We start from the raw sequence: 144,179 nt of genomic DNA on the forward strand, positions 1-144,179 counted from the left end.
ACAGCTCCTACCTGGATATCCTGGTACCACAGCTCCTACCTGGACATCCTGGTACCGCAGCTCCTACCTGGACATCCTGGTACCACAGCTCCTACCTGGACATCCTGGTACCACAACTCCTACCAGGACATCCTGGTACCACAGCTCCTACCTGGACATCCTGGTACCACAGCCCCTACCTGGACATCCTGGTACCACAGCTCCTACACTCTGTCACTATTCCTCTCAAATGGCTCCTTGTATAGTTGTTTCAGAGTCAGATTATTTTTCCTCAAAACTCTGTCTATAGTGGAAATGCTGACAGAATTTATATTTGTGATGATATTGTTGTGAAGTTGTGAAGAGTATGATACATTCACACTTGATCTCTCTTAGCCTGATGGAATTGTTGACTATGACCATGTTGTTGATTATGACCATGTTGTTGACTATGACCATGTTGTTGACTATGACCATGTTGTTGACTATGTCCATGTTGTTGACTATGAACATGTTGTTGACTATGAACATGTTGTTGACTATGACCATGTTGTTGACTATGACCATGTTGTTGGCTATGACCATGTTGTTGACTATGACCATGTTGTTGACTATGACCATGTTGTTGACTATGACCATGTTGTTGGCTATGACCATGTTGTTGACTATGACCATGTTGTTGACTATGACCATGTTGTTGACTATGTCCATGTTGTTGACTATGACCATGTTGTTGACTATGACCATGTTGTTGACTATGTCCATGTTGTTGACTATGTCCATGTTGTTGACTATGACCATGTTGTTGACTATGACCATGTTGTTGGCAATGACCATGTTGTTGACTATGACCATGTTGTTGACTATGACCATGTTGTTGGCTATGACCATGTTGTTGACTATGACCATGTTGTTGACTATGACCATGTTGTTGGCTATGACCATGTTGTTGGCTATGACCATGTTGTTGACTATGACCATGTTGTTGACTATGACCATGTTGTTGGCTATGACCATGTTGTTGACTATGACCATGTTGTTGGCTATGACCATGATGCACCTTTCTTGTTCTTGCTGATGGCTGAATCCTGCTGCTCTGCCACCAGCATGAGATTGTTGTGCAGTCCTATATATACTGCTCAAAAAAATAAAGGGAACACTAAAATAACACATCCTAGATCTGAATGAATGAAATAATCTTATTAAATATTTTTTTCTTTACATAATGCGCTGACAACAAAATCACAGAAAAATAATCCATGGAAATTCAATGTATCAACCCATGGAGGTCTGGATTTGAAGTCACACTCAAAATTAAAGTGGAAAACCACACTACAGGCTGATCCAACTTTGATGTAATGTCCTTAAAACAAGTCAAAATGAGGCTCAGTAGTGTGTGTGGCCTCCACATGCCTGTATGACCTCCCTACAACGCCTAGGCATGCCCCTGATGAGGTGGCGGATGATCTCCTGAGGGATCTCCTCCCAGACCTGGACTAAAGCATCCGCGAACTCCTGGACAGTCTGTGGTGCAACGTGGCGTTGGTGGATGGAGCGAGACATGATGTCCCAGATGTGCTCAATTGGATTCAGGTCTGGGGAATGGGCGGGCCAGTCCATAGCATCAATGCCTTCCTCTTGCAGGAACTGCTGACACACTCCAGCCACATGAGGTCTAGCATTGTCTTGCATTAGGAGGAACCCAGGGCCAACCGCACCAGCATATGGTCTCACAAGGGGTCTGAGGATCTCATCTCGGTACCTAATGGCAGTCAGGCTACCTCTGGCGAGCACATGGAGGGCTGTGTGGCCCCCCAAAGAAATGCCACCCCACACCATGACTGACCCACCGCCAAACCGGTCATGCTGGAGGATGTTGCAGGCAGCAGAACGTTCTCCACGGCGTCTCCAGACTCTGTCACGTCTGTCACATGTGCTCAGTGTGAACCTGCTTTCATCTGTGAAGAGCACAGGGCGCCAGTGGCGAATTTGCCAATCTTGGTGTTCTCTGGCAAATGCCAAACGTCCTGCACGGTGTTGGGCTGTAAGCACAACCCCCACCTGTGGACGTCGGGCCCTCATACCACCCTCATGGAGTCTGTTTCTGACCGTTTGAGCAGACACATGCACATTTGTGGCCTGCTGGAGGTCATTTTGCAGGGCTCTGGCAGTGCTCCTCCTGCTCCTCCTTGCACAAAGGCGGAGGTAGCGGTCCTGCTGCTGGGTTGTTGCCCTCCTACGGCCTCCTCCACGTCTCCTGATGTACTGGCCTGTCTCCTGGTAGCGCCTCCATGCTCTGGACACTACGCTGACAGACACAGCAAACCTTCTTGCCACAGCTCGCATTGATGTGCCATCCTGGATGAGCTGCACTACCTGAGCCACTTGTGTGGGTTGTAGACTCCGTCTCGTGCTACCACTAGAGTGAAAGCACCGCCAGCATTCAAAAGTGACCAAAACATCAGCCAGGAAGCATAGGAACTGAGAAGTGGACTGTGGACCCCACCTGCAGAACCACTCCTTTATTGGGGGTGTCTTGCTAATTGCCTATAATTTCCACCTGTTGTTTATTCCATTTGCACAACAGCATGTGAAATTTATTGTCAATCAGTGTTGCTTCCTAAGTGGACAGTTTGATTTCACAGAAGTGTGATTGACTTGGAGTTACATTGTGTTGTTTAAGTGTTCCCTTTATTTTTTTGAGCAGTGTATATATATATGGCATGTAGAATTCACAAATACATCATGTTACAGATAGTATATTGTATTAAAATTGTGCTGTATTACTGTAAATTCTTCATACATATCTTACGGTACATTGTGATTTTCAGACTTGCATTTACCTTTGCAATAGTTGCTGTATTGTTGTATTGTATTGTATTGTAGCGTAGCCTAGTGGTTAGAGCATTGGACTAGTAACCGAAAGGTTGGTGGATTGAATCCCTGAGCTGACAAGGTTCAAATCTGTCATTCTGCCCCTGAACAAGGCAGTTAACCCACTGTTCCTAGGCCATCATTGTAAATAAGAATTTGTTCTTAACTGACTTGCCTAGTTAAATAAAGGTAAAATAAAAACTACATTCTGTAAGTAAAGAACGAGTACATATTTATCTGTTCTCCCGAACGGAATATTTGCACAATTGATGACACTGTGGACTGGCCCTGTTTTACATTAGGCTGTACTCTCTGACCAGCCTCTTCCATTGTAAGACCATGGTTTATGACATGGTCCAGAATTGTGGCTCTGATTTCATCAGGGACTCTTATTCTTTGCCTTCTACCTCTTCCTCTATGATGTCTTCCCCTAACACCACCACCATCACCACCCCAACAACACCACCCCAACACCACCACCATCACCACCCCCAACACCACCACCACCAACACCACCCCTACCCCTAACACCACCAACACCACCCCTAACACCACCACCCCCAACACCACCACCACCAACACCACCCCTACCCCTAACACCACCAACACCACCCCCAACACCCCTACCACCACCACCCCCAACACCACCACCACCAACACCACCCCCAACACCACCACCACCAACCCCAACACCCCCAACACCACCCCCAACACCACCACCACCACCCCCAACACCACCAACACCACCCCCAACACCCCCACCACCAGCCCCAACACCTCCACCACCAACACCACCCCCAACACCACCACCACTCCCAACACCACCACCACCACTCCCAACACCACCACCACCAACCCCAACACCCCTACCACCACCACCCCCAACACCACCACCACCACCAACACCACCACCACCCCCAACACCCCCAACACCACCCCCAACACCACCACCACCACCCCCAACACCACCACCACCACCCCCAACACCACCACCACCAACCCCAACACCCCCACCACCAACACCACCCCCAACACCACCACCAACACCACCACCCCCAACACCACCCCCACCACCCCTACCACCACCACCACCCCCACCCCAACACCACCCCCAACACCACCACCAACCCCAACACCCCCATCACCACCCCCAACACCACCACCACCACCAACACCACCAACACCACACCTAACACCACCACCACCACCCCCACCCCCAACACCACCCCCAACACCACCAACCCCAACCCCAAAACCCCCATCACCACCCCCAACACCACCACCACCAACACCACCCCTACCACCACCACCACCAACACCACACCTAACACCACCACCACCACCCCCACCCCCAACACCACACCTAACACCACCACCACCATCCCCACGCATTCTTACACATGTTCTTATATCTCTTCCATGAGCATGTAGCTGCTGTTCAGCGTTGTGATGTTCCTCCATGTTTAAAATGGTTGTGATTGTGGTGGTGTTAGGGGTGGTGTCACAATCTTACCAATCAACCAATCAAGCAAGCTCCATATATATGCTTCCAAACTTGATTGGTTGATTGGTAAGATTGTGATTCCTATTTCATTACTACGTCACCTGGCAGGTAATTAGCCAATTCAGCAGATATCACCACCATTCCATGTCGTAGATATTTATGGAATATACATGTATGTCTGACTGATTTTGATAATTTAATTGATCATTTTGCATGTGACGGCTCACACGATGAAAGAATGTTGTGAGGTTGTGAAGAGTATGATACATTCACTGAGAATCAACTCAGCAGTTTTGATCAGCCATGTACATGTAGTAATTGTGCAAATTGTAGACAATTGTACTTACTCTTTTGCAAACATGTGCCAAAACATGTGCAATTTGCTTAAATGAATAAGAAATTCAAATCTGGGGTGAAAAAGAAACTCCTTATTCAGAGATTTGAACTTATTGTTTTGAAAAAGAATAATTCTCTTTTGCCAAAGCGATCGAGAAAAAGTGTAAAGTAGCAGGAAGAAAGACGCCTTGTAGAAGCCTGAAAGGAGAAAGGCTCCTCTCCATATGAGCTCTGTTTGTTAACCATCTCAGGCTCAGAAAACACACTGGGAGAATCCCTAGAAATAGCCCGAGGAGAAGGCTACTCAGAAAGAAAGAAAGAAAGAAAGAAAGAAAGAAAGAAAGAAAGAAAGAAAGAAAGAAAGAAAGAAAGAAAGAAAGAAAGAATAATGGAAGGGGAAGTCGCCCCTATGAGCTGGGTTAACAAGCAGACCAGGATTCAAATACATGTGTATTTGAGTATTTGACATTTAAAATACATTTTTTTATGTATTTGGGTATTTTCAAATACACAGCCCAAAACAAGTACTTTAATTGGAGTATTTTAATGGTTATTTGGGATGAAAAAGTGTCGACCAAATTGTATTTAAGAGGATTTTCAAATAATTATTTCAGATACTATTTTCAAATACCTGGGTTAAATGCATGGGAGTGTATTTGAGTCAGTGAATTTGCATTTTTCAAATACTTTCAATGTGCATATATCTATCTATCATCTATCTATCTATCTATCAATCATCTATCTATCTATCTATCTATCTATCTATCTATCTATCTATCTATCTATCTATCTATCTATCATCTATCTATCTATCTATCTATCTATCTATCTATCTATCTATCTATCTATCTATCTATCTATCTATCTATCTATCTATCTATCTATCTATCTGTCTGTCTGTCTGTCTGTCTGTCTGTCATTCATATATATATATATATATATATATGTGTGTGTGTGTGTGTGAGAGAGACAGACAGATAGATATGAATATTTCCTTCGAATGTATGTGAAAGTAATTGAGATATTGTAACACAGGACTATGTCTGCCTTCCATATTGACTTTACCAAACAAAACCTTTGAATAGTACATAATAGCGGGGGATACATTGAAACGAATTTCAATCGAAAACAGGCATCTGCGTTGTTTCTTTGAAATCCCAGCCACTAAAATACTAAGAGTTATATTTCCCGGAATGACCACCTCAACCGTTGTTTATTACCGGTTATGCCTACTCTCATATGTTTTAATGAAAATGAGTGGGTGAAATGAGGACATGGTAATCATTTTTTAGTCATCTAAAATGTGTTACGTTACCATTGACAATTCTTTACAATTCTATAATCTTTGCAACCTCGGTTTCATGTATTTCTCCAAACCGCCACGAGCACGCACAGCAGCAGGGCGCATCGCTGAGAATATCCGTCCCACTAAACCGCGTTTCCATCCACAGTTTTTTATGGAGTAAAGTCATAAATAAGGACAGCTGTGATGGAAACAGGTCGTTTTGGTACAATTGTATGAATGCAATACAGATACTTTGTTTGTTGGACAGGGTGGGATATTTTTGTTCGTGTCAGTAAAATTAATTCTGAGAGAAATGGTGGTGGAAACGCTTTTAATACTCAAATGTTGATATAATAACCATAATTTTGAAGTAAACATGGAGTCACGCGATGATATATTGTGTGGTCCTCCCACTACGACTCGGGAAACCATGCAGTTTATTAGGCTACATATAAAAAATAAGTTATTTATGAACTTCACAGGGACCTTCCAATAAATATTGAGTGTCTTATTCTGGTGACATGACAAATTATGCTTGACTGCCGTTTGATAAATAAAAATAGTCTCGCTCTTATCCATAATATTCTCAACATGTAGACTAGCTGCACAGGCTACCCACACTGTGTCTGTTTAGCTGTTGGCTAGAGCGCATATGCCAAGACCAGAGTGAGCACGTTTGCTATTTAACTCAACAGTTTTTGTGACAAAACTATCCGTTGAGTTAAAAAATGACGTTGAACTTTAGATTTGTATTAAGTACATGAACATTTAAGCGAAAAAAGTACATTTTGTGTGCACTACGTCATCACGCAAATCCGTTTGGTATAAACACCGCTGGTGGGAAAAATGCGCATTCTTTCTTTATGCGGATGTAGAATAATTCGCATGAAAATCTGTCTCCAATTGAATGTAAACCTCGCTACCTTTCTAAAAAAAAAAAATTCGCGCACAGTACAAGATTGTAGGTTGCAACACGAGTCACATCTTTTGACTCCAGCAAAGAGCCTGTGCTGTGCGTACTGCCATTAATTCCTTCCCTCGTTCTAACGATAACCGCTGCGGGAGAAAAAGCTTCTTCATTTAACCAAGGTGTTGTCAGGTTGCAGTTGTAACCTGCTATACCAGACTCGCAATAACCTCTCCGCGGTGTACTGGCTGAACATGTGTGGATACCGCGCGAACATACACATACCGTGCAGACAGTGACAGAATGCTGTTGCAATCAGGCTTGGTGGAACTTGTATTGCACTTCACAGCAAAACAGTTCGCAAACTGGACTGTCTAATTTGGAAAAAGAAAGACGACAATACATACAGTATTTTGGGATTAATATAAAAAAAAAAAATGTTAAAGCATCCTCTGAAATTGTCTTTCTGAACATAAAAAAGTACTTCTGTTTGTAAAAGAAATAAACTAATGTATTAGAACCCTGACGATCAGAACAGAGAAGTAGAGACTCGTGTCGTTCTAAAAAAAAATTTTTATCCAAGTGGTTTGGTGCAAATTTATTCTTCTATATCAATCACCACGCCGAGACCCATTCGTGTCTCTCATTGGAGAGATCGCAGTGAAATAACGGACTCCTTAACAGACGCGATCACGTCAGATGAGTCCTTTTCAAAGAGGACCAGGCTATCACTGAGCTCACACATCAACCCACAATAATGCCTACAGAAATACAAGCAAGTGGCTGTACATGTCAAACTACGATTGGATTGTCAGGAATTCGCAGCTAAGGTATTGTATTTTAGATCTTATTTTACAATGTGACCAAGTCGTTCTTTACGCATACAACAACATTGCATGGGATTTTGGTGTTTACAATCACAGCCTGCAGGTAAGTACATCATGTCTCAGCGCGGAGTGAATGGAGTGCTTTTTGATTTCTGAGAAGATTTATCAACTGCCTAAATGTACATTATCAACTCAAATCGATATAAAAACTATAGCCTATGTTCAATCTTCGGATTTTACTGTTGCTTTTTAGGTAAACCAATATACAGCACACGCATTGCACATAGGTTATGATGTGTCTGTGTGTCGGTGGCAGAACGGCGCTGATAAAGACCTGGTTTATAGGATGCTCCCGCGCTTTGTCTCGGTGATTTTTCAAGTCTACCTGCTGCCAAGTGTTGTGCAATTGTCTACCCCATCAGTGCATTGTAATGTATTGTATTACTGCATTAGATAAGGATAGTTTAATTACTTGGTTTATAGGATTGTGAAACACTGAGAGTTACTTTTGGAATGTTAGTAGTCGTCTCAGGTGGTTTGAGAGGTGAGTGACAAAAGCATGTCATTCATCCGCAAAAGCCTATGCATGAATACATGAAATAGAAACAAATATGCCACTCTCTAATTGTTTTACATTGTGTCAGGAAATGCAGCTCTGTCTCAGGTTCTGCTGTTGTGCAGTGGTTGCACAGCCTTTCCTCTACAGGGAGCCAGGTTTTCCTCTTGTCTACCCTTCTCAATGGCAAGGCTGTGCTCACTGAGCCTGTACTTTGTCGAGGTTTTTCTAAGGTTTTGATCAGTAACCATGGTCAAATAGTTTGTCATGGTGTACTGTCGATTTAGAGACAGATAGCACTGCATTTTGCTTTGTGCTTGTGTTTCTCAATAGGTAATGTCATTTTGTTTTGACTGTGTCGTAATTTGGTTTATTCTGATTGATTGGATGTTCTAGTCCTGAGACTTCAGTGTGTTAGTAGAACAGGTTTGTGAACTCAGCCCCAGGACCAGCTGGATGAGGGTCCTGGGGCTTCAGTGTGTTAGTAGAACAGGTTTGTGAACTCAGCCCCAGGACCAGCTGGATGAGGGTCCTGGGGCTTCAGTGTGTTAGTAGAACAGGTTTGTGAACTCAGCCCCAGGACCAGCTGGATGAAGTGACTCTTCTTTGCTCAGCTCTTGGTATTGAAGTTCTTGATAATTATATTAGACGGGGTCACTGTATTTTAGATGTTTCCAAAACTGAATTGCTCTTTGAGTTTTTATTATTAATGGATGTTGGCTTAGTTTTCCTCTGTACATGTAGGAGAATCATCCAGGACTCTGCATGCATGGTTTCAATGGAGTGTTTGTCCCAATGGGTGAAATCTTGTTTTGCAAGTGGACCCCACACCTCGCTGCCATCAAGTGCATTTGGTTCAATGACATATTCAATTAGTTTTAGCCTAATTGTAATCGGTATTTCAATTTGAATTCATTTTTTAATGGTGTAGAATGCTCTCACGCACACACACACATACACACACACACACACACACACACACACACACACACACACACACACACACACACACACACACACACACACACACACACACACACACACACACACACACACACACACACACAGCACTGAAATACATCCCTCCTCTCAGGGCTAATACCAGAGAATGGACGGATAATACTCCCAGTGTGTGTGTGTGTGTGTGTGTGTGTGTGTGTGTGTGTGTGTGTGTGTGTGTGTGTGTGTGTGTGTGTGTGTGTGTGTGTGTGTGTGTGTGTGTGTTAAAAGGAACAGCAGCAGTATACAACATCCGTCTCTTCTTAGATCTACCCAGAGAAAGGAGGGAGGTTTTCTCAATCCAAAACAGAGCTGTATATCCAAAGAATTCCGATCCAGAAGGATTTCGTTATAAAATAGTTTTTCTAACAGTAGAGGAGGAAATGTTTCAGATAGAAGATACGTATCCAACTCATTTAACTCATTCAGATGTAGGACCTTAATTTGATCACTCTTTTGCTGCTGCAAATTTTTGCTGCACAGCAGGAAATGCAAACTTGTAGTGTATCCAAGGTAAAAAAGGTTTCTAAAGTTTGTAATTTCCACTTTAAAATATCAGACTTGATTTACCCTAATGAAAAATCCCTAGAAAAAATGTCCACATAATAATTAAAAGCTCCTGTTGCTGAAGGAGTACTGTGCATTTGGAAAGTATTCAGACCCCTTGACTTTTTCCACATTTTGTCTTACGTTACAGCCTTATTCTAAAATGTATTAAATAATTTTTTTCCCTCGTCAACCTACACACAATACTCCATAATGACAAAGTGAAAACACATTTTCTTTTAGGGGGGGGGCACCTTGGGCAGCAATTACAGCCTCGAGTCTTCTTGGGTATGACACTACAAGCTTGGCACACCTGTATTTGGGGAGTTTTTCCCATTCTTCTATGCAGATCCTCTCAAGCGCTGTCAGGTTGGATGGGGAGCTTCGCTGCACAGCTATTTTCAGGTTTCTCTAGAGATGTTTGATCAGATTCAAGTCCAGGTTCTGGCTGGGTCACTCAAGGACATTCAGAGACTTGTCCTGAAGCCACTCCTGCGTTGTCTTGGCTGTGGTGTGCTTAGCGTCGTTGTTCTGTTGAAAGGTGAACCTTCACCCCAGTCTGAGGTCCTGATCGCTCTGGAGCAGGTTTTCATCAAGGATCTCTCTGTACATTGCTCCATTAATCTTTCCCTCGATCCTGACTAGTCTCCCAGTCCCTGCTGCTGAAAAAACATTCCCACAGCATGATGCTGCCACCACCATGCTTCACCGTAGGTATGGTGCAAGGTTTCCTCCAGACGTGACGCTTTGCATTCAGGCCAAACAGTTCAATCTTGGTTTCATCAGACCAGAGAATCTTGTTTAGATGCCTTTTGGCAAACTCCAAGCGGGCTGTCATGTGCCTTTTAATGAGGAGTGGTTTCCTTCTGGCCACTCTACCATAAAGGCCTGATTGGTGGAGTGCTGCAGAGATGGTTGTCCTTCTGGAAGGTTCTCCCATCTCCACAGAGGAACTCCAGAGCTCTGTCAGAGTGACCATCGGGTTCTTGGTCACCTCCCTGACCAAGGCCCTGCTCCTCTGATTGCTCAGTTTGGCCGGGTGGACAGCTCTTGGAGGAGTCTTGGTGGTTCCAAATGTCTTCCATTTAAGATTGATGGAGGCCTCTGCGTTCTTGGGGTCCTTCATTGCTGCAGATTTTTTGGGTACCCTTCCCTAGGTCTGTGCCTCGACACAATTCTGTCTCGGTGCTCTATGGACAATTCATTCCACATCATGGCTTGGTTTTTGCTCTGAAATGCACTGTCAACTGTGGGACCTTATACAGACAGGTGTGTGCCTTTCCAAATCATGTCCAATCAATTGAAATGACCACAAGTTGTAGAAACATCTCAAAGATGATCAGTGGAAACAGGATGCATTTGAACTAAATGTTGAGTCTCATAGCAAAGGTTCTGCATACTTATGTTAATAAGGTATTTCTGTTTTTTATTTGTAATACATTTGCAAAAAATTCTAAAAACCTGTTTTTGTTTTGTCATTATTTGATATTGTGTTTAGATTGTTGAGGGAAAACAAATATTTAATCTATTTTAGAATAAAGCTTTAACGTAACAAAATGTGGAAAAAGGGACGGGGTTTAAATATATTCCTAATGCATTTTATTTTCCTCCTTTAGCAAACTGTCTCAAATTCAGATTCTACATCTCTAGGGAATAAGTGCCGTTTTGGCCGTATCCCTAGTCAGACATTTCAGAGGGTGTAGTGTTGAACTGGATAATGGAGTCCCTCCTCCCTGTCTTTCAGAGGGTCTTGTGTTGAACTGGATAATGGAGTCCCTCCTCCCTGTTATCACCAGGGGAACTGTAATCAATGGCCAATAAAAGCATGTCCATACATACTGGGCACTCTGCAACAGCCCTGGAACAACCTTGTGGCTACACACATGCAGAGGGATGGACAAACACACACACTCCTCCCTTTAAATCATTCACACGAGTGTGTGCGTGAGACGCATGCCCGTGTGTGTGTGTGTGTGTGTGCATCTGTGTGTGTGAGACACATGCCTGTGTGTGTGTGTGAGACACATGCCTGTGTGTGTGTGTGTGTGTGTGTGTGTGTGTGTGTGTGTGTGTGTGTGTGTGTGTGTGTGTGTGTGTGTGTGTGTGTGTGTGTGTGTGTGTGTGTGTATGAGAGACACATGCCTGTGTGTGTGTGTGAGACGCATGCCTGTGTGTGTGTGTGTGTGTGTGTGTGTGTGTGTGTGTGTGTGTGTGTGTGTGTGTGTGTGTGTGTGTGTGTGTGTGTGTGTGTGTGTGTGTGTGTGTGTGTGTGTGTGTGTGTGTGTGTGTGCTGTTGTGTGTGTGTGTTTTTGTGTGTTTTGTGTGTGTGTTTTTTTGTGTGTGTGTGTTAGAGCTGTAAGGTTAAAGAGCTTCTGAAGGTCCCTAGTAAGTGGCCCTGTGGTAGCAGGAGTTGTAATATTGTGCTATTTTATGTTCTACACGGAGATGACATGGGCAGACTATCAGTGATGTGTGTGTGTGTGTGTGTGTGTGTGTGTGTGTGTGTGTGTGTGTGTGTGTGTGTGTGTGTGTGTGTGTCTGTCTGTGTGCTGTACAGGAAGATGAGAGAGCAAGGCTATCAGTGATGATGGCTCCTGATAACATCATTAGAAAGGATTCAATTCTAGTGGATTATGACTTAGTGTTGCCACTGTTTCCTTTGATGACTGTAGTAGTTCCTAAAATGATCAATCTACATGTTACCTATTCCATTATCCACATATGTGTGTGTTAAGAGATTGGATCATACTGTAGGACTACAGCAGTCTTTAACCCTATCAGTCCAGAGATCCCAGCAAAAATCAGCGTTTCCATTTATCTGAATGTCCAGCCCTTATATTTAGCCTCAAGATGAAGTGGTTTACCGTTTTATTTTCAGGACAACCAGGGATCCTAATGAAAATGAAAATTAATTTATATGAATGCTGTAAGTACAGACATGAAAATTAATTTATATGAATGCTGTAAGTACAGACATGAAAATTAATTTATATGAATGCTGTAAGTACAGACATGAAAATTAATTTATATGAATGCTGTAAGTACAGAAATGAAAATTAATTTATATGAATGCTGTGAGTACAGAAATGAAAATTTATTTATATGAATGCTGTGAGTACAGAAATGAAAATTTATTTATATGAATGCTGTGAGTACAGAAATGAAAATGTATTTATATGAATGCTGTAAGTACAGAAATGAAAATTAATTTATATGAATGCTGTGAGTACAGAAATGAAAATGTATTTATATGAATGCTGTAAGTACAGAAATGAAAATTAATTTATATGAATGCTGTGAGTACAGAAATGAAAATCCAACAAGTCAGTGACAACTGTGTGGAGTTTGTCACTGCAGCTATGTGAGGTTATTACAGTATTATAGATTTCCTATTATCTTCTATGTAGAAGAACCCCTTACAGTATTATAGACATTATGACATGGGATTTCCTATGATCTATGTAGAAGATCCTCTTACAGTATTATAGACACTGTGTCCTGGGATTTCCTATAATCCAGAAGAACCTCTTAAAGTATTATAGACACTGTGTCCTGGGATTTCCTATAATCTAGAAGAACCTCTTACAGTATTATAGACACTGTGTCCTGGGATTGCCTATAATCTATGTAGAAGAACCTCTTACAGTATTATAGACACTGTGTCCTGGGATTGCCTATAATCTATGTAGAAGATCCTCTTACAGTATTATAGACACTGTGTCCTGGGATTGCCTATAATCTATGTAGAAGAACCTCTTACTGTCATAATCTTCGTCTTCTGAGGAGTAAGAAATATCGGACCAATACGCAGCGTGGTAAGTGTCCATACTTATACTTTTATTTTTTAAACGTGAACACAAAACAAAACAAGAAAACGAATGACAGTCCTGTAAGGCTAACCAGCTATACAAAGAAAGAACCACCCACAAACACAAGAGAAAATAAACCCACTTAAATATGGCCTCCAATTAGAAGCAACGACAACCAGCTGCTTCTAACTGGAGGTCGTTCCCAAAACTAACATAGAAAGAGACAAACTAGAAAACCCACATAGAAATAGAAAACATAAACCACACAGAACCCCTTACAGTATTATAGACATTATGACCTGGGATTTCCTATGATCTATGTAGAAGAACCTCTTACAGTATTATTGACACTGTGTCCTGGGGTTTCCTATGGTCTATGTAGAAGAACCTCTTACAGTATTATTGACACTGTGTCCTGGGATTTCCTATAATCTATGTAGAAGAACCTCTTACAATATTATAGACACTGTGTCCTGGGATTTCCTATGATCTATGTAGAAGAACCTCTTACAGTATTATAGACACTGTGTCCTGGGATTTCCTATGATCTATGTAGAAGTACCTCTTACAGTATTATAGACACTACAATTTATGAACCACCCTCGTCGAACAAACACTGCGGCTCTATGGATGCAGAAGAAATAGACAAATCCAATTGTACAACCCAGAAGTCTGTAGCTCAAACACAGTATGTTTATTGTAAGGGGTTAGAAGCGTGCGTTACGGTGGTGGTCATTGGGTTAAATTATGGTATAGGAGAGCTGTAAGAGAACCATTTTGGAAGATAATTTGTGATGTGTTTGATTCATGTTCTTTAGCATTGTGTTTAGAAAATCTTCTGCTTCTTCTTCTGCTTTGTCTTCTTCTTTATCTTCTTCCTCTTCTTCATCTTCGTCTTCATCTTCTAACATAGGCCAGGCCCTGTTGTTACGTCATATCCCAGCGATAATGCCTTACATTACGGCTGGGAAGAAAACACTTGAATTTGCTGAACTTGCTATTGGCTCAACTTACCCCATGGCCATTGGCTCAACTTACCCCATGGCCATTGGCTCAACTTACCCCATGGCCATTGGCTCAACTTACCCTATGACCATTGGCTCAATTTACCCCATGGCCATTGGCTCAATTTACCCCATGGTCATTGGCTTAACTTACCCCATGGTCATTGGCTCAACTTACCCCAGGGCAAACATTTTGACTATATTAGCCAACACAGCTACAATGATGCACTTCCATGCTAGGTTTAGGACGTCATATTGAAGCTTAAAGAGACCGCAACTGATGTACAGAACAATCATATAGGTACTTTGATTTAGATACAAGCATCATGAAACCTCTAACACAATAAATTCGTTTTTTTGGACATAACTTGCTTCCCAAATTTTTCCATGTGATTTCTTCCTTCAAAGACTCCCTGAAATGATGACTTCTTCCTAATGATTCGTTTTTGTGTATGGTTTCCTTGAAATAATGCCTCAACTTACCCCACCGTCTCCTATGTACCAAGCCTGCTGGTTACAGTGGCCCCACTGGTATAGGCTTGAGTAGGTAACACCTTTATGCTGCTTACAGGTGGAGGTGAAACCTCTCCTCAGTTGTGTTGTCACCTGTCATCCACCAGCTACTGATGCCAGACAACAAAACCCAGGTTATGTAGGCTACATATAGCTCACTGTCTCTGTCTCCTTCTCACTCACTCACTCACTCACTCACTCACTCACTCACTCACTCACTCACTCACTCACTCACTCACTCACTCACTCACTCACTCACTCACTCACTCACTCACTCACTCACTCACTCACTCACTCACTCACTCACTCACTCTCCACACACACACACACACACACACACACACACACACACACACACACACACACACACACACACACAACACACACACACACACACACACACACACACACACAGAGAGATACATAGTCATATAAATACTTTTTCCATCACCATCGGCATGGTGTATCTACTGTATCCTGCATCAGCCAGCCTCCCTTCACACAACTCAGCTCCATCCATCCATCAGCCAGCCTCCCTTCACACAACTCAGCTCCATCCATCAGCCAGCCTCCCTTCACACAACTCAGCTCCATCCATCAGCCAGCCTCCCTTCACACAACTCAGCTCCATCCATCAGCCAGCCTCCCTTCACACAACTCAGCTCCATCCATCAGCCAGCCTCCCTTCACACAACTCGGCTCCATCCATCAGCCAGCCTCCCTTCACCCAACTCAGCTCCATCCATCAGCCAGCCTCCCTTCACACAACTCAGCTCCATCCATCCATCAGCCAGCCTCCCTTCACACAACTCAGCTCCATCCATCAGCCAGCCTCCCTTCACACAACTCAGCTCCATCCATCAGCCAGCCTCTCTTCACACAACTCAGCTCCATCCATCAGCCAGCCTCCCTTCACCAAACTCAGCTCCATTCATCAGCCAGCCTCTCTTCACACAACTCAGCTCCATCCATCAGCCAGCCTCCCTTCACACAACTCAGCTCCATCCATCAGCCAGCCTCTCTTCACACAACTCAGCTCCATCCATCAGCCAGCCTCCCTTCACACAACTCCGCTCCATTCATCAGCCAGCCTCCCTTCACCCAACTCAGCTCCATCCATCAGCCAGCCTCCCTTCACCAAACTCAGCTCCATTCATGTGTGCCTAACCCATAAACCTCAATTTCCAGGTCCTGCCTGTCTGGCTCCATGATGAAGTGTATGGGTTTTAGGCTGTTGTGCTGTCCCAAACTGATTCTACACACATCACTGGGAGGTAATAGCATGGATATAAACATGATGTAGATGGCTAGCTCTGTAACACACACACACACACACACACACACACACACACACACACACACACACACACACACACACGCAAGCTGGTGTAGATGGCTAGATCTTTAACAGACATCACTGAGTATGAATGGGATTTACAATAACAGACAGCACTGAGTATGAATGTGTTTTACAGTAATAGACAACACTGAGTATGAATGGGTTTTACAATAATAGACAACACTGAGTATGAATGGGTTTTACAGAAATAGACGTCACTGATTATGAATGGGTTTTACAATAATAGACAGCACTGAGTATGAATGGGTTTTACAATAACAGACAGCACTGAGTATGAATGGGTTTTACAATAACAGACAGCACTGAGTATGAATGGGTTTCACAGAAATAGACGTCACTGATTATGAATGGGTTTTACAATAATAGACAGCACTGAGTATGAATGGGTTTTACAATAACAGACAGCACTGAGTATGAATGGGTTTTCCAATAATAGACAACACTGAGTATGAATGGGTTTTACAATAACAGACAGCACTGAGTATGAATGGGTTTCAAAGAAATAGACGTCACTGATTATGAATGGGTTTTACAATAATAGACAGCACTGAGTATGAATGGGTTTTACAATAACAGACAGCACTGTGTATGAATGGGTTTTACAGAAATAGACATATCACTGAGTAAGAATGGGTTTTACAGTAATAGACATCACTGAGTAAGAATTGGTTTTACAGTAGTAGACATCACTGAGTATGAATGGGTTTTACAGTAGTAGACATCACTGAGTATGAATGGGTTTTACAGTAATATATATATCACTGAGTATGAATGGGTTTTACAGTAATATACATATCACTGAGTATGAATGGGTTTTACTGAAATATACATATCACTGAGTATGAATGGGTTTTACGGTAATATACATACCACTGTGTATGAATGGGTTTTACTGTAATATACATATCACTGAGTATTAATGGGTTTTACAGTAATATACATATCACTGAGAATGAATGTTTTTACGTTAATAGACATAGCACTGAGTATGAATAGGTTTTACAGTCATAGACACCACTGAGTATGAATGGGTTTTACAGTGATAGATTCTGAACTGGGTATGAATGGCTTTTACAATAATAGACAAATCACTGAGTGTGAATGGGTTTTACAGTAATATACATAGCTCTGAGTGTGAATGAGTTTTACAGTAATACACATCTATGAGTATGAATGGGTTTTACAGTAATAGAAACTGCACTGAGTATGAATGGGTTTTACAGTAACAGACAGCACTGAGTATGAATGGGTTTTACAGTAACAGCCACTGAACTGAGTATGAATGGGTTTTCAGACACTGTGTGAAAATTAAGGTTTGTTCTGAGTCCCAAATGGCACCCTATTCCTTATATAGTGCATTCCTTTGACCAGAGCCCTATGGGTGCGGCGCACTACATAAGGAATAGGGTGCCAATTGGGACGTAGATTAGTCTACCAGCAGCTTCCAGACAAGACCACAAGCTTGGTGATGTGCCGGCCTGTTGGCTGTCTATTTAGGAACAGATTCGAATGGAAGAGTGAGTTAGTCATTATCATTAATTGATGTTCAATATGTGCAGAATAGCATTCAGCATCATCACTGTCTGAAAGGGGAACCACGATGATGAGGAGGAAGAGCTTTAACTAATTCTGACCAGCTTCTGTCTCTTGGTTGGGTCGAACTGGTACTCTGAAGACCTCCCATTGGAAAACCCTTTTTGGTTCCAGGTTGAACCCTTTTTGTTTCCATATGTGGAAAGGGTTCTACATGGAACCAAAAGGGTTCTACCCTTGAACAAAAAAGGGTTCTTCAAAGGCTTCACCTATGAGGACAGCCCGAAGAACTCCTTTAGGTTCTAGATAGCGCCTTTTGTTGAAGGTAGTGTCAGACAGGAAGGAATGGGGAGTAACAACACCAGCAGGGTGAGACAAAGCTTATCCAACCAATTGTATCCGGTATGAAGGTGCATTGTCTGTGGCCAATTCATGCCCTCCATGACGTGAGTGTGGAAGCACGTAGCGTAGCGCCAAGCAGGAAGGAATGAGTTGAAACAACAGTGTCATTATGACGGCCAGCATGGCAACACAAAGCTAATCCAGCATGAACCCCTGAGGAGTGTGCTGTGTTCAACCATGCCCCAGTGCTTCCTGGGACCAAAGACCTGCTGGTTTATTCATGGGGGGGGGGGACTATGTGGAAGCCAGTGGGGGCAAGAGGATGAAGAGTGAGTGGGTGGAAGGAGAGAGAGAATGAGAGACAAGTGAAAGAAAGAGGGAGAGGCAGGGGAAGGAGTAAAGGAGAGGTAGTGAAGAAAGAGAGAGAGAGAGAGAGAAGAAGAGAGATGGACTGAAAACCCAGAAAGGTAGACAGAAAGGAAGAGAGAGAGAACGAGAGAGAGAGAGAGTGAAAGAAAAGAAAGAGAGAGTGAGAGAGAGAGAGAGAGAGAGACGGGGGGAGGGGGATTAATAGGTGAACCACTTCAGACTGAAAACCTAGAGACTGACGTAAAAATGAGGGATAGTGAGCTGTGTGGTCCCCTGATAGTGTTCCCAGGCTGTGGTGAATGAGGCATGGATAAAACGCCAGGGTTTAGAAGGTCACTGGATACATAATCAATCTTCTCTTTAGGTGGTCATCCCACGGTGACTGGCTGCTTCAGTTCCATAGGCAGCCAGCCAAGCAGGCCAGACCTGCCCCAGATTCCTTTACTTATTCATCTAGTACTGAATGTCTATGACAGATACATGGTAGTTTATGGGATACATGTATGACATGGTAGTTATGGGCTACATGTATAACATGGTAGTTATGGGCTACATGTATAACATGGTAGTTATGGGCTACATGTATAACATGGTAGTTATGGGGTACATGTATAACATGGTAGTTATGGGCTACATGTATAACATGGTAGTTATGGGCTACATGTATAACATGGTAGTTATGGGCTACATGTATAACATGGTAGTTATGGGATACATGTATAACATGGTAGTTATGGGCTACATGTATAACATGGTAGTTATGGGATACATGTATAACATGGTAGTTATGGGATACATGTATAACATGGTAGTTATGGGATACATGTATAACATGGTAGTTATGGGATACATGTATAACATGGTAGTTATGGGATACATGTATAACATGGTAGTTATGGGCTACATGTATAACATGGTAGTTATGGGCTACATGTATAACATGGTAGTTATGGGCTACATGTATAACATGGTAGTTATGGGATACATGTATAACATGGTAGTTATGGGATACATGTATAACATGGTAGTTATGGGATACATGTATAACATGGTAGTTATGGGATACATGTATAACATGGTAGTTATGGGGTACATGTATAGCATGGTAGTTATGGGATACATGTATAACATGGTAGTTATGGGATACATGTATAACATGGTAGTTATGGGATACATGTATAACATGGTAGTTATGGGATACATGTATAACATGGTAGTTATGGGATACATGTATAACATGGTAGTTATGGGCTACATGTATAACATGGTAGTTATGGGGTACATGTATAGCATGGTAGTTATGGGATACATGTATAACATGGTAGTTATGGGATACATGTATAACATGGTAGTTATGGGGTACATGTATAGCATGGTAGTTATGGGCTACATGTATAACATGGTAGTTATGGGATACATGTATAACATGGTAGTTATGGGCTACATGTATAACATGGTAGTTATGGGATACATGTATAACATGGTAGTTATGGGATACATGTATAACATGGTAGTTATGGGCTACATGTATAACATGGTAGTTATGGGGTACATGTATAGCATGGTAGTTATGGGATACATGTATAACATGGTAGTTATGGGATACATGTATAACATGGTAGTTATGGGATACATGTATAACATGGTAGTTATGGGCTACATGTATAACATGGTAGTTATGGGATACATGTATAACATGGTAGTTTATGGGATACATGTATGACATGGTAGTTATGGAATACATGTATAACATGGTAGTTATGGGCTACATGTATAACATGGTAGTTATGGGCTACATGTATAACATGGTAGTTATGTGATACATGTATAACATGGTAGTTATGGGATACATGTATAACATGGTAGTTATGGGATACATGTATAACATGGTAGTTATGGGATACATGTATAACTTGGTAGTTATGGGATACATGTATAACATGGTAGTTATGGGCTACATGTATAACATGGTAGTTATGGGCTACATGTATAACATGGTAGTTATGGGATACATGTATAACTTGGTAGTTATGGGATACATGTATAACATGGTAGTTATGGGATACATGTATAACTTGGTAGTTATGGGATACATGTATAACATGGTAGTTATGGGATACATGTATAACATGGTAGTTATGGAATACATGTATAACTTGGTAGTTATGGGATACATGTATAACATGGTAGTTATGGGATACATAATGACATTTTTTTTAAATAACCTTTATATAACTAGGCATAGGACCGACTCAGTGGCCTTGTGGTTAGAGTGCCCGCACTGAGATTGGAATGTTGGAAGTTTGTGCCCCTGTCATATCAAAAGACTGTAATACTGTGACCCACTGCGTATCTGCGTGGCACTCAGCATTGAAGTACCACAAGAAAATAAATACCAGAGCTTACCTATGATGTTGCACAGTGATTGAAGTCAGCAAGTCATAATTTTAGTCAAAAGTAGGATATATGTGGGAAATCTGAAGTGGGGACTACTGACTTTTTCTGTGTCAATGCCATGTGTTTCCCTTACGATATGACGTGCTAATATTTTTGTCTATGTTTCTTTTCAGGGTTGGGTGTTATTTGAATGTTACCACACACAAGCATGGCATTGTTTAATCATCAGAAACACCTACAAAGTGTTCCCTCTTCACAAGCCATGACTGAGCTGAACCTAATAGCTTTTCGCTGTAGTTTACACTGAGCCATGGAGCAAATTAAAATACAAGGTGTATGTTTTTGCACCTCCAATTTTTACCAGAAAATGAACTATCCATTGGGTCATTTGTAAATGTTCACTTATTTTTGTGCTAGTCTGTATAAAAAATGTAGCATCTGACCATTTTATAAATGGTATATTTGCGTGATATGATTACATTTTGCAACCCTGCTCCCACCGTCACCCAAAGATTAATGGTTTTGACCACTAAAGTCTTGCTTCACTGCTTTGATTGGTGCAGCTAAACCACTAGTGTCTATCCTGTAATGAACAGGCTCACGTGATATAAAACTCAAGGAACCGGTTTATCTATACTGAACAAAAATACAGTACCGAAAAAGTTTGGACACACAACTACTCATTCAAAGGTTTTAAATTTATTTTTGCAGTTTTCTACATTGTAGAATAATAGTGAAGACATAAAAACTATGAAATAACACATATGGAATCATGTAGTAACCAAAAAAGTGTTAAACACATCCTTCAAAGTAGCCACCGTTTGACTTGATGACAGCTTTGCACAATCTTGGCATTCTCTAAATCAGCTTCACATAGAATGCTTTTCCAACAGTCTTTAAAGAGTTCCCACATATGCTGATCACTTGTTGGCTGCTTTTCCTTCACTCTGCGGTCCAACTCATCCCAAACCATCTCAATTCGGTTGAGGTCGGTTGATTGTGGAGGCCAGGTAATCTGATGCAGCACTCCACCAATCTCCTTCTTGGTCAAATAGCCCTTACACAGCCTGGAGGTGTGTTGGGTCATTGTCCTGTTGAAAAACAAATGATAATCCCGGATGGGATGGTGTAGCGCTGCAGAATGCTGTGGTGGCCATGCTGGTTAAGTATTCCTTGAATTCTAAATAAATCACAGACAGTGTCACCAGTAAAGCACCCCCACACCATCACACCTCCTCCTCCATGCTTCATGGTGGGAACCACACATGCGGTGATCATCCGTTCACCTACTCTGCGTCACGGTGGTTGGAACCAAAAATCTCAAATTTGGACTCATCAGACGAAAGGACAGATTTACACCAATCGAATGTCCATTGCTCATGTTTCTTGGCCCAAGCGAGTCTCTTCTTCTTATTGGTATCCTTTAGTAGTGGTTTCTTTGCAGCAATTCGACCATGAAGGCCTGATTCACGCGGTCTCTACTGAACAATTAATGTATCTGTTACTTAGCATTTATTTGGGCTGCAATCTGAGGCCACGGTTGCCCTTAGTTTGAAGATGTAATCCGGAGACAGGTGTTTTCTCCATCTTTTTAGCTATCATACTCTAATTCCACTGATTTCAAAACTTCCAGAAAGTGGAGAGCAGCTCCACTACACAATACATTATAAAAAAAAGGTTGCGTTCGACAGGATTACCAATGTATCAGTATGGCTTCTATCCCTCTCCTCGCCCCAACCTGGGCTCGAACCATGGACCCTCAGGACACATCAACAACTGGTTCCCACGAAGCATCGTTACCTATCGCTCCACAAAAGCAATGAGTAGGTGTGTACAAACCTTTGACTGGTACTGTATGTGTTTACATACCTGTTAGTGAGCATTTCTCCTTTGCCAAGATAATCCATCCACCTGACAGGTCTGGCATATCAAGAAGCTGATTAAACACCATGATCATTACACAGGTCTACCTTGTGCTGTGGACAATAAAAGGCCACTCTAAAATGTACAGTTTTGTCACACAACACAATGTCACAGATGTATCAAGTTTTGAGGGAGTGTGCAATTGATATGCTGACTGCAGGAATGTCCACCAGAGTTGTAGCCAGAGAATGTAATGTTTATATCTCTACCATAAGCCACCTCCAAAGTTATTTTAGAGAATTTGGCAGTACGTCCAAACAGCCTCACAACCACAGGCCACGTGTAATTACGCCAGCCCAGGACTTCCACATTTGGCTTCTTCACCTGTGGGTACGTCTGAGACCAGCCACCCGGACAGATGATGAAACTGTGGGTTTGCAAAACTGAAGAATTTCTGCACAAACTGTCAGGAAGCGTCTCAGGGAAGCTCATCTGCATGCTCATTGTCCTCACCAGGGTCTTGACCTGATTGCAGTTCGGGGTCGTAACCGACTTCAGTGGGCAAATGCTCACCTTCAATGGCAACTGGTACGCTGGAGAAGTGTGCTCTTCATGGATGAATCCCAGTTTCAACTGTACCGGGCAGATGGTGTTGTGTTGGCGAGCGGTTTGCTGATGTCAACGTTGCAAACAGAGTGCCCCACGGTGGCGGTGGGGTTATGGTATGGGTAGGCATAAGCTACGGACAATGAACAGAATTGCATTTTATCGATGGCAATTTGAATGCACAGAGATGCCGTGACAAGATCATGTGGTCCATTCATCCGCCACCATCACCTCTTGTTTCAGCATGATAATGCACGGCGCCATGTCGTAAAGATCTGTACACAATTCCTTGAAGCTTAAAATGTCCCAGTTCTTCCATGGCCTGTATACTTACCAGACATGTCACCCATTGAGCATGTTTGGGATGCTCTGGATCTACGTGTACGACAGCGTATTCCATATCCCGCCAATATCCAGCAACTTTGCACCACCATTAGGAGAGGAGTGGGATAACATTCCACAGGTTACAATCAACAGCCTGATCAACTCTATGCGAAGGAGATATGTCAAGGTGATCACACCAGATAGTTACTAGTTTTCTGATCCACGCCCTTACTTTTTTTTATGTATCTGTGACCAAGAGATGCATATCTTTATTCCCAGTCATGTGAAATCCATAGATTAGTGCCTAGTTCATTTATTTCTTTCAATCTTTGAAATTGTTACGTGTTGTGTTTATTTTATTGTTCAGTGTATTTTGTTGTGCTCTTGTTACATTTGTATTGGTGTTTCATGACTGATGCTCTCAGGTTTTTGTTAAAGTCATTGAAGCCTATCATTTCACTTCCCTTGTAAGAACCATGAGCACGGGTTGACTTGGCTTTGCTCTCCCGCAGCCAAAGCCTGCCAGCAGCCTACCTACCAAAGGTTGCCCTGTGTCCATTACGATGTAGAAAAACGCATGTATTTTATGGAAGATGCCAAAACTTTGGATATAACAATAGATGGCGAAGTCAAAGTTTACTGGTTTTCGTCTGAGGCGAAGATTTCACTAAATGCTTATGACAAATCCAGCTCCAGAACCAGAACTAGCCACAGAGCCAACTGGCTAATCTTATGAATATGGTGTAGTTAAAGAAAACCCAGCAACAACAGATAACATTAGCTAGCTAGATAAGGTTAGCATGAAAGCTAGCTAAGGTTAGCATTAGAGGTCGACCGATTAATCGGTTTCAAGTTTCACAACAATCGGTAATCTGCATTTTTGGACACCGATCATGGCCGATTACATTGCGCTCCACGAGGAGACTGCGTGGCAGGCTGACCACCTGTTATGCGAGTGCAGCAAGGAGCCAAGGTAAGGTGCTAGCTAGCATTAAACGTATCTTATAAAAAACTATCCATCTTAACATAATCACTAGTTAACTACACATGGTTGATGATATTACTAGTTTATCTAGCTTGTCCTGCATTGCGTATAATCGATGCGGTGCCTGTTAATTTATCATTGAATCACAGGCTACTTTTCAAACGGGTGATTTAACAAGCGCATTCGCGAAAAAAGCACTGTCGTTGCACCACTGTGACCTAACCATAAACATCAACGCCTTTCTTAAAATCAATACACAACTATATATTTTTAAACCTGCATATTTAGTTAATATTGCCTCCTAACATGAATTTCTTTTAACTAGGGAAATTGTGTCACTTATCTTGCGTTCTGTGCAACAGACTCAGGGTATATGCAGCAGTTTGGGCCGCCTGGCTCGTTGCGAACTGTCTGAAGACTCTTTCTTCCTAACAAAGACAGCCAACTTTGCCAAACGGGGGATGATTTAACAAAAACTCATTTGCAAAAAAAGCACAATTGTTGCACGAATGTACCTTTCCATAAACATCAATGCCTTTCTTAAAATCAATACACAGAAGTATATATTTTTAAACCTGCATATTTAGTTAAAAGAAATGCATTTTAGCAGGCAATATTAAACTACGGAAATTGTGTCACTTCTCTTGCGTTCATTGCACGCAGAGTCAGGGTATATGCAACAGTTTGGGCTGCCTGCCACGTTGCGAACTAATTTGCCAGAATTTTACGTAATTATGACATAACATTGAAGGTTGTGCAATGTAATTTAGACTTATGGATGCCACCCGTTAGATAAGATACGGAACGGTTCCGTATTTCACTAAAAGAATAAACATTTTGTTTTCGAGATGATAGTTTCCGGATTTGACCATATTAATGACCTAAGGCTCGTATTTCTGTGTGTTATTATATTATAATTAAGTCTATGATTTGATAGAGCAGTCTGACTGAGCGGTGGTAGGCAGCAGCAGGCTCGTAAGCATTCATTCAAACAGCACTTTACTGCATTTGCAAGCAGCTCTTCACAATGCGTAAAAGCATTGCACTGTTTATGACTTCAAGCCTATCAACTCCCAAGGTTAGGCTGGCAATACTAAAGTACCTATTCGAACATCCAATAGTCAAAGGTATATGAAATACAAATGGTATAGAGAGAAATAGTCCTATAATAACTACAACCTAAAACTTCTTACCTGGGAATATTGAAGACTCATGTTAAAAGGAACCACCAGCTTTCATATGTTCTCATGTTCTGAGCAAGGAACTTAAACGTTAGCTTTTTTACATGGCACATATCACTTTTACTTTCTTCTCCAACACTTAGTTTTTGCATTATTTAAACCAAATTGAACATGTTTCATTATTTATTTGAGACTAAATTGATTTTATTGATGTATTATATTAAGTTAAAATAAAAGTGTTTATTGTTTATTCAGTATTGTTGTAATTGTCATTATTACAAATATATTTAAAAAAAAATCGGCCGATTAATCTGTATCGGCTTTTTTTGGTCCCCCAATAATCGTTATCGGTACCGGTGTTGAAAAAAAAATCATAATCGGTCGACCTTTAGTTACCATGTTAGCTAGCTACGCTGACAGCTGTCAGTTCCCCTATTTTATTGATGTTCCTCCCCGCCACGTGGAAAGCACCATGACGTTCTTTCCCACCCCCAATTCGTGAATATGTTTAAGTAGCCTGCATCATCGTTAAGAAACCAATTTAACTAGCCTGCTAACATTGTTGCACTCGCTAAGTCTAGCGGTCTTAGGCCTAGTTAACTGGTCTGTAACCTGAATGAAAGTGTGCAGGGAGACAGAAAACTTACCTTAGATCCAGGGACAGCTCTGTCTTGTCTCTTTTGGGAAACCAAGAGGATTAATATGTTCAGATGGTGACGGAAACAAATAGATACAAAAAGGAAAACAACGAACAGGCATGCCTTAACTAAAGATACAAAAACAAATAAAAGGTCTCGTGGCCACCAAACCAATCAGCAGCCTCACGACTCGCAAGCCGCAACAACAACAGACGATCACCCTAATTGGAAGCACCATAATGTGCTTATCCACCAGGCTCAGCACCTAGACCTAGCACCTGCTGCCCCCTGGGGGATGGAGTTTGGATGGAGTGTGGAAGTGTTTCATGGACAGTGTGTTTGACTATGTCCTAACACTAACCTTCCCCAAGTTCCCACATATCATAACAGTCATTCTTCAGAGGTGGAACTTAAACAAGCATTTCTGCTCTAGGGCAGGAATTATCTATAGATATAGGGGCGGCGTTGCCCTCTAGTGGGCACCTTTAAGGAGATAGATTGGGGGTATGGCCCTGCGATAGACTAGCGTGCTGTCCAGGGGTGTACTGGTACGTCAAGTGAGTGATAGCATCCATCTATTCATCAATCCATTCACTGTCCATTCACCGTCCATTAATCCATCCATTCATCATCCATTAATCCATCCATTCACCATCCATCCATTCATCCATTCACCATCCATTCACCATCCATCCATTCACCATCCATCCATTCATCATCCATTAATCCATCCATCCATTCACCGTCCATTCATCATCCATTAATCCATCCATTCACCATTCATCCATTCACCATCCATTCATCATCCATCCATTCATCATCCATTCACCATCCATTAATTCATCCATTCACCATCCATCCATTTATCCATTCATTCACCATCCATTCATTCATCCATCCATCCATTCATCATCCATTCATCTATCCATTCATCATCCATTAATCCATTCATTCACCATCCATTCATCATCCATTAGTTCATCCATCCATCCATCCATTCATCATCCATTCATCATCCATTAATCCATTCATTCACCATTCATCCATTCACCATCCATTCATCCAAACAAGCCTTAAGGATGAGAGCATCGACATCTGTGGGGAGGGAGGTGCACACACTCACTCACTCACTCACTCACTCACTCACTCACTCACTCACTCACTCACTCACTCACTCACTCACACATATATAAATACATGTATACACACACACACACACACACACACACACACACACACACACACACACACACACACACACACACACACACACACACACACACACACACATACATACATACATACATACATACATACATACATACATACATACATACATACATATACACATACATACATACATACATACATACATACATACATACATACATACACACACACACACACACACACACACACACATACATACACACATATACAGTGGCTTGCGAAAGTATTCACCCCCTTGGCATTTTTGCTCTTTTGTTGCCTTACAACCTGGAATTAAAATAGATTTTTGGGGGGTTTGTATCATTTGATTTACACAACATGCCTACCACTTTGAAGATACAAAATATTTTTTTATTGTGAAACAAACAAGAAATAACTATTCACGCCCCCAAAGTGAAACACAAAAGAAAACCGAGAAAACTTGAGCGTGCAGAATGATTCACCCCCCCAAGTCAATACTTTGTAGAGCCACCTTTTGCAGCAATTACAGCTGCAAGTCTCTTGGGGTATGTCTCTATAAGCTTGGCACATCTAGCCACTGGTATTTTTGCCCATTCTTCAATGCAAAACTGATCCAGCTCCTTCAAGTTGGATGGGTTCCGGTGTACAGCAATCTTTAAGTCATACCACAGATTCTCAATTGGATTGAGGTCTGGGCTTTGACTAGGCCATTCCAAGACATGTAAATGTTTCCCCTTAAACCACTCGAGTGTTGCTTTAGCAGTATGCTTAGGGTCATTGTCCTGCTGGAAGGTGAACCTCCATCCCAGTCTCAAATCTCTGGAAGACTGAAACAGGTTTCCCTCAAGAATTTCCCTGTATTTAGCGCCATCCATCATTCCTTCAATTCTGACCAGTTTCCCAGTCCCTGGGAAACATCCCCACAGCATGATGCTGTCACCACCTGTCACGATTCCCACCTCCGTCCGGATCGCCCTGCGCCTCGCCCTCCGGGTCGACCTCGAGGCCGGTGTCGGCGTGCTGCGGGAGCCGCGCGTCAGGAGGGGGGGTACTGTCACGATTCCCACCGACGGTGGCGCCCCCTCCTGCTCGGGTGGCGCTCGGCGGTCGTCGTCACCGGCCTATTAGCTGCCACCGATTCCCTTTTGCTTTTCCCTTTTTTTATTTTGTGACACCTGTGGTCAATTAGCCATTAGAGGGGCTATTTAGTTTAGCTGGCCCGCTCCTGTTCGTGCGGGATTAATGATTGTTTCTTGTGAGACGGCTTGTGTTCGTGTCGACGTTGTTGGACGCCGTATGTATTTTCTCCCCTGTGTGTGGGAACATTTGTTTTTTTGTGTGAGTGTATATTAAAAACACCACTAAACCTGTGTTCGCTGCTTCCTGCGCCTCATTCCTCCTCCACAATTACCAAGCCGTAACACCACCATGCTTCACTGTAGGGATGGTGTTCTCGTGGTGATGGAAGGTGTTGGGTTTGCGCCAGACATAGCGTTTTCCTTGATGGCCAAAAAGCTTACGTGTTTGTTAGTTTTCTACTTTAAGCAATGGCTTTTTTCTGGCCACTCTTCCGTGAAGCCCAGCTCTGTGGCGTGTACGGTGGTCCTACGGACAGAAACTTCAATCTCTGTGTAGAGCTTTGCAGCTCCTTCAGGGTTATCTTTGATCTCTTTGTTGCCTCTCTGATGAATGCCATCCTTGACTGGTCCGTGAGTTTTGGTGGGCAGCCCTCTCTTGGCACGTTCCATTTATTTTATAATGGATTTAATGGTGCTACGTGGGATGTTCAAAGTTTCTGATATTTTTTTACAACCCAACCCTGATCTGTACTTCTCCACAACTTTGTCCCTGACCTGTTTGGAGAGCTCCTTGGTCTTCATGATGCCGCTTGCTTAGTGGTGCCCCTTGCTTAGTGGTGTTGCAGACTCTGGGGCCTTTCAGAACAGGTGTATATATACTGAGATCATGTGACAAATCATGTGACACTTAGATTGCACACAGGTGGACTTTATTTAACTAATTATGTGATTTCTGAAGGTAATTGGTTGAACCGGATCTTGTTTAGGGGCTTCATAGCAAAGGGGGTGAACACATATGCATGCACCGCTTTTCTGTTTTTAATTTTTTCGAATTTTTTGAAACATGTAAATTTTGTATTTCACTTCACAAAATTGGACTATGTGTGCATGTCCATTACATGAAATCCAAATAAAAATCTATTTAAATTAGAGGTTGTAATGCAACAAAATAGGAAAAACGCCAAAGGGGATGAATACTTTTGGGCACTGGAAACACACACACACACACATATATACACATATACTCACACACACATACATCTTGCTCTCGTGTTTAATTACGATGCCTCTGTTATTATGATACAGGTTCCAAAAGTTGGGCTTTGTGGGATTGTATGTGTGTGTGCGTGTGTGCATGCATGTGTGTGTGTGTGTGTGCTTCTGCACACTTCTGTAGGTTTGTTCATGTTTGTTTTTAAGGGAGGCAGATTGAAGTGTGTAAATAGCGGGACACTTGCCAGGTGTTGTGAGGTTTGTAGCTGTGGGAGAGGAGAGCAGGTAACCTGTAATGAAAATGGAGTTCAACGTGTTGGGAGAACTCGTGGTGGATGTTGGATAGATGTCTAACATTTTTTATATATTCTTGTGAAAATTCTGTGTTAAAATGCAGTGTTGTCTCTTGCTAGCCCAGTATGTGTTGTGTTTATACTAGTTTCACTGAGACGAAAAAAAACCCTGATCAAAGTGAGTTTACTAACTCTCCTCTCCTCCCCATTCTCTCTCTTATCCTCTCCTCTTTGCAGCTCTCTTCCCGTTGAGCAACATCAGTAGCTGTCACCTCCCTCTCTCCATCCCTCTCTCATTCCGTGAGGTCCTGTTACGCCACTCCCACTGACCTCCTGACACCTCGTTGCCATGGAAAGCCTGAGCGAGCTCCAGAACCCGCTCTTGGACAAGAACAGCAAGCACGTCGTCAACGGTTACGGGGGCGACTTCCCTAACAACCAGTACCAGGAGAATATTATCAACTACTTCGTAACCGGCGGGAACGGAGGAGGAGGTGGAGGAGGTAACACTAACAACGGTGCCGTGGCCCACGTGGGACAAAACAACAGCAACGGCAAAATGAAAGCTCAACAACTCCTGGACGCCACCTCCCTCCATCTGGCCGTCGAGGCCTTCTACAGGCCGAATTTCATCCTGTACAAGGAGGATGGGGGAGGAGGCGGCGTCAAGGCCAAGGATTATAAGAGCGAGTGCTGCGAGACTACCTTCACAGAGAAGAAAGAGAAGGAGAGGGAGGCGTCTGTAGCAGTGGAGACCCCCGGAAGCACAGAGGACCCTCAGGCCAAGCTGCTAGAGGACGGAGACAACGTTAAGATACAGACTGTCTCCTATGAGGTGGAGGAGGAGGAGTACGTAGAGTATGAGGTAAGACCATAACCAAACTGTAGTTAACGTGATCATGATAGACAGTAGAGGAGGAGGTCAGACCAGAGGTATACTGTAGTTAATGTGATTATGATAGACAGTAGAGGAGGGGGTCAGACCAGAGCTATATTGTAGATAATGTGATCATGATAGACAGTAGAGGAGGAGGTCAGACCAGAGCTATACTGTAGTTAATGTGATTATGATAGACAGTAGAGGAGGAGGTCAGACCAGAGCTATACTGTAGTTAATGTGATCATGATAGACAGTAGAGGAGGAGGTCAGACCAGAGCAATACTGTAGTTATTGTTGATCGTGATAGACAGTAGAGAAGGAGGTCAGACCAGAGCTATACTGTAGTTAATGTGATCATGATAGACAGTAGAGGAGGAGGTCAGACCAGAGCTATACTGTAGTTCATGTGATCATGATAGACAGTAGAGGAGGAGGTCAGACCAGAGCTATACTGTAGTTCATGTGATCATGATAGACAGTAGAGAAGGAGGTCAGACCAGAGCTATACTGTAGTTAATGTGATCATGATAGACAGCAGAGAAGGAGGGCAGACCAGAGCTATACTGTAGTTATTGTGATCATGATAGACAGTATGTAGAGGAGGAAGTAAGGACATACAGTCGTGGCCAAAAGTTTTGAGAATGACACAAATATAAATTTTCACAAAGTCTGCTGCCTCAGTTTGTATGATGGCAATTTGCATATACTCCAGAATGTTATGAAGAGTGATGAGATGAATTGCAATTAATTGCAAAGTTTCTCTTTGCCATGCAAATGAACTTAATCCCCCAAAAACATTTCCACTGCATTTCAGCCCTGCCACAAGAGGACCAGCTGACATCATGTCAGTGATTCTCTCATTAACACAGGTGTGAGTGTTGACGAGGACAAGGCTGGAGATCACTTTGTCATGCTGATTGACTTTGAATAACAGACTGGAAGCTTCAAAAGGAGGGTGGTGCTTGGAATCATTGTTCTTCCTCTGTCAAACATGGTTACCTGCAAGGAAACACGTGCCGTCATCATTGCTTTGCTCACAATTTTAGCTAAGAACACAGCCATGAATAAAGAATGGTACCAACACATCCTCCGAGAGCAACTTCTCCCAACCATCCAGGAACAGTTTGGTGACGAACAATGCCTTTTCCAGCATGATGGAGCACCTTGCCATAAGGCAAAAGTGATAACTAAGTGGCTCGGGGAACAAAACATTGATATTTTGGGTCCATGGCCAGGAAACTCCCCAGACCTTAATCCCATTGAGAACTTGTGGTCAATCCTCAAGAGGCAGGTGGACAAACAAAACCCCACAAATTCTGACAAACTCCAAGCATTGATTATGCAAGAATGGGCTGCCATCAGTCAGGATGTGGCCCAGAAGTTAATTGACAGCATGCCAGGGCAGATTGCAGAGGTCTTGAAAAAGAAGGGTCAACACTGCAAATATTGACTCTGCATCAACTTCATGCAATTGTCAATAAAAGCCTTTGGCACTTATGAAATGCTTGTAATTATACTTCAGTGTAACATCTGACAAAAATATCTAAGGACACTGAAGCAGCAAACTTTGTGGAAATTAATATTTGTGTCATTCTCAAAACTTTTGGCCACGACTGTGCACGACTGTACACTCTGCTGCATATTTTATTTTAACAGATATTTGGTCTGTCTATGAGACATTTGTTTGTCCCTTGCACCTGCAGTGTTATTGGATGTACTCACTGTGGCTCTAGCAAATATTGTGGTGGCTAGGGGAACCAGTGAGATTGGTTAGGGTTGGGCCATAGTGCAGAGCACTGGGTTGGGCAGTAGTCCAGAGAAGAGGGACTCTCTCTGTCGCTCGCACACACACACACACACACACACACACACACACACACACACACACACACACACACACACACACACACACACACACACACACACACACACACACACACACTGACTGACTGACTGACTGACTGTATCTCTCTATCTCTCTCACACACACACTGACTGACTGTATCGCTCTCTCTCTCTCTCTCTCTCTCACACACACTGACTGACTGACTGTCTCTCTCTCACACACTGACTGACTGTCTCTCTCTCTCTCTCTCTCTCTCTCTCACACACACTGACTGACCGTATCTCTCTCACTCAATGACTGACTGACTGACTGTCTCTCTCACACACACACACTGACTGACTGCTTTGCTTTTAGCGCCTCTCTCCAGATACACAGTCAGAGAGCGAGATATAGAGAGACAGTCAGAGAGAGCAAACAGAGAGAGAGAGAGAGAGAGATAGACAGAGAGAGAGCTAGAGAGAGAGAGAGAGACAGTCAGAGAGAGAGATAGAGACAGTCAGAGAGAGAGATAGATAGACAGTCAGAGAGAGAGATAGATAGACAGTCAGAGAGAGATAGATAGAGACAGTCAGAGAGAGAGATAGATAGACAGTCAGAGAGAAAGATAGAGAGTCTTATAAGATGCTTCCCAGCATCTTCTTCCTTGTAGTGGACCAATGATATTACAGCTACCGGGCACTTGACCAATGGATATTAGAGCAATACTCCACATTTAGACTGAGGTTTTCACCGCTCTGCTGTCTACCTATGCTGTGTGTGTATACACACTGTACTGTATCTCACACATGGAACATTGCATCTCCTAAAAAATACATGATAGGTCCTAGCACGACTCTTTACCCGGTTGACATTTAAAGTGATAGTGCAGTATTTTGGCAATCAAGACCTCCTTTCTACTTGTGAGACGAACTCATGGATACAATTTTTTTTATCTCTGCATGTAGTTTGAAGGGAAGTTGCTATCTCGTGTTAGCGCAATTGCTAACTAGCGTAAGCACAATGACTGGAAATCTACAGGAACAGATAGCATGCTAGCAGTTGTTATCGTTCCTGGTATCACTGTCTGCAAACACAGGAAAAAGTGCTTTGTGCTATTTTGAGTGTTTTTCTATGGGTATTTTCACAATCTTTTCAGGTTCAGCCAGAATCAGACATCCGGTCGAAACAGTCACCATAGATTTTCTATAGACATCCCTATCTATACTCTGAACAAAACACTATCCAAATCTATCCAATATGTGTCTCGGTTGTGGTCCTTTCAAATCTGCTTGATATTCTGTGTGTGTGTGTGTGTGTGTGTGTGTGTGTGTGTGTGTGTGTGTGTGTGTGTGTGTGTGTGTGTGTGTGTGTGTGTGTGTGTGTGTGTGTGTGTGCACAGCCAGGTCGCTCAAGATTCACGCTGGCTCAATCTATTGTTTTTCTCAGATTATAATTGTAATTGGTTGTGTAACAGAACAGGCATTGAATAATAAAACAAAATATGATCCCATTTTGGTTTTAGAAATGTTTGCAAATGTATAAAAATAAATTACATTTACATAATTATTCAGACCCTTTGCTCAGTACTATGTTGAAACACCTTTGGCTGCGATTGCAGCCTCGAGTCTTCTTGGGTATGACGGTACAAGCTTGGCTCACCTGTATTTGGGGAGTTTCTCCCATTCTTCTCTGCAGATCCTCTCAAGATCTGTCAGGTTGGATGGGGAGCGTTGCTGCACAGCTATTTTCAGGTCTCTCCAGAGATGTTTGATCAGGTTTAACTCCGGGCTCTGGCTGGGCCACTCAAGGACATTCAGAGACTTTTCCTGAAGCCACTTCTACGTTGTCTTGGCTGTGTGCTTAGGGTCGTTATCCTGTTGGAAGGTGAACCTTCGACCCAGTCTGAGGTCCTGAGCGCTCTGGAGCAGGTTTTCATCAAGGATCTTTCTGTACTTTGTTTCGTTCATCTTTCCCTCGATCCTGACTAGTCTCCCAGTCCCTGCCTCCAAAGAGTTCAATCTTGGTTTCATCAGGCCAGAAAATCTTGTTTTTTCATGGTCTGAGAGTCTTTAGGTGCCTTTTGGCAAACTTCAAGCAGGCTGTCATGTGCCTTTTACTGGCTTCCGTCTGGCCACTCTACCATAAAGACCTGATTGGCGGAGTGCTACAGAGATGGTCGTCCATCTGGAAGGTTCTTCCATCTCCACAGAGGAACTCTAGAGCTCTGTCAGAGAGACCATCGGGTTCTTGGTCACCACCCTGACCAAGGTCCTTCTTACCCGATGGCTCAGTTTGGCCGGGCGGCGAACTCTAGGAAGAGTCTTGGTAGTTCCAAACTTGGTGGAACCAAATTTCTCCAATCAAGTTGTAGAAACATCATCTCAAGGATGATCAATGCAAACAGGATGCACCTGAGCTCAATTTCGAGTCTAATAGCAAAGGGTCTGAATAAATGTAAAAAAGAGTTTTCTAATTTGTATAAAAAAACAATTCTTCTAAAACCTGTCATTATGGGGTATTGTGTTTAGATTGCTGAAGAAATTGTTTTATATAATACATTTTAGAATAAGGCTGTAACATAAGAAAATGTGGGAAAAGTCAAAGGGTCTCAATACAATTTGTCAATCCGTCTGTCACGGATTCAGTCCATAGATTTACCATTGATATTCTTAGTTTAGGCCGGGATTCTCTCTCTCTGCATACAGTCTAGACAGCGCTGTCGGGTTCCTACCCGCCCTTTTGTGGATCAACGACCTGCTCAAGACACCTTGTTGTCCTGACATCCTCTACTCTATTTCACCTAGGTGAAGGAGGGATTTTAGGGGGATGGATAAAACTGGGGTCAATTAAGGATCTAATTCGCAGTTTTTTGAGAGACAGAATACTATTTTTCTCAGTTTTCTGGGCTTGTGATTCAAATGTAATAAATCATTAAAATGTTTGTGAAGCACTGTGCAAGTGATACATTTGTGACATCATCAATATTATTCCTATTATTTTTCAACTTGACACAGTCACAGGATGCCACCTTCTCCAAACAAGTCAGTTCGTCAAATGTATGCCCTGCTAGAACTGCCCCGGTCACCTGTAAGTGCTGTTACTGTGAAGTGTAAACGTCTAGGAGCAACAACGGCTCAGCCACTAAGTGGTAGGCCACACAAGCTCCTATGACTACTACTCTGGCTCGTCGGATGTGGAAGGGCTTGCAAACTATCATGGATTATAAAGGGAAACTCAGCCGTGAGCTGTCCAGTGACGCAAGCCTACAGTTGAAGATGTAAGTTTACATACACTTAGGTTGGAGTCATTAAAACTCGTTTTTCAACCACAAATTCCTTGTTAACAAACTATATTTTTGGCAAGTCGATTAGGACATCTACTTTGTGCATGACACAAATCATTTTTCCAACAATTGTTTACAGACAGATTATTTCACTTATAATTCACTGTATCACAATTCCAGTGGGTCAGAAGTTTACATGCACTAAGTTGACTGTGCCTTTAAACAGCTTGGAAAATTCCAGAAAATGATGTCATGGCTTTAGAATCTTCTGATAGGCTAATTGACATAATTTGAGTCAATTGGAGGTGTACCTGTGGATGTATTTCAAGGCCTACTTTCAAACTCAGTGCCTCTTGGCTTGACATCATAGGAAAATCAAAAGAAATCAGCCAAGACCTCAGAAAAAAATGGTAGACCTTCACAAGTCTGGTTCATCCTTGGGAGCAATAAAAACGAGTCCTATATCGACATAACCTGAAAGGCCGCTCAGCAAGGGAGAAGCCACTGCTCCAAAACCGCCATAAAAAGCCAGACTACGGTTTGCAACGGCACATGGGGACAAAGATTGTACTTTTTGGAGGAATGTCCTCTGGTCTGATGAAACAAAAATAGAACTGTTTGGCCATAATGACAATTGCTATGTTTGGAGGAAAAAGGGGGAGGCATGCAAGCCGAAGAACACCATCCCAACCGTGAAGCACGGAGGTGGCAGCATCGTGTTGTGGGGGTGCTTTACTGCAGGAGGGACTGGTGCACTTCACAAAATAGATGGCATCATGAGGAGGAAAATTATGTGGATATATTGAAGCAACATCTTAAGACATCAGTCAGGAAGTTAAAGCGTGGTCACAAATGGGTTTTCCAAATGGACAATGACCCCAAGCATACTTCCAAAGTTGTGGCATAATGGCTTAAGGACAACAAATTCAAGGTATTGGAGTGGCCATCACAAGCCCTGACCTCAATCCTATAGAAAATGTGTGGGCAGAACTGAAAAGGCGTGTGCGAGCAAGGAGGCCTACAAACCTGACTCAGTTACACCAGCTCTGTCAGGAGGAATGGGCCAAAATTCACCCAACTTATTGTGGGAAGCTTGTGGAAGGCTACCCAAAACGTTTGACCCAAGTTAAACAATTCAAAGGCAATGCATCCAAATACTAATTGAGTGTATGTAAACTTCTGACCCACTGGGAATGTGATGAAAGAAATAAAATATGAAATAAATCATTCTCTATACTATTATTCTGACATTTCACATTCTTAAAATAAAGTGGAGATCCTATCTGATCTAAGACAGGGTATTTTTACTAGCATTAAATGTCATGAATTGTGAAAAATTTAGTTTAAATGTATTTCACTAAGGTGTATGTAAACTTCCGACTTCATCTGTATATACCTTCTATGCTTGCTTCGAAGCAAGCAACACTGAACCATGCATGAGAGCACCAGCTGTTCCGGACATCTGTGTGAGCACTCTCTCCATAGCCGATGTGAGTAAGACCTTTAAACAGGTCAACATTCAGAAGGCCGCAGGGCCAGATGGATTACCAGGACGTATACTCAGAGCACACGCTGACCAGCTGGCAAGTGTCTTCACTGACACTTTCAACCTCTCCCTGGCCCAGTCTGTAATACCTACATGTTTCAAGCTGACCACCATAGTCCATGTGCTTAAGATCACCAAGGTAACCTGTCTTAATGACTATCGCCCCATAGCACAAACATCTGTAGCCCAGAAATTCTGTAGCCATGAAAGGCTGGTCATGACTCACATCAACATTATCATCCCAGACACCTTGGACCCACTCCAATTCGCATACTGCCCCAACAGATCCACAGATGATGCGATCTCTATTACAAAAACCTCTTCTTCAACGTCAGCAAGACAAAGGAACTGATCGTGGACTACAAGAAATGGAAGGCCGAGCACACCCCCATCCACATCGATGGGACTGTAGTGGAGCAGGTCGAGAGCTTCAAGTTCCTCGGTGTCCATATCACTAAGGAAATATCATTGTCCACATACACCAACTCAGGTGTGAAGACAGCACGACAGCACCTCTTTCCCCCCAGGAGGCATAAAATATTTGTCATGGGCTCCTTGGATCCTCAAAAAGTTGTACAGCCGCACCATTGAAAGCATCTTAACTGTCTGCATCACCGCCTGGTATGGAAACTTATTGGCATTCGACCGCAAGGCGCTACAGAGGTTAGTGTTGATTGCCCAGTTCATCCCGAGGGCCAAGCTCCCTGCCACCCAGGACATCTATACCAGGCAGTGTCAGAGGAAGACAATAAAAATTGTCAAATACTCCAGCCACCCAAGTCATAGACTGTTCTCTCTACTACTCCTGAACAGCTTCTAGCCCCCAAACCATAAGACTGCTAAATAGTTAGTCCTGGTAGATATTAGTTAACTATTTAACTATCTGCATTGACCCTTTTTGCTCTAACTCTTTTGACTTATCACATACACTGCTGCTGTTTATTATCTATCCTGTTGCCTAGTCACTTTATCCCTACCTATATGTACATATCGACCTCAATTACCTCCTACACCTCCACATTGACTCAGTACTGGTACCCTGTATATAGTATATACTGTATATAGCCAAGTTATTGTTACTCATTGTGTATTTATTGCTTGTTATAATTTTGTATTATTCAAAAAATATATATATTCTCTGCATTGTTGGGAAGGGCCCGTAAGTAAGCATTTCACTGTTAGTCGAGAGAGAGAGAGAGAGAGAGAGAGAGACACTACAAGCAAATAGCACAAAAGGATGAGAAAAGCGAAACACATCCTGTTAGTAGTGTGAGACTGAATTGCTCCGTTGAAGGGTCCTCATCAGAGCACAATGGCCATGGTTTTCACCGTGGTGAGTGTCTATCTTAGGAGGAAGAAGGGCACTAAAGTGGATCTACTTTCATCTCCGGAAAGATGATGATGAAACAGTTTACTATTAGCTTCATCTCTGTGTCTCAAATGGCACCCTATCCAGAGCCATGGTCAAAAGTAGTGCACTAGGTACAGAGATGTAGGACCTTCATAAAAGTTTGTAATTTCCACTTTGAAATTTCAGACTTGATTTGCCCTAATGAAAAATGTATCAACCCCTGTAAAAAGTTGCATGAATTATATTCAACATAATTCACATTTCCTGCTCAAAGTAAGATACTACATCTGTAGGGAATAGGGTACCATGTGTTATTCCAAGCAGGAACTAGTGATGGCCGGAGACGGACTGGAATACATACTATAAGGCATTTGCCAATGTTTGGGTGGCATCACATGTACAGAATTAGAATGAAAAGAAGAATGGAATTCTTCTCCAGAATGGTTTTTCCTCCGGCCACCCAATGGGGTTTGTGTCTCATAGTAATGTTCATGTACTGTAGAACACTGAGAAAGGATTCTAGAATTCGGTAAGATTATGTTAAATTTCCAGATGGTACATCCAATATGGCCACTGGTCCACACACCACAGAATGTTACTTTGAACCTGGATGTCTGCTGTGTTCTGATCCTGTGGCCATATGTACAGCACAGATGTAGGATCTTAATTTGAGCCAGTTTGCTACATCAGGAAATTAATCCTGCAGCAACAGGAAATGTGAATTATTATGTTGATTATAATTAATGGATATTTATGTAGGGTTTGATACATTTTTCCAAAGTGAAAATCAAGTTTTACATTTCAAAATGGAAATTACCAACTTCAGAAGCCTTTTAACCCCTAAAATACACTACCTTTGTTTTTTGTTCCTGTTCTCCTCCAACAGGGTGATCAAATTAACATCTGTAGATGTACAGTGCTAGTGGTAGTGTCCTGAAGCGTAAGTCATAAGCTGTGGCCCTCTTTGATCTCCTATGAAACATTCAGAGAATTCACAGATGTATCTTAGAGTTACTTTTTCCTCCAGTATGGAACATTTCAGTTGATCTGTTAAGGCTAGGGAAGGGAAGTGCAACAGTATACAGTGTATGTAGACACCTCTTCAATTTAGAGGATTGGGCTATTTCAGCCACACCCATTGCTGACAGGTGTATAAAATCGAGCACACAGCCATACAATCTCCATAGACAAACATTGTCAGCAGAATGGCCTTACTAAAGAGCTCAGTGACGTCTAGGAGCAACAACGGCTCGGCCGCAAAGTGGTAGGCCACACATGCTCACAGAATGGGACTGCCGAGTGCTGAAGCGCGTAGTGCGTAAAAATTGTCTGTCCTCGGTTGCAACACTCACTACCGAGTTTCAAACAGCCTCTGGAAGCAGCGTCAGTACAATAATTGTTTGTCGGGAGCTTCATGAAATGGGTTTCCATGGCCAAGCAGCCTCACACAAGCCTAAGATCCTCATGCGCAATGCCAAGCGTCGGCTGGAGTGGTGTAAAGCTCACTGCCATTGGACTCTGGAGCAGCGGAAACGCGTTCTCTGGAGTGATGGATCACGCTTCACCATCTGTCAGTCCGACAGAGGAATCTCGTTTTGGCAGATGCCAAGAGAAGGCTACATGCCCCAATGCATAGTGCCAACTGTAAAGTTTGGTGGAGGAGGAATAATGGTCTGGGGCTGTTTTTCATGGTTCGGGCTAGGCCCCTTAGTTCCAGTGAAGGGAAATATTAATGCTACAGCATACAATGACATTCTAGATGATTCTGTGCTTCCAACTTTGTGGCAACAGTTTGGGGAAGGCCCTTTCCTGTTTCAGAATGACAATGCCCCCATGTACAAAGCAAGGTGCATACAGAAATGGTTTGTTGAGATCGGTGTGGAAGAACTTGACTGGCCTGCAGAGAGCCCTGAACTCAAACCCATCGAACACCTTTGGGATGAATTGGAACGCCGACTACGAGCCAGGCCTAATCGCCCAACATCAGTGCCCGACCTCACTAATGCTCTTGTGACTGAATGGAAGCAACTCCCCACAGCAATGTTCCAACATCTAGTGGAAAGCCTTCCCAGAAGAGTGGAGGCTGTTATAGCAGCAAAGGGGGGACCAACTCCATATTAATACCCATGATTTTGGAATCAGATGTTGAAGGAGCAGGTGTCCACATACTTTTGGTCATGTAGTGTATTTGTCTGCCATCTGCCACACCATTTCCAATGCATTACATTTGCATTTATAGGCAGCTTTCAGATGTCCATTTCTTAGATGGAAATGTTTTATGTGTAGTCGGAATGCAGTGATCTTTTCATGGAAATGGCCCTGCTCCAACTCCAACCTCTTGCTCCTGGCAATTTCCAAAAAACACAGACACACTCCAATGCAGACTTCACCAGAGCATGATCAATACAGGATGTGTCCTAAATGACACCCTATTCCCTATAATGGGCTATAGGGCTCTGGTCAAAAGGAGTACAGGAAATAGAGTGCCATTTTGGACGCATCCAGATAAATCCATTTTTGAAACAGATCCATTAAAAAGTAACTTTTCTTTGTTCTCTGCTCTCTGGTGCAGTGTTGATCAGAACCGGTTTGGAAAGGGGGAAGAAATGGTACCGTTATCCATTCTGTCTCAATCTGTTTTCTGGTGCAGTGTTGATCAGAACCGGTTTGGAAAGGGGGAAGAAAAGGTACCGTTATCCATTCTGTCTCATTCTAAAGGGATGCAAATAGACCTGGCTTCTTCAAACAATCTAGAATGTTCCTCGCTCCACTGCTCCCATTTCATTCCATTATAGGCCAGCGAGACATCCCAGGGAAATCTTTCAGGGATATCCCCCCCCCCCTCCTCCATTTTTCATTTAGAAGCAAATGACAAACCAATCGTTCTGTACCAGTTGTAATCTCTCAAATCATTTGGATTTGGCATCGAGAGGGACTGGTCTGTTACATTTCAATGGCCTTCGTTTATTGGTAAAATTGTAATCAAATCAAATGTATTTTGTCACATGCGCCGAATACAACAGTTGTAGTAGACCTGTGAAATGCTTACTTACAAGCCCTTAACCAACAATGCAGTTCAAGAACTAGTTAAGAAAATATTTACTAAATAACTAAAGTAAAAAGTAACATAATAAAATAAGAATAACAAGCCTATATACAGGGGGTACCGGTACCTAATCAATGTGCAGGGGGACAGGTTAGTCCAGGTCATTTCTACATGTAGGTAGGGGGAAAGTAACACTTTCAGTGTTGGGTTTCTGTGTCTTCCTCATATATTAGTTGTAAGAGAACGATGTATTCAGGTTTTCCCAGATAGCAATAAGTAATATGCTTGATATTGAGGGCTGATACTGTCAGTGTAGCCTCCACTCAGAAAGAGGTTTGATCACAAAATGCTCTCCTTAATGCTCTCCTTGATGCTCTCCTCTGCAAATGTACTTTGCACTTTGCAAATTTCACATCAGATGCTAGTAAACAGTAGAAGTAAACCTCACATGCATTCTCCATGCTTCACCCAAACACTCCCACACTTTCTCATACAGCTGTCCCAAACACTGCCACAATCTCTTATACAGCTGTCCAAAACACTCCCACAATCTCTCATACAGCTGTCCCAAACACTCCCACATGTTCTCATTCAGCTGTCCCAAACACTCCTGCATATACAGCACACTAGTAAACAAACACTTTCTAATGTCTTTGTTGGTAGTGTGTCATCTTTCTGCTCAAGTTCAGTGGTAGAAAAAGTACCTAATTGTCATACTCGAGTAAAAGTAAAGATACCTTAAAACCTCTAGGGGCTAGGGGGCAGTATTTTCACGGCCGGATGAAAAACGTACCCAATTTAAACAGGTTACTACTCTGAACCAGAAAATAGAATATGCATATTATTAGTAGATTTGGATAGAAAACACTCTGAAGTTTCTAAAACTGTTTGAATGGTGTCTCTAAGTATAACAGAACTCATATGGCAGGCAAAAACCTGAGAAAAAATACAAGCAGGAAATGAAAATCTTGTGGCTGTACTATTTTCAAGTCATTGCCAATAAAACACACAGTGACAAAGGATTCATTTTGCACTTCCTATGGCTTCCACTAGATGTCAACAGTCTTTATAAAGTTGTTTGAAGCGTCTATGATGAACATAGACCGGATGAGAAGGAAGGGAAGTTGATGTCCCTGGGATGTCGTCACTTCATTATTGCGCGTTCATGCGCATTCATGTGAGATGAGACCTTTTTCAAAACGTTTTTCAAGACACAGGAAAGGTCCGGTTGAAATATTACTGATGTTTCACGTTAAAAATGGCCCTAAAGATTGATGCTAAACAACGTTTGACATGTTTGAACGAACGTAAATAGATATTTTTTTGTACTTTTTGTCGTGACTTTTCCCTCCCGCACCCTACATTTTGAGTAGCCTACTGAATGCGCTAACAACACGGAACAACATGGAGTTATTTGGACATAAATTATGAACTTCATCGAAAAAAACAACATTTGTTGTGTACCTGGGATTCCTGGAAGTGCCTTCTGATGAAGATTATTAAAGGTAAGGGAATATTTCTAATGTTATTTATGATTTTAGATGATTCCAACATGGCGGCTATCTGTATTGCGTAGTGTATTTTTCTGAGCAGAGTACTCAGATTATTGCAAAGTGTGCTTTCCCAGTAAAGTTATTTTGAAATCTGTCAATGCGGTTGCATTCAGGAGATGTTAATCTATAATTCTTTGAATAACAGTTTAATACTTTAACCATGTTTTAATAATGAGTATTTTTTGTAAATTCACTGGCAGATTTGGGGGAGACACATTTTCTCAACGACACGCGCCGATGTAAAATACTGTTTTTGGATATAAATATGAAGTTGATAGAACAGAAAATGCATGTATTGTCTAACATAATGTCCTAGGAGTGTCATCTGATGAAGATTGTCAATGGTTAGTGCATAATTTTAGCTGGATTTCTGCTTTTGGTGACGCCTGTCCTTGAATTGAAAATGGATGTGTGTACTTTTTTGGCTATGTACTCTCCTAACATAATCTAACTTTATGCTTTCGCCGTAAAGCCTCTTTGAAATCTGACAATGTGGTTCGATTAAGGAGATGTTTATCTTTCAAATGGTGTAAAATAGTTGATTGTTTGAGAAATTGAAATTATTAGATTTTTGCTGTTTTGAATTTCCCGCCATGCTAGCAATCCCGTCAGTGGGATTCTATCCCCAAGACCCTAACAGGTTTTAATAGAAAATGACTCAAGTAAAAGTGAAAGTCCCCCAGTAAAATACTACTTGAGTAAAATTATAAAAGTATTTGGTTTTAAATATACTTAAGTATTTACAGATAGCCAGGGGCACACTCCAACACTCAGACATAATTTACAAACAAATAATTTGTGTTTAGCAGTGGTATAAAGTAATTAAGTAAAAATACTTGAAAGTACTACTTAAGTAGTTTTTTAGGGTATTTGTACTTTACTTTACTATTTTACTATATTTTTTACAACTTTTACTTTTACTTCACTACATTCCAAAATAAAATATATTGTCCCTGACACCCAAAAGTACTTGTTACATTTTGAATGCTTAGCAGGACAGGAAAATGGTCCAATTCACACACTTTTCAAGAACATCCCCGGTCATCCCTACTACCTCTGATCTGGCGGGCTCACTGAACACATGCTTAGTTTCTAAATGATGTCTGAGTGTTGGAGCGAGCCCCTGGCTATCTCTTTAAAAAAAACAAGAAAATGCTACCGTCTGGTTTGCTTAATATAAGGAACTTTAAATGATTTATACTTTTACTTCTGATACTTAAATTTGAGCAATTACATTTACTTTTGATACTTTAAGTATATTTAAAACCGAATACTTTTGGACTTTTACTCAAGTAGTATTTTACTCGGTGACTTTCACTTTTACTGAGTATGACAATTGGGTACTTTTTCCACCACTGGTGTCCAGTGAGTCCACCAGATCAGAGGCAGTAGGGATGAACAAGGAAGTTCTCTTGATAAGTGCGTGAATTGGACAATGTAACAAGTACTTTTGAGGGTCAGGGAAAATGAAAGGAGTAAATCGTACATTATTTTATTTAGGAATGTAGTGAAGAAAAAGTTTAATTTGTCAAAAATATCAAGTGCAGATACCCCCACAAAAATACTTTTTTACTTAAGTAATTTACACCACTGCTCAAGTTGGCCAATATTTCAGCACAAGTTGGTGAGGGAGAGAGAGCGAATTAGGCAGATACCAGCTACTTAAAGCTGTTAAATTCTACAACCACCTAAAAGGAAGTGATTACCAAACCTTCCATTACAAAGCTATCATGTAAAGAGAGATTAACCTAGAGAAGAGTCCCCTAAGCAAGCTGGTCCTGGAGCTCTGTTCTCAAACACAAACAGACCCTACAGAGCCCCAGGACAGCAACAGCAACACAATTAGACCCAACCAAATGATGAGAAAACTAAGAGATAATTAATTGACACATTGGAAAGAATTCACCAAAAAACTGAGGAAACTGGAATGCTATTTGGCGCTAAACAGAGAGTACACAGTGGCAGAATACCTGACCACTGTAACTGACCCAAAATTAAGGAAAGCTCTGACTATGTACAGACTCAGTGAGCATAGCCTTGCTATTGAGAAAGGCCGCCGTAGGCAGACCTGGTTCTCAAGAGAAGACAGGCTATGTGCACACTGCCCACAAAATGAGGTGGAAACTGAGCTGCACTTCATAACCTCCTGCCAAATGTATGACCATATTAGAGACACATATTTCTCTCAGATTACACAGACCCACAGTGTCCAATCACACCAGCAAGATTTGTGACCTGTTGCCACAAGAAAAGAACAAACACCATTGTAAATGCAACCCATATTTATGTTTATTTATTTTCCCTTTTGTACTTTAACTATTTGCACACCGTTATAACACTGTATATAATATGACATTTGAAATGTCTTTATTCCTTTGGAACTTTTGTGAGTGTAATTTTTACTGTTCATTTTTTTATTGTTTATTTCACTTTTGTACATTATCTATTTCACTTGCTTTGGCAATGTAAACATATGTTTCCCATGCCAATAAAGCCCCTTGAATTGAATTAAATTGAAAGAGAAAGAGAGTCCTTTACTTAGCGGAAAACACTTCGAATCTAGTAAGCTCAAAATGCCCCCAAAAACATATATTTTGTTTAGATCAAGTATCAAGAAAGACAATGTTTTGATCCAAACTAAACATTGTCAGGTCACAAAGTCTGACAAATATGACAACATTCCACAGAACAGTCAATTACCATGCAGCATTGCATGATGTGTACTTGTGATGTGTTAAGCGGTCTGACAGTGTGATGTGTACTTGTGATGTGTTAAGCGGTCTGACATTGTGATGTGTACTTGTGATGTGTTAAGCGGTCTGACATTGTGATGTGTACTTGTGATGTGTTAAGCGGTCTGACATTGTGATGTGTTAAGAGTCCTGGTCTGACATTGTGATGTGTTAAGAGTCCTGGTCTGACATTGAGTGATCCTCTCGTATCCCTCCAGATCCTCATTGATTCAAATCTTTTTTCGGTCTGTCGAAGACGGTAAATGCGCTACTTTTAATGTCACGGCCGTCACCTAGAGGGCTCGTCATCTCATCTCTTGTCCTTGTTGATTTTGCTCTCTGATTGGCTGATGTGAATTTGCAATACGTCAGCTGATTGGTTGTGAATGTCTAATATGACTGCTAGTAGGCTGTGAATATGTAATATGTCTGTTGATTGGCTGAGGTGAATATGTAATATGTCTGTTGATTAGCTGAGGTGAATGTGTAATATGTCTGTTGATTGGCTGAGGTGAATATGTAATATGTCTGTTGATTGGCTGAGGTGAATATGTAATATGTCTGTTGATTGGCTGAGGTGAATATGTAACATGTCTGTTGATTGGCTGAGGTGAATATGTAATATGTTTGTTGATTGGCTGAGGTGAATGTGTAATATGTCTGTTGATTGGCTGAGGTGAATATGTAACATGTCTGTTGATTGGTTGAGGTGAATGTGTAACATGTCTGTTGATTGGCTGAGGTGAATGTGTAACATGTCTGTTGATTGGCTGAGGTGAATGTGTAACATGTCTGTTGATTGGCTGAGGTGAATATGTAATATGTCTGTTGATTGGCTGAGGTGAATATGTAATATGTCTGTTGATTGGCTGAGGTGAATATGTAACATGTCTGTTGATTGGCTGAGGTGAATATGTAACATGTCTGTTGATTGGCTGAGGTGAATATGTAACATGTATGTTGATTGGCTGAGGTGAATGTGTAATATGTCTGTTGATTGGCTGAGGTGAATATGTAATATGTCTGTTGATTGGCTGAGGTGAATGTGTAATATGTCTGTTGATTGGCTGAGGGGAATGTGTAATATGTCTGTTGATTGGCTGAGGTGAATATGTAATATGTCTGTTGATTGGCTGAGGTGAATGTGTAACATGTCTGTTGATTGGCTGAGGTGAATGTGTAACATGTCTGTTGATTGGCTGAGGTTGATTGGTTGATTGAATGTGTAATATGTCTGATTGGCTGAGGGGAATGTGTAATATGTCTGTTGATTGGCTGAGGTGAGGTGAATATGTAATATGTCTGTTGATTGGCTGAGGTGAATGTGTAATATGTCTGTTGATTGGCTGAGGTGAATGTGTAACATGTCTGTTGATTGGCTGAGGTGAATGTGTAACATGTCTGTTGATTGGCTGAGGTGAATATGTAATATGTCTGTTGATTGGCTGAGGTGAATATGTAACATGTCTGTTGATTGGCTGAGGTGAATATGTAATATATTTGTTGATTGGCTGAGGTGAATGTGTAATATGTCTGTTGATTGGCTGAGGTGAATATGTAACATGTCTGTTGATTGGCTGAGGTGAATATGTAACATGTCTGTTGATTGGCTGAGGTGAATGTGTAATATGTCTGTTGATTGGCTGAGGTGAATGTGTAACATGTCTGTTGATTGGTTGAGGTGAATGTGTAACATGTCTGTTGATTGGCTGAGGTGAATGTGTAATATGTCTGTTGATTGGCTGAGGTGAATGTGTAACATGTCTGTTGATTGGCTGAGGTGAATATGTAATATGTCTGTTGATTGGCTGAGGTGAATATGTAACATGTCTGTTGATTGGCTGAGGTGAATATGTAATATATTTGTTGATTGGCTGAGGTGAATGTGTAATATGTCTGTTGATTGGCTGAGGTGAATATGTAACATGTCTGTTGATTGGCTGAGGTGAATGTGTAACATGTCTGTTGATTGGCTGAGGTGAATGTGTAACATGTCTGTTGATTGGCTGAGGTGAATGTGTAACATGTCTGTTGATTGGCTGAGGTGAATATGTAATATGTCTGTTGATTGGCTGAGGTGAATATGTAATATGTCTGTTGATTGGCTGAGGTGAATATGTAACATGTCTGTTGATTGGCTGAGGTGAATATGTAACATGTCTGTTGATTGGCTGAGGTGAATATGTAACATGTCTGTTGATTGGCTGAGGTGAATGTGTAATATGTCTGTTGATTGGCTGAGGTGAATATGTAATATGTCTGTTGATTGGCTGAGGTGAATGTGTAATATGTCTGTTGATTGGCTGAGGGGAATGTGTAATATGTCTGTTGATTGGCTGAGGTGAATATGTAATATGTCTGTTGATTGGCTGAGGTGAATGTGTAACATGTCTGTTGATTGGCTGAGGTTGATTGGTTGATTGAATGTGTAATATGTCTGATTGGCTGAGGGGAATGTGTAATATGTCTGTTGATTGGCTGAGGTGAGGTGAATATGTAATATGTCTGTTGATTGGCTGAGGTGAATGTGTAATATGTCTGTTGATTGGCTGAGGTGAATGTGTAATATGTATGTTGATTGGCTGAGGTGAATGTGTAACATGTCTGTTGATTGGCTGAGGTTGATTGGTTGATTGAATGTGTAATATGTCTGATTGGCTGAGGGGAATGTGTAATATGTCTGTTGATTGGCTGAGGTGAGGTGAATATGTAATATGTCTGTTGATTGGCTGAGGTGAATGTGTAACATGTCTGTTGATTGGCTGAGGTGAATTTGTAACATGTCTGTTGATTGGCTGAGGTGAATGTGTAACATGTTAAATGTATGCAGGCATGACTCTGTGTCTTTGGATTAAAAGCGTCTGTCAGGTGACATGTATTATTATGTTATTCATACAACTGATTGGTCTGTTCAGTCAGGTCTGATTGGTTATGCATGTGTAATATGGCTGTTGATTGGCTAAAGTGAATGTGTAATATGGCTGCCATGACAGGCCATATTCCATATAAAATGCCAAGGGCCAGCGTATAATCAATTACCTACCGAATTATTAATCAAGCGTTTCTCTGTAATGCCAAGGCAATTTCAGTAAGATGGATATTACACTACACTAATGGTACACTGCAGGGTTGTGTGTGTGTGCGTGGTGTGTGTGTGTGTGTGCGTGTGTGCATGTGTGCATGTGCGCCCGTGTGTGCGTGTACATGGTGTGTGTGTGTTTGTGTGTGTGTGTGTGTGTGTGTGAGAGAGGGACCTTACACTAAACACACTAGGCAGAGCGGTGGAACTGCAGAATAGTGTTGAAATCCCAGGTGACATGCATGACTGTTTATACTGCTGAAGTCCTTCACTTAGGTAACTACACTGTTAAAATGAAGTGTTTTGTAACACTTCAACGAGTGGAAACGGAGCTGCCGCCTACGTTAACCTCGAACAGGATCGATGTCACCCCCGCGCGGGACTGTTGAGCTAATGTTATAGATCAAATCAAATCAAAATGTGATTAGCATGAGGTTGTAAGTAACAAAAACATTTCCCAGGACATAGACATATCTGATATGGACAGAAAGCTTCAATTCTTGTTAATCTAACTGCACTGTCCAATTTGCAAGGAACATTTGCTGGAGTTTTGAAACACATGGGTGTAAAGGGGTTATGAGATATGACATGGTGTGTTGTAACACCACTGAATCAAGAGTTGTGCAACACCTTGCCAGGGACTGGGAACACTAAACCTGGAAAAGGTTGAAAACACTATTGTGGTGCTTCGAGTCCTGTTGAGTGCAAAATTAGATATCTTCTTCTAGAGTTTACAAGCACTGTAAATGGTAGTCTCGCTTCTTATTGTGTGTTCCCTGCTCTGATACGGTGAGTTGTGTTCCCTGTTCTGATACGGTGTGTTGTCAAATCAAATCAAATTTCAAATCAAATCAAATGTATTTTTATATAGCCCTTCGTACATCAGCTGATATTCTCAAAGTGCTGTACAGAAACCCAGCCTAAAACCCCAAACAGCAAGCAAAGCATGTGAAAGAAGCACGGTGGCTAGGAAAAACTCCCTAGGAAAAACTCCCTAGAAAGGCCAAAAACCTAGGAAGAAACCTAGAGAGGAACCAGGCTATGAGGGGTGGCCAGTCCTCTTCTGGCTGTGCAGGGTGGATATTATAACAGAACATGGTCAAGATGTTAAAATGTTAAAATGTTCATAAATGACCAGCATGGTCAAATAATAATAATCATAGTAGTTGTCGAGGGTGCACAAGCACGTCCGGTGAACAGGTCAGGGTTCCATAGCCGCAGGCAGAACAGTTGAAACTGGAGCAGCAGCATGGCCAGGTGGACTGGGGACAGCAAGGAGTCATCATACCAGGTAGTCCTGAGGCATGGTCCTAGGGCTCAGGTCCTCCGAGAGAAAGACAGAAAGAGAGAATTAGAGAGAGCATATTTAAATACACACAGGACACCGGATAAGACAAGAGAAATACTCCAGATGTAACAGACTGACCCTAGCCCCCCGACACATAAACTACTGCAGCATAAATACTGGAGGCTGAGACAGGAGGGATCAGAAGACACTGTGGCCCCATCCGATGATACCCCCGGACAGGGCCAAACAGGCAGGATATAACCCCACCCACTTTGCCAAAGCACAGCCCCCACACCACTAGAGGGATGTCTCCAACCACCAACTTACCGTCCTAAGACAAGGCTGAGTATAGCCCACAACGATCTCCGCCATGGCACAACCCAAGGGGGGGGCGCCAACCCAGACAGGAAGACCACATCAGTGACTCAACCCACTCAAGTGACGCACCCCTCCCATGGACGGCATGGAAGAACACCAGTAGGCCAGTGACTCAGCACCTGTAAAAGGGTTAGAGGCAGAGAATCCCAGTGGAAAGAGGGGAACCGGCAAGGCAGAGACAGCAAGGGCGGTTCGTTGCTCCAGCCTTTCCGTTCACCTTCACACTCCTGGGCCAGACTATACTTAATCATAGGACCTACTGAAGAGATAAGTCTTCAGTAAAGACTTAAAGGTTGAGACTGAGTCTGCGTCTCTCACATTGGTAGGCAGACCATTCCATAAAAATGGAGCTCTATAGGAGAAAGCCCTAAGCCCTAATTTAACATTATGTTTTCGAATGACATCCCCAAGATGTAAAATATATAGTGAAAACAATAGTGGTCCTAAAACGGAACCTTGAGGAACACCGAAATTTACAATTGATTTGTCAGAGGACAAACCATTCACAGAGACAAACTGATATCTTTCCGACAGATAAGATCTAAACCAGGCCAGAACTTGTCCATGTAGACCAATTTGGGTTTCCAATCTCTCCAAAAGAATGTGGTGATCGATGGTATCAAAAGCGGCACTAAGATCTAGGAGCACGAGGACAGATGCAGAGCCTCGGTCTGACGTCATTAAAAGGTCATTTACCACCTTCACAAGTGCAGTCTCAGTGCTATGATGGGGTCTAAAACCAGACTGAAGCGTTTCGTATACATTGTTTGTCTTCAGGAAGGCAGTGAGTTGCTGTGCAACAGCTTTTTCAAAATTTTTTGAGAGGAATGGAAGATTCGATATAGGCCGATAGTTTTTTATAATTTCTGGATCAAGATTCGGCTTTTTCAAGAGAGGCTTTATTACTGCCACTTTTAGTGAGCTTGGTACACATCCGGTGGATAGAGAGCCGTTTATTATGTTCAACATAGGAGGGCCAAGCACAGGAAGCAGCTCTTTCAGTAGTTTAGTTGGAATAGGGTCCAGTATGCAGCTTGAGGGTTTGGAGGCCATGATTATTTTCATCATTGCGTCAAGAGATATAGTACTAAAACACTTTAGTATCTCCCTTGATCCTAGGTCCTGGCAGAGTTGTGTAGACTCAGGACAATGGAGCTTTGGAGGAATACCCAGATTTAAAGAGGAGTCTGTAATTTGCTTTCTAATGATCATGATCTTTTCCTCAAAGAAGTTCATAAATTTATTACTGCTGAAGTGAAAGCCATCCTCCATTTGCGAAGGCTGCTTTTTAGTTAGCTTTGCGACAGTATCAAAAAGAAATTTCGGATTGTTCTTATTTTCCTCAATTAAGTTGGAAAAATAGGATGATCGAGCAGCAGTGAGGGCTCTTCGATACTGCACGGTACTGTCTTTCCAAGCCATTCGGAAGACTTCCAGTTTGGTGTGGCGCCATTTCCGTTCCAATTTTCTGGAAGCTTGCTTCAGAGCTCGTGTATTTTCTGTATACCAGGGAGCTAGTTTCTTATGACAGATGTTTTTAGTTTTTAGGGGTGCAACTGCATCTAGGGTATTGCGCAAGGTTAAATTGAGTTCCTCGGTTAGGTGGTTAACTGATTTTTGTCCTCTGACGTCCTTGGGTAGGCAGAGGCAGTCTGGAAGGGCATCAAGGAATCTTTGGGTTGTCTGAGAATTTATAGCACGACTTTTAATGCTCCTTGGTTGGGGTCTGAGCAGATTATTTGTTTCAATTGCAAATGTAATAAAATGGTGGTCCGATAGTCCAGGATTATGAGGAAAAACATTTAGATCCACAACATTTATTCCATGGGACAAAACTAGGTCCAGAGTATGACTGTGGCAGTGAGTAGGTCCAGAGACATGTTGGACAAAACCCACTGAGTCGATGATGGCTCCGAAAGCCTTTTGGAGTGGGTCTGTGGACTTTTCCATGTGAATGTTAAAGTCACCAAAAATTAGAATATTATCTGCTATGACTACAAGATCCGATAGGAATTCAGGGAACTCAGTGAGGAACACTGCATATGGCCCAGGAGGCCTGTAAACAGTAGCTATAAAAAGTGAGTGAGTAGGCTGCATAGATTTCATGACTAGAAGCTCAAAAGACGAAAACGTCATTGTTTTTTTTTGTAAATTGAAATTTGCTATCGTAAATGTTAGCAACACCTCCGCCTTTGCCGGATGCACGGGGGGTATGGTCACTAGTGAAACCAGGGGTGAGGCCTCATTTAACACAGTAAATTCATCAGGCTTAAGCCATGTTTCAGTCAGGCCAATCACATCAAGATTATTATCAGTGATTAGTTCATTGACTATAACTGCCTTGGAAGTGAGGGATCTAACATTAAGTAACCCAATTTTGAGATGTGAGGTATCACAATCTCTTTCAATAATGGCAGGAATGGAGGAGGTCTTTATACTAGTGAGATTGCTAAAGCGAACACCGCCATTTTTAATTTTGCCCAACCTAGATCGAGGCACAGACACGGTCTCAATGGGGAAAGCTGAGCTGACTACGCTGACTGTGCTAGTGGCAGACTCCACTAAGCTGGCAGGCTGGCTAACAGCCTGCTGCCTGGCCTGCACCCTATTTCATTGTGGAGCTAGAGGAGTTAGAGCCCTGTCTATGTTCGTAGATAAGATGAGAGCACCCCTCCAGCTAGGATGGAGTCCGTCACTCCTCAACAGGCCAGGCTTGGTCCTGTTTGTGGGTGAGTCCCAGAAAGAGGGCCAATTATCTACAAATTCTATCTTTTGGGAGGGGCAGAAAACAGTTTTCAACCAGCGATTGAGTTGTGAGACTCTGCTGTAGAGCTCATCACTCGCCCCTAACTGGGAGGGGGCCAGAGACAATTAATCGATGCCGACACATCTTTCTAGCTGATTTACACGCTGAAGCTATGTTGCGCTTGGTGACCTCTGACTGTTTCATCCTAACATCGTTGGTGCCGACGTGGATAACAATATCTTTATACTCTCTACACTCGCCAGTTTTAGCTTTAGCCAGCACCGTCTTTAGATTAGCCTTAACGTCGGTAGCCCTGCCCCCTGGTAAACAGTGTATGATCGCTGGATGATTCGTTTTAAGTCTAATACTGCGGGTAATGGAGTCGCCAATGACTAGGGTTTTCAATTTGTCAGAGCTAATGGTGGGAGCCGTCGGCGTCTCAGACCCCACAACGGGAGGAGTAGAGACCAGAGAAGTCTCGGCCTCCGACTCCGACTCGCTTAATGGGAGAACCGGTTGAAAGTTTCTGTCGGCTGAATAAGCGACACCGGTTGAGCATTCCTACAGCGTTTCCCTCCAGAAGCCATGAGAAAGATGTCCGGCTGCGGGGACCGTGCGAGGGGGTTTATACTAACGTTACTATCTGTACTTACTGGTGGCACAGACGCTGTTTCATCCTTTCCTACACTGAAATTACCCTTGCCTAACGATCGCGTCTGAAACTGGGCTTGCAGCACAGCTATCCTTGCCGTAAGGCGATCGTTCTCCTGTATATTATAAGTACAACGACTGCAATTAGAAGGCATCATGTTAATGTTACTTAGCTTCGGCTGTTTGAAGTCCTGACGAACCATGTCCAGATAAAACCTCCGGGGTGAAAAAGTTGAATGAAAAAAGTTGAGTGAGGGAAAAAGTAAAAATATACGGTAATGAAAAAGTAAAAAACCGTCAGGTAGCAAAGTAAGATCGGCAACAAAACGCACAGCAGCGTAAACAAGTCTGCAAGTTGTGACCGGAAACAGGCTGCTGTAAACTCACTGTTAACCAGAGACAGTCCTATAGGCCAGTTGTGTTCCCTGCTCTGATACGGTGTGTTGTGTTCCCTGCTCTGATACGGTGTGTTGTGTTCCCTGCTCTGATACGGTGTGTTGTGTTCCCAGCTCGGATATGGTGTGTTGATAAACTCCTCATAGATAATTCCAAAAGGTCATATTTATAGTATTATGCTCAAACAGAGGACCCGAGAAAATATAGTTTTATGAAAATACTAATTAATACATTTGTCCAGGATAATAAATAATGAGTACAAAATAACTGTTTTAAGACATTATTTTGAAGCTTCAAATGCTTCATCTTTTCTTTGCAAATGATCAAATAACAACATTAACATGTACAGGTCTTTCACATTTTTAAAGATCTGAAAGGTAATTATCATATTCTTCAATATCAACAGAAATATGTTGTTATATTTCACATTCATGGAAAAACTAAAAATACAAACAGGAAGTTTCGGTACAATAAATGCCATCGGATAATCTGTTCGTTTGGAATGGTGTGATCTTTTTGTGTCAGTAAAATTACTTATGTGAGAAATGGCGATGGAAACGCCAAACACCTTTGTATATCATTATTTCATTTTTTTTACCTTTATTTAACTAGGCAAGTCAGTTAAGAACAAATTCTTATTTACAGTGACGGCCTACCAGGGAACAGCGGGTTAACTGCCTTGTTCAGGGGCAGAACGACAGATGTATACCTTGTCAGCTCGGGGATTCGAAATTGCAACCTTTCGGTTACTAGCCCAACACTCTAACCACTAGGCTACCCTGCTGCCCCATAAACAAAATCTAATTGTATTGGTCAGATACACATATTTAGCAGATGTTATTACAGGTGTAGCGAAATACTTGTGTTTCTAGCTCCAACAGTGCAGTAATATCTAACAATTCACAACAATTAACAAATCTAAAAGTAGAAGAATTGAATTAAGAAATATATAAATAATAGGATGAGCAATGCCGGGGGGGCATTGACTAAAATACATTAGAGTAGAATACAGTATATACATATGAAATTAGTACTAGCAGTATGTAAACATTATTAAAGTTGCAGAGGGAGCTGTTCATTCCCAGGTTCCTTAGCTTAGTGATTAGCTTGGAGGGCACTATGGTGTTGAACGCTGAGCTGTAGTCAATTAACCACATTTTCACATAGCTGTTCCTCATGTTCAGTTGGGATAGGGCAGTGCGGAGTGCAATAGAGATTGCATCGTCTGTGGATCTGTTGGAGCGGTATGCGAATTGGAGTGGGTCCAGGGTGTCTGGGATGATGGTGTTGATTTGATCCATGACCAGCCTTTCAAATCATTTCATGGCTAAAGATGTGATTGCTGATGGCTAAAGATGTGATTGCTACAGACTATCTGTTTGAAGGTATTACAGACTGGGTCAGGCAGAAGGTTGAAAATGTCTGTGAAGACACTTGCCAGATGGTCAGCGCATGCTCTGAGTATGCATCCTGGTAATCCGTCTGGCCCTGCAGCTTTGTGAATGTTAACCTTTTTAAAGATCTTACTCACATCAGCTACGGAGAGTGTGATCACAGTTATCCTGAACAGCTGGTGCCCTCATGGATGGTTCAGTGTTGCTTGTCTCGAAGCAAGCATAGAAAGCATTTCGCTCATCTGGTAGGGTCATGTCACTGGGAAGCTCGCCGCTGTTTATATCTGCCCTGTTTCAGTGGGTAGCCTGTACCTGTTTCTCTCTCTGTGTCTCTGTCTCTCGCTGTGCCTTTGTCCCTCTCTGTGTCTCTCTCTCTCTGTGTCTCTGTCTCTCGCTGTGCCTTTGTCCCTCTCTGTGTCTCTCTCTCTCTGTGTCTGGCTCTCTCTGTGTCTCTGTCGCTCTCTCTCTGTGTCTTTGTCTCTCTCTGTGTCTCTCTCTGTGTCTCTCTCTGTGTCTGTGTAAGTATAAAGCTATCTGACATGTGAACCGAGTGTGTTGCCTTAGCCTCAGATTTTGTCATATCTCTCACCTCATATGTTAATATGCATATATTTTCTGTATCTGTTGATTAAGTAGTGGGGGTTGTATTGAGAAACATTAATTACGGTGTAAAAACAGACAGTCAAGTAGCAGGTTGTGAAGTATCATTACTCATATTGTATGAGATACATACACCATTTACATAGAGAGACAGCTGTCTAAGCATCGATCATCTGGAAAAACATTTACATAAAGAGACAGCTGTCTAGGCATCGATCATCTGGAACATGAGAAGTGTTATTCAGAACATTGAGGTGAGAGACTGTGACACAGAGTGCAACAGGGAAGGAAGGAGAGATGGGAGGAAGGGGAGGAGAAAAAGTGATAGAGAGCCAGACGGAGAGGTGGGAGATGGAGAGGTGGGAGATGCAGAGTGAAAAGGGGGAGAGGGGGAGGGAAAGAGAGGAGAGAGTTATTTGGTGAAAAGAGGAAGAGGAGGAGGAGGGAGCAGAGAGAGGAGAAGGGAAGGGGAGAAGAGTCACAGAGTGGAAAGATAGAGATGAGGAGGAGGGAAAGAGAGAGTCACAGAGTGGAAAGAGGGAGAGGAGGAGGGGAGGAGAGTCACCGAGTGGAAAGAGGGATAGGAGGAGGGAAGGAAGGGGAGGAGAGAGTCACAGAGTGGAAAGGGGGAGAGGAGGAGGAGGGGAGGAGAGAGTTACAGAGTGGAAAGAGGAGGAGGGGAGGGGAGTCACAGAGTGGAAAGAGGGGTAGGAGGAGGGAAGGAAGGGGAGGAGAGAGTCACAGAGTGGAAAGGGGGAGAGGAGGAGAGAGTTACAGAGTGGAAAGAGGAGGAGGGAAGGGGAAGAGAGAGTTACAGAGTGGAAAGAGGAGGAGGAGGGAAGGGGAGGAGAGAGTCACAGAGTGGAAAGAGGAAGAGGAGGGAAGGGGAGGAGAGAGTCACAGAGTGGAAAGAGGGAGAGGAGGAGGGAGCTATGGAGCGACAGAGGCGGAAGGAAGGAGGAAAGATCAACAGTGGAACGAGGCAGGGAGGGAAAGGAGGAGGAAGTGAAGAGTGAAGGAGGGAGGCAAAGAAAGTAGTGATGGAAAAAATGTGGTATTGTTACATATCGCAATAGTATTTTGGACAATATTATATTGATATTTGACTGCAAGTATCGATTTGTAAGAAAACAGATATAATACAAAAAGTAAGTCTTCAGACCCCTTCAGGATAGATATTAGTAAGGTATTTGAGGTAGATACACTTCATTCAGAAAGTCTTCAGACCCCTTCAGGATAGATATTAGTAAGGTATTTGAGGTAGATACACTTCATTCAGAAAGTCTTCAGACCCCTTTAGGATAGATATTAGTAAGGTATTTGAGGTAGATACACTTCATTCAGAAAGTCTTCAGACCCCTTCAGGATAGATATTAGTAAGGTATTTGAGGTAGATACACTTCATTCAGAAAGTTTTCAGACCCCTTCAGGATAGATATTAGTAAGGTATTTGAGGTAGATAACTTCATTCAGAAAGTTTTCAGACCCCTGGGCTTTTCCCACATGTTGTTACATTACAGCCTTATTCAAAAATATATAACATCGTTTTTTTCCCCACATCAATCTACACACAATACCCCATAATGACAAAGCAAAAACAGTAGTTATATTTTGGGGGGTAATTTATTAAACAGACATTTACATAATGTAATTTGTTGAAGCATCTTTGGCAGCGATTACAGCCTCGAGTCTTCTTGGGTATGACACTACAAGCTTATTTGGGGAGTTTCTCACATTCTTCTCTGCTGATCCTCTCAAACTCTGTCAGGTTGGATGGGGTGCATTGATGCACAGCTATTTTCAGGTCTCTCCACAGATGTTCGATCAGGTTCAAGTCCGGGCTCTGGCTGGGCCACTCAAGGACATTCAGAGACTTTTCCTGAAGCCACTCCTACGTTGTCTTGGCTGTGTGCTTAGGGTCGTTGTCCTGTTGGAAGGTGAACCTTCGTCCTAGTCTGAGCGCTCTGGAGCAGGTTTTCATCAAGGATCTCTCTGTACATTGCTCTGTTCATCTTTGCCTCAATCCTAGTTTCCCAGTCACTGCTGTAGAAAAACATCCCCACAGCATGATGCTGCCACCACCATGCTTCACCGTAGGGATGGTGCCAGATTTCCTCCAGACGTGACGATTGGCATTTAGGCCAAAGAGTACAAGCTTGGTTTCATCAGACCAGAGAATCTTGTTTCTCATGGTCTGAGAGTCTTTAGGTGCATTTTGTCAAACTCCAAGCAGGCTGTCATGTGCCTTTTAATGAGGAGTGGCTTCTGTCTGGCCACTCTCCCATAAAGGCCTGATTGGTGCAGTGCTGCAGAGATGGTTGTCCTTCTGATAGGTTCTCCCATCTCCACAGAGGAACTCTAGAGCTCTCTCAGAGTGACTATCGGGTTCTTGGTCACCTCCTTGACCAAGGACCTTCTCCCCCGATTGCTCAGTTTTGGTCGGGTGGCCAGCTCTAGCAAGAGTCTTCGTTGTTCCAAACTTTTGCTGTTTAAGAATGATGGAGACCACTGTGTTCTTGGGGACCTTCAAAGATGCAGAATTGTTTTGGTACCCTTCCCCAGATCTGTGCCTCGACACAATCCTGTCTCAGAGTTCTACGGGCAATTCCTTCGAGCTCATGGCAGGGTTTTTTGCTCTGACATGCACTGTCAACTGTGGGACCTTATATAGACAGGTGTGTGCCTTTCCAAATCATGTCCAATCAATTGAATTTACCACAGGTGGACTCCAATCAAGTTGTAGAAACATCTCATGGATGATCAATGGAAACAGGATTGACCTGAGCTCAATTTCGATTCTCATAGCAAAGGGTCTGGATACTTATGTAAATAAGGTTTTATTCGTTTGAAACTATTTCTGAAAACCAGTTTTCACTTTGTTATTATGGGGTATTGTGTGTAGATTGCTGAGGATAAAAAAAAAATATATATATATATAATCCATTTTAGATCAAGGCTGTAACGTAACAAAATGTGGAAAAAGTCAAGGGGTCTGAATACTTTTTTTGTGTATATTTATTGGTAGCATTAGCTGGCTGTAGTTGGCTGTACCTGTACCAAAACTACGGTATTTTCAATCCTATAGTTTTTTTCTACTGAATTCTTTTAAAAGGTGAGCCAACATGTTTTAATTCACCTTAATTTCCATGACTGATCAAAACAAATGTTCTCATGATCTCTCTGCAGCAGACATATAGTTAGAAATATGTTTGCAACTTCAAATCCCAATATCGAATCCCAAAACATATAGAATCGTGAGAATTGTAATACATTTCATATTGGCACCAAATTATCTTGATAATATTGTATTGTGAGGTCCCTGGCCTAAAAGAAAGGAGCGGGTCGTCTCATGTCACCCACGCCGTGGAGGCAATTTGGCAACATAAATTACCCAGACCTCTCACTGTTTCTGCTGTCATGGCGATGGAATGGAGCCATCTATTACTCTGTGGTTACTTGTCAGGACGCTAGCTACACCGCGTGACAGTGAACTGGGTGGGTGTCTGTCTGCATGTGTGTGCAGTATGTTATGTTCTCTCTCTCTCTCTCTCTCTCTCTCTCTCTCTCTCTCTCTCTCTCTCTCTCTCTCTCTCTCTCTCTCTCTCTCTCTCTCTCTCTCTCTCTCTCTCTCTCTCTCTCTCTCTCTCTCTCTCTCTCTCTCTCTCTCTCTCTCTCTCTCTCTCTCTCTCTCTCTCTCTCTCTCTCTCTCTCTCTCTCTCTCTCTCTCTCTCTCTCTCTCTCTCTCTCCTGTAGAAATAAATGAAAAGTATAGATCATCTCGGCTGGGTTATATTGTGTTAAGAAATTCATAAAGCACAGATGGAACTCAGGTGGTTAAAACGATTTTGACTGTATATCCCTCAACCTCGTGTCTATTTGTGTAGGACAATCAGAGGGTCTTGCCCTCCAATGACTGGCTGTGGGTTTTATGATAAAACAGTACACTTAGACTTTTTTGCTATTTACCTCTTCTTCTCCTCTCTCTCCTTCAGTCCCCTCTCTCCCTCCTTCCTCTCTCTGTATCACACACACACACACACACACACACACACACACACACACACACACACACACACACACACACACACACACACACACACACACACACACACACACACACACACACACACTCTCTCTTTCTCTTTCTCTTTTCATTGCCTCTCTCTATATTCCCCTTGTCTTTGCTACATCCTCCCTTCCCACAGGGTTGGGCTCAGTTCAGAATGGAATTCAGAATGCCTAATAAGTTCTTGATTTTCAATTGAAGTAGTAAACATAATTTAAATATGAATTTGTATTAAGGGAAATAGAATTGAATGCAATGAAATCCAAATGCTTCTTCTATTCTATATTAGGTATAGTCTATACAAATATACAGTTGAAGTCAGAAGTTTACATACACATAGGTTGTAGTCATTAAAACTCGTTTTTCAACCACTCCACATATTTCTTGTTAACAAACTATAGTTTTGGCAAGTCAGTTAGGACATCTACTTTGTGCATTACACAAGTAATTTTTCCAACAATTGTTTGCAGACAGATTATTTCCCTTATAATTCACTGTATCACAATTCTAGTGGGTCAGAAGTTTACATACACTAAGTTGACTGTGCCTTTAAACAACTTGGAAAATTCCAGAAAATTATGTCATGGCTTTAGAAGCTTCTAATAGGCTAATTGACATCATTTGAGTCAATTGGAGGTGTACCTGTGGATGTATTTCAAGGCCTACCTTCAAACTCAGTGCCTCTTTGCTTAACATCATGGGAAAATTGAAAAGAAATCAGCCAAGATCTCAGAAAAAAAATTTGTAGACCTCCACAGGTCTGGTTCATCCTTGGGAGCAATTTCCAAACGCCTGAAGGTACCATGTTCATCTATACAAACAATAGTATGCAAGTATAAACACCATGGGGCCACGCAGCCGTTATACCGCTCAGGAAGGAGATGCGTTCTGTCTCCTAGAGATGGACGTACTTTGGTTCGAAAAGTGGAAATCAATCCCAGAACAACAGCAGTGTCACGACTTCTGCCGAAGTCGATGCCCCTCCTTGCACGGGTGGTGCTCGGCCGTCGACGTCACCGGTCTTCTAGCCATCATTGATCAGTTTTTCATTATCCATTGGTTTTGTCTTGTCTTCCATCACACCTGTTTCCAATACCATTAATTACTTGTGTATTTAACCCTCTGTTTCCCCTCATGTCCTTGTCAGTGATAGTTTGTATGTTATGTTACGTGGATTTGTGTCTCGGTGTGCGACTGGTATACTTTACCCATTTTATTTTGTACTTTGGTTATGGAGTTTGTTTTTTCATTAAATACTCCATATTTAACCAACTTGGTTTACCCTGCGCCTGACTTCCCTGCCACCTACATTCACGAATATGACAAGCAGACCATGTGAAGATGCTGGAGGAAACAGGTACAAAAGTATCTATATCCACAGTCAAACGACTCCTATAGTTACATAACCTGAAAGGCCACTCCGCAAGGACGAAGCCACTGCTTCAAAACCGCCATAAAAAAGCCAGACTACGATTTGCAACTGCTCATGGGGACAAAAATCACACTTTTTGGAGAAATGTCCTCTGGTCTGATGAAACAAAAATAGAACTGTTTGGCCATAATGACCATCGTTATGTTTGGAGGAAAAAGGGGAGGCTTGCAAGCCGAATAACATAATCCCAACCGTGAAGCACAGGGGTGGAAGCATCATGTTGTGGGGGTGCTTTGCTGCAGGAGGGACTGGTGCACTTCACAAAATTGATGGCATCATGAGGTAGGAAAATTATGTGGATATATTGAAGCAACATCTCAAGACATCAGTCAGGAAGTTAAAGCTTGGTTGCAAATGGGTCTTCCAAATGGACAATGACCCCAAGCATACTTCCAAAGTTGTGGCAAAATAGCTTAAGGACAACAAAGTCAAGGTATTGGAGTTGACATCACAAAGCCCTGACCTCATCCTATAGAAAATTTGTGGGCAGAAGGGAAAAAGTGTGTGTGTGCAAGGAGGCCTACAAACCTGACTCAGTTACACCAGCTCTGTCAGGAGGAATGGGCCAAAATTCACCAACTTATTGTGGGAAGCTTGTGGAAGGCTACCCAAAACATTTGACCCAAGTTAAACAATTTAAAGGCAATGCTACCAAATACTAATTGAGTGTATGTAAACTTCTTACCCACTGGGAATGTGATGAAAGAAACAAAAGCTGAAATAAATCATTCTCTCAACTATTATTCTGACATTTCACATTCTTAAAATAAAGTGGTGATCCTAACTGAACTAAAACAGGGAATTTTTACTAGCATTAAATGTCAGGAATTGTGAAAAACGGAGTTTAAATGATTTTGACTAAGGTGTATGCAAACTTCCGTCTTCAACTGTACATCATGTCCAAAACATCAAACATGTCATGATATACATACATATAAAACAATTGATTATCAGGACAAACTTAAAATGAGTGATCAGGGAAAACAAAACCTGTATGTGGATATTCTAAGTTATTACATTTCATTAATCAATATGGAGTAAAATACTACATTTCCCAAAATGCATTCGTTCCCAATTTGAAAATCAACACAAATGGCTGCCCTGTCACAACAAGCTTAGAGATGTGATCTGGTTGATGTTACTTACCACCCTCAAATTCACTAAGAGGGCTTTGGATGCAAGGACTTTTGGGCCCAATTGCTCTGTCATTACAAAACACAATACCTAAGGTAAGGTCTAATATAATGGCATTGGTTGTCGAGAAAATAGAATTGGCTATTGTAAGCACTTAGGTTAAAAGTGTATGTGAATATTGTTTCCGGAGAAAAGTGATATAATCTTTGGTATCTGGAAGTTGTGACCTGTCAGAGTCAATGAAACTCTCATGTTCTACGACTGAGTGGAATATCTTTGAATTGCACTGAATGAAAAATTATATTTTCTGTCACTCAAAGACAAAAAAAATCAAATTTTGCGTCCTGTGGGGTGTGGCCAATTCAATTTTGAATTTCAACTCATGAGTTGAATGGGAGTCAATTCCAAAATTCTGAATTGAGCGCAACCCTGCTATATAGTGCATTATGGGCCCTGGCCAGAAGTAGCGTACTATATAGGACATAGGGTTCCATTTGGAACAGATACACACTATATTTTGCAGGTAAATTTGACCCATTTCCACGTTTGAGTTGCCCAAAATACTAGTTAACCTCTTTTTTTCTCCATGAAATTAAATAACTTTTCCTCATTTAGGGTCATGAACTTAACTTCAAAATGCGGACACACTGATGTGTTGATTTTGTATACAAACATGGATGTTGTGGGTTATTTTGACCCGGGGGTTTTCATGTGTATAGATATTTGCACAGGTCCAAAATAAACAACTGTCTCTGATGTTTTATTGTTTTGACTGCTTCTGCATGCACTTTTATAATTATGTTTGGATGAAAGTGAGCTTTCCCAAGTTTCTCTTTCTCAGTGCGAAAGCAGCAGATCTCTGACACCGACACTCAAAAATGAGCTCCAAACAGAAAATGGTTGTTTGTGAGAAAGGAAATATGTTTAACAAAATAGTTAAATGTATAGTTTTGAAATCAAATGTTCTTGTATTTCTTCTTTCTGAAAGGTCTGACAAGACAAAATCAAGTTTTGGCTGTTTTTACTTTGACTGTCTTGAGTGTGTTTAAACTTAACTGTGCGGGTCAGTCTGACCCATACCACAATGGGATGCCGTTTTTTTCTCAGCAATGCACAAGGGTTAATGTCACTCCTGGAATGATGGAACTGAAAAATGAAAATCCTTGCATCATAAATCCCCAATCCCCAGTTCCCAGCTACAGTACAAAGGACTTCTGTAATGACTAGGATTTATAGTTCAGGTATACATCACACAGTCATATAACTGGTATTCTGGCACAGGACATTGCTAGTCTCTTCCCTAGAGGATTGGGAATTTATTATGAGGATATTGGATGTAAAATGTTTTTGGCTCTGGCCAAAAAGTATTGTCATTTCAGATTCACCCTATATGACCCTGCAATGTCAGTGAAGGGTGAACTGTCCCATTAACAGTGTATCTTTCCTCCTGTAATGTGGGTGAACTGTCCTTTTAGCAGTTTATCTTTCCTCCTGTAATGTGGGTGAACTATCCCTTTAACAGTGTATCTTTCCTCCTGTAATGTGGGTGAACTATCCCTTTAACAGTGTATCTTTCCTCCTGTAATGTGGGTGAACTGTCCTTTTAGCAGTTTATCTTTCCTCCTGTAATGTGGGTGAACTATCCCTTTAACAGTGTATCTTTCCTCCTGTAATGTGGGTGAACTATCCCTTTAACAGTGTATCTTTCCTCATGTAATGTGGGTGAACTGTCCCTTTAAATCCAAACCAATGTTGTATGAGTATGTTATCTTTTGAACTATCCATCTAATATCTCTCCCTGTAATGTGGGTCAACTGACAGAGATGGTGCTGCAGTGGATAGCAGCTGTTTTACGTGCTTGCAATTTTTTATTTTTTTTTAAACGCTAATCGTAATTTTCTTTGTACATAAAATACCTGTCATCATTTCCTATGACTGAAACAGCTTCCGGATATCAGAACAGCGATTACTAACCTCAATTTGGACAAGCATTTCTACTTCAACAAGTTGGCAGCTCTGGACGTTCTGCTTTCTCTGGAGCAGAAGCCCTGATCCCCGGGACTCAAAAGAGAAAACGGCGGCGAAAGAAACGCAGGCGAGCCGGAACCCTAATCAGACTACGTTGGTGAGCAAATTGTCCTCTGTTCTATTGGCAAACGTGTAATCACTGGAGAACAAACTGGATAGGAGCTCCTATCCTATCTACAAGACCTATGTTTCTCAAGAGTAGTGGCTGAACGAGGACATGGATATGCGTCTCAATGGTTTTTCTATGCATCGTCGGCGTTTCTCGTGGTTGGTGATTTTAAGGAAACTGACATCCGTTTTACCTCATTTTTACCAGCACGTCTGTCACGGCTGTCGGAAGGATCGGACCAAAATGCAGCGTGTTCGTAGTTCCACATATTTATTTAGACTGTGAAACTTAATGCAATACAAAAATAAACTGAAGGACAAAACAACAAACCGTGACGCAGGAGAAACAAACACTACTCACAAAGTATAATCACCCACAAAAACAGGTGGGACAAATATCAACTTAAATATGACCTCCAATTAGAGACAACGACAACCGATGCCTCTAATTGGAGGTCATGCCAAACAAAAACCAACATAGAAATACAAAACTAGAAACTGAACATAGAAATAGAAAAACAGACAAACACCCCCTGTCATGCCCTGACCTACTCTACCATAGAAAATAACAACTTACTATGGTCAGGACGTGACAACGTCACCCGTGCAAATAGAGGTGACAAAATGCTACAGTGAGGGAAAAAAGTATTTGATCCCCTGCTGATTTTGTACGTTTGCCCACTGACAAAGAAATTATCAGTCTATAATTTTAATGGTAGGTTTATTTGAACAGTGAGAGTGTCACGATTCTCTAAAGCTGAACCCAGAAGCAGACCAGGACAAGGTGAGTAAAATGAAGGTGAGTATTTATTTACAGACTCGAGGTGAAAATAGAATAATCCAGGAGACGGAGCGGCAGCGGAGGTGAGTTGATGAGAGTGAATAGGCAGATCCAATGATGTCACTGAAACCACCGACGACCAGGCAAGGGGGGTGAATGTTCTGGGAGGATGACTGTAGACAGAGTAAACGGGGGTGAGTAACCGGCAAAAAGTACAGAACAACAAAACTAACTCTGGTAACATGAGGCTGATACGCTGACACAACATACTGTTCACTGCTAACGATCCGGCAGGGAATGGATGTCAGGTCAGAGCTTATGAAGAGAAGAGGTGATGATCAGGACTAGGTGTGCAGATGGCTGATGAGATGCAGGTGCGGGTAATCGAGAGATCTCCCGCCTAGCTTCGTCGCCCGGCAACCAGACAGGGTGTGTTCAGAAACCTCAGGAAACAACTCCAGAAAACAGGCAGCTCAGGCAGAAAACAGACTCAGGAAGCGGGATTCATGACAGAGAGACAGAATAACAAAAACAAAATCCTGAAAAACGCATGTCAAAAATGTTATAAATTGATTTGCATTTTAACGAGGGAAATAAGTATTTGACCCCCTCTCAATCAGAAAGATTTCTGGCTCCCAGGTGTCTTTTATACAGGTACTCTTAAAGGGAGTGCTCCTAATCTCAGTTTGTTACCTGTATAAAAGACACCTGTCCACAGAAGCAATCAATCAATCAGATTCCAAACTCTCCACCATGGCCAAGACCAACGAACTCTCCAAGGATGTCAGGGACACGATTGTAGAGCTACACAAGGCTGGAATGGGCTACAAGACCATCGCCAAGCAGCTTGGTGAGAAGGTGACAACAGTTGGTGCGATTATTCACAAATGGAAGAAACACAAAAGAACTGTCAATCTCCCTCGGCCTGGGGCTCCATGCAAGATCTCACCTCGTGGAGTTGCAATGATCATGAGAACGGTGAGGAATCAGCCCAGAACTACACGTGGAGGATCTTGTCAATGATCTCAAGGCAGCTGGGACCATAGTCACCAAGAAAACAATTGGTAACACACTACGCCGTGAAGGACTGAAATCCTGCAGCACCCGCAAGGTCCCCCTGCTCAAGAATGCACATATACATGCCCGTCTGAAGTTTGCCAATGAACATCTGAATGATTCAGAGGGCAACTGGGTGAAAGTGTTGTGGTCAGATGAGACCAAAATGGAGCTCTTTGGCATCAACTCAACTCGCCGTGTTTGGAGGAGGAGGAATGCTGCCTATGACCCCAAGAACACCATCCCCACAGTCAAACATGGAGGTGGAAACATTATGCTTCGGGGGTGTTTTCCTGCTAAGGGGACAGGACAACTTCACCGCATCAAAGGGACGATGGACGGGGCCATGTACCGTCAAATCTTGGGTGAGAACCTCCTTCCCTCAGCCAGGGCATTGAAAATGGGTCGTGGATGGGTATTCCAGCATGACAATGACCCAAAACACATGGCCAAGGCAACAAAGGAGTGGCTCAAGAAGAAGCACATTAAGGTCCTGGAGTGGCCTAGCCAGTGTCCACACCTTATTCCCATAGAAAATGGAGGGAGCTGAAGGTTCGAGTTGACAAACGTCAGCCTCGAAACCTTAATGACTTGGAGAAGATCTGCAAAGAGGAGTGCGACAAAATCCCTCCTGAGATGTGTGCAAACCTGGTGGCCAACTACAAGAAACGTCTGACCTCTGTGATTGCCAACAAGGGTTTTGCCACCAAGTACTAAGTCATGTTTTGCAGAGGGGTCAAATACTTATTTCCCTCATTAAAATGCAAATCAATTTCTAACATTTTTGACATGCGTTTTTCTGGATTTTTTGTTGTTATTCTGTCTCTCACTGTTCAAATAAACCTACCATTAAAATTATAGACTGATCATTTCTTTGTCAGTGGGCAAACGTACAAAATCAGCAGGGGATCAAATACTTTTTTCCCTCACTGTAGATCACCTTTATTCCACACACAGAAACACGTACAAGGCCCTCCCTCGCCCTCCATTTGGTTATTCTGACCATAGCTCTATCCTCTTACTTCCTGCTTACAAGCAAAAACTCAAAACAGGAAGTACCAGTGACATGCTCAATACTGAAGTGGTCTGATGAAGTGGATGCTAAGCTACAGGACTGTTTTGCTAGCATAGACTGGAATATGTTCATACGATAACATTGAGGAGTTTTACCACATCGGTCACCGGCTTCATTAATAACTGCATGGACGACTTCATCCCCACAGTGACCGTACGTACATACCCCGGTGTCAGAGGAAGGCCGCCCCAAAAAATCAGACTCCAGCCACCCATAGACTGTTCTCTCTACTACCGCACGGCAAGCGGTACCGGTGCATCGAGTCTGGAACCAAAAGGAGCTAAGCCATAAGACTGCGAAACAAGACTGCTAAATAGCTAATCAAAAGGCTACCCGGACTACCTGCATTGACCCTTTTTTGCACTGACTCTATGCACACACACTGGACTCTACCCACACACTGGGCTCTACCCACACACTGGACTCTACCCACACACTAGACTCTACCCACACACTAGGCTCTACCCACACACTGGGCTCTACCCACACACTGGGCTCTACCCACACACTGGACTCTACCCACACACTAGATTCTACCCACACACTGGGCTCTACCCACACACTGGACTCTACCCACATACTGGGCTCTACCCACACACTGGACTCTACCCACACACTGGGCTCTACCCACACACTAGACTCTACCCACACACTGGACTCTACCCACACACTGGACTCTACCCACACACTAGACTCTACCCACACACTGGGCTCTACCCACACACTGGACTCTACCCACACACTGGGCTCTACCCACACACTGGACTCTACCCACACACTCACACATACTTACACTGACACACACACACACACACACACACACACACACACACACACACACACAAACTATATACGCCCACACACACGTAACATGCACACACATGCATAGTGACGCCACACACACACACACACACACACACACACACACACACACACACACACACACACACACACACACACACACACACTCACACTTTCACACTCACCACATGCGCTGTTGCTACAGATCAGTCTATTATCTATCCTGTTGCCTAGTCACTTTACCCTTACCTACTTATATGTACATTGCTACTTCAATTATCTGGTACCCCTCCACACGGACTCAGTACAGGTACTCCCTGTATGTTATTACCTCACACCCCTGCACATTGACTCAGTACAGGTACTTCCTGTATATAGCCGTGTTATTACCTGGTACCCCTGCACATCGACTCAGTACTGGTTCTTCCTGTATATGGCTGTGTTATTACCTGGTACCCCTGCACATCGACTCAGTACAGGTACTCCCTGTATGTTATTACCTCCTACCCCTACACATCGACTCAGTACAGGTACTCCCTGTATATAGCTATGTTATTACCTCGTACCCCTGCACATCGACTCAGTACAGGTACTTCCTGTATATAGTTGTGTTATTACCTCGTACCCCTGCACATCGACTCAATACAGGTACTCTCTGTACGTTATTACCTCGTACCCCTGCACATCGACTCAGTACAGGTACTTCCTGTATATAGCCGTGTTATTTTTACAAGTTATTGTTAGTTGTTGTTCACTCTGTATTTATTCCTCTTGTCACTATTTCTATTTGTATTGTATATTTTTGTCCTTTATCTTTCTCTCTGCATTGTTGTAAAAGGACCCATCAGTAAACATTTCACTGTTAGTCTACACCTGTTGTTTCCCAAGCGTGTGAAAAATAAAATGTGATTTTAGTATTTGATTGAACTATCGCTTTAACTGTATCAATGAGAGCCCCCTGACAGTTTCTCTCTCCCCTCCTCCCCCCTGCCAGATGGACTGCTCCAGTGACAGTGAGGACAACTTCATCATGTTATAGACAGTATAAGAACTATAATGTTGGTGAATTAATATTTACAGCGTTTGTCTCTTTCAGACGGACTGCTCCAGTGACAGCGAGAGTGAAGATAACTTCATAGTGATCCCACCCAGAGACCACCTGGGCCTGGCCATCTTCTCCATGTTATGCTGCTTCTGGCCCCTGGGCATCGCTGCTTTCTACTTCTCCCAGGGGGTAAGCAGGACACACACACACACACACACTAACATACACACACTGTATACCTGCCATACACCACCTTTCCTGGGGTTACAGTTTCTTTTTTTTATCGCTTTGGTACTATTTTCACAAGTATGCAGTGAATTTTCAAAACTCTCAGTACAAAAAACTACAAACTGGTAACAGCTGTAACACAGCCAGTCTTACATTCAAAACCTTTGATTTTACATAAACAAGATGTTGGTAGACATCGTTCACAGCCATTGATCTAAAATATACGTTTACTGTGAAATATAAATCTGTACATTGGTTTAATCACCAAAACACTACATAATGAAATATTCTCTATTTAGTTATATTAACATCAACTTAATCTATTAACAAAACCAATGTTTCAAAATTGTCCTTTGAATGTAGTATGCTACAATACTGTAAATTACAGTACACTACACTGTTTTCACATTAGGTAATACACTTGCACTACCCATTAAAGTTGACTGAACATCAACATTCCATAATTGAAGACGTATTTCACAATGTAATCAAATTAAAGAAAGAATGTTTAGCAGGCAATAGTTTGCATCAAGCCTGTCTTGAGCATTTGGCTGTAAGTTCTGGTCGAAATCTGGGGGGGAAAAAAACTTTTGGCACGGCCAATCCAATCCTGAAATAGGTCTTGATTGAAATCATTGCATCCCTCGTCCATGGCCTGAAGGAGGGTGGTACGCTCATGGGGATGGCAATCATACATCTTCCACCTGTATTGTAATCGTGTATTGTATTTTATTTTAAAGAATTGTATTGTACTTATGTATTTTAGTGTCCATGTACGTGGCTCAGTTCATAACAGCATGGCACTAGCAACACCAGAGTTATGGGTTCAATTCCCAGTGGGGTCTCATACCAAAATGCTTGGACTGTTGTCATTTTGGATTAAACTGTCTGCTACGTATATGGCATATATTACAGTATTACAGTACTGTAATGGCTTATATTACAGTATTACAGTACTGTAATGGCCTATATTACAGTATTACTGGACTGTATTGGCCTATATTACAGTATTACAGTACTGTAATGGCCTATATTACAGTATTACAGTACTGTATTGGCCTATATTACAGTATTACAGTACTGTAATAGCCTATATTACAGTATTACTGGACTGTATTGGCCTATATTACAGTATTACAGTACTGTAATGGCCTATATTACAGTATTACAGTACTGTAATGGCCTATATTACAGTATTACAGTACTGTAATGGCCTATATTACAGTATTACAGTACTGTAATGGCCTATATTACAGTATTACTGTACTGTAATGGCCTATATTACAGTATTACTGGACTGTATTGGCCTATATTACAGTATTACAGTACTGTAATGGCCTATATTACAGTATTACAGTACTGTAATGGCCTATATTACAGTATTACTGGACTGTATTGGCCTATATTACAATATTACAGTACTGTATTGGCCTATATTACAGTATTACTGGACTGTAATGGCCTATATTACAGAATTACAGTACTGTAATGGCCTATATTACAGTATTACAGTACTGTAATGGCCTATATTACAGTATTACTGGACTGTATTGGCCTATATTACAGTATTACAGAACTGTAATGGCCTATATTACAGTATTACAATACTGTAATGGCCTATATTACAGTATTACTGAACTGTATTAGCCTATATTACAGTATTACTGGACTATAATGGCCTATATTACAGTATTACTGGACTATAATGGCCTATATTACAGTAGTACAGTACTGTAATGGCCTATATTACAGTATTACTGGACTGTATTGGCCTATATTACAGTATTACTGGACTGTATTGGCCTATATTACAGTATTACAGTACTGTATTGGCCTATATTACAGTATTACTGGACTGTATTGGCCTATATAACAGTATTACTGGACTGTTTTGGCCTATATTACAGTATCACTGGACTGTATTGGCCTATATTACAGTATTACTGGACTGTATTGGCCTATATTACAGTATTACTGGACTGTATTGGCCTATTTTATGGTATTGCAGGACTGTTTTGGCCTATTCTATGGTATTACAGGACTGTATTGGCCTATATTACAGGACTGTATTGGCCTATATTACAGTACTGTAATGGCCTATATTACAGTATTACTGGACTGTATTGGCATATATTACAGTATTACAGTACTGTAATGGCCTATATTACAGTATTACTGTACTGTATTGGCGTTTATTACAGTATTACTGGACTGTATTGGCCTATTTTACAGTATTACAGTACTGTAATGGCCTATATTACAGTATTACTGGACTGTATTGGCCTATATTACTGTATTACTGGACTGTATTGGCCTATATTACAGTATTACTGGACTGTATTGGCCTATTTTATGGTATTGCAGGACTGTTTTGGCCTATTTTATGGTATTTTGTTATGGTAAGGGTGGCTACTTTGAAGAATCTAAAATCCAAAATATATTTTGATTTGTTTAATGATTCCATATGTGTTATTTCATAGTTTTGATGTCTTCACTATTCTTCTACAATATAAAAATAAAGAAAAACTCTTGAATGAATAGGTGTTTCCAAACTTTTGATTGGTACTGTAGGTATTCCTATTGTTCAGGTGGGTGAGGGCAATGTGGAGTGCAATCGAGATTGCGTCATCTGTGGATCTGTTGGTGTGGTATGCGAATTGGATTGGGTCTAAGGTGACTGGGATGATCGTGTTGATGTGAGCCATGACCAGCTTTTCAAAGCATTTCATGGCTATAGATGTGAGTGCTATGGGGCGATAGTCATTTAGGCAGGTTACCTTGGTGTTCTTGGGCACGGGGAATATGGTGGTCTGTTTGAAACAAGTTGGTATTATAGATATTACAGGGATAGGTTGAAAATGTAATTGAAGACACCTGCCAGCTGGTCAGCGCATGCTCTGAGTACGTGTCCTGGTATTCTGTCTGGCCCCTTGGCCTTTGCGAATGTTAACCTGTTTAAAGTCTTACCACGTGATCACAAAGCCATCTGGAACAGCTGGTGCTCTCATGCATGGTTCAGTATTGTTTGCTTAATTTAGCTCGTCTGGTAATTTTGCGTCGCTGGGCAGTTCGCGGCTGGGTTTCCTTTTGTAATCTGTGATAATGTGCAAAACCTGCCACATCCGTCGAGTGTCAGAGCCGGCGTAGTAGGATCTTAGTCCTGTCTTGTAGCGGGATATCTTATGAGCGTCCGGATTAGTGTCCAGCTCCTTGAAAGCAGCAGCTCTAGCCTTTAACTCAGTGCGGATGTTTCCTGTAATCCATGGCTTCTGGTTGGGATATACATGCGGTCACTGTGGGGAAGACGTCATCGATGAACTTGTTATTGAAGCCGGTTACTGATGTGGTAACCTCCTCAATGTTATCAGATGAATCCCGGAACATGTTCCAGTCTGTGCTAGCAAAACAGTCCTGTAGCTTAGGGAAAGTGGGAAACCTAGTCAGTTGTACAACTGAATGCCTTCAGCTGAAATGTGTCTTCCGCATTTAACCCAACCAACCCCTCTGAATCAGAGAGGTGCGGGGGACTGCCTTAATCGACATCCACGTTTTCGTGCCCAGGGAACAGTGGGTTAACTGCCTTGCTCAGAACAACACATTTTTACCTTTACAGCTCGGGGATTCGATCCAGCAACCTTTCGGTTACTGGCCCAACGCTCTAACCATTAGGCTACCTGCTTAGAATTCACTTCATCGGACCATTTACATTTTAGTCATTTAGCAGATGCTCTTATCCAGAGCGACTTACAGTACTGAATGTATACGTCATACAATTTCATACATTTTTTTCTGTGCTGGCCCCCTGTGGGAATCGAACCCACAACCCTGGCGTTGCAAACACCATGCTCTACCAACTGAGCTACAGGGAAGGCGACCACTTCCGCATTGAGCGTGTCACTGGTACTTCCTGTTTGAGTTTTTGCTTGTAAAAATGAATCAGGAAGATATAGAGTTATGGTCATATTTGCGGGGGGCTTTGTGTGTGTTTCTGTGTGTGGAGTGAAGGTGGTCTAGTTTTGAGGTAAAACAGATTTCAGTTTTCCTGCATTGGAGAAACAGAAGAAGTTCCCTGCATTATATTCACCGGCCACTTGAGGGCTGCCTCATCATGTGCATTTTCTAGTTTGCTTTGCCCTATACAGCTCGTTGAGTGCGGTCTTGGTGCCAGCATCAGTTTGTGGTGGTAAATAGACAGCTATGAAAAATGTTGATGAAAACTCTCCTGGTTAATAGTGTGGTTTGCAGCTTATCATGAGGTATTCTATCTAGTAGACCAACCAGTTTACATGTAAAATCAATAGGTTACTAAATGTTTAAGTAATTAACCTCTATGGGCTAGGTGGGACGCTTGCGTCCCACCTACGTAACAGCCACTGCCAGCCTGTGGCGCGATTTTCAAAACCTTAAAAATCCTATTACTTCAATTTCTCAAACATATGACTATTTTACAGCCATTTAAAGACAAGACTCTCGTTAATCTAACCACACTGTCCGATTTCAAAAAGGCTTTACAACGAAAGCAAAACATTAGATTATGTCAGCAGAGTACCAAGCCAGAAATGATCAGACACCCATTTTTCAGGCCAGCATATAATGTCACCAAAACCCAGAAGACAGCTAAATGCAGCACTCACCTTTGATGATCTTCATCAGATGACAACCCTAGGACATTATGTTATACAATACATGCATGTTTTGTTCAATCAAGTTCATATTTATATCAAAAACCAGCTTTTTACATTAGCATGTGACGTTCAGAACTAGCATAGCCCCCGCAAACTTCCGGGGAATTCGCTAACATTTTACTAAATTACTCACGATAAACGTTCACAAAAAGCATAACAATTATTTTAAGAATTATAGATACAGACCTCCTCTATGCACTCGATATGTCCGATTTTAAAATAGCTTTTTGGTGAAAGCACATTTTGCAATATTCTAAGTACATAGCCCAGGCATCACGGGCTCGCTTATTTAGACACCCGGCAAGTTTAGCACTCACCATAATCATATTTACTATTATAAAAGTTTGATTACCTTTTGTTGTCTTTGTCAGAATGCACACCCAGGACTGCTACTTCAATAACAAATGTTGGTTTGGTCCAAAATAATCCATCGTTATATCCGAATAGCGGCGTTTTGTTCGTGCGTTCCAGACACTTTCCGAAATAGTAAAGAAGTGTCACGCGCATGGCGCAATTCGTGACAATAAAATTCTAAATATTCCATTACCGTACTTCGAAGCATGTCAACCGCTGTTTAAAATCTATTTTTACGACATTTTTCTCGTAGAAAAGCGATAATATTCCGACAGGGAATCTCCTTTTCGGCAAACAGAGGAAAAAATCCCAAAGGCGGGGGCGGTCGGGGTCACGCGCATAAGCCCAGTGTCCCTTGATCGGCCACTTGAGAAAGGCGATAATGTGTTTCAGCCTGGGGCTGGAATGACGACATTCTGTTTTTTCCCGGGCTCTGAGCGCCTATGGACGACGTGGGAAGTGTCACGTTAGAGCAGAGATCCTTAGTAAATGATAGAGATGGAAAAGAAGTTCAAGAAATGGTCAGACAGGCCACTTCCTGTAAAGGAATCTCTCAGGTTTTGACCTGCCATTTGAGTTCTGTTATACTCACAGACACCATTCAAACAGTTTTAGAAAATTTAGGGTGTTTTCTATCCATATGTAATAAGTATATGCATATTCTAGTTACTGGGTAGGAGTGGTAACCAGATTAAATCGGGTATGTTTTTTATCCAGCCGTGTCAATACTGCCCCCTAGCCCTAACAGGTTTTAAGAGCATCAATTGAGAGCAGTCAGACTATGTAATAGTTAAATGTCTTTTAACAAAAGAGAAGAGACATTATTTGTAATATGATTGAGTATTGCATTTCGAAAGACAATTACTTTATACGAACATGTATTGCAATGTGAAACGTATTTCAAAAAACACTGATTTAAGTTTGGTGAAAAAAGTGCCAGGTTTCCTCCAGACGTGACGCTTGGCATTCAGGCCAAAGAGTTCAATCTTGGTTTCTGCAGACCAGAGAATCTTTCGGTGCCTTTTGCCGAACTCCAAGCGGGCTGTCATGTGCCTTTTACTGAGTAGTGGTTTTTGTCTGGCCACTCTACCAATACGGCCTGGTTGGTGGAGTGCTGCAGAGATGCTTGTCCTTCTGGAAGGTTCTCCTATCTCCACAGAGGAACTCTGGAGCTCTGTCAGAGTGACCATCAGCTTCTTGGTCACCTCCCTGACCAAGGCCCTTCTCCCCTGATTGCTCAGCTTTAGGAAGAGTCTTGGTGTTTCCAAACTTCTTCCATTTAAGAATGATATAGGCCACTTCGTTTTTGGGGACCTTCAGTGCTGCAGAACATTTGTGGTACCCTTCCCCAGGTCTGTGCCTTGACACAATCCTGTCTCGGAGCTCCATGGACAATTCTTTCGAACTCATGACGTGGTTTCTGCTCTGACATGCAGTCAAGTGTAAATTATGTCTGAGTGTTGGAGTGTGCCCCTGGCTATTGTTCCATCTGGTTTGTTTAATATAAGGAATTTTAATATATTTGTACTTTTACTTTTAATTCTTAGGTACATTTTAGCAATTCCGTTTACTTTTGATACTAAAGTATAGTTAAAATCAAATACTTTTAGACTGTTATTCAAGTGGTATTTTACTGGGTAACTTTCACTTGAGTCATTTTCTATTAAGGTATCTGTACTTTTACTCAAGATTGGACAATTTAGTACTTTTTCCTCCACTGCACACACTTGTCACTACCTGGACACATCAGTGCTTTTTACTTCTCAGGGCTATAACACAGCCAGGCTGTTGATGGCCAAGTCTATCTCAAATGTGAAGTCTTTTTAACGAAGGCTAAACATCCAGTCTCCTCATATGTTTGTGTGACCACGGAACTTGGTAGGCAGACGGAACTTGGCTGTCTGTGAATTATCTTAGCAGCTTATTTAGTTCTTCCTCAGTAATTATAGGAAATGTTCTAGTGTAATGATTAGAGATGGCTGATTCCTTCAGCGTGTCAATCTACTGTGAGTGAAGCAGCAGGAGAGGGGCATGGCAGGAGAAGGGAATGGCAGGAGAGGGGCATGGCAGGAGAAGGGCATTGCAGGAGAAGGGCATTTTTTAACCCCTACATGATCGGTGGGACCCCGCGGGACGGTTGAGCTAACGTAGGCTAATGCGATTAGCGTGAGGTTGTAAGTAACAAAAACATTTCCCACGACATAGACATATCTGATATTGGCAGAAAGCTTCAATTCTTGTTAATCTAACTGCACTGTCTAATTTACAGTAGCTATTACAGTGAAATAATACCATGCTATTGTTTGAGGAGAGTGCACAGTTATGAACTTGAACAGTTATTAATAAACCAATGAAGCACATTTGGGCAGTCTTGATATAACATTTTGAACAGAAATACAATGGTTCATTGAATCAGTCTACAACTTTTCACATACACTGCTGCCATCTAGTGGCCAAAATCTAAATTGCGCCTGAGCTGGAATAATACATTATGGCCTTTCTCTTGCATTTCAAAGATGGTACAAAAAAATGCATGTTTTTTTCTTTGTATTAGTTTTTACCAGATCTAATGGGTTATATTCTCCTACATTCATTTCACATTTCCACAAACTTCAAAGTGTTTCCTTTCAAATGGTATCAAGAATATTCATATCCTTACTTCAGGTACTGAGCTATAGGCAGTTAGATTTGGGTATGTCATTTTAGTCGAAAATTGAAAAAATGCATGGGGAAGAAAAGGCGCAAATTAACTACTAAACACTTGAGATGATTTAAACGTCAATCTACCAGGAACCCATTATCCTCCAGTACCACCATATTCCTGAACTGCAACCTACCTGGAGTGTCCAGAAGTACAAGGTGTCAAGTGCTCAGAGACATGGCCAAGGTCAAGATGGCTGAAACACGGCCACCACTGAATAATATTCACAAGTTGAAGCGTCAAGATTGGGCAAAGAAATACCCGAAGACAGATTTTTTATAAAGGTTTTATGGACAGATGAAATGAGAGTGACTCTTGATGGACCAGATGGATGGGCCCGTGGCTGGATCAGCAAGGGACACAGGGCACCACTTCGAGTAAGGCGTCAGTAAGGTGGAGGAGGAGTGCTGGTATGGGCTGCTATCATTAAGGATGAGGTAGATGGACCTTTTCGGGTTGAAGATGGACTGAAACTCAACCCCCAAACTTACTGCCAGTTTCTGGAATATTCTTTCTTCAAGGCAGTGGTACAGGAAGAAGTCCTCAGCATTCAAGAAGGCCATGATCTTTATGCAGGACAATGCTCCATCACATGCATCCAAGTACTCCACTGCTTGGCTAGCCAGCAAGGGCCTCAAAGATTCCCCAATAATGACATGGCCCCCTTCCTCACCTGACTTAAATCCTATTGAGAACTTGTGGGCCCTTCTCAAACGTGAGAATTAAAGTGAGGGAAGACAATACACCTCTTTGAACAGCATTTGGGAGGCTGTGGTTGCTGCTCCAGTGAAAGTTGATCGTGAACAGATCAACAAACTGACAGCCTCCATGGATGGAAGGCCCATGGCAGTTATTGAAAAGAAGGGTGGCTATATTGGCTATATCATTTTGTGTTACTTATTTCTTACACTTACTTTAAAAATACACACCCACTGTACATACACACATACACACATATATACATACATACATACACTACTGTTCAAAAGTTTGGGGTCACTTAGAAATATCCTTGTTTCCATGAAAACATACATGAAATGAGTTGCAAAATTAATTGGAAATATAGTCAAGATGTTGACAAGGTTATAAATAATGATTTTTAATTGAAATAATAATTGTGTCCTTCAAACTTTGCTTTTGTCAAAGAATTGTCCATTTGCAGCAATTACATCCTTGCAGACCTTTGGCATTGTAGTTGTCAATTTGTTGAGGTAATCTGAAGAGATTTCACCCCATGCTTCCTGAAGCACCTCCCACAAATTGGATTGGCTTGATAGGCACTTCTTACGTACCATCAAGCTGCTTCCACAACAGCTCAATAGGGTTGAGATCTGATGACTGTGCTGGCCACTCCATTATAGACAGAATACCAGCTGACTGCTTCTTCCCTAAGTAGTTATTGCATCGTTTGGAGCTGTGCTTTGTGTCATTGTCTTGTTGTAGGAGGATATTGGCTCCATTTAAGCGCCGTCCACAGGGTATGGCATGGTGTGGCAAAATGGAGAGATAGCCTTCCTTCTTCAAAATCCCTTTTACCCTGTACAAATCTCCCACTTTTCCACCACCAAAGCACCCCCAGACCACCACATTGCCTCCACCATGCTTAACAGATGACATCAAACATTCCTCCAGCATCTTTCATTTTTTTTGCATCTCACGAATGTTCTTCTTTGTGATCCGAACACCTCAAACTTAGATTTGTCTGTCCATAACACTTTTTTCCCAATCTTCCTTTGTCCATCGTCTGTGTTCTTTTGCCATCTTAATCTTTTGTTTTTATTGGCCAGTCTGAGATATGGCTTTTTCTTTGCAACTCTGCCTAGAAGGCCAGCATCCGAAAGTCGCCTCTTCACTGTTGAGGTTGAGACTGGTGTTTTGCGGGTACTATTTAATTAAGCTACCAGTTGAGGACTTGTGAGGCATCTGTTTCTCAAACTAGACACTCTAATGAACTTGTCCTCTTGCTCATTTGTGCACCGGGGCCTCCCACTCCTCTTTCAATTCTGGTTAGACCCAGTTTGCGCTGTTCTGTGAAGGGAGTAGTACACAGCGTTGTACAAGATCTTCAGTTTCTTGGCAAGTTCTCGCATGGAATAGCCTTCCTTTTTCAGAACAAGAATAGACTGACGAGTTTCAGAAGAATGTTCTTTGTTTCTGGCCATTTTGAGCCTGTAATCGAACCCACAAATGCTAATGATCCAGATAATCAACTAGTCTAAAGAATGCCTTCTTTTAATCACCACAACAGTTTTCAGCTGTGCTACCATAATTGCAAAAGTGTTTTCTAATGATCAATTAGCCTTTTAAAATTATAAACTTGGATTAGCTAACACAATGTGCCATTGGAACACAGGAGTGATGGTTGCTGATAATGGGCCTCTGTACGCCTATGTAGATATTCCATTACAAATCATCCGTTTCCAGCTGCAATAGTCATTTACAACATTAACAATGTCTACACTGTATTTCTGATCAATTTGATGCTATTTTAATGGACAAAAAATGTGCTTTTCTTTCAAAAACAAGGAAATGTCTTAGTGACCCCAAACTTTTGAATGGTAATGTACATACATACATACATACATACATACATACATACATACATACATACATACATACATACATACATACATACATACATACATACTGTGTGTGTGTATATATATATATATATATATATATATATATATATATATATATTTATATATATATATATATATATATATATATATTTATATATATACATACACATATACACACATACATACATACATACATACATACATACATACATACATACATACATACATACATACATACATACATACATACATACATATATATATATACAGGTAAATAAATACAGAAAAAGTAAAGGGGAAAACTAAACAGAAGTCACTTGAACCCAGTCTGGCACAAAGAGAAGATTCATATGGTAGACAAGCCTGTACACAATCTATATACACACACACCATTAACCATATATAAGATAAATATTTATTTACAATTTATTTATAGGTATCCCTTTTACTTTTATTCCAGGCTTTATCTAAATATTCAGCGAACTGAAATACACAATGGACCAAAAAAAACATTTCAATTTCTCCTCATCGCTCAGCCACATAATACCAAGGTATATTACATTTACATTTACATTTAAGTCATTTAGCAGACGCTCTTATCCAGAGCGACTTACAAATTGGTGCATTCACCTTATGATATCCAGTGGAACAACCACTTTACAATAGTGCATCTAAATCTTTTAAGGGGGGGGTTAGAAGGATTACTTTATCCTATCCTAGGTATTCCTTAAAGAGGTGGGGTTTCAGGTGTCTCCGGAAGGTGGTGATTGACTCCGCTGTCCTGGCGTCGTGAGAGAGCTTGTTCCACCATTGGGGTGCCAGAGCAGCGAACAGTTTTGACTGGGCTGAGCGGGAACTGTGCTTCCTCAGAGGTAGGGGGGCCAGCAGGCCAGAGGTGGATGAACGCAGTGCCCTTGTTTGGGTGTAGGGCCTGATCAGAGCCTGAAGGTATGGAGGTGCCGTTCCCTTCACAGCTCCGTAGGCAATCACCATGGTCTTGTAGCGGATGCGAGCTTCAACTGGAAGCCAGTGGAGAGAGCGGAGGAGCGGGGTGACGTGAGAGAACTTGGGAAGGTTGAACACCAGACGGGCTGCGGCGTTCTGGATGAGTTGTAGGGGTTTAATGGCACAGGCAGGGAGCCCAGCCAACATCGAGTTGCAGTAATCCAGACGGGAGATGACAAGTGCCTGGATTAGGACCTGCGCCGTATATCTGGTGTATCGTATATCCGTATATCTGGTGGTCTGTCTCCTCATCACTCAGCCACATAATACCAGGGTATATCTGGTGGTCTGTCTCCTCATCACTCAGCCACATAATACCAGGGTATATCTGGTGGTCTGTCTCCTCATCACTCAGCCAAATAATACCAGGGTATATCTGGTGGTCTGTCTCCTCATCACTCAGCTACATAATACCAGGGTATATCTGGTGGTCTGTCTCCTCATCTCTCATTCACATAATACCAGGGTACATCTGGTGGTCTGTCTCCTCATCGCTCAGCCACATAATACCAGGGTATATCTGGTGGTCTGTCTCCTCATCACTCAGACAGATAATACCAGGGTATATCTGGTGGTCTGTCTCCTCATCACTCAGCCACATAATACCAGGGTATATCTGGTGGTCTGTCTCCTCATCACTCAGCCACATAATACCAGGGTATATCTGGTGGTCTGTCTCCTCATCGCTCAGCCACATAATACCAAGGTATATCTGGTGGTCTGTCTCCTCATCGCTCAGCCACATAATACCAAGGTATATCTGGTGGTCTGTCTCCTCATCGCTCAGCCACATAATACCAGGGTATATCTGGTGGTCTGTCTCCTCATCACTCAGCCACATAATGCCAGGGTATATCTGGTGGTCTGTCTCCTCATCTCTCATTCACATAATACCAGGGTATATCTGGTGGTCTGTCTCCTCATCGCTCAGCCACATAATACCAGGGTATATCTGGTGGTCTGTCTCCTCATCTCTCATTCACATAATACCAGGGTATATCTGGTGGTCTGTCTCCTCATCACTCAGCTACATAATACCAGGGTATATCTGGTGGTCTGTCTCCTCATCTCTCATTCACATAATACCAGGGTACATCTGGTGGTCTGTCTCCTCATCGCTCAGCCACATAATACCAGGGTATATCTGGTGGTCTGTCTCCTCATCTCTCATTCACATAATACCAGGGTATATCTGGTGGTCTGTCTCCTCATCACTCAGCTACATAATACCAGGGTATATCTGGTGGTCTGTCTCCTCATCTCTCATTCACATAATACCAGGGTACATCTGGTGGTCTGTCTCCTCATCGCTCAGCCACATAATACCAGGGTATATCTGGTGGTCTGTCTCCTCATCTCTCATCCACATAATACCAGGGTATATCTGGTGGTCTGTCTCCTCATCGCTCAGCCACATAATACCAGGGTATATCTGGTGGTCTGTCTCCTCATCACTCAGCCACATAATACCAGGGTATATCTGGTGGTCTGTCTCCTCATCGCTCAGCCACATAATACCAGGGTATATCTGGTGGTCTGTCTCCTCATCTCTCATTCACATAATACCAGGGTACATCTGATGTGCCTTCTGGAATAAGAGCGAGTGTATATCGTGGTAGAAAGGGCAATAGAGGATAAAATGAGTTTCATTCTCTATTTCTTCAAGGTCCCAATAGTTACATAGTCTTTCCTCTTCCGTTTCACCACAATACCGACCTTTTTCAATATGCAGAGGCAATATCCGTGATCTTACCTGTTTCAATACGCAGAGGCAATATCCCTGATCTTACCTGTCTGTGCACATAGCGATCTCTTGCTTTTAGGTAGGTTATACATAATATATCTCTCATAGACCAATTCACCCTTAATCAAACAAAAGGTTGGGTTTATGATTCATCTCCTCCAGCCATTTTTGTTTTCATGTTGCATCAACAGTTGTTTTTTAATCATGTCTATGTCAACCTTAATTTGGTTTTCGTACAGATGTTCACAGTCAGACTCTTGGAAAAAGGTCAGACATTTCAGTTGCCCAGGCTCCCCCTATGGATAAATCCCATAGAACAACTGTATTAGCTTTTCTGGCAGTTGGCATATCCAACAGTCTATTCCAAAGTCTCACCATACACGCCTTCCATCTCACATCACAGGGTTTCCAGCCCGTGTCCCCTGTTATTGCAAATATAGGTGCAAACTTGTGGACATCTAAAAAAATAGTCCAGATCAGGACCTCTCAGCACCCCACACTCCTACTGAATAGTCCAGATCAGGACCCACCCCACACTCCTACTGAATAGTCCAGATCAGGACCTCTTAGCACCCCACACTCCTACTGAATAGTCCAGATCAGGACCTCTTAGCACCCCACACTCCTACTGAATAGTCCAGATCAGGACCTCTTAGCACCCCACACTCCTACTGAATAGTCCAGATCAGGACCTCTTAGCACCCCACACTCCTACTGAATAGTCCAGATCAGGACCTCTTAGCACCCCACACCCCTACTGAATAGTCCAGATCAGGACCCACCCCACACTCCTACTGAATAGTCCAGATCAGGACCTCTTAGCACCCCACACTCCTACTGAATAGTCCAGATCAGGACCCACCCCACACCCCTACTGAATAGTCCAGATCAGGACCTCTTAGCACCCCACACTCCTACTGAATAGTCCAGATCAGGACCTCTTAGCACCCCACACTCCTGCTGAATAGTCCAGATCAGGACCCACCCCACACTCCTACTGAATAGTCCAGATCAGGACCTCTTAGCACCCCACACTCCTACTGAATAGTCCAGATCAGGACCCACCCCACACTCCTACTGAATAGTCCAGATCAGGACCTCTCAGCACCCCACACTCCTGCTGAATAGTCCAGATCAGGACCTCTCAGCACCCCACACTCCTACTGAATAGTCCAGATCAGGACCCACCCCACACTCCTGCTGAATAGTCCAGATCAGGACCTTGCACCCCACACTCCTACTGAATAGTCCAGATCAGGACCTCTTAGCACCCCACACTCCTACTGAATAGTCCAGATCAGGACCTCTTAGCACCCCACACTCCTACTGAATAGTCCAGATCAGGACCCACCCCACGCTCCTACTGAATAGTCCAGATCAGGACCCACCCCACACTCCTACTGAATAGTCCAGATCAGGACCTCTTAGCACCCCACACTCCTACTGAATAGTCCAGATCAGGACCTCTTAGCCCCCCACACTCCTACTGAATAGTCCAGATCAGGACCCACCCCACACTCCTACTGAATAGTCCAGATCAGGACCTCTTAGCACCCCACACTCCTACTGAATAGTCCAGATCAGGACCTCTCAGCACCCCACACTCCTACTGAATAGTCCAGATCAGGACCTCTTAGCTTCCCACACTCCTACTGAATAGTCCAGATCAGGACCCACCCCACACTCCTACTGAATAGTCCAGATCAGGACCCACCCCACACTCCTACTGAATAGTCCAGATCAGGACCTCTTAGCACCCCACACTCCTGCTGAATAGTCCAGATCAGGACCTCTTAGCACCCCACACTCCTACTGAATAGTCCAGATCAGGACCTCTTAGCACCCCACACTCCTACTGAATAGTCCAGATCAGGACCTCTCAGCACCCCACACTCCTACTGAATAGTCCAGATCAGGACCTCTCAGCACCCCACACTCCTACTGAATAGTCCAGATCAGGACCTCTTAGCACCCCACACTCCTACTGAATAGTCCAGATCAGGACCCACCCCACACTCCTACTGAATAGTCCAGATCAGGACCCACCCCACACTCCTACTGAATAGTCCAGATCAGGACCTCTTAGCACCCCACACTCCTACTGAATAGTCCAGATCAGGACCTCTTAGCACCCCACACTCCTGCTAAATAATCAAATCAAAGTTTATTTGTCACGTGCGCCGAATACAACAGGTGTAGACCTTAAAGTGAAATGCTTACTTACAGGCTCTAATAGTGCAAAAAAGGTATTAGGTCCAGATCAGGACACACGCATGTCTGATACAGTTTAGAATACGTAGCTTAACCAATATCTCGTCTGGCTCAGGGCTGGCTCAGGGCTGGCTCAGGGCTGGCTTCATCCATATTCCATTGGAGAGAGAATGGCCCTCGGCAGTAGGCTAATTGAACACATACAATACACCCTCTCCATCAAAGTGCTCTGAACGATTATAGTATGACTGCATGATCAATACCTGTAGCCGGGTTCGCAGATAACATTGTGTGTGTGTGTGTGTGTGTGTGTGTGTGTGTGTGTGTGTGTGTGTGTGTGTGTGTGTGTGTGTGTGTGTGTGTGTGTGTGTGTGTGTGTGTGTGTGTGTGTGTGTGTGTGTGTGTGTGTGTGTGTGTGTGTGACTGCATCATCAATACCTAGTCAGGGATACAGATCACAAACTAACCTCAGGCAGCGACAGAGACCCAATAATAAATGGATGATAGAATCTCTATGCACACTTTGATGTCTTCAAGAGGTGAACGTCTATACAACATGCATCCAATTCATTGTCTGTTCATGTAAGTATTCAATAGAGATGTGGATGGTCTGCGTGTTCAACTGGAGAGGCTGAAATGCAATAATAAAATCTACTTGCAGTGAAGCCTCTCAACATTAACGTTACATACATTCATTCATCTAGCAGACACTCCCAAACTAGAGCAACCCACAGGAGCAACCAGGGTCACATCGACAGATCTCCAACCATGTCGAATCGGGAACCCGAACCAGCAACCTCTCAACCATCGGCCCAAGCACCCAACCGCCAGGCCACCATTCCATCCAAGACCCACCCCTCCCACCGAAAAACCTCCCCCTCTAATCCCCACCCCCAAATCTCACAACAACGTTTTTTCTAGGGTCAATTTTAGATTTGATTAATGTTGTGCTTTTTCAGCCATTCCTGAACCTGAAACCAGAAACAGGCTCCCTGAGGGAAATACCAGAACAAATGGTCTATTGATTCTGTATCCTCACAACAAAATCTAAGATGATTGTATGCCCTAAATATTCAACATTTTGTTGGTGGAAAGAATTCTGTACAGAATTCTGGTTCGGGTTCCCGATTCGACATGGTGGGAGATCTGTCAATGTGCCCCTGGGGGGGGGGTGCTTGTTGGTGGAAAGAATTATGTACTATAATTTGAGCTGAAAAGCACAAAGTCTTGAATCCATATAACAACTCATACACCCAGTGCTATGGAATCAGTACATCAAAAATCTATTCCCAGCTATTTTGCAATCTGTATGGCACAGCTGTCAACATCTTGGTCTTCAAATGAAACTGGTATACTTTCCTATTTACATTATGCTATTTTTGTTTCTCCGTCAGTTTTGATCCTTTAAATTGGGCAGACAGACCAGTTCCCTACCTTCTCCCGCTGCCACCTCAATTACCTCGACTAACCGGTGCCCCCGCACATTGACTCTGTACCGGTACCCCCTGTATATAGCTTCACTTGTTATTTTACTGCTGCTGTTTAATTATTTGTTACTTTTGTTTTCTATTTTCAATTTTTTACTTAAGACTTACAGTGAGGGAAAAAAGTATTTGATCCCCTGCTGATTTTGTACGTTTGCCCACTGACAAAGAAATGATTAGTCTATCATTTTAATGGTAGGTTTATTTGAACAGTGAGAGACAGAATAACAACAAAAATATCCAGAAAAACGCATGTCAAAAATGTTATAAATTGATTTGCATTTTAATGGTGGAAATAAGTATTTGACCCCCTCTCAGTCAGAAAGATTTCTGGCTCCCAGGTGTCTTTTATACAGGTAACGAGCTGAGATTAGGAGCACACTCTTAAAGGGAGTGCTCCTAATCTCAGTTTGTTACCTGTATAAAAGACACCTGTCCACAGAAGCAATCAATCAATCAGATTCCAAACTCACACATAGACAGTAGTAACACACTTGATATAATAACTGCAGTGGTGCAGTTGGTAGAGCATGGTGTTTGCAGCGCCAGCATGGTGTGTGCAACGCCAGGGTTGTGGGTTCAATTCCCACAGGGGGCCAGTACAAAAAATGCATGAAATGAAATGTATGCATTCACTACTGTAAGTCACTCTGGATAAGAGCGTCTGCTAAATGACGTAAATGTGTGAGGGTTGGAGCTATAGTAGTTATGTTGCTGTGACTAGTAGCTCTAAGTATTATGTATCTGTGACTAGTAGCTCTAAGTATTATGTATCTGTGACTAGTAGCTCTAAGTATTATGTATCTGTGACTAGTAGCTCTAAGTATTATGTATCTGTGACTAGTAGCTCTAAGTATTATGTATCTGTGACTAGTAGCTCTAAGTATTATGTATCTGTGACTAGTAGCCTTAAGTATTACAGTTTTAGCTGTGACTAGTATCCCTAAGTAAGAGAGCAACATCCATGCCAATATTTCCACCCTCAGCCCAGCATCAAGCCAGCTACAACTTGTGTAAAAACATCAGACTCCTTAATCCAATAACTTTAGAGCTACAGTATGAATTAGTTGTCCCTACAGTGAAGGGAGAGAGAGACGGAAAGAGAGAGGGAGAGGTGTTGGAGAGAGAAAGACTATTTAACTTCAGTAACTTTAAAGTTTATTCTACGGTTTAAATCACCATCCCCTCACTGCTCTATACACATATAGAGAGTGATAATACAGTGACTAGAGTATCCGAGTCTGAGATGATCCCTTCTTATAGACCCTGATGCTTTGTTAGAATATATATATTGATAAATGCAGCCTTAAGATTTAGAAAAGCACAACCTCCAAACTGTGCTGCTTCTGAGTTTGTAGACTGCAATTTATTCATTGATAATGCAAATAAGATACTTAAAGAGTTTATCTCGCTAATAAACTCTGAATTATAATACATTCAGAGTCTAAATAAACTCATGAGTCATAATCAAACAAATTATGGTTATTTAATCAATGCAGTGATGCGTTGAAATATCTCTCTCTCTATCTCATGCTTCAGCAGTTTACTTCTCAAAAAAGGATTCAAGGAAAAATTTGAACATTGTAGTTACTCATAGAGGTACTCTTATTCACTAGTCACACACACTGTACTAGACAATATACACACTGTTACACACAATGTACACACACTGTACTAGACAATATACACACTAATACACAATGTACACACACTGTACTAGACAATATACACACTAATACACAATGTACACACACTGTACTAGACAATATACACACTAATACACAATGTACACACACTGTACTAGACAATATACACACTAGTACACAATGTACACACACTAATACACAATGTACAGTACACACACTGTACTAGACACTATACACACTGTTACACACAATGTACACACACTAATACACAATGTACAGTACATACACTGTACTAGACTATATACACACTGTTACACACAATGTACACACACTCTAATACACAATGTACAGTACACACATTGTAATACACTGTGTACACATACACAATGTACACACACTGTTACACACAATGTACACATACAGGTAATGTCATACACAGGTATGCATACACAGAACTCATACTGTCACGCACACACACACACACACACACACACACACACACACACACACACACACACACACACACACACACATACACTCCGTCCATTCACTACGTCCCTCTAAGCCTGACAATCAGCACTGTAAGTCTGTCCAAAGGGAGACCAGCCTCACGCTACAACATAATTATGAATCTGAAGCCAAGCTACGGATTGATTAATCAATTACATGCTGTTTAATTAACGGCTTCATTAAAGAAATTCAATTAGGGGCCTTTATTGTGTGGGTCCACTGCCCTTCAACATTGATCAGTCCCCTGTCTGTCTGTGTGTGCGTGTCTGTGTGTGTGTCTGCGTGTGTGTGTGTGTGTGTGTGTGTGTGTGTGTGTGTGTGTGTGTGTGTATGTAGACCAAATAAAGATATCTGCTGTCACATTAAAACGCTGTCTAAAAACCCCTAGAGTCTATTGGTCGCACCGGTGCTTCAATCCCTATCAAAATTCATCAGTTTCGCCTCCCGAGTGGCACAGTGGTCTAAGGCACTGCATTGCAGTGTTGCGGTGTCACTACAGCCTGGGGTTTTGACTATATCAGCAATTTGAGTGACATTCATTTTCCTCAGCAAAATCAGTTGCCCACAACTGTCACTTTCTATGCCAGGGTTTATAGTAAAATGCAACTATGAGCTTCAGTAGCATCACATCTGTGGCCATGACCAAATGACCAAATGACCAAATGACCTAATGTCCTAATGTCCTAATGACCTAATGACCAAATGACCAAATGACCAAATGACCAAATGACCTAATGTCCTAATGATCTAATGTCCTAATGTCCTAATGACCTAATGACCTAATGTCCTAATGTCCTAATGTCCTAATGTCCTAATTACCAAATGACCAAATGACCTAATGACCTAATGTCCTAATGTCCTAATGACCTAATGTCCTAATGACCAAATGACCAAATGACCAAATGACCAAACGTCCTAATGACCTAATGTCCTAATGTCCTAATGTCCTAATGACCTAATGACCTAATGTCCTAATGTCCTAATGACCTAATGACCTAATGTCCTAATGTCCTAATGTCCTAATGACCTAATGACTTAATGTCCTAATGTCCTAATGTCCTAATGACCTAATGACCTAATGTTACCTCATAATGAGTTAACAGAAGACAGTCCATAATATATAAACAGAAGACAGTTATCTGACAGGATTTAGTTCTCCAGCGTGATAATTCATTGTTTCCATCCTTACACATTACTCGCTGACTGCATTATCAGGCTTAACACATTATTTACTGACTGCATTATCAGGTCTAAGACCTTGTTTACTGTCTGCATTATCAGGGTTAACACATTACTCGCTGACTGCATTATCAGGGCTAACACAGTACTCGCTGACTGCATTATCAGGGCTAACACATTATTTACTGACTACATTATCAGGTCTAAGACCTTGTTTACTGTCTGCATTATCAGGGTTAACACATTACTCGCTGACTGCATTATCAGGGTTAACATTACTCACTGGCTGCATTATCAGGGCTAACACATTACTCGCTGTCTGCATTATCAGGGCTAACATTATTCGCTGACTGCATTATCAAGGCTAACACATTACTCACTGACTGCATTATCAGGGCTAACAAATACCTAGGTGTCTGGTTAGACTGTAAACTCTCCTTCCAGACTCACATTAAGCATCTCCAATCCAAAATTAAATCTAGAATCGGCTTCCTATTTCGCAACAAAGCATCCTTCACTCATGCTGCCAAACATACCCTCGTAAAACTGACCATCCTACCGATCCTCGACTTCAGCGATGTCATTTAGAAAATAGCCTCCAACACTCTACTCAACAAATTGGATGAAGTCTATCACAGTGCCGTCCGTTTTGTCACCAAAGCCCCATATACTACCCACCACTACGACCTGTACGCTCTTGTTGGCTGGTCCTCGCTTCATATTCGTCGCCAAACCCACTGGTTCCAGGTCATCTACAAGTCTCTGCAAGGTAAAGCCCCGCCTTATCTCAGCTCACTGGTCACCATAGCAGCACCCACCCATAGCACACGCTCCAGCTGGTATATCTCACTGGTCACCCCCAAAGCCAATTCTTCCTTTGGCCGCCTCTCCTACCAGTTCTCTGCATCCAATGACTGGAACGAACTGCAAAAATCTCTGAAGCTGGAGACCCATATCTCCCTCACTAACTTTAAGCACCAGCTGTCAGAGCAGCTCACAGATCACTGCACCTGTACATAGCCCATCTGTAAATAGCCCATCCAACTACCTCATCCCCATACTGTATTTATTTATGTATCTTGCTCCTTTGCACCCCAGTATCTCTACTTGCACATTAATCTTCTGCACATTCTACCATTCCAGTGTTTAATTGCTATATTGTAATTACTTCACCACCATGGCCTATTTATTGCCTTACCTCCCTTATCCTACCTCATTTGCACATGCTGTATATATACTTTTTTGTACTGTATTAATGATTGTATGTTTGTTTACTCCATGTGTAACTCTGTGTTGTTGTATGCGTCGAACTGCTTTGCTTTATCTTGTCCAGGTCGCAGTTGCAAATGAGAACTTGTTCTCAACTAGCCTACCTGGTTAAATAAAGGTGACACACTTTTTGTTGTTGTTTTAAATAAATAAACACATTAACCACTGACTACATTATCAGGGCTAACACATTAACCACTGACTACATTATCAGGGCTAACACATTAACCACTGACTACATTATCAGGGCTAACACATTAACCACTGACTACATTATCAGGGCTAACACTTTTGTCTCATACATCAAATGTATTGAGAGCCAGAAGAACTAACTCCACTTGTATTGGTCAGTAAGCACTACACCCAACGCAGCTAGTAGAAGAATATAAGAGTCATGAAAGGAACGTGTGTATTTTACTAATAAAACAGATACAAAATCAAACCCCACCCCCCCAAAAAATAAAAATACAAATAAAACCAACTCAAAAGTATGGTTCTAAAACACAAATGAAAAGCTGAACTTTAGACAGCCAACTAACTCCACTGATGGAAGTAAAGATAAAGCATGTATTTTCAGCTTCGCTGTTCAGGAAGGGAATTCTAGCTAACATGGGTATTTTATTTTGAAGGACAGGTAGGTTATTTCATACAAAACTGTCAGCTGGAAGGGGTAATGGTTAGCTAACAAATAAATCATTTTAGCCTCTTATGTGCATCCCAAATGGCACCCTATTCCCTACATAGTGCACATACTGTAGGACACTGGTCAAAAGTAGTGCACTATAAAGGGAATATGGTGACATTTGAGACACATACATGATGTTAAAATTAGTGTTAGCTAATCGTTACTCTTCCATGTGTAAATACTCGAGCAGACAGTTGTGTATGAAATAACTTACCTGTCCTTTAAAATAAAATGCCCATGTTTTTCAATGCAATTGAATTGGCTATTAAGAATGAAAAACATAATTATTTATGAAAACATGTTTAGTTTGCCTTGAAATCTCTTGAAACATGCAGAATAAGAAGTCTACATTAGTTTTCAAAAGGATTCATTGTTTAGGAGTCGTTCATCACTCCAGTAGGATTTGTATTCTATCCCTGTCCTCAGAAAACCCACCTGCTATGTACATGTTTAAAGGAATTTAAAATGAATGACACATCCAAAATCATCGTTCGTCATTCTCAAAATATCTTAAAACATGTTTTCTTCAGAATAACTGGCAGGATTTTACTGACAGACAGCTAGCTATTCATGGTTCAGGTAAGAGTCGTCCATAGCTCCAAGAGGAATTGGTGTTTTCTCCATCACCTCTCAGAAAAACTCACTAGTCATGTAAAATTATTACGCTGAAAATGAATGCAACGTCAGTAGACATCGTTCATTGTTCACCAATCTATTCTCTGGCTTCTATCTGAGACTGCCCCTACAGGTAACAGTCCAGATAAAGAAAACACCAGTTAGCCTAAGGGGTTGGGTTAAATGCAGAAGACACATTTCAGTTGAAGGCATTCAGTTGTACAACTGACTAGGTATCCCCACCCCCCTTTTCCCTTTCTTAATAGAAATAAAGATAACACCAACATGAAGTGTCTTAACAGGGCGTTGGGTCACCACGAGCCAAAACAGCTTCAGGGTGCCTTGGCATAGATTCTACAAGTGTCTGGAACACAATAGGAGGGATGCAACACTGACAATCTAACATTCTATGTGTTCTGTCAGTCTAACATTCTAACATTCTATGTGTTCTGACAGTCTAACATTCTATGTGTTCTGTCAGTCTAATGTTCTAACATTCTATATGTTCTGTCAGTCTAATATTCTAACATTTTATGTGTTCTGTCAGTCTAATATTCTAACATTTTATGTGTTCTGTCAGTCTAACATTCTAACATTCTATGTGTTCTGTCAGTCTAACATTCTAACATTCTATGTGTTCTGTCAGTCTAACATTCTAACATTCTATGTGTTCTGTCAGTCTAACATTCTAACATTCTATGTGTTCTGTCAGTCTAACGTTCTAACATTCTATGTGTTCTGACAGTCTAACATTCTATGTGTTCTAACATTCTATGTGTTCTGACAGTCTAACATTCTATGTGTTCTAACATTCTATGTGTTCTGTCAGTCTAACATTCTACGTTGATGGTGATGGAAAACAGTCTCAGGCGCCACTCCAGAATCTCCTAGGAGTGTTCAATAGGGTTGAGATCTGGTAACTGAGACGGCCATGGCATATGGTTTATATCATTTTCGTGCTCATCAAATCATTCATTGACTGCTCGTGCCCTGCGGATGGGGGCCATTGTCATCCTATGGGCACATAGCCATGGTAGCCAAAAGAATGGTCAAGCGTTCTATACATTTTAATGCTAAATATAATGGGATGTTAATTGCTTAGGAATTGCTCAGGAACCACAGCTGTGTGAAAGCACCTGCTTTCAATGTACTTTGTATCCTTTATTTACTCAAGTGTTTCCTTTATTTTGGCAGTTACCTGTATCGCACAAGGCTTGACTACTCCTAATTGCCAGTTTTAAAATCTTATGTCCGAAGACTTGTTTAGTCCTAACTACCATTTTCACATGTCTTACATCATATGACAAGACTCCTAACTGCGATTTTTCAAACCCACAATCCATGATGAGCTTTTCCACAGTTCTATTGTGTTTCCAAGGCGATATCTCACTCATCTCTCTCTCCTCTGTTCCCTTCTTCCAGACCAGTAAGGCGGTGACGAAGGGTGACTTCCCGCTGGCGAGCATCGCATCCCGGAGGGCACTATTCCTAGCAGCCCTTTCCATCACCATTGGGACAGGGGTCTACGTTGGGGTGGTGGTGGCCCTCATCGCCTACCTCTCCAAGCCTGGACACGTATAGCAGTGCCTGACCTCCCGGACCAGACCACCGGGGAAAAGCAGGACAACTAGGAACTGTCTCTTCCTGGAATGGAACACTGCCACTGGCATGGAAACTTTTTGGGGACATATTCCTCCTTCTCCCTCCATCCCTCCATTCTTCTCCTGGACAACCAGAGGAACCACAGAAGAGGAAAGGAAGGATGAACCACCACTCTCAATGAACACAGCTAATGCCAGAGGTTAGAACTGCCAACTCTCCGGAACATAACAGCGCTCCTAACAATGGAAACAGTTTTTGGGGCATGTTCCTCTGTCTTTTTCTCTCTCATCCATACATCTGTCTATCCTCCCCCTTTAGCTTCCCTACGGGTGGTCCCCGTCAGCAAAGATTAGATGAACAGACTGAGAAGGGCAAGGCAGGAAGGGAGGAGGAGGAGGAGGAGGAGAGCAAGGCGAAACCAGGACAGACTGAAAACAGACATATTTCTCTGGGAAAAGTTACCTGAGTGAAGTTGAAGAGAATTGAGTTCTGCCGTTCCGCTGTTCTGCTCCGTTGTCTTCACCCCCCTGTAGGGTGTTTGAACTCTGCTGTGTTCCTCCAACATTCTACAAACCATTACAGAAACAGAGACAGACAGGGGAGGGAACAGACATGGAAAAACATGGACACCAATTACTGAGACTTTAGGGAATGGAGGAACTTCAAGGGGCCCCAGTGTCTGGAGGACTCACTGAAAACATAAGCTGAAACACTAAAAACCTTGAGTTCTCTGTGTCATCTGAACTTCTAAACAGGTTTTGAAAATGTTGACTATTTGGATCCCCTGCTACTGACTGACTATCCATTTTTTTGAATATACCATCAAATGCTTCTTCAATTGGCCTGGTTCTAGGCCTAATGCTGGGTGGTTTTCTGTCAACATGAAGACCCTCGTCTGAGATCCTTTTAGACTAGAGAGAGAGATAGAGACAGAGAGCCCTCTTCCCACTGATGGGGTAGTCATGTAACAGGTCCTTATTGCTTTCTGACTTTCAGAACTTTAAAGTCAGATCAAACATTTGTCTGGCCAAAGGCATGTTTTCATCTTAATAAAGGAGACTATCTGGGCTATTGTCAACACACTCAGAACTGTTAATTACTGTTTGTTGAAATGACAACAAGAAAGCAAAGCTGCCAAACATTGACAGATCTCACAATTCTATAATTAATTAATAACATAATTATTGTGTGTGTGTTTTTCTAACTGAACAAACTGTGTTGGCAGAAATTGAATTATCTAAATTCAAAAGGGGAGAAAAAGCTAATTTCCTGCTTTCTGCAGATGAACTGGACAGATACTGGAGAGAGATGCATAGTGCTGAAGTTGTTTCCCTCCCTAAAGCGGCATCAATATCAGTCCATCAAAGAGAAACGCCATAAGATCTATCTAATAATGTCTTGTTTTGGTCCGTTAGGGTTCTGCCTTCCCTCCATACATCCGAGCTAGTGTTTCTATGTGGTTCCCCCTCTAACTTTCTATGGTACCTTCACTAAACCCTGCCTGAAGGTGTATTCAGATCTACTGGCATGGCCGAACAGTCCTCGAACAGTCCTCGAACAAAGCACTGGACACTTAGTAGTAGACAGAAGACTGTATTTATTTTGATGTTTCCAGTATTACAGTGTTACAGCAGAGGTGTCCTCACATCCGGTTCAGTTCCTCTTAAAGTCTTTTTCACTCAGAAAGAATAGGGCTTAACATAAATTGTAACAAAATGCAGAAAGAACAAAAATATATACAGTACCAGTCAAAAGTTTGGACACACCTACTCATTCCAGGGTTTTTCTTTATTTTTACTATTTTCTACATTGTAGAATAATAGTGAAGACATCAGATCTATGAACTAACTCATATGGAATCATGTAGTAACCAAAAAAAGTGTTAAACAAATAAAAATATATTTTATATTTGAGATTCTTCAAAGTAGCCACTCTTTGCCTTGATGACAGCTTTGCACACTCTTGGCCTTCTCTCAACGTTTCTCAAATATTGAAGGTGTTTTGGCAATAGCGCCACTTTTTAACCATCTCTATAATATACAGTGCCTTCGGAAAGTATTCAGACCCCTTGACTTTTGCCACATTTTGTTACGTTACAGCCTTATTCTAAATTTGTATTTTTTAATTTTTTATTGCATTAATCTACACACAATACCCCACAATGACAAAGCAAAAACATGTTTTTAGCAATGTTAGCTAATTTTTTTTTAATAAAAAAACAGAAATATTAAATTTACATAGGTATTCAGACCCTTTACTCAGCACTTTGTTGAAGTGCCTTTGGCAGCGATTAAAGCCTCAAGTTTTCTTGGGTATGACGCTACAAGCTTGGCACACCTGTATTTGAGGAGTTTCTCCCATTCTTTCCTGCAGATCCTCTCAAGCTCTGTCAGGTTGGATGGGGAGCGTTGCTGCACAGCTATTTTCAGGTCAATTCAACAATGTTCGATAAGGTTTCAAGTCCGGGCTCTGGCTGGGCCACTCAAGGACATTCAGAGACTTGTCCCGAATCCACTCCTGCGTTGTCTTGGCTGTGTGCTTAAAGTCGTTGTCTTGTTGGAAGGTGAACCTTCACCCCAGTCTGAGGTCCTGAGAGCTCTGGAGAAGGATTTCATCTCTGTTCTTTGCTCTGTTCATCTTTGCCTCGATCCTGACTAGTCTCCCAGTCCCTGCCGCTGAAAAACATCCCCACAGCATGATTCTGCCACCACCATGCTTCACCGTAGGGATTGTGCCAGGTTTCCACCAGACATGACAATTGGCATTCAGGCCAGAGTTCAATCTTGGTGTTATCATGGTCTGAGAGTCTTTAGGTGCATTTTGGCAAACTCCACGCAGGTTTTTACTGAGGAGTGGCTTCCATCTGGCCACTTTACCGTAAAGGCCTGATTGGTGGAGTGCTGCAGAGATGGTTGTCCTTCTGGAAGGTTCTCCCATCACCACAGAGGAACTCTAGAGCTCTCTCAGAGTGACCATCAGGTTCTTGGCCACCTCCCTGACCAAGGCCTATCTCCCCTGATTGCTCAATTTGGCTGGGTGGCCAGCTCTAGGACGAGTCTTGTTGGTTCCAAATATCTTCCATTTATGAATGATGGAAGCCACTGTGTTCTTGGGGACCTTCAGTGCTGCAGACATGTTTTGGTACTCTTCCCCAGATCTGTGCCTCGACACAATCCTGTCTCGGAGCTCTACGGACAATTCCTTTAACCTCATGGCTTGGTTTTTGCTCTGGCATGCAATGTTAACTGTGGGAACTTATATAGACAGGTGTGTGCCTTTCCAAAAAATGTCCAATCAATTGAATTTACCACAGGTGGACCCCAATCAAGTTGTAGAAACATCTCAAGGATGTTCAATGGAAACAGGATGCACCTGAGCTCAATTTCATGTCTCATAGCAAAGGGTCTGAATACTTATGTAAACAAGGTATTTCTATTTTGAATGTTTTATAAAATTTCAAAAACATTTAAAAACCTGTTTTCACTTTGTCGTTATGGGGTATTTTGTGTAGAATTCTGAGGATTGTTTTTTAATTTAATCCATTTTAGAATAAGGCTGTAACGTAACAAAACGTGGAAAAAGTCAAGGGGTCTGAAAACTTTCCGAAGGCACTGTGTATGAGTTGGACCTCTGAGTGAAGGAAAAGCAGCCAACAAGTGGTCAGAATATGTGGGAACTCCTTCAAGACTTTTGGAAAAGCATTCCAGGTGACAACCTCATGAAGCTGGTTGAGAGAATGCCAAGAGTGAGCAAAGCTGTCATCAAGGCAAACGTTGGCTGCCTTGAAGAATCTCAAATATAAAATATATTTTGAATTGTTTAACACTGCTTTGGTTATTACATGGTTCCATATGTGTTATTTCATAGTTTTTATGTCTTCACTATTGTTCTACAATATAGAAAATAGTAAAAATAAAGAAAAACCCTTGAATGAGTAGATGTGTCCAAACTTTTGGCTGGTACTATATACACTACCGTTTAAAAAAGTTTGGGGTCACTTAGAAATGTCCTTGTTTTTGAAAGAAAAGCAGATTGTTGTCCATTAAAATAACATCAAATTGATCAGAAATATAGTGTAGACATTGTTAATGTTGTAAATGACTATTGTAGCTGGAAACGGCTGATTTTCTATGGAATATCTACATAAGCTAACAGAGGCCTATTATCAGCAACCATCACTCCTGGGTTCCAATGGCACGTTGTGTTAGGTAATCCAAGTTCATAAATTTAAAAGGCTAATTGATCATTAGAAAACACTTTTGCAATTATCTTAGCACACCTGAAAACTGTTGTTCTGAAGCAATAAAACTGGCCTTTAGTGTCAGGAGCGTCGTAAAAGGTGGACCAAAATGCAGCGGGTATATGAATACTCATCTTCTTTTATTAGAAGAAAAAAAAAAAAAAACATTTATGCAAAAAACAACGACGAAAAACAGTCCTGTAAGGCTCACAGCTATACACGGAACAACTACCCACAAAACCCATGGAAAAAAACACCCCAACTAAAAAGGACCTTCAATTAGAGGCAACGAGGAACAGCTGCCTCCAATTGAAGGTCAGCCCAATAAACTAAACATAGAAATATAAGAACTAGAACACACATAGAAATATATTAACATAGAACATAACCCAAAAACCCCCGAAACACACAAAACAAACACACCCCTGCCACGTCCTGACCAACTACAATAACAAAATGACCCCTTTACTGGTCAGGATGTGACATTTAGACTAGTTGAGTATCTGGAGCATCAGCATTTGTGGGTTTGATTACAGGCTCAAAATGGCTAGAAACAAAGATCTTTCTTCTGAAACTCGTCAGTCTATTCTTGTTCTGAGAAATGAAGGCTATTCCATGCGTGAACTTGACAAGAAACTGTAGATCTCGTACAACGCTGTGTTCTACTCCCTTCACAGAACAGCCAAAACTGGCTCTAACCAGAATAGAAAGAGGAGTGGGAGGCCCCGGTGCACAACTGAGCAAGAGGACAAGTACATTAGAGTGTCTAGTTTGAGAAACAGACGCTTCACAAGTCCTCTACTGGCAGCTTCGTTAAATAGTACCCGCAAACCACCAGTCTCAATGTCAACAGTAAAGAGGCAACTCCGGGATGCTGGCCTTCTAGGTAGAGTTGCAAAGAAAAAGCCATATCTCAGACTGGCCAATAAAAAGAAAAGATTAAGGTCGGCAAAGGAACACAGATGACGGACAGAGGAAGATTAGAAAAAAGTGTTATAGACAGACAAATCTAAGTTTGAGGTGTTCGGATCACAAAGAAGAACATTTGTGAGACGCAGAAAAAATGAAAAGATGCTGAAGGAGTGCTTGACGCCATCTTTCAATCATGGTGGAGGCAATGTGGTTGTCTGGGGGTGCTTTGGTGGTGGTAAAGTGGAAGATTTGTACAGGGTAAAGGGGATTTTGAAGAAGGAAGGCTATCTCTTCATTTTGCATCGTCATGCCATACCCTTTTGACGGCTTTAAGTGGAGCCAATTTCCTCCTACAACAAGACAATGACACAAAGCACAGCTCCAAATGTTGCAAGAACTACTTAGGGAAGAAGCAGTCAGCTGGTATTCTGTTTATAATGGAGTGGCCAGCACAGTCACCGGATCTCAACCATATTGAGCTTTTGTGGGAGCAGCTTGACCGTATGGTACGTAAGAAGTGCCCATTAAGCCAATCCAACGTGTGGGAGGTGCTTCAGGAAGCATGGGGTGAAATCTCTTCAGATTACCTCAACAAATTGACAACTACAATGCCAAAGGTCTGCAAGGATGTAATTGCTGCAAATGGAGGATTCTTTGACGAAAGCAAAGTTTCAAGGACACAATTACTATTTCAATTAAAAATCATTATTTATAACCAACATCTTGACTATATTTCCTATTCATTTTGCAACTAATTTCATGTATGTTTTCATGGAAAACAAGGACATTTCTAACGGACTCCAAACTTTTGAACGTGTGTATATATATATAATATCCCCATCAGTCCTATAGCTATTTACCTGATGTAACTTCAAGATTTTACCATCCAGTTTTTGTTCTCTAAAACTGTCCTCTGCTCTAGGGCCAGTGTAGGCTGAGTCCCAAATATTCCCTATGTAGTGCACTACTTTTGACCAGGGCACATAGGGTTCCGGCCAAATGTAGTGTTATACAAAAGGAATAGGGTGCTGTTTGCTCAACTTCATAGTGTTCCTGTGGTCTAACTCAGTGTTCTGGTACAACACAGACAACTATTCAATACTATACATTCCCAGGACCCAGGTAGAGTGTGGGCAGTGAAGCATTGTAACCCAACTAGTAACCAATACACTTACAGCTCTCTCTCTCTCACCCTCCCTCTGCCTCCCTCCTTTCCCTCCCCTCTCTCACTTTCTCCCTCCCTCTCTCTCCATCTCCCTCCCTTCCTCTCCCTCTCACCCTCTCCCTAACTCCCTCCCCTCTCTCCCTCTCTTCCTCCCTCCCTCACCCTCTCCCTAACTCCCTCTCTCTCCCTCACCCTAACTCCCCCCTCTACCTCCCTCCCTCAAACTCCCTTTCTCTCCCTAACTCCCTCCCCTCCTTTCTCCCTCCCCCCTCTTCCTCTCTCCCTCTCTCCCCCTCTCCTCCCCTCTCTCGCTCTCTGCCTCTCCCCCACTCTCTCCTTCTCTCTCCCTCACTGGTCATGCATTAGTCATAACTGACATTTATCGGTCACAATTATCTCCCTATAATGGTTTTCTCTGTACGAGAGAATCAGCATCTCTCTAGACTAGAGCATAGCCCAACATAGTAGCTAATACATTTCAAATCTGGCCTGTTGGCCAGTTTTCCAGTTGTGGGTTGTTACAGTCGAGTGTAATGATGTGAAAAAAAAATGCATTTGCCTGTCCGTAGCTCTCAGATAACAAAACATTTGGTATTTGTCCCAAATGGCACCCTATTATCTATGGGCCCTGATCAAAAGTGGTGCACTATGTAGGGAATGGGGTTCTACTTGGGATGCAACCCTTGGAGATATAAACAGGAAAGACAATTTCAGCACCGTCCACTAATGAAGATGAACCATGTCGACTTGGCTCCCGAGGGAAATGGTTGGGAAGTTGTTTTGCTATAATGGCTACCATTAAAACTCATTCAATAGCAGCTGTAGGCAGTGGCAGTTATTTTAACAGCAGCAGTTAGCGGCCATCTTGTCTTCCAACTGCAATGGGCATTGTCTCGCCAGTTGGGACCACCAAGCTAATTTTGTCTGACCATTATCAATAGACAAACAGAGAGACTTCTTCACTAGGCTAGACACTGAGGCCATGCGCATGCAGATGCGCACACACACACTAGACAGACACACTAGACAGACACACACACTTACACACACTAGAAGCAGGCAGAAGGTGGATGGCAGACCCAGATAACAGCACATTTTGGCTTAATTGATTTGCTAGTGTTTTTGGCTATTAGCACTAGCGTCATTCACTACCCAATGAACTGAACCCCTTTGTTGTTTAGACCTGGTTACTTCCTGTTCCTGTTAGATGATCCACCCGGCCTTATCATCCACCCGTGACCCCTTTTACAGTGTGTCCCCATGGCAACCGTTTGGCCCCACCAGTTTGTGGCAGAGCTATCGATTTAAGATATGTGTCTCTTCGTCCATTGGATTCGTTCCCATCACCGTTATAAAATGTTGGTGCTTGAATATGTTATGCTGATGACTAACACTGTAAACTACTTCTGAGAGTTGGTGTTATGTGTTCTTATGTGTTTGTCACAGTGTTCATATTAGGACAATCATCTCCTCCTGAGACTGAGTCTGGCCTAATTATATATATATATATATATACACCGTATTTTTGTTTGTTTGTTTACCTTTTTGAGAGAAAACATGTTATATTTCTGATACAGCTGATGAATGCTTTGTGTTCTGTTCTGTAGCGTTGTCATTCAAAGGATGTGTTTTATCGGGCTCTTTAGAGAACCTGGTATTGTTCTGTTCAATACGGTTTGACATTAATGTTGATGCTGTTGTTTCTCCCAACTTTAAACCTGATAGGCTGATGATCTCCGCCTATGTAACAATGCTCAATCTGATACGTTTATGGTTTCTGTGAACATAACTAATGACGTTTTAACAGGATGTTTCTGAGCATTCTTCAATACCAGGGTGGTCGTGCTTCTCTAGGTATTGTGATATTCTGGAAACAAAATACAACCAAATTTTATTTAGATTTTACTTTATGTTTGGGATATTCCCTACTTTCTGTATGTCTTGTGTGAGAAGACAATGTAAATATTGCTAATATAAAAATGTTCTGGGATGTAATGTAAAATAAAAACTACAGGAGAAAAATGACTTTTCTTTTCTTCAATCTTGAAAAACAAATCTTTCTCTGTGGTTTGTATGCAGATTTCTGTTCGTTTGACAACTACGAATATAGTGTCTTTTGTGACTTCAGTGAATCCAGAATATTTTCAAAAACAAAGCCAACTTCGAACACAAATACAAAAGATGGGTGTGTTTGGCTAAGTGCTTTGTGAGGCTGTGATTTGGTGCTTGCACTGCCCGGCTTCCACAAGGAAGTGTACATAATTAACTTGTTCAGGACGAGAAAGAAGGTCATTAATTGGTCTATTGATCCTGAATCCATTAGCATGCATCCCAGAGAGTACCAACCGACCCAATGACAAGTCACAGACATACCTCACTACCCAACCCACCCACTTACAAATCACAGACATACCTCACCACTAAGTGAATCTTATTTAACTTCAGTTTGCAGTGTGGACAAGTTACAATGACTTTTCTTGCCATGTATGTTGGGACCAGGTGATTTCATTATTGTATATACTATGTGTAGGCTGTGTGGACTCGCTGTGTGTAACTAAGGGAATGGCATCAACGATACACATTTAGAGCCAGCCAAACACAACAAGGTATACATTGAAGAAACACAAAAAAAATCTACGATCAAATCAATTACATAACTGTACATGTAAACCCAGGCTTACTGCTCAAGCAGGCAAATTCGTCCAAATAATATTCCCTCATTGTGAGCAATTAACTAACTCACGTGCAAATGGGTGCTGTCGTGTCTTTGGGGGTACCATTAAACGGAAGATATGTTTATCAATTAGCTCCCTGTAATTATTATCACGCGATTAAACTGATTAATCGTTTAATTGTAATTAACTAGGAGATCGGGGCACCAAGGAGAATATTCAGATTACAAAGCTATAATTTTCCTAATATAACTTTCCTGTACTATAATATTCTATTCTATTACAGTATAGGCCGACTATCTTCTAGTTTCAATGGTGTATTTACCTCTAGTCCAGTCTCATTCCAAACGTCGTAAATTGTTGTATCTGCACGAACCCAGTCTTTACTAAAATCATCCATACATCAATTGTCTTAAAATCATTTATTTACTACACTAAGTAATTAACAGAAAAACATACAAACAGTAATTATCGTCACAAAGGATTGGTATCGGAATGTGCCCTTGTGGGCTAAACAGGCTGGTCGGCCTGTTGAACAATGGTTCATAAATGGTCAGCTGAGAAGTTTACACAGAGTTCATTAATATTACAATTGACAATTGAAGGCTCACTCATTCGGGAACAATTGCAATCAATATATATTTACGCTCAGTGTGTCGTCGTTCTTTGTTGGAGAGTTCGGTTCTGTTGGAGAGTTTTGTCCGCGTTCTCTCTCTCTCTCTCTCTCTCTCGGTTAGAATGGATCTTTCAGAGCGACATTCATTAATGTCGTCATCGAATGGTTGCTTCGTTGGTCTTCGCGTTCAATGATATAATTTACTTAGCTGCAGACTAATAATTAATATCAAAGACTTGTTCTTATTCTGTCAGTATCGATAGTCTAAAAGTTAACCACGTGGTATGGTTCACTTTCAGTAGAGGAATTGGAAGGTAAAACCTATTAGCCAACGGAGTGTAGGCCTGGTCTGGAGAAATGTAAATCAGGGAATGTTTTATAGTGCCCATCGAACAGGCTTGTCAAATGACGCCTGGTCCTGTATGTGTCCCTGGGGCGTGCCTATGACTGACTTAGATTTGGTTACAGAAATACAATTCTATCACATTACATCAGTACATAGCATCTCAATGTCTTACAAAAGCTTTATCCTTATTAATACATTCCATACACCCATATGAGGCAAGTCTTAAACTGAGTCTATTATATAAACAGTTTTATGGTAATATTGCTATATTGTCTCTTCTGAGTATCACAAAATGGTACCAAGCAGATCAGTTCGTAGCTGGATTCTTCACCAATCTTCCATACCTTCTCCAGAACACAAAATGTCGCTTGGCTCTCCAATTCTATGAGTTGGAAGAATTTCCTGTGTCTCTCGATGGGCCATGTGGCCAGAGACTCTCCTGGAATTTTAGAGTTTTTACGACCCTTTACACACAGGGTGGATTGTGTGCAAAAGGGAGGGGTCAACTGTCCTCCCTGTACCAAAAGAGGCCAACGTCATGACAGTGCTAATAACATCGATGCGGTAGTTGGTCATATAAAAATATACCACTGCACTGGTATAACATGATTATTACAAAGTACATTATGTATAATGACAGTCTCACTTATTTCCATGGTTTATATTTTTATCCATATAGGCTAGGTTCGATTAAGATTCGCTTTCGTTGACGTTGATACCTTCAACGTTTACCTCAACTTGGGTGACCTTGAAGGAGACGTTTACTTCAACTTGGGTGACCTTGAAGGAGACGGGAAGGGTTCGGGTTAAACGTGTTTGACTCCACCCACATTGAGCCCGGCCCCCCGACGTTTGACTCCGCCCAATTTGAGCCGAGCCCTGAACTGCACACTGCAGTCAGGGGCTTCTCGTGATATTAACCTACCCTGTGACCCCAGCCTTTAGCCTTTAACAGACAGTGAATAATGCATGCTGGGTATTATGGCAAAACCCTTCCATCCTATACAGGGCATCCCAAATGGCACCCTATTCCATTAATAATGCCTTACTTTTGATCAGGCCCCATAGGACTCTAGTCAAAAGTAGTGCACTATGTGGGGAACAGGATGCCATTTGGAACGTATCCCATGTCTCTACTGGGAGGCTACACAGCACTGGGGCGAGTCTAAAGGAATCTTAAAGGAACTAGTCGCTCCGCTACACCCATCGCCCTGCATCTCCTCGCCCTGAGAGGGTTTGCTTAGCACGGTAACACTAAGGTTGTCCTGCTTTCTGAGATGGTTTGCTTAGCATGGTAACACTAAAGCTTTCCTGCTTTCTTTCTATCCTCAGCTTTTATCCCATCTTTGACACACAAGATTTCAGGGAGGGAGGGAGGGAGGGAGGGAGGAGAGAGAAATACCTGAAAGAGACAATTTTCTTCTAAACCATGGGGAGGGCCTCAAACACCTCTGTAAAGATTTATTTATCAGTTGAGGAATAACAGAGCAAAATGAATACAAAAACACACACACACACACACACACACACACACACACACACACACACACACACACACACACACACACACACACACACACACGCAAACACACACACACGCATGCACGCACACAAACACGCACGCACACAAACACGCACGCACGCACACACACACACACACACACACACACACACATAGTGGATAGGGAAGAAAACACTATGATGAGATAGTCCAAAGGGGTATGCGTGCATCTACTGCAATTCAGAGTCAGCAGGTATTAGACAACAGGTATTAGTCAGCAGGTAGTAGTCAGCAGGTAGTAGTCAGCAGGTAGTAGTCAGCAGGTATTAGTCAGCAGGTAGCAGTCAGCAGGCAGTAGTCAGCAGGTAGCAGTCAGCAGGTATTAGTCAGGAGGTAGTAGTCAGCAGGTAGTAGTCAGCAGGTAGTAGTCAGCAGGTAGTAGTCAGCAGGTATTAGTCAGTGGGTAGCAGTCAGCAGGTAGTAGTCAGCAGGTAGTAGTCAGCAGGTAGTAGTCAGCAGGTAGTAGTCAGCAGGCAGTAGTCAGCAGGTAGTAGTCAGCAGGTAGTAGTCAGCAGGTAGTAGTCAGCAGGTAGTAGTCAACAGGTAGCAGTCAGCAGGTAGCAGTCAGCAGGTAGTAGTCAGCAGGTAGCAGTCAGCAGGTAGCAATCAGTAGGTAGCAATCAGCAGGTAGTAGTCAACAGTCAGCAGGTAGTAGTCAACAGGTAGAAGTCAACAGGTAGTAGTCAACAGGTAGTAGTCAACAGTCAGCAGGTAGTAGTCAACAGGTAGTAGTCAGTAGGTAGTAGTCAACAGGTAGCAACCAGCAGGTAGCAGTCAGCAAGTGGTAGTCAGCAGGTAGCAGTCAGCAGGTAGCAGGTAGCAGTCAGCAGGTAGTAGTCAACAGTCAGCAGGTAGTAGTCAACAGGCAGTAGTCAACAGGTAGTAGTCAACAGTCAGCAGGTAGTAGTCAACAGGTAGTAGTCAGTATGTAGTAGTCAACAGGTAGAAATCAGCAGGTAGCAGTCAGCAAGTAGTAGTCAGCAGGTAGCAGTCAGCAGGTAGCAGGTAGAAGTCAGCAGGTAGCAGTCAACAGTCAGCAGGTAGAAGTCAGCAGGTAGTATTCAGCAGGTAGCAGTCAGCAGTCAACAGTCAGCAGGTAGTAGTCAGCAGGTAGTAGTCAGCAGTCAACAGTCAGCAGGTAGTAGTCAGCAGGGAATAGTCAGCAGGTAGTAATCAGCAGGTAGCAGTCAGCAGGTAGCAGTCAGCAGTCAGCAGGTAGTAGTCAGCAGGTAGTAGTCAGCAGTCAACAGTCAGCAGGTAGTAGTCAGCAGGTAGCAGTCAGCAGTCAATAGTCAGCAGGTAGTAATCAGCAGGTAGTAGTCAGCAGGTAGTAGTCAGCAGGTAGTAGTGAACAGGTAGCAGTCAGCAGGTAGTAGTCAGCAGGAAACAGTCAGCAGTCAACAGTCAGCAGTCAACAGTCAGCAGGTAGTAGTCAGCAGGTAGTAGTCAGCAGGTAGAAGTCAGCAGGTAGTAGTCAGCAGGTAGTAGTCAACAGTCAGCAGGTAGCAGTCAGCAGGTAGCAGTCAGAAGTCAACAGTCAGCAGGTAGTAACAAAAGGTAGTAGTCAGCAGGTATCATTCAGCAGGTAGTAGTCAGCAGGTAGTAGGTAGTAATCAGCAGGTAGTAGTCAGCAGATAGCAGTTAACAGTCAGCAGGTAGCAGTCAGCAGGTAGTAGTCAACAGGTAGTATTCAGCAGTCAGCAGGTAGTAGTCAGCAGGTAGCAGTCAGCAGGTAGAAATCAGCAGTCAACAGTCAGCAGGTAGGAGTCAGCAGGTAGTAGTCAGCAGGTAGCAGTCAGCAGTTAGAAATCAGCAGTCAACAGTCAGCAGGCAACAGTCAGCAGGTAGTAGTCAGCAGGTAGTAGTCAGCAGGTAGTAGCCAGCAGTCAGCAGTCAGCAGGTAGCAGTCAGCAGGTAGTAGTCAGCAGGTATTAGTCAGCAGGTAGTAGTCAGCAGGTAGCAGTCAGAAGGTAGCAGTCAGCAGGTAGCAGACAGCAGGTAGCAGTCAGCAGGTAGTAGTCAGCAGGTAGCAGTCCGCAGGTAGCAGCCCGCAGGTAGCATCCAGCAGGTAGCAGTCAGCAGGTAGTAGTCAGCAGGTAGTAGTCAGTAGGTAGTCGTCAGCAGGTAGCAGTCAGCAGGTAGCAGTCAGCAGGTAGACAGTCAGCAGGTATTAGTCAGGAGGTAGTAGTCAGCAGGTAGTAGTCAGCAGGTATTAGTCAGCAGGTAGTAGTCAGCAGGTAGTAGTCAGCAGGTATTAGTCAGCAGGTAGCAGTCAGCAGGTAGTAGTCAGCAGGTAGTAGTCAGCAGGTAGGAGTCAGCAGGTAGTATTCAGCAGGTAGCAGTCAGCAGGTATTAGTCAGCAGGTAGTAGTCAGCAGGTAGTAGTCAGCAGGTAGCAGTCAGCAGGTAGTAGTCAGCAGGTAGTAGTCAGCAGGTAGTAGTCAGCATGTATTAGTCAGCAGGTAGAAGGTAGTAGTCAGCAGGTAGTAGTCAGCAGGTAGTAGTCAGCAGGTAGTAGTCAGCAGGTATTAGTCAGCAGGTAGCAGTCAGCAGGCAGTAGTCAGCAGGTAGCAGTCTGCAGGTATTAGTCAGGAGGTAGTAGTCAGCAGGTAGTAGTCAGCAGGTAGTAGTCAGCAGGTATTAGTCAGCGGGTAGCAGTCAGCAGGTAGTAGTCAGCAGGTAGTAGTCAGCAGGTAGTAGTCAGCAGGTAGTAGTCAGCAGGTAGCAGTCAGCAGGTAGTAGTCAGGAGGTAGTAGTCAGCAGGTAGTAGTCAGCAGGTAGTAGTCAGCAGGTAGTAGTCAGCAGGTAGTAGTCAGTAGGTAGTAGTCAGCAGGTAGTAGTCAACAGGTAGCAGTCAGCAGGTAGCAGTCAGCAGGTAGTAGTCAGCAGGTAGCAGTCAGCAGGTAGCAGTCAGTAGGTAGCAATCAGCAGGTAGTAGTAAACAGTCAGCAGGTAGTAGTCAACAGGTAGTAGTCAACAGGTAGTAGTCAACAGATAGTAGTCAACAGTCAGCAGGTAGTAGTCAACAGGTAGTAGTCAGTAGGTAGTAGTCAACAGGTAGCAACCAGCAGGTAGCAGTCAGCAAGTAGTAGTCAGCAGGTAGCAGTCAGCAGGTAGCAGGTAGCAGTCAGCAGGTAGTAGTCAACAGTCAGCAGATAGTAGTCAACAGGTAGTAGTCAACAGGTAGTAGTCAACAGGTAGTAGTCAACAGTCAGCAGGTAGTAGTCAACAGGTAGTAGTCAGTATGTAGTAGTCAACAGGTAGCAATCAGCAGGTAGCAGTCAGCAAGTAGTAGTCAGCAGGTAGCAGTCAGCAGGTAGCAGGTAGAAGTCAGCAGGTAGCAGTCAACAGTCAGCAGGTAGAAGTCAGCAGGTAGTATTCAGCAGGTAGCAGTCAGCAGTCAACAGTCAGCAGGTAGTAGTCAGCAGGTAGTAGTCAGCAGTCAACAGTCAGCAGGTAGTAGTCAGCAGGGAATAGTCAGCAGGTAGTAATCAGCAGGTAGCAGTCAGCAGGTAGCAGTCAGCAGTCAGCAGGTAGTAGTCAGCAGGTAGTAGTCAGCAGTCAACAGTCAGCAGGTAGTAGTCAGCAGGTAGCAGTCAGCAGTCAATAGTCAGCAGGTAGTAATCAGCAGGTAGTAGTCAGCAGGTAGTAATCAGCAGGTAGTAGTCAACAGGTAGCAGTCAGCAGGTAGTAGTCAGCAGGAAACAGTCAGCAGTCAACAGTCAGGAGTCAACAGTCAGCAGGTAGTAGTCAGCAGGTAGTAGTCAGCAGGTAGCAGTCAGCAGGTAGTAGTCAGCAGGTAGTAGTCAACAGTCAGCAGGTAGCAGTCAGCAGGTAGCAGTCAGAAGTCAACAGTCAGCAGTTAGTAACAAAAGGTAGTAGTCAGCAGGTAGCATTCAGCAGGTAGTAGTCAGCAGGTAGTAGGTAGTAATCAGCAGGTAGTAGTCAGCAGATAGCAGTTAACAGTCAGCAGGTAGCAGTCAGCAGGTAGTAGTCAACAGGTAGTATTCAGCAGTCAGCAGGTAGTAGTCAGCAGGTAGCAGTCAGCAGGTAGAAATCAGCAGTCAACAGTCAGCAGGTAGCAGTCAGCAGGTAGTAGTCAGCAGGTAGCAGTCAGCAGTTAGAAATCAGCAGTCAACAGTCAGCAGGCAACAGTCAGCAGGTAGTAGTCAGCAGGTAGTAGTCAGCAGGTAGTATTCAGCAGTCAGCAGTCAGCAGGTAGCAGTCAGCAGGTAGTAGTCAGCAGGTATTAGTCAGCAGGTAGTAGTCAGCAGGTAGCAGTCAGCAGGTAGCAGTCAGCAGGTAGCAGTCAGCAGGTAGCAGTCAGCAGGTATTAGTCAGCAGGTAGCAGTCCGCAGGTAGAAGTCCGCAGGTAGCAGTCAGCAGGTAGCAGTCAGCAGGTAGTAGTCAGCATGTAGTAGTCAGTAGGTAGTCGTCAGCAGGTAGCAGTCAGCAGGTAGCAGTCAGCAGGTAGCACTCAGCAGGTATTAGTCAGGAGGTAGTAGTCAGCAGGTAGTAGTCAGCAGGTATTAGTCAGCAGGTAGTAGTCAGCAGGTAGTAGTCAGCAGGTATTAGTCAGCAGGTAGCAGTCAGCAAGTAGTAGTCAGCAGGTAGTAGTCAGCAGGTAGGAGTCAGCAGGTAGTAGTCAGCAGGTAGCAGTCAGCAGGTATTAGTCAGCAGGTAGTAGTCAGCAGGTAGTAGTCAGCAGGTAGCAGTCAGCAGGTAGTAGTCAGCAGGTAGTAGTCAGCAGGTAGCAGTCAGCATGTATTAGTCAGCAGGTAGAAGGTAGTAGTCAGCAGGTAGTAGTCAGCAGGTAGTAGTCAGCAGGTAGTAGTCAGCAGGTAGCAGTCAGCAGGCAGTAGTCAGCAGGTAGCAGTCAGCAGGTATTAGTCAGGAGGTAGTAGTCAGCAGGTAGTAGTCAGCAGGTAGTAGTCAGCAGGTAGTAGTCAGCAGGTATTAGTCAGCGGGTAGCAGTCAGCAGGTAGTAGTCAGCAGGTAGTAGTCAGCAGGTAGTAGTCAGCAGGTAGCAGTCAGCAGGTAGTAGTCAGGAGGTAGTAGTCAGCAGGTAGTAGTCAGCAGGTAGTAGTCAGCAGGTAGTAGTCAGTAGGTAGTAGTCAGCAGGTAGTAGTCAGCAGGTAGCAGTCAGTAGGTAGCAGTCAGCAGGTAGTAGTCAGCAGGTAGCAGTCAGCAGGTAGAAGTCAGTAGGTAGCAATCAGCAGGTAGTAGTCAACAGTCAGCAGGTAGTAATCAACAGGTAGTAGTCAACAGGTAGTAGTCAACAGGTAGTAGTCAACAGTCAGCAGGTAGTAGTGAACAGGTAGTAGTCAGTAGGTAGTAGTCAACAGGTAGCAATCAGCAGGTAGCATTCAGCAAGTAGTAGTCAGCAGGTAGCAGTCAGCAGGTAGCAGGTAGAAGTCAGCAGGTAGCAATCAACAGTCAGCAGGTAGCAGTCAGCAGGTAGTATTCAGTAGGTAGCAGTCAGCAGTCAACAGTCAGCAGGTAGTAGTCAGCAGGTAGTAGTCAGCAGTCAACAGTCAGCAGGTAGTAGTCAGCAGGGAATAGTCAGCAGGTAGTAATCAGCAGGTAGCAGTCAGCAGGTAGTAGTCAGCAGGTAGTAGTCAGCAGGTAGTAGTCAGCAGGTAGCAGTCAGCAGGTAGTAGTCAGCAGGTAGTAGTCAGCAGGTAGTAGTCAGCAGGTAGTAGTCAGCAGGTAGAAGGTAGTAGTCAGCAGGTAGTAGTCAGCAGGTAGTAGTCAGCAGGTAGTAGTCAGCAGGTATTAGTCAGCAGGTAGCAGTCAGCAGGCAGTAGTCAGCAGGTAGCAGTCAGCAGGTATTAGTCAGGAGGTAGTAGTCAGCAGGTAGTAGTCAGCAGGTAGTAGTCAGCAGGTAGTAGTCAGCAGGTATTAGTCAGCGGGTAGCAGTCAGCAGATAGTAGTCAGCAGGTAGTAGTCAGCAGGAAGTAGTCAGCAGGTAGTAGTCAGCAGGTAGCAGTCAGCAGGTAGTAGTCAGGAGGTAGTAGTCAGCAGGTAGTAGTCAGCAGGCAGTAGTCAGCAGGTAGTAGTCAGCAGGTAGTAGTCAGCAGGTAGTAGTCAGCAGGTAGTAGTCAGCAGGTAGTAGTCAGTAGGTAGTAGTCAGCAGGTAGTAGTCAGCAGGTAGCAGTCAGTAGGTAGCAGTCAGCAGGTAGTAGTCAGCAGGTAGCAGTCAGCAGGTAGCAGTAAGTAGGTAGCAATCAGCAGGTAGTAGTCAACAGTCAGCAGGTAGTAGTCAACAGGTAGTAGTCAACAGGTAGTAGTCAACAGGTAGTAGTCAACAGTCAGCAGGTAGTAGTCAACAGGTAGTAGTCAGTAGGTAGTAGTCAACAGGTAGCAATCAGCAGGTAGCTGTCAGCAAGTAGTATTCAGCAGGTAGCAGTCAGCAGGTAGCAGGTAGAAGTCAGCAGGTAGCAGTCAACAGTCAGCAGGTAGAAGTCAGCAGGTAGTATTCAGCAGGTAGCAGTCAGCAGTCAACAGTCAGCAGGTAGTAGTCAGCAGGTAGTAGTCAGCAGTCAACAGTCAGCAGGTAGTAGTCAGCAGGGAATAGTCAGCAGGTAGTAATCAGCAGGTAGCAGTCAGCAGGTAGCAGTCAGCAGTCAGCAGGTAGTAGTCAGCAGGTAGTAGTCAGCAGTCAACAGTCAGCAGGTAGTAGTCAGCAGGTAGCAGTCAGCAGTCAATAGTCAGCAGGTAGTAATCAGCAGGTAGTAGTCAGCAGGTAGTAGTCAGCAGGTAGTAGTGAACAGGTAGCAGTCAGCAGGTAGTAGTCAGCAGGAAACAGTCAGCAGTCAACAGTCAGCAGTCAACAGTCAGCAGGTAGTAGTCAGCAGGTAGTAGTCAGCAGGTAGCAGTCAGCAGGTAGTAGTCAGCAGGTAGTAGTCAACAGTCAGCAGGTAGCAGTCAGCAGGTAGAAGTCAGAAGTCAGCAGGTAGTGACAAAAGGTAGTAGTCAGCAGGTAGCATTCAGCAGGTAGTAGGTAGTAATCAGCAGGTAGTAGTCAGCAGATAGCAGTTAACAGTCAGCAGGTAGCAGTCAGCAGGTAGTAGTCAACAGGTAGTATTCAGCAGTCAGCAGGTAGTAGTCAGCAGGTAGCAGTCAGCAGGTAGAAATCAGCAGTCAACAGTCAGCAGGTAGCAGTCAGCAGGTAGTAGTCAGCAGGTAGCAGTCAGCAGTTAGAAATCAGCAGTCAAAAGTCAGCAGGCAACAGTCAGCAGTCAGCAGTCAGCAGGTAGCAGTCAGCAGGAAGTAGTCAGCAGGTATTAGTCAGCAGGTAGTAGTCAGCAGGTAGTAGTCAGCAGGTAGTAGTCAGCAGGTAGCAGTCAGCAGGTAGTAGTCAGCAGGTAGTAGTCAGCAGGTAGCAGTCAGTAGGTAGTAGTCAGGAGGTAGTAGTCAGCAGGTAGTAAAAAGCAGGTAGTAGTCAGCAGGTAGTAGTCAGCAGGTAGTAGTCAGTAGGTAGTAGTCAGCAGGTAGTAGTCAGCAGGTAGCAGTCAGTAGGTAGCAGTCAGCAGGTAGTAGTCAGCAGGTAGCAGTCAGCAGGTAGCAGTCAGTAGGTAGCAATCAGCAGGTAGTAGTCAACAGTCAGCAGGTAGTAATCAACAGGTAGTAGTCAACAGGTAGTAGTCAACAGGTAGTAGTCAACAGTCAGCAGGTAGTAGTCAACAGTTAGTAGTCAGTAGGTAGTAGTCAACAGGTAGCAATCAGCAGGTAGCAGTCAGCAAGTAGTAGTCAGCAGGTAGCAGTCAGCAGGTAGCAGGTAGAAGTCAGCAGGTAGCAGTCAACAGTCAGCAGGTAGCAGTCAGCAGGTAGTATTCAGCAGGTAGCAGTCAGCAGTCAACAGTCAGCAGGTAGTAGTCAGCAGGTAGTAGTCAGCAGTCAACAGTCAGCAGGTAGTAGTCAGCAGGGAATAGTCAGCAGGTAGTAATCAGCAGGTAGCAGTCAGCAGGTATTAGTCAGCAGGTAGTAGTCAGCAGGTAGTAGTCAGCAGGTAGCAGTCAGCAGGTAGTAGTCAGCAGGTAGTAGTCAGCAGGTAGTAGTCAGCATGTATTAGTCAGCAGGTAGAAGGTAGTAGTCAGCAGGTAGTAGACAGCAGGTAGTAGTCATTAGGTAGTAGTCAGCAGGTAGTAGTCAGCAGGTATTAGTCAGCAGGTAGCAGTCAGCAGGCAGTAGTCAGCAGGTAGCAGTCAGCAGGTATTAGTCAGGCGGTAGTAGTCAGCAGGTAGTAGTCAGCAGGTAGCAGTCAGCAGGTATTAGTCAGCGGGTAGCAGTCAGCAGGTAGTAGTCAGCAGGTAGTAGTCAGCAGGAAGTAGTCTGCAGGTAGTAGTCAGCAGGTAGCAGTCAGCAGGTAGTAGTCAGGAGGTAGTAGTCAGCAGGTAGTAGTCAGCAGGCAGTAGTCAGCAGGTAGTAGTCAGCAGGTAGTAGTCAGCAGGTAGTAGTCAGCAGGTAGTAGTCAGCAGGTAGTAGTCAGTAGGTAATAGTCAGCAGGTAGTAGTCAGCAGGTAGCAGTCAGTAGGTAGCAGTCAGCAGGTAGTAGTCAGCAGGTAGCAGTCAGCAGGTAGCAGTCAGTAGGTAGCAATCAGCAGGTAGTAGTCAACAGTCAGCAGGTAGTAGTCAACAGGTAGTAGTCAACAGGTAGTAGTCAACAGGTAGTAGTCTACAGTCAGCAGTTAGTAGTCAACAGGTAGTAGTCAGTAGGTAGTAGTCAACAGGTAGCAATCAGCAGGTAGCAGTCAGCAAGTAGTAGTCAGCAGGTAGCAGTCAGCAGGTAGCAGGTAGAAGTCAGCAGGTAGCAGTCAACAGTCAGCAGGTAGCAGTCAGCAGGTTGTAGTCAGCAGGTATTAGTCAGCGGGTAGCAGTCAGCAGATAGTAGTCAGCAGGTAGTAGTCAGCAGGAAGTAGTCAGCAGGTAGTAGTCAGCAGGTAGCAGTCAGCAGGTAGTAGTCAGCAGGTAGTAGTCAGCAGGTAGTAGTCAGCAGGCAGTAGTCAGCAGGTAGTAGTCAGCAGGTAGTAGTCAGCAGGTAGTAGTCAGCAGGTAGTAGTCAGCAGGTAGTAGTCAGTAGGTAGTAGTCAGCAGGTAGTAGTCAGCAGGTAGCAGTCAGTAGGTAGCAGTCAGCAGGTAGTAGTCAGCAGGTAGCAGTCAGCAGGTAGCAGTAAGTAGGTAGCAATCAGCAGGTAGTAGTCAACAGTCAGCAGGTAGTAGTCAACAGGTAGTAGTCAACAGGTAGTAGTCAACAGGTAGTAGTCAACAGTCAGCAGGTAGTAGTCAACAGGTAGTAGTCAGTAGGTAGTAGTCAACAGGTAGCAATCAGCAGGTAGCAGTCAGCAAGTAGTATTCAGCAGGTAGCAGTCAGCATGTAGCAGGTAGAAGTCAGCAGGTAGCAGTCAACAGTCAGCAGGTAGAAGTCAGCAGGTAGTATTCAGCAGGTAGCAGTCAGCAGTCAACAGTCAGCAGGTAGTAGTCAGCAGGTAGTAGTCAGCAGTCAACAGTCAGCAGGTAGTAGTCAGCAGGGAATAGTCAGCAGGTAGTAATCAGCAGGTAGCAGTCAGCAGGTAGCAGTCAGCAGTCAGCAGGTAGTAGTCAGCAGGTAGTAGTCAGCAGTCAACAGTCAGCAGGTAGTAGTCAGCAGGTAGCAGTCAGCAGTCAATAGTCAGCAGGTAGTAATCAGCAGGTAGTAGTCAGCAGGTAGTAGTCAGCAGGTAGTAGTGAACAGGTAGCAGTCAGCAGGTAGTAGTCAGCAGGAAACAGTCAGCAGTCAACAGTCAGCAGTCAACAGTCAGCAGGTAGTAGTCAGCAGGTAGTAGTCAGCAGGTAGCAGTCAGCAGGTAGTAGTCAGCAGGTAGTAGTCAACAGTCAGCAGGTAGCAGTCAGCAGGTAGAAGTCAGAAGTCAGCAGGTAGTAACAAAAGGTAGTAGTCAGCAGGTAGCATTCAGCAGGTAGTAGGTAGTAATCAGCAGGTAGTAGTCAGCAGATAGCAGTTAACAGTCAGCAGGTAGCAGTCAGCAGGTAGTAGTCAACAGGTAGTATTCAGCAGTCAGCAGGTAGTAGTCAGCAGGTAGCAGTCAGCAGGTAGATATCAGCAGTCAACAGTCAGCAGGTAGCAGTCAGCAGGTAGTAGTCAGCAGGTAGCAGTCAGCAGTTAGAAATCAGCAGTCAACAGTCAGCAGGCAACAGTCAGCAGTCAGCTGTCAGCAGGTAGCAGTCAGCAGGAAGTAGTCAGCAGGTATTAGTCAGCAGGTAGTATTCAGCAGGTAGTAGTCAGCAGGTAGTAGTCAGCAGGTAGCAGTCAGCAGGTAGTAGTCAGCAGGTAGTAGTCAGCAGGTAGCAGTCAGCAGGTAGTAGTCAGGAGGTAGTAGTCAGCAGGTAGTATTCAGCAGGTAGTAGTTAGCAGGTAGTAGTCAGTAGGTAGTAGTCAGCAGGTAGTAGTCAGCAGGTAGCAGTCAGTAGGTAGCAGTCAGCAGGTAGTAGTCAGCAGGTAGCAGTCAGCAGGTAGCAGTCAGTAGGTAGCAATCAGCAGGTAGTAGTCAACAGTCAGCAGGTAGTAATCAACAGGTAGTAGTCAACAGGTAGTAGTCAACAGGTAGTAGTCAACAGTCAGCAGGTAGTAGTCAACAGGTAGTAGTCAGTAGGTAGTAGTCAACAGGTAGCAATCAGCAGGTAGCAGTCAGCAAGTAGTAGTCAGCAGGTAGCAGTCAGCAGGTAGCAGGTAGAAGTCAGCAGGTAGCAGTCAACAGTCAGCAGGTAGCAGTCAGCAGGTAGTATTCAGCAGGTAGCAGTCAGCAGTCAACAGTCAGCAGGTAGTAGTCAGCAGGTAGTAGTCAGCAGTCAACAGTCAGCAGGTAGTAGTCAGCAGGGAATAGTCAGCAGGTAGTAATCAGCAGGTAGCAGTCAGCAGGTATTAGTCAGCAGGTAGTAGTCAACAGGTAGTAGTCAGCAGGTAGCAGTCAGCAGGTAGTAGTCAGCAGGTAGTAGTCAGCAGGTAGTAGTCAGCAGGTAGTAGTCAGCATGTATTAGTCAGCAGGTAGAAGGTAGTAGTCAGCAGGTAGTAGTCAGCAGGTAGTAGTCAGCAGGTAGTAGTCAGCAGGTAGTAGTCAGCAGGTATTAGTCAGCAGGTAGCAGTCAGCAGGCAGTAGTCAGCAGGTAGCAGTCAGCAGGTATTAGTCAGGAGGTAGTAGTCAGCAGGTAGTAGTCAGCAGGTAGTAGTCAGCAGGTAGTAGTCAGCAGGTATTAGTCAGCGGGTAGCAGTCAGCAGGTAGTAGTCAGCAGGTAGTAGTCAGCAGGAAGTAGTCAGCAGGTAGTAGTCAGCAGGTAGCAGTCAGCAGGTAGTAGTCAGGAGGTAGTAGACAGCAGGTAGTAGTCAGCAGGTAGTAGTCAGCAGGTAGTAGTCAGCAGGTAGTAGTCAGCAGGTAGTAGTCAGCAGGTAGTAGTCAGTAGGTAATAGTCAGCAGGTAGTAGTCAGCAGGTAGCAGTCAGCAGGTAGCAGTCAGCAGGTAGTAGTCAGCAGGTAGCAGTCAGCAGGTAGTAGTCAGCAGGTAGCAGTCAGCAGGTAGCAGTCAGCAGGTAGCAATCAGCAGGTAGTAGTCAACAGTCAGCAGGTAGTAGTCAACAGGTAGTAGTCAGCAGGTAGTAGTCAACAGGTAGTAGTCAACAGTCAGCAGGTAGTAGTCAACAGGTAGTAGTCAGTAGGTAGTAGTCAACAGTTAGCAATCAGCAGGTAGCAGTCAGCAAGTAGTAGTCAGCAGGTAGCAGTCAGCAGGTAGCAGGTAGAAGTCAGCAGGTAGCAGTCAACAGTCAGCAGGTAGCAGTCAGCAGGTAGTATTCAGCAGGTAGCACTCAGCAGTCAACAGTCAGCAGGTAGTAGTCAGCAGGTAGTAGTCAGCAGTCAACAGTCAGCAGGTAGTAGTCAGCAGGGAATAGTCAGCAGGTAGTAATCAGCAGGTAGCAGTCAGCAGGTAGCAGTCAGCAGGTAGCAGTCAGTAGGTAGCAATCAGCAGGTAGTAGTCAACAGTCAGCAGGTAGTAGTCAACAGGTAGTAGTCAACAGGTAGTAGTCAACAGGTAGTAGTCTACAGTCAGCAGTTAGTAGTCAACAGGTAGTAGCCAGTAGGTAGTAGTCAACAGGTAGCAATCAGCAGGTAGCAGTCAGCAAGTAGTAGTCAGCAGGTAGCAGTCAGCAGGTAGCAGGTAGAAGTCAGCAGGTAGCAGTCAACAGTCAGCAGGTAGCAGTCAGCAGGTTGTAGTCAGCAGGTATTAGTCAGCGGGTAGCAGTCAGCAGATAGTAGTCAGCAGGTAGTAGTCAGCAGGAAGTAGTCAGCAGGTAGTAGTCAGCAGGTAGCAGTCAGCAGGTAGTAGTCAGGAGGTAGTAGTCAGCAGGTAGTAGTCAGCAGGCAGTAGTCAGCAGGTAGTAGTCAGCAGGTAGTAGTCAGCAGGTAGTAGTCAGCAGGTAGTAGTCTGCAGGTAGTAGTCAGTGGGTAGTAGTCAGCAGGTAGTAGTCAGCAGGTAGCAGTCAGTAGGTAGCAGTCAGCAGGTAGTAGTCAGCAGGTAGCAGTCAGCAGGTAGCAGTAAGTAGGTAGCAATCAGCAGGTAGTAGTCAACAGTCAGCAGGTAGTAGTCAACAGGTAGTAGTCAACAGGTAGTAGTCAACAGGTAGTAGTCAACAGTCAGCAGGTAGTAGTCAACAGGTAGTAGTCAGTAGGTAGTAGTCAACAGGTAGCAATCAGCAGGTAGCAGTCAGCAAGTAGTATTCAGCAGGTAGCAGTCAGCAGGTAGCAGGTAGAAGTCAGCAGGTAGCAGTCAACAGTCAGCAGGTAGAAGTCAGCAGGTAGTATTCAGCAGGTAGCAGTCAGCAGTCAACAGTCAGCAGGTAGTAGTCAGCAGGTAGTAGTCAGCAGTCAACAGTCAGCAGGTAGTAGTCAGCAGGGAATAGTCAGCAGGTAGTAATCAGCAGGTAGCAGTCAGCAGGTAGCAGTCAGCAGTCAGCAGGTAGTAGTCAGCAGGTAGTAGTCAGCAGTCAACAGTCAGCAGGTAGTAGTCAGCAGGTAGCAGTCAGCAGTCAATAGTCAGCAGGTAGTAATCAGCAGGTAGTAGTCAGCAGGTAGTAGTCAGCAGGTAGTAGTGAACAGGTAGCAGTCAGCAGGTAGTAGTCAGCAGGAAACAGTCAGCAGTCAACAGTCAGCAGTCAACAGTCAGCAGGTAGTAGTCAGCAGGTAGTAGTCAGCAGGTAGCAGTCAGCAGGTAGTAGTCAGCAGGTAGTAGTCAACAGTCAGCAGGTAGCAGTCAGCAGGTAGAAGTCAGAAGTCAGCAGGTAGTAACAAAAGGTAGTAGTCAGCAGGTAGCATTCAGCAGGTAGTAGGTAGTAATCAGCAGGTAGTAGTCAGCAGATAGCAGTTAACAGTCAGCAGGTAGCAGTCAGCAGGTAGTAGTCAACAGGTAGTATTCAGCAGTCAGCAGGTAGTAGTCAGCAGGTAGCAGTCAGCAGGTAGAAATCAGCAGTCAACAGTCAGCAGGTAGCAGTCAGCAGGTAGTAGTCAGCAGGTAGCAGTCAGCAGTTAGAAATCAGCAGTCAACAGTCAGCAGTCAGCTGTCAGCAGGTAGCAGTCAGCAGGAAGTAGTCAGCAGGTATTAGTCAGCAGGTAGTAGTCAGCAGGTAGTAGTCAGCGGGTAGTAGTCAGCAGGTAGCAGTCAGCAGGTAGTAGTCAGCAGGTAGTAGTCAGCAGGTAGCAGTCAGCAGGTAGTAGTCAGGAGGTAGTAGTCAGCAGGTAGTAGTCAGCAGGTAGTAGTTAGCAGGTAGTAGTCAGTAGGTAGTAGTCAGCAGGTAGTAGTCAGCAGGTAGCAGTCAGTAGGTAGCAGTCAGCAGGTAGTAGTCAGCAGGTAGCAGTCAGCAGGTAGCAGTCAGTAGGTAGCAATCAGCAGGTAGTAGTCAACAGTCAGCAGGTAGTAATCAACAGGTAGTAGTCAACAGGTAGTAGTCAACAGGTAGTAGTCAACAGTCAGCAGGTAGTAGTCAACAGGTAGTAGTCAGTAGGTAGTAGTCAACAGGTAGCAATCAGCAGGTAGCAGTCAGCAAGTAGTAGTCAGCAGGTAGCAGTCAGCAGGTAGCAGGTAGAAGTCAGCAGGTAGCAGTCAACAGTCAGCAGGTAGCAGTCAGCAGGTAGTATTCAGCAGGTAGCAGTCAGCAGTCAACAGTCAGCAGGTAGTAGTCAGCAGGTAGTAGTCAGCAGTCAACAGTCAGCAGGTAGTAGTCAGCAGGGAATAGTCAGCAGGTAGTAATCAGCAGGTAGCAGTCAGCAGGTATTAGTCAGCAGGTAGTAGTCAGCAGGTAGTAGTCAGCAGGTAGCAGTCAGCAGGTAGTAGTCAGCAGGTAGTAGTCAGCAGGTAGTAGTCAGCAGGTAGTAGTCAGCATGTATTAGTCAGCAGGTAGAAGGTAGTAGTCAGCAGGTAGTAGTCAGCAGGTAGTAGTCAGCAGGTATTAGTCAGCAGGTAGCAGTCAGCAGGCAGTAGTCAGCAGGTAGCAGTCAGCAGGTATTAGTCAGGAGGTAGTAGTCAGCAGGTAGTAGTCAGCAGGTAGTAGTCAGCAGGTAGTAGTCAGCAGGTATTAGTCAGCGGGTAGCAGTCAGCAGGTAGTAGTCAGCAGGTAGTAGTCAGCAGGAAGTAGTCAGCAGGTAGTAGTCAGCAGGTAGCAGTCAGCAGGTAGTAGTCAGGAGGTAGTAGTCAGCAGGTAGTAGTCAGCAGGCAGTAGTCAGCAGGTAGTAGTCAGCAGGTAGTAGTCAGCAGGTAGTAGTCAGCAGGTAGTAGTCAGTAGGTAGTAGTCAGCAGGTAGTAGTCAGCAGGTAGCAGTCAGTAGGTCGCAGTCAGCAGGTAGTAGTCAGCAGGTAGCAGTCAGCAGGTAGTAGTCAGCAGGTAGCAGTCAGCAGGTAGCAGTCAGTAGGTAGCAATCAGCAGGTAGTAGTCAACAGTCAGCAGGTAGTAGTCAACAGGTAGTAGTCAGCAGGTAGTAGTCAACAGGTAGTAGTCAACAGTCAGCAGGTAGTAGTCAACAGGTAGTAGTCAGTAGGTAGTAGTCAACAGGTAGCAATCAGCAGGTAGCAGTCAGCAAGTAGTAGTCAGCAGGTAGCAGTCAGCAGGTAGCAGGTAGAAGTCAGCAGGTAGCAGTCAACAGTCAGCAGGTAGCAGTCAGCAGGTAGTATTCAGCAGGTAGCAGTCAGCAGTCAACAGTCAGCAGGTAGTAGTCAGCAGGTAGTAGTCAGCAGTCAACAGTCAGCAGGTAGTAGTCAGCAGGGAATAGTCAGCAGGTAGTAATCAGCAGGTAGCAGTCAGCAGGTAGCAGTCAGCAGGTAGCAGTCAGTAGGTAGCAATCAGCAGGTAGTAGTCAACAGTCAGCAGGTAGTAGTCAACAGGTAGTAGTCAACAGGTAGTAGTCAACAGGTAGTAGTCTACAGTCAGCAGTTAGTAGTCAACAGGTAGTAGTCAGTAGGTAGTAGTCAACAGGTAGCAATCAGCAGGTAGCAGTCAGCAAGTAGTAGTCAGCAGGTAGCAGTCAGCAGGTAGCAGGTAGGAGTCAGCAGGTAGCAGTCAACAGTCAGCAGGTAGCAGTCAGCAGGTTGTAGTCAGCAGGTATTAGTCAGCGGGTAGCAGTCAGCAGATAGTAGTCAGCAGGTAGTAGTCAGCAGGAAGTAGTCAGCAGGTAGTAGTCAGCAGGTAGCAGTCAGCAGGTAGTAGTCAGGAGGTAGTAGTCAGCAGGTAGTAGTCAGCAGGCAGTAGTCAGCAGGTAGTAGTCAGCAGGTAGTAGTCAGCAGGTAGTAGGTCAGCAGGTAGTAGTCAGCAGGTAGTAGTCAGTAGGGTAGTAGTCAGCAGGTAGTAGTCAGCAGGTAGCAGTCAGTAGGTAGCAGTCAGCAGGTAGTAGTCAGCAGGTAGCAGTCAGCAGGTAGCAGTAAGTAGGTAGCAATCAGCAGGTAGTAGTCAACAGTCAGCAGGTAGTGGTCAACAGGTAGTAGTCAACAGGTAGTAGTCAACAGGTAGTAGTCAACAGTCAGCAGGTAGTAGTCAACAGGTAGTAGTCAGTAGGTAGTAGTCAACAGGTAGCAATCAGCAGGTAGCAGTCAGCAAGTAGTATTCAGCAGGTAGCAGTCAGCATGTAGCAGGTAGAAGTCAGCAGGTAGCAGTCAACAGTCAGCAGGTAGAAGTCAGCAGGTAGTATTCAGCAGGTAGCAGTCAGCAGTCAACAGTCAGCAGGTAGTAGTCAGCAGGTAGTAGTCAGCAGTCAACAGTCAGCAGGTAGTAGTCAGCAGGGAATAGTCAGCAGGTAGTAATCAGCAGGTAGCAGTCAGCAGGTAGCAGTCAGCAGTCAGCAGGTAGTAGTCAGCAGGTAGTAGTCAGCAGTCAACAGTCAGCAGGTAGTAGTCAGCAGGTAGCAGTCAGCAGTCAATAGTCAGCAGGTAGTAATCAGCAGGTAGTAGTCAGCAGGTAGTAGTCAGCAGGTAGTAGTGAACAGGTAGCAGTCAGCAGGTAGTAGTCAGCAGGAAACAGTCAGCAGTCAACAGTCAGCAGTCAACAGTCAGCAGGTAGTAGTCAGCGGGTAGTAGTCAGCAGGTAGCAGTCAGCAGGTAGTAGTCAGCAGGTAGTAGTCAACAGTCAGCAGGTAGCAGTCAGCAGGTAGAAGTCAGAAGTCAGCAGGTAGTAACAAAAGGTAGTAGTCAGCAGGTAGCATTCAGCAGGTAGTAGGTAGTAATCAGCAGGTAGTAGTCAGCAGATAGCAGTTAACAGTCAGCAGGTAGCAGTCAGCAGGTAGTAGTCAACAGGTAGTATTCAGCAGTCAGCAGGTAGTAGTCAGCAGGTAGCAGTCAGCAGGTAGAAATCAGCAGTCAACAGTCAGCAGGTAGCAGTCAGCAGGTAGTAGTCAGCAGGTAGCAGTCAGCAGTTAGAAATCAGCAGTCAACAGTCAGCAGGCAACAGTCAGCAGTCAGCTGTCAGCAGGTAGCAGTCAGCAGGAAGTAGTCAGCAGGTATTAGTCAGCAGGTAGTAGTCAGCAGGTAGTAGTCAGCAGGTAGTAGTCAGCAGGTAGCAGTCAGCAGGTAGTAGTCAGCAGGTAGTAGTCAGCAGGTAGCAGTCAGCAGGTAGTAGTCAGGAGGTAGTAGTCAGCAGGTAGTAGTCAGCAGGTAGTAGTTAGCAGGTAGTAGTCAGTAGGTAGTAGTCAGCAGGTAGTAGTCAGCAGGTAGCAGTCAGTAGGTAGCAGTCAGCAGGTAGTAGTCAGCAGGTAGCAGTCAGTAGGTAGAAGTCAGTAGGTAGCAATCAGCAGGTAGTAATCAACAGTCAGCAGGTAGTAATCAACAGGTAGTAGTCAACAGGTAGTAGTCAACAGGTAGTAGTCAACAGTCAGCAGGTAGTAGTCAACAGGTAGTAGTCAGTAGGTAGTAGTCAACAGGTAGCAATCAGCAGGTAGCAGTCAGCAAGTAGTAGTCAGCAGGTAGCAGTCAGCAGGTAGCAGGTAGAAGTCAGCAGGTAGCAGTCAACAGTCAGCAGGTAGCAGTCAGCAGGTAGTATTCAGCAGGTAGCAGTCAGCAGTCAACAGTCAGCAGGTAGTAGTCAGCAGGTAGTAGTCAGCAGTCAACAGTCAGCAGGTAGTAGTCAGCAGGGAATAGTCAGCAGGTAGTAATCAGCAGGTAGCAGTCAGCAGGTATTAGTCAGCAGGTAGTAGTCAGCAGGTAGTAGTCAGCAGGTAGCAGTCAGCAGGGAGTAGTCAGCAGGTAGTAGTCAGCAGGTAGTAGTCAGCAGGTAGTAGTCAGCATGTATTAGTCAGCAGGTAGAAGGTAGTAGTCAGCAGGTAGTAGTCAGCAGGTAGTAGTCAGCAGGTAGTAGTCAGCAGGTATTAGTCAGCAGGTAGCAGTCAGCAGGCAGTAGTCAGCAGGTAGCAGTCAGCAGGTATTAGTCAGGAGGTAGTAGTCAGCAGGTAGTAGTCAGCAGGTAGTAGTCAGCAGGTAGTAGTCAGCAGGTATTAGTCAGCGGGTAGCAGTCAGCAGGTAGTAGTCAGCAGGTAGTAGTCAGCAGGAAGTAGTCAGCGGGTAGTAGTCAGCAGGTAGCAGTCAGCAGGTAGTAGTCAGGAGGTAGTAGTCAGCAGGTAGTAGTCAGCAGGCAGTAGTCAGCGGGTAGTAGTCAGCAGGTAGTAGTCAGCAGGTAGTAGTCAGTAGGGTATAGTCAGCAGGTAGTAGTCAGCAGGTAGCAGTCAGTAGGGTAGCAGTCAGCAGGTAGTAGTCAGCAGGTAGCAGTCAGCAGGTAGTAGTCAGCAGGTAGCAGTCAGCAGGTAGCAGTCAGTAGGTAGCAATCAGCAGGTAGTAGTCAACAGTCAGCAGGTAGTAGTCAACAGGTAGTAGTCAGCAGGTAGTAGTCAACAGGTAGTAGTCAACAGTCAGCAGGTAGTAGTCAACAGGTAGTAGTCAGTAGGTAGTAGTCAACAGTTAGCAATCAGCAGGTAGCAGTCAGCAAGTAGTAGTCAGCAGGTAGCAGTCAGCAGGTAGCAGGTAGAAGTCAGCAGGTTGCAGTCAACAGTCAGCAGGTAGCAGTCAGCAGGTAGTATTCAGCAGGTAGCAGTCAGCAGTCAACAGTCAGCAGGTAGTAGTCAGCAGGTAGTACTCAGCAGTCAACAGTCAGCAGGTAGTAGTCAGCAGGGAATAGTCAGCAGGTAGTAATCAGCAGGTAGCAGTCAGCAGGTAGCAGTCAGCAGTCAGCAGGTAGTAGTCAGCAGGTAGTAGTCAGCAGTCAACAGTCAGCAGGTAGTAGTCAGCAGGTAGCAGTCAGCAGTCAATAGTCAGCAGGTAGTAATCAGCAGGTAGTAGTCAGCAGGTAGTAGTCAGCAGGTAGTAGTGAACAGGTAGCAGTCAGCAGGTAGTAGTCAGCAGGAAACAGTCAGCAGTCAACAGTCAGCAGTCAACAGTCAGCAGGTAGTAGTCAGCAGGTAGTAGTCAGCAGGTAGCAGTCAGCAGGTAGTAGTCAGCAGGTAGTAGTCAACAGTCAGCAGGTAGCAGTCAGCAGGTAGAAGTCAGAAGTCAGCAGGTAGTAACAAAAGGTAGTAGTCAGCAGGTAGCATTCAGCAGGTAGTAGGTAGTAATCAGCAGGTAGTAGTCAGCAGATAGCAGTTAACAGTCAGCAGGTAGCAGTCAGCAGGTAGTAGTCAACAGGTAGTATTCAGCAGTCAGCAGGTAGTAGTCAGCAGGTAGCAGTCAGCAGGTAGAAATCAGCAGTCAACAGTCAGCAGGTAGCAGTCAGCAGGTAGTAGTCAGCAGGTAGCAGTCAGCAGTTAGAAATCAGCAGTCAACAGTCAGCAGGCAACAGTCAGCAGGTAGCAGTCAGCAGGTAGTAGTCAGCAGGTATTAGTCAGCAGGTAGCAGTCAGCAGGTAGTAGTCAGCAGGTAGTAGTCAGCAGGTAGGAGTCAGCAGGTAGTAGTCAGCATGTATTAGTCAGCAGGTAGAAGGTAGTAGTCAGCAGGTAGTAGTCAGCAGGTAGTAGTCAGCAGGTAGTAGTCAGCAGGTAGTAGTCAGCAGGTATTAGTCAGCAGGTAGCAGTCAGCAGGCAGTAGTCAGCAGGTAGCAGTCAGCAGGTATTAGTCAGGAGGTAGTAGTCAGCAGGTAGTAGTCAGCAGGTAGTAGTCAGCAGGTATTAGTCAGCAGGTAGTAGTCAGCAGGTAGTAGTCAGCACGTAGTAGTTAGTAGGTAGTAGTCAGCAGGTAGTAGTCAGCAGGTAGAAGTCAGTAGGTAGCAGTCAGCAGGTAGTAGTCAGCAGGTAGCAGTCAGCAGGTAGCAGTCAGTAGGTAGCAATCAGCAGGTAGTAGTCAACAGTCAGCAGGTAGTAGTCAACAGGTAGTAGTCAACAGGTAGTAGTCAACAGGTAGTAGTCAACAGTCAGCAGGTAGTAGTCAACAGGTAGTAGTCAGTAGGTAGTAGTCAACAGGTAGAAATCAGCAGGTAGCAGTCAACAAGTAGTAGTCAGCAGGTAGCAGTCAGCAGGTAGCAGGTAGAAGTCAGCAGGTAGCAGTCAACAGTCAGCAGGTAGCAGTCAGCAGGTAGTATTCAGCAGGTAGCAGTCAGCAGTCAACAGTCAGCAGGTAGTAGTCAGCAGGTAGTAGTCAGCAGGTAGTGTGAACAGGTAGCAGTCAGCGGGTAGTAGTCAGCAGGAAACAGTCAGCAGTCAACAGTCAGCAGTCAACAGTCAGCAGGTAGTAGTCAGCAGGTAGTAGTCAGCAGGTAGCAGTCAGCAGGTAGTAGTCAGCAGGTAGTAGTCAGCAGGTAGTAGTCAGCATGTATTAGTCAGCAGGTAGAAGGTAGTAGTCAGCAGGTAGTAGTCAGCAGGTAGTAGTCATTGGGTAGTAGTCAGCAGGGTAGTAGTCAGCAGGTATTAGTCAGCAGGTAGCAGTCAGCAGGCAGTAGTCAGCAGGTAGCAGTCAGCAGGTATTAGTCAGGCGGTAGTAGTCAGCAGGTAGTAGTCAGCAGGTAGCAGTCAGCAGGTATTAGTCAGCGGGTAGCAGTCAGCAGGTAGTAGTCAGCAGGTAGTAGTCAGCAGGGAAGTAGTCAGCAGGTAGTAGTCAGCAGGTAGCAGTCAGCAGGTAGTAGTCAGGAGGTAGTAGTCAGCAGGTAGTAGTCAGCAGGCAGTAGTCAGCAGGTAGTAGTCAGCAGGTAGTAGTCAGCAGGTAGTAGTCAGCAGGTAGTAGTCAGCAGGTAGTAGTCAGTAGGTAATAGTCAGCAGGTAGTAGTCAGCAGGTAGCAGTCAGTAGGTAGCAGTCAGCAGGTAGTAGTCAGCAGGTAGCAGTCAGCAGGTAGCAGTCAGTAGGTAGCAATCAGCAGGTAGTAGTCAACAGTCAGCAGGTAGTAGTCAACAGGTAGTAGTCAACAGGTAGTAGTCAACAGGTAGTAGTCTACAGTCAGCAGTTAGTAGTCAACAGGTAGTAGTCAGTAGGTAGTAGTCAACATGTAGCAATTAGCAGGTCGCAGTCAGCAAGTAGTAGTCAGCAGGTAGCAGTCAGCAGGTAGCAGGTAGAAGTCAGCAGGTAGCAGTCAACAGTCAGCAGGTAGCAGTCAGCAGGTTGTAGTCAGCAGGTATTAGTCAGCGGGTAGCAGTCAGCAGATAGTAGTCAGCAGGTAGTAGTCAGCAGGAAGTAGTCAGCAGGTAGTAGTCAGCAGGTAGCAGTCAGCAGGTAGTAGTCAGGAGGTAGTAGTCAGCAGGTAGTAGTCAGCAGGCAGTAGTCAGCAGGTAGTAGTCAGCAGGTAGTAGTCAGCAGGTAGTAGTCAGCAGGTAGTAGTCTGCAGGTAGTAGTCAGTAGGTAGTAGTCAGCAGGTAGTAGTCAGCAGGTAGCAGTCAGTAGGTAGCAGTCAGCAGGTAGTAGTCAGCAGGTAGCAGTCAGCAGGTAGCAGTAAGTAGGTAGCAATCAGCAGGTAGTAGTCAACAGTCAGCAGGTAGTAGTCAACAGGTAGTAGTCAACAGTCAGCAGGTAGTAGTCAACAGGTAGTAGTCAGTAGGTAGTAGTCAACAGGTAGCAATCAGCAGGTAGCAGTCAGCAAGTAGTATTCAGCAGGTAGCAGTCAGCAGGTAGCAGGTAGAAGTCAGCAGGTAGCAGTCAACAGTCAGCAGGTAGCAGTCAGCAGGTAGTATTCAGCAGGTAGCAGTCAGCAGTCAACAGTCAGCAGGTAGTAGTCAGCAGGTAGTAGTCAGCAGGTAGTAGTGAACAGGTAGCAGTCAGCAGGTAGTAGTCAGCAGGAAACAGTCAGCAGTCAACAGTCAGCAGTCAACAGTCAGCAGGTAGTAGTCAGCAGGTAGTAGTCAGCAGGTAGCAGTCAGCAGGTAGTAGTCAGCAGGTAGTAGTCAGCAGGTAGTAGTCAGCATGTATTAGTCAGCAGGTAGAAGGTAGTAGTCAGCAGGTAGTAGTCAGCAGGTAGTAGTCATTAGGTAGTAGTCAGCAGGTAGTAGTCAGCAGGTATTAGTCAGCAGGTAGCAGTCAGCAGGCAGTAGTCAGCAGGTAGCAGTCAGCAGGTATTAGTCAGGCGGTAGTAGTCAGCAGGTAGTAGTCAGCAGGTAGCAGTCAGCAGGTATTAGTCAGCGGGTAGCAGTCAGCAGGTAGTGGTCAGCGGGTAGTAGTCAGCAGGAAGTAGTCAGCAGGTAGTAGTCAGCAGGTAGCAGTCAGCAGGTAGTAGTCAGGAGGTAGTAGTCAGCAGGTAGTAGTCAGCAGGCAGTAGTCAGCAGGGTAGTAGTCAGCAGGTAGTAGTCAGCAGGTAGTAGTCAGCGGGTAGTAGTCAGCAGGTAGTAGTCAGTGGGTAATAGTCAGCAGGTAGTAGTCAGCAGGTAGCAGTCAGTAGGTAGCAGTCAGCAGGTAGTAGTCAGCAGGTAGCAGTCAGCAGGTAGCAGTCAGTAGGTAGCAATCAGCAGGTAGTAGTCAACAGTCAGCAGGTAGTAGTCAACAGGTAGTAGTCAACAGGTAGTAGTCAACAGGTAGTAGTCTACAGTCAGCAGTTAGTAGTCAACAGGTAGTAGTCAGTAGGTAGTAGTCAACATGTAGCAATTAGCAGGTCGCAGTCAGCAAGTAGTAGTCAGCAGGTAGCAGTCAGCAGGTAGCAGGTAGAAGTCAGCAGGTAGCAGTCAACAGTCAGCAGGTAGCAGTCAGCAGGTTGTAGTCAGCAGGTATTAGTCAGCGGGTAGCAGTCAGCAGATAGTAGTCAGCAGGTAGTAGTCAGCAGGAAGTAGTCAGCAGGTAGTAGTCAGCAGGTAGCAGTCAGCAGGTAGTAGTCAGGAGGTAGTAGTCAGCAGGTAGTAGTCAGCAGGCAGTAGTCAGCAGGTAGTAGTCAGCAGGTAGTAGTCAGCAGGTAGTAGTCAGCAGGTAGTAGTCTGCAGGTAGTAGTCAGTAGGTAGTAGTCAGCAGGTAGTAGTCAGCAGGTAGCAGTCAGTAGGTAGCAGTCAGCAGGTAGTAGTCAGCAGGTAGCAGTCAGCAGGTAGCAGTAAGTAGGTAGCAATCAGCAGGTAGTAGTCAACAGTCAGCAGGTAGTAGTCAACAGGTAGTAGTCAACAGTCAGCAGGTAGTAGTCAACAGGTAGTAGTCAGTAGGTAGTAGTCAACAGGTAGCAATCAGCAGGTAGCAGTCAGCAAGTAGTATTCAGCAGGTAGCAGTCAGCAGGTAGCAGGTAGAAGTCAGCAGGTAGCAGTCAACAGTCAGCAGGTAGAAGTCAGCAGGTAGTATTCAGCAGGTAGCAGTCAGCAGTCAACAGTCAGCAGGTAGTAGTCAGCAGGTAGTAGTCAGCAGTCAACAGTCAGCAGGTAGTAGTCAGCAGGGAATAGTCAGCAGGTAGTAATCAGCAGGTAGCAGTCAGCAGGTAGCAGTCAGCAGTCAGCAGGTAGTAGTCAGCAGGTAGTAGTCAGCAGTCAACAGTCAGCAGGTAGTAGTCAGCAGGTAGCAGTCAGCAGTCAATAGTCAGCAGGTAGTAATCAGCAGGTAGTAGTCAGCAGGTAGTAGTCAGCAGGTAGAAGTGAACAGGTAGCAGTCAGCAGGTAGTAGTCAGCAGGAAACAGTCAGCAGTCAACAGTCAGCAGTCAACAGTCAGCAGGTAGTAGTCAGCAGGTAGTAGTCAGCAGGTAGCAGTCAGCAGGTAGCAGTCAGCAGGTAGTAGTCAGCAGGTATTAGTCAGCAGGTAGCAGTCAGCAGGTAGTAGTCAGCAGGTAGTAGTCAGCAGGTAGTAGTCAGCAGGTAGTAGTCAGCATGTATTAGTCAGCAGGTAGAAGGTAGTAGTCAGCAGGTAGTAGTCAGCAGGTAGTAGTCAGCAGGTAGTAGTCAGCAGGTAGTAGTCAGCAGGTAGTAGTCAGCAGGTAGCAGTCAGCAGGCAGTAGTCAGCAGGTAGTAGTCAGCAGGTAGTAGTCAGGAGGTAGTAGTCAGCAGGTAGTAGTCAGCAGGTAGTAGTCAGCAGGTAGTAGTCAGCAGGTATTAGTCAGCAGGTAGTAGTCAGCAGGTAGTAGTCAGCACGTAGTAGTCAGTAGGTAGTAGTCAGCAGGTAGTAGTCAGCAGGTAGAAGTCAGTAGGTAGCAGTCAGCAGGTAGTAGTCAGCAGGTAGCAGTCAGCAGGTAGCAGTCAGTAGGTAGCAATCAGCAGGTAGTAGTCAACAGTCAGCAGGTAGTAGTCAACAGGTAGTAGTCAACAGGTAGTAGTCAACAGGTAGTAGTCAACAGTCAGCAGGTAGTAGTCAACAGGTAGTAGTCAGTAGGTAGTAGTCAACAGGTAGAAATCAGCAGGTAGCAGTCAGCAAGTAGTAGTCAGCAGGTAGCAGTCAGCAGGTAGCAGGTAGAAGTCAGCAGGTAGCAGTCAACAGTCAGCAGGTAGCAGTCAGCAGGTAGTATTCAGCAGGTAGCAGTCAGCAGTCAACAGTCAGCAGGTAGTAGTCAGCAGGTAGTAGTCAGCAGGTAGTAGTGAACAGGTAGCAGTCAGCAGGTAGTAGTCAGCAGGAAACAGTCAGCAGTCAACAGTCAGCAGTCAACAGTCAGCAGGTAGTAGTCAGCAGGTAGTAGTCAGCAGGTAGCAGTCAGCAGGTAGTAGTCAGCAGGTAGTAGTCAGCAGGTAGTAGTCAGCATGTATTAGTCAGCAGGTAGAAGGTAGTAGTCAGCAGGTAGTAGTCAGCAGGTAGTAGTCATTAGGTAGTAGTCAGCAGGTAGTAGTCAGCAGGTATTAGTCAGCAGGTAGCAGTCAGCAGGCAGTAGTCAGCAGGTAGCAGTCAGCAGGTATTAGTCAGGCGGTAGTAGTCAGCAGGTAGTAGTCAGCAGGTAGCAGTCAGCAGGTATTAGTCAGCGGGTAGCAGTCAGCAGGTAGTAGTCAGCAGGTAGTAGTCAGCAGGAAGTAGTCAGCAGGTAGTAGTCAGCAGGTAGCAGTCAGCAGGTAGTAGTCAGGAGGTAGTAGTCAGCAGGTAGTAGTCAGCAGGCAGTAGTCAGCAGGTAGTAGTCAGCAGGTAGTAGTCAGCAGGTAGTAGTCAGCAGGTAGTAGTCAGCAGGTAGTAGTCAGTAGGTAATAGTCAGCAGGTAGTAGTCAGCAGGTAGCAGTCAGTAGGTAGCAGTCAGCAGGTAGTAGTCAGCAGGTAGCAGTCAGCAGGTAGCAGTCAGTAGGTAGCAATCAGCAGGTAGTAGTCAACAGTCAGCAGGTAGTAGTCAACAGGTAGTAGTCAACAGGTAGTAGTCAACAGGTAGTAGTCTACAGTCAGCAGTTAGTAGTCAACAGGTAGTAGTCAGTAGGTAGTAGTCAACATGTAGCAATTAGCAGGTCGCAGTCAGCAAGTAGTAGTCAGCAGGTAGCAGTCAGCAGGTAGTAGTCAGCAGGTAGCAGTCAGCAGGTAGCAGTAAGTAGGTAGCAATCAGCAGGTAGTAGTCAACAGTCAGCAGGTAGTAGTCAGCGGGTAGTAGTCAACAGTCAGCAGGTAGTAGTCAACAGGTAGTAGTCAGCGGGTAGTAGTCAACAGGTAGCAATCAGCAGGTAGCAGTCAGCAAGTAGTATTCAGCGGGTAGCAGTCAGCAGGTAGCAGGTGAAGTCAGCAGGTAGCAGTCAACAGTCAGCAGGTAGAAGTCAGCAGGTAGTATTCAGCAGGTAGCGGTCAGCAGTCAACAGTCAGCAGGTAGTAGTCAGCGGGTAGTAGTCAGCAGTCAACAGTCAGCAGGTAGTAGTCAGCAGGGAATAGTCAGCAGGTAGTAATCAGCAGGTAGCGGTCAGCAGGTAGCAGTCAGCAGTCAGCAGGTAGTAGTCAGCAGGTAGTAGTCAGCAGTCAACAGTCAGCAGGTAGTAGTCAGCAGGTAGCAGTCAGCAGTCAATAGTCAGCAGGTAGTAATCAGCAGGTAGTAGTCAGCAGGTAGTAGTCAGCAGGGTAGTAGTGAACAGGTAGCAGTCAGCAGGGTAGTAGTCAGCAGGAAACGGTCAGCGGTCAACAGTCAGCAGTCAACAGTCAGCAGGTAGTAGTCAGCAGGTAGTAGTCAGCAGGTAGCAGTCAGCAGGTAGTAGTCAGCGGGTGGTAGTCAACGGTCAGCAGGTAGCAGTCAGCGGGTAGAAGTCAGAAGTCAGCAGGTAGTAACAAAAGGTAGTAGTCAGCAGGTAGCATTCAACGGGTAGTGGGTAGTAATCAGCGGGTAGTAGTCAGCAGATAGCAGTTAACAGTCAGCAGGTAGCAGTCAGCAGGTAGTAGTCAACAGGTAGTATTCAGCAGTCAGCAGGTAGTAGTCAGCGGGTAGCAGTCAGCGGGTAGAAATCAGCAGTCAACAGTCAGCGGGTAGCAGTCAGCAGGTAGTAGTCAGCAGGGTAGCAGTCAGCAGTTAGAAATCAGCAGTCAACAGTCAGCAGGCAATAGTCGGCAGTCAGCTGTCAGCAGGTAGCAGTCAGCGGGAAGTAGTCAGCAGGTATTAGTCAGCAGGTAGTAGTCAGCAGGTAGTAGTCAGCAGGTAGTAGTCAGCAGGTAGTAGTCAGCAGGTAGTAGTCAGCAGGTAGTAGTCAGCAGGTAGTAGTCGGCAGGTAGTAGTCAGCAGGTAGTGGTTAGCGGGTAGTAGTCAGCAGGTAGTAGTCAGCAGGTAGTGGTCAGCGGGTAGCAGTCAGTGGGTAGCAGTCAGCAGGTAGTAGTCAGCGGGTAGCAGTCAGCAGGTAGCAGTCAGTAGGTAGCAATCAGCGGGTAGTAGTCAACAGTCAGCAGGTAGTAATCAACAGGTAGTAGTCAACAGGTAGTAGTCAACAGGTAGTAGTCAACGGTCAGCAGGTAGTAGTCAACAGGTAGTAGTCAGTAGGTAGTAGTCAACAGGTAGCAATCAGCAGGTAGCAGTCAGCAAGTAGTAGTCAGCAGGTAGCAGTCAGCGGGTAGCAGGTAGAAGTCAGCAGGTAGCAGTCAACAGTCAGCAGGTAGAAGTCAGCAGGTAGTATTCAGCAGGTAGCAGTCAGCAGTCAACAGTCAGCAGGTAGTAGTCAGCAGGTAGTAGTCAGCAGTCAACAGTCAGCAGGTAGTAGTCAGCAGGGAATAGTCAGCAGGTAGTAGTCAACAGGTAGCAGTCAACAGGTATTGGTCAGCAGGTAGTGGTCAGCAGGTAGTAGTCAGCAGGTAGCAGTCAGCAGGTAGTAGTCAGCAGGTAGTAGTCAGCAGGTGGTAGTCAGCAGGTAGTAGTCAGCATGTAGTGGTCAAAGCAGGTAGAAGGGGTAGTCAGCAGGTAGTAGTCAGCAGGTGGTAGTCAGCAGGTAGTAGTCAGCAGGTAGTGGTCAGCAGGTAGTGGTCAGCAGGTAGCAGTCAGCAGGCAGTAGTCAGCAGGTAGCAGTCAGCAGGTATTAGTCAGGAGGTAGTAGTCAGCAGGTAGTAGTCAGGAGGTAGTAGTCAGCAGGTAGTAGTCAGCAGGCAGTAGTCAGCAGGTAGTAGTCAGCAGGGTAGTAGTCAGCAGGTAGTAGTCAGCAGGTAGTAGTCAGTAGGTAATGGTCAGCAGGTAGTAGTCAGCAGGTAGCAGTCAGTAGGTAGCAGTCAGCAGGTAGTAGCCAGCAGGTAGCAGTCAGCAGGTAGCAGTCAGTAGGTAGCAATCAGCAGGTAGTAGTCAACAGTCAGCAGGTAGTAGTCAACAGGTAGTAGTCAACAGGGGTCACAGTCAGCAGGTAGTAGTCAACAGGTAGTAGTCAGTAGGTAGTAGTCAACAGGTAGCAATCAGCAGGTAGCAGTCAGCAAGTAGTAGTCAGCAGGTAGCAGTCAGCAGGTAGCAGGTAGAAGTCAGCAGGTAGCAGTCAACAGTCAGCAGGTAGAAGTCAGCAGGTAGTATTCAGCAGGTAGCAGTCAGCAGTCAACAGTCAGCAGGTAGTAGTCAGCAGGTAGTAGTCAGCAGTCAACAGTCAGCAGGTAGTAGTCAGCAGGGAATAGTCAGCAGGTAGTAATCAGCAGGTAGCAGTCAGCAGGTAGCAGTCAGCAGTCAGCAGGTAGTAGTCAGCAGGTAGTAGTCAGCAGTCAACAGTCAGCAGGTAGTAGAAGCAGGTAGCAGTCAATAGTCAGCAGGTAGTAATCAGCAGGTAGTAGTCAGCAGGTAGTAGTCAGCAGGTAGTAGTGAACAGGTAGCAGTCAGCAGGTAGTAGTCAGCAGGAAACAGTCAGCAGTCAACAGTCAGCAGTCAACAGTCAGCAGGTAGTAGTCAGCAGGTAGTAGTCAGCAGGTAGCAGTCAGCAGGTAGTAGTCAGCAGGTAGTAGTCAACAGTCAGCAGGTAGCAGTCAGCAGGTAGAAGTCAGAAGTCAGCAGGTAGTAACAAAAGGTAGTAGTCAGCAGGTAGCATTCAGCAGGTAGTAGGTAGTAATCAGCAGGTAGTAGTCAGCAGATAGCAGTTAACAGTCAGCAGGTAGCAGTCAGCAGGTAGTAGTCAACAGGTAGTATTCAGCAGTCAGCAGGTAGTAGTCAGCGGGTAGCAGTCAGCAGGTAGAAATCAGCAGTCAACAGTCAGCAGGTAGCAGTCAGCAGGTAGTAGTCAGCAGGTAGCAGTCAGCAGTTAGAAATCAGCAGTCAACAGTCAGCAGGCAACAGTCAGCAGGTAGCAGTCAGCAGGTAGTAGTCAGCAGGTATTAGTCAGCAGGTAGCAGTCAGCAGGTAGTAGTCAGCAGGTAGTAGTCAGCAGGTAGTAGTCAGCAGGTAGTAGTCAGCATGTATTAGTCAGCAGGTAGAAGGTAGTAGTCAACGGGTAGCGGCAGCAGGTAGTAGTCAGCAGGTAGTAGTCAGCGGGTAGTGGTCAGCGGGCAGTAGTCAGCAGGTAGCAGTCAGCAGGTAGTAGTCAGGAGGTAGTAGTCAGCAGGTAGTGGTCAGCAGGTAGTAGTCAGCGGTAGTGGTCAGCAGGTAGTAGTCAGCAGGGTAGTAATCAGCAGGTAGTAGTCAACAGGTGGTGGTCAGCAGGTAGTAGTGAACAGGTAGCAGTCAACGGGTAGTAGTCAGCGGAAACGGTCAGCAGTCAACAGTCAGCAGTCAACAGTCAGCAGGTAGTAGTCAGCAGGTAGTAGTCAACGGTAGCAGTCAGCAGGTAGTAGTCAGCAGGTAGTAGTCAACAGTCAGCAGGTAGCAGTCAGCAGGTAGAAGTCAGAAGTCAGCAGGTAGTAACAAAAGGTAGTAGTCAGCAGGTAGCATTCAGCAAGTAGTAGGTAGTAATCAGCAGGTAGTGGTCAGCAGATAGCAGTTAACAGTCAGCAGGTAGCAGTCAGCAGGTAGTAGTCAACAGGTAGTATTCAGCGGTCAGCAGGTAGTAGTCAGCGGGTAGCAGTCAGCAGGTAGAAATCAGCAGTCAACAGTCAGCAGGTAGCAGTCAGCAGGTAGTAGTCAGCAGGTAGCAGTCAGCAGTTAGAAATCAGCGGTCAACAGTCAGCAGGCAACAGTCAGCAGGTAGCAGTCAGCAGGTAGTAGTCAGCAGGTATTGGTCAGCAGGTAGCAGTCAGCAGGTAGTAGTCAGCAGGTAGTAGTCAGCAGGTAGTAGTCAGCAGGTAGTAGTCAGCGTGTGGTAGTCAGCAGGTAGAAGGTAGTAGTCAGCAGGTAGTAGTCAGCAGGTAGTAGTCAGCAGGTAGTAGTCAGCGGGTAGCGGTCGGCAGGCAGTAGTCAGCAGGTAGCGGTCAGCAGGTATTAGTCAGGAGGTAGTAGTCAGCAGGGTAGTAGTCAGCAGGTAGTAGTCAGCAGGTAGTAGTCAGCAGGTATTAGTCAGCAGGTAGTAATCAGCAGGTAGTAGTCAGCAGGTAGTAGTCAGCAGGTAGTAGTGAACAGGTAGCAGTCAGCAGGTAGTAGTCAGCAGGAAACAGTCAGCAGTCAACAGTCAGCAGTCAACAGTCAGCAGGTAGTAGTCAGCGGGTAGTAGTCAGCAGGTAGCAGTCAGCAGGTAGTAGTCAACAGGTAGTAGTCAACAGTCAGCAGGTAGCGGTCAGCAGGTAGAAGTCAGAAGTCAGCAGGTAGTAACAAAAGGTAGTAGTCAGCAGGTAGCATTCAGCAAGTAGTAGGTAGTAATCAGCAGGTAGTAGTCAGCAGATAGCAGTTAACAGTCAGCAGGTAGCAGTCAGCAGGTAGTAGTCAACAGGTAGTATTCAGCAGTCAGCAGGTAGTAGTCAGCGGGTAGCAGTCAGCAGGTAGAAATCAGCAGTCAACAGTCAGCAGGTAGCAGTCAGCAGGTAGTAGTCAGCAGGTAGCAGTCAGCAGTTAGAAATCAGCGGTCAACAGTCAGCAGGCAACAGTCAGCAGGTAGCAGTCAGCAGGTAGTAGTCAGCAGGGTTGGTCAGCCGGTGGCAGTCAGCAGGTAGTAGTCAGCAGGTAGTAGTCAGCAGGTAGTAGTCAGCGGGTAGTAGTCAGCAGGTATGTGGTCAGCAGGTAGAAGGTAGTAGTCAGCAGGTAGTAGTCAGCAGGTAGTAGTCAGCAGGTAGTAGTCAGCAGGTATTAGTCAACGAGGTAGCGGTCAGCGAGACAGTGGTCAGCAGGTAGCAGTCAGCGGTATGTAGTCAGGAGGTAGTGGTCAGCAGGTAGTAGTCAGCAGGTAGTAGTCAGCGGTAGTGGTCAGCAGGTGATTAGTCAACGGGTAGTAGTCAGCAGGTAGTAGTCAGCACGTAGTAGTCAGTGGGTAGTAGTCAGCAGGTAGTAGTCAGCAGGTAGAAGTCAGTAGGTAGCAGTCAGCAGGTAGTAGTCAGCAGGTAGCAGTCAGCAGGTAGCAGTCAGTAGGTAGCAATCAGCAGGTAGTAGTCAACAGTCAGCAGGTAGTAGTCAACAGGTAGTAGTCAACAGGTAGTAGTCAACAGGTAGTAGTCAACAGTCAGCAGGTAGTAGTCAACAGGTAGTAGTCAGTAGGTAGTAGTCAACAGGTAGAAATCAGCAGGTAGCAGTCAACAAGTAGTAGTCAGCAGGTAGCAGTCAGCAGGTAGCAGGTAGAAGTCAGCAGGTAGAAGTCAGCAGGTAGTATTCAGCAGGTAGCAGTCAGCAGTCAACAGTCAGCAGGTAGTAGTCAGCAGGTAGTAGTCAGCAGGTAGTAGTGAACAGGTAGCAGACAGCAGGTAGTAGTCAGCAGGAAACAGTCAGCAGTCAACAGTCAGCAGTCAACAGTCAGCAGGTAGTAGTCAGCAGGTAGTAGTCAGCAGGTAGTAGTCAACAGTCAGCAGGTAGCAGTCAGCAGGTAGAAGTCAGAAGTCAACAGTCAGCAGGTAGTAACAAAAGGTAGTAGTCAGCAGGTAGAATTCAGCAGGTAGTAGGTAGTAATCAGCAGGTAGTAGTCAGCAGATAGCAGTTAACAGTCAGCAGGTAGCAGTCAGCAGGTAGTAGTCAACAGGTAGTATTCAGCAGTCAGCAGGTAGTAGTCAGCAGGTAGCAGTCAGCAGGTAGAAATCAGCAGTCAACAGTCAGCAGGTAGCAGTCAGTAGGTAGTAGTCAGCAGGTAGCAGTCAGCAGTTAGAAATCAGCAGTCAACAGTCAGCAGGCAACAGTCAGCAGGTAGTAGTCAGCAGGTAGAAGTCAGCAGGTAGTAGCCAGCAGTCAGCAGTCAGCAGGTAGCATTCAGCAGGTAGTAGTCAGCAGGTATTAGTCAGCAGGTAGTAGTCAGCAGGTAGCAGTCAGCAGGTAGCAGTCAGCAGGTAGCAGTCAGCAGGTAGCAGTCAGCAGGTAGCAGTCAGCAGGTAGTAGTCAGCAGGTAGAAGTCCGCAGGTAGTAGTCAGCAGGTAGCAGGTAGCAGGTAGCAGGTAGCAGTAGCAGTCAGCAGGTAGCAGTCAGCAGGTAGTAGTCAGCAGGTAGTAGTCAGCAGGTAGCAGTCAGCAGGTAGCAGTCAGCAGGTAGTAGTCAGCAGGTAGTAGTCAGCAGGTAGCATTCAGCAGGTAGAAGTCAGCAGGTAGTAGTCAGCAGGTAGTAGTCATGAGGTAGTAGTCAGCAGGTAGCAGTCAGCAGGTAGAAGTCAGCAGGTAGTTGTCTGCAGGTAGTAGTCAGCAGGTATTAGTCAGCAGGTAGTAGTCAGCAGGTAGTAGTCAGCAGGTAGCAGTCAGTAGGTAGTAGTCAACAGGTAGCAATCAGCAGGTAGCAGTCAGCAAGTAGTAGTCAGCAGGTAGAAGTCAGCAGGTAGCAGGTAGCCGTCAGCAGGTAGTAGTCAACAGTCATCAGGTAGCAGTCAGCAGTCAACAGTCAGCAGGTAGCAGTCAGCAGGTAGTATTCAGCAGGTAGTAATCAGCAGGGAATAGTCAGAAGGTAGTAATCAGCAGGTAGAAGTCAGCAGGTAGCAGTCAGCAGTCAACAGTCAGCAGGTAGTAGGCAGCAGGTAGTAGTCAGCAGGTAGCAGCCAGCAGGTAGTAGTCAGCAGGTAGTAGTCAGCAGGTAGAAGCCAACAGGTAGTAGTCAGCAGGTAGTAGTCAGCAGGTAGTAGTCAGCAAGTAGAAGTCAGAAGGTAGCAGTCATCAGGTAGCAGTCATCAGGTAGCAGTCAGCAGGTAGTAGTCAGCAGTCAACAGTCAGCAGGTAGCAGTCGAAGTCAACAGTCAGCAGGTAGTAATCAAAGGTAGTAGTCAGCAGGTAGTATTCAGCAGGTAGTAGTCTGCGGGTTGGCAGGTAGTAATCAGCAGGTAGTAGTCAGCAGATAGCAGTCAACAGTCAGCAGGTAGCAGTCAGCAGTCAACAGTCAGCAGGTAGTAGTCAGCAGGTAGTAGTCAGCAGTCAGAAGGTAGTAGTCAGCAGGTAGTAGTCAGCAGTCAGCAGGTAGTAGTCAACAGGTAGCAGTCAGCAGGTAGCAGTCAGCAGGTAGCAGTCAGCAGTCAGCAGTCAACAGTCAGCAGGTAGTAGTCAACAGGTAGTAGTCAGCAGGTCAGCAGGTAGTAGTCAACAGGTAGTAGTCAGCAGGTAGCAGTCAGCAGTCAACAGTCAGCAGGTAGTAATCAACAGGTAGTAGTCAGCAGACAGCAGGTAGTAGTCAGCAGGTAGTAGTCAGCAGGTAGCAGTCAGCAGTCAACAGTCAGCAGGTAGTAGTCAGCGGGTAGTAGTCAGCAGGTAGTAGTCAGCAGTCAGCAGATAGTAGTCAGCAGGTAGTAGTCAGCAGTCAGCAGGTAGTAGTCAGCAGGTAGCAGTCAGCAGGTAGTAGTCAGCAGTCAACAGTCAGCAGGTAGTAATCAACAGGTAGTAGTCAGCAGTCAGCGGGTAGTAGTCAGCAGGTAGCAGTCAGCAGGTAGCAGTCAGCAGTCAACAGTCAGCAGGTAGTAGTCAGCGGGTAGTAGTCAGCAGGTAGTAGTCAACAGTCAGCAGGTAATAGTCAGCAGGTAGTAGTCAGCAGTCAGCAGGTAGTAGTCAGCAGGTAGTAGTCAGCAGGTAGCGGTCAGCAGTCAACAGTCAGCAGGTAGTAGTCAGCAGGTAGTAATCAGCAGGTAGTAGTCAGCGGTCAGCAGGTAGCAGTCAGCAGGTAGTAGTCAGCAGGTAGTAGTCAAGTCATCAGGTAGCAGTCAGCAGGAGTAGTCACCAGGTAGTAGTCAACAGGTAGCAGTCAGCAGGTAGTAGTCAGCAGGTAGTAGTCAAGAGTCATCAGGTAGCAGTCAGCAGGGAGTAGTCAACAGGTAGTAGTCAGCAGACAGCAGGTAGTAGTCAGCAGGTAGCAGTCAGCAGTCAACAGTCAGCAGGTAGTAGTCAGCAGGTAGTAGTCATCAGGTAGTAGTCAGCAGTCAGCAGGTAGTAGTCAGCAGGTAGTAGTCAGCAGTCAGCAGGTAGTAGTCAGCAGGTAGTAGTCAGCAGGTAGCGGTCAGCAGTCAACAGTCAGCAGGTAGTAGTCAGCAGGTATTAATCAGCAGGTAGTAGTCAGCAGTCAGCAGGTAGCAGACAGCAGGTAGTAGTCAGCAGGTAGCAGTCAGCAGGTAGTAGTCAGCAATTAGTAGTCAGCAGGTAGCAGTCAGCAGTCAACAGTCAGCAGGTAGTAGTCAGCAGGTAGTAGACAGCAGGTAGTAGTCAACATTTAGCAGGTAGTAGTCAGCAGGTATTAGTCAGCAGGTAGTAGTCAGCAGGTAGTAGTCAGCAGGTAGCAGTCAGTAGGTAGTAGTCAACAGGTAGCAATCAGCAGGTAGCAGTCAGCAAGTAGTAGTCAGCAGGTAGAAGTCAGCAGGTAGCAGGTAGCCGTCAGCAGGTAGTAGTCAACAGTCATCAGGTAGCAGTCAGCAGTCAACAGTCAGCAGGTAGCAGTCAGCAGGTAGTATTCAGCAGGTAGTAATCAGCAGGGAATAGTCAGAAGGTAGTAATCAGCAGGTAGAAGTCAGCAGGTAGCAGTCAGCAGTCAACAGTCAGCAGGTAGTAGGCAGCAGGTAGTAGTCAGCAGGTAGCAGCCAGCAGGTAGTAGTCAGCAGGTAGTAGTCAGCAGGTAGAAGCCAACAGGTAGTAGTCAGCAGGTAGTAGTCAGCAGGTAGTAGTCAGCAAGTAGAAGTCAGAAGGTAGCAGTCATCAGGTAGCAGTCATCAGGTAGCAGTCAGCACGTAGTAGTCAGCAGTCAACAGTCAGCAGGTAGCAGTCAGAAGTCAACAGTCAGCAGGTAGTAATCAAAAGGTAGTAGTCAGCAGGTAGTATTCAGCAGGTAGTAGTCTGCAGGTTGTAGGTAGTAATCAGCAGGTAGTAGTCAGCAGATAGCAGTCAACAGTCAGCAGGTAGCAGTCAGCAGTCAACAGTCAGCAGGTAGTAGTCAGCAGGTAGTAGTCAGCAGTCAGAAGGTAGTAGTCAGCAGGTAGTAGTCAGCAGTCAGCAGGTAGTAGTCAACAGGTAGCAGTCAGCAGGTAGCAGTCAGCAGGTAGCAGTCAGCAGTCAGCAGTCAACAGTCAGCAGGTAGTAGTCAACAGGTAGTAGTCAGCAGACAGCAGGTAGTAGTCAGCAGGTAGTAGTCAGCAGGTAGCAGTCAGCAGTCAACAGTCAGCAGGTAGTAATCAACAGGTAGTAGTCAGCAGACAGCAGGTAGTAGTCAGCAGGTAGTAGTCAGCAGGTAGCAGTCAGCAGTCAACAGTCAGCAGGTAGTAGTCAGCGGGTAGTAGTCAGCAGGTAGTAGTCAGCAGTCAGCAGGTAATAGTCAGCAGGTAGTAGTCAGCAGTCAGCAGGTAGTAGTCAGCAGGTAGTAGTCAGCAGGTAGTAGTCAGCAGGTAGCAGTCAGCAGTCAACAGTCAGCAGGTAGTAATCAACAGGTAGTAGTCAGCAGACAGCAGGTAGTAGTCAGCAGGTAGTAGTCAGCAGGTAGCAGTCAGCAGTCAACAGTCAGCAGGTAGTAGTCAGCGGGTAGTAGTCAGCAGGTAGTAGTCAGCAGTCAGCAGGTAATAGTCAGCAGGTAGTAGTCAGCAGTCAGCAGGTAGTAGTCAGCAGGTAGTAGTCAGCAGGTAGCGGTCAGCAGTCAACAGTCAGCAGGTAGTAGTCAGCAGGTAGTAATCAGCAGGTAGTAGTCAGCAGTCAGCAGGTAGCAGTCAGCAGGTAGTAGTCAGCAGGTAGTAGTCAAGAGTCATCAGGTAGCAGTCAGCAGGGAGTAGTCACTAGGTAGTAGTCAACAGGTAGCAGTCAGCAGGTAGTAGTCAGCAGGTAGTAGTCAAGAGTCATCAGGTAGCAGTCAGCAGGGAGTAGTCAACAGGTAGTAGTCAGCAGACAGCAGGTAGTAGTCAGCAGGTAGCAGTCAGCAGTCAACAGTCAGCAGGTAGTAGTCAGCAGGTAGTAGTCATCAGGTAGTAGTCAGCAGTCAGCAGGTAGTAGTCAGCAGGTAGTAGTCAGCAGTCAGCAGGTAGTAGTCAGCAGGTAGTAGTCAGCAGGTAGCGGTCAGCAGTCAACAGTCAGCAGGTAGTAGTCAGCAGGTATTAATCAGCAGGTAGTAGTCAGCAGTCAGCAGGTAGCAGACAGCAGGTAGTAGTCAGCAGGTAGCAGTCAGCAGGTAGTAGTCAGCAATTAGTAGTCAGCAGGTAGCAGTCAGCAGTCAACAGTCAGCAGGTAGTAGTCAGCAGGTAGTAGACAGCAGGTAGTAGTCAACATTTAGCAGGTAGTAGTCAATAGGTATTAGTCAGCAGGTAGTAGTCAGCAGGTAGAAGTCAGCAGTCAACAGCCAGCAGGTAGAAGTCAGCAGGTAGTAGTCAGCAGGTAGCAGTCAGCACTCAACAGTCAGCAGGTAGTAGTCAGCAGTCAACAGTCAGCAGGTTGCAGTCAGCAGGTAGTAATCAGCAGGTAGCAGTCAGCACTCAACAGTCAGCAGGTAGCAGTCAACAGGTAGTAGTCAGCAGGTAGTAGTCAGCAGGTAGTAGTCAGCAGTCAACAGTCAGCAGGTACCAGTCAGCAGGTAGAAGTCAGCAGGTAGTAGTCAACGGCCAGCAGGTAGCAGTCAGCACTCAACAGTCAGCAGGTAGCAGTCAACATGTAGTAATCAGCAGTTAGCAGTCAGCACTCAACAGTCAGCAGGCAGAAGTCAACAGGTAGTAGTCAGCAGGTAGTAGTCAGCAGGTAGTAGTCAGCAGTCAACAGTCAGCAGGTAGTAATCAACAGTCAGCGCTCAACAGTCAGCAGGTAGTAGTCAACAGTCAACAGTCAGCAGGTAGTAGTCAGCAGGTAGTAGTCAACAGTCATCAGGTAGCAGTCAGCAGGTAGCAGTCAGCAGGTAGTAGTCAGCAGGTAGTAGTCAGCAGGTAGAAGTCAGCAGATAGCAGTCAGCAGGTAGTAGTCAGCAGGTAGTAGTCTGCAAGTAGCAGTCAGAAGGTAGCAGTCAGCAGGAAGCAGTCAGAAGGTAGCAGTCAGCAGGTAGTAGTCAGCAGGTAGCAGTCAGCAGGTAGCAGTCAGCAGTCAGAAGGTAGTAGTCAGCAGGTAGTAGTCATCAGGTAGCAGTCAGAAGGTAGTAGTCAACAGGTAGCAGTCAGCAGGTAGTAGTCAGCAGGTAGCAGCCAGAAGGTAGTAGTCAGCAGGTAGTAGTCAGCAGGTAGAAGTCAGCAGGTAGTAGTCAGCAGGTAGCAGTCAGCGGGTAGCAGTCAGCAGGTTGCAGTCAGCAGGTTGCAGTCAGCACTCAACAGTCAGCAAGTAGCAGTCAGCAAGTAGTAGACAGCAGGTAGGAGTCACCGGTTAGCTGTCAGCATGTAGAAGTCAGCGGTCAACAGTAAGCAGGTAGCAGTCAGCAGGTAGTAGTCAGCAGGTAGTAATCAACAGTCATCAGGTAGCAGTCAGCAGGAAGTAGTCAGCAGGTAGTAGTCAACAGGTAGTAGTCAACAGGTAGCAGTCAGCAGGTAGTAGTCAGCAGTCAACAGTCAGCAGGTAGCAGTCAACAGGTAGTAATCAGCAGGTTGCAGTCAGCACTCAACAGTCAGCAGGTAGCAGTCAACAGGTAGTAGTCAGCAGGTAGTAGTCAGCAGGTAGTAGTCAGCAGGTAGTAGTCAAGAGTCATCAGGTAGCAGTCAGCAGGGAGTAGTC

The 144,179-nt window shown here is 44.1% G+C and overlaps 1 protein-coding gene across 1 annotated transcript; it reads left to right on the forward strand.

Annotated features, from left to right (window-relative positions):
• Nucleotides 1–6,855: 6,855 nt before the first annotated feature.
• On the forward strand, nucleotides 6,856–97,436 carry syndig1l (synapse differentiation inducing 1-like). Its single transcript, XM_014206116.2, has 4 exons — nucleotides 6,856–7,715; nucleotides 30,750–31,377; nucleotides 70,838–70,975; nucleotides 95,107–97,436. Exons 2-4 carry the CDS (start codon nucleotides 30,862–30,864, stop codon nucleotides 95,263–95,265), a joined length of 813 nt encoding a protein of 270 aa, XP_014061591.1. The 5' UTR covers nucleotides 6,856–7,715; nucleotides 30,750–30,861; the 3' UTR covers nucleotides 95,266–97,436.
• The last annotated feature ends 46,743 nt before the right edge of the window (nucleotides 97,437–144,179 follow it).

The sequence above is a fragment of the Salmo salar genome, chromosome ssa06 (genome assembly GCF_905237065.1).
Source record: "Salmo salar chromosome ssa06, Ssal_v3.1, whole genome shotgun sequence".
Lineage (NCBI taxonomy): Eukaryota > Metazoa > Chordata > Actinopteri > Salmoniformes > Salmonidae > Salmo > Salmo salar.

Bases quoted from the DNA above. Each gene is read 5' to 3' on its own strand.
- syndig1l (XM_014206116.2), top strand. From the start codon at position 30,862: ATGGAAAGCCTGAGCGAGCTCCAGAACCCGCTCTTGGACAAGAACAGC. The intron at 31,378-70,837 runs GTAAGACCATAA...TGTCTCTTTCAG, and splicing joins AGGAGTACGTAGAGTATGAG to ACGGACTGCTCCAGTGACAG. The intron at 70,976-95,106 runs GTAAGCAGGACA...CCCTTCTTCCAG, and splicing joins CTTTCTACTTCTCCCAGGGG to ACCAGTAAGGCGGTGACGAA.